We start from the raw sequence: 122530 nt of genomic DNA on the forward strand, positions 1-122530 counted from the left end.
AGGATGTAATGTGCATTCACACTTCAGCCGAGAGAGTGAAGTCAAAGGGCACATCAAAAGGCCCAACTGTTTCCTGTGAACTCACCAGGGAAGTACTCTATGGCTGCCTCAGATTTGACCTAGGACTTTAATAACCAAGAGCAGATGTGTCAGATGAGGATGACACTGGCAGAAAAAGCTAAAAAATCGCTCTTTTGGTCTTGTCTACCTCTAGAAAAGCAAGAAGCCCTTTGTAGTTCTAATTGGTTATGCTTTTTAGAAATGTGCCAACTCGTTTTGGATCGGCACACTGAATAATAACAAAAATTGTAAGTGAATAAGTGGGGATTTAGTCTCTAAAGTTGCACTAAGCCTTTGGTTCAGAGTTCCTCAGCTCTTCCTGGGCATTTTAACACATGTTCAGTTCTGTTCACTTGTGACAAGGTGAAAATATCTTTTGAGCTTTCCTTTAAAACATTCTGGATTAAATAAAAAAGGAGAAATTCAGGAAAACATTGCAGCAATTTTCAACTGTTGTCCAAAATACTGCAAGAAAGTCTTGGAAATTTGTACATTTTTTTGTGTCTTAAACTGCGCAGAAAATTGTGTTTTTTGGTGTATTTAACATTCTATTGTGGCATTTTTCTGATTATCATGGAGGGTATATATAAAATGTGTGTCTCTTTCGGCTTTTCCCATCAGGGGTCGCCACAGCGAACAAGTCGCATGGTAAACTTGGCAATGTTTTATGCCGAATGCCCTTCCTGACGCAACCTTCTCAAACCGGGCTTGGAACCGGCACAGAGGTAGAGAAGGGAACAGTGAGCAGCCCGGAGTCGAACCCTGGTTTCACGGACGGAAGGCGCCGCAAACCAGCACGAGCTAAACCGGCTCCCGGAGGGTATATATAAAATAAACCAATAAATTAAGCTCAAATTGTTTTTTGAGTATTTCTTCTATCAAATCATTGTGAGTCTGGAGTAGACAGGAAAATGCCATTTGAAAAAGCTTATAGTGGTGACGTAGAAGCCACAAGTTCCCTGCTCCGCTTCATTCTGATGCATCCACTTGCAGACAAATATCCATTAACATCTTTGTTTACCTTGTTCGAGCTGGAATCTGACTTAAACTGTATGGCTGGATCGCTCTACGGGTATTATCAGGTTGGGGTTGTGAGAGGCTGTAAGCTAGAGAGCATTTAAACAGAACGATGACGGGAAGTGGAGGTGGGGTTACTTTGTGCCAGCAGTCCCGCTCACAATTATATGACCTAGAAAACGACAAAAGGTTGTTGATTTTGACTAAAGACGGTATAATACCCTGTAATCATAATTTGAAGACCACTGGAAACCCTTTGAAAATACATCAAAATATAGGACTTTATGATTATAGCAATACAATTTCTGAAAATGCTTTACAATCAAAGATTTTGGCTCCTTTGTTGATTGTGTTTTGACACTTTGTTAAGACATGAGGAAAAGACAGCCCTGGTTGATTAAGTTGTATTTGAAAGTCTTTTTTTTAAATACTCCACACTGTGTAATCCAGAGGTGGGCACTGAGGGCCGCAGTCCTGCATGTTTTCCAGCATACCCTGCTCTGGCATGTTCTAATTGGCTGGACACACCTGAACCAGGTAATCAGCCATGAGTAGGGGAAGAGTATCTGGAAATCATGCAGACACACCGGCCCTCGAGGCCTGGAATTGCCCACCCCTGGTGTAATCAGTACTCTAAAGTGCAAATAATTAAAACTGTCTGCCTTGAAAATCTTTGGCCAATGCATAAGACTGCAAACATCAAGATATCTTGAAACTATTAGATTGCAAACTTTTCAGCAAAGTTCAACACCACACACAACTTTATTAAAATCATTTATCATCCGATACCATTTTGAAGATTTTTCCCATTGATCATGTAATATCTGTGCAATATATGCCAAATTGTCAGATAAAATAACTTGTTAAAGGAACAAAAATATGTTTCTTTTTCTGTTTAATCCCACATCTGCCCAATACCCCCACAAAAAAAGTGATCAGGCTTTAAAAACAGCCATCTTCCCACAGAGTATGGCACGCAAGTGACGCCCAACTGCTTGTCCATAGGGCTCCCACAGCAACCACCCGGACATTACACTCATATTACTGATTTTATCAGACTCCCTGACGTTGTAGCGTTTCTTTGGTCTCCCTCTTTCATTTCCCTCTGGGACTTATCTGGAATTATGGCGACCACACTCTGGAGGAAATTAATAACTCTGTTGTAATTCACGTCTTACAAGCAAGCATGTTTTTGTGAGTTTGATCAAAATGTTTTTCAGTGTGAAGCAAAGGGATCTGTAAAATTTGTTGAATAGAAATCATTGTAAATCTGATACTTTTCTGGTAAGAGTTTTGCCACAGGACAGAACCAATGAATATTAAGTAAAAGACCATTTCACAGCTGCAAAGGTACAACATCCTGTGTCTTTTATTTTGTTTCAATTAAAAGAAAATGGTTTTGAATACATTTATTTTTTGTAGGAAGAGCAATATTTACACAATCTTGACACACCCACTCCAATGAAAATGATGGTTTTCATCTCTTTAACATGTTTTTGTTGCATTTTTCCTATGATGGAGGAAGTAAATATAGAACATTAAGATTTATTTATTTTTTTTAACTTGTCCTGTCCAACAGCTAGGAAAACAGATGAGAGCTGAGGGCCTCTTGTGTTGGACATATTTTATTTTAACAAGAGGGGTTATTCATCTTCAGACAAACCAAAGGTATGTCTGAATAAACCCCTTTTGTAATTGAGGCCAAAATTTATTAATTTCAATCATGTTTGAAAATCTTTGGTGTTGGACCGGACGGAAAAGGAAAGAGGGGAAGAAGAGAGAGGGACGTATACATCCCAACATAAACACACACACATGCACACACACACTCTCTCAAACACACATACACGCACACACATTTTGCAAGGAAGGTGGGACCTAGGACCATCTGTCCCCTGCCTCTTCCCTGGTGGGGGGTACGGGCCCCTTTGCAACGGCGGCTGTGTCCCCGGGGTGCTGGCTTCCTGGGCCCGGCGGTGCTCTCTCCGCGCGGTGGGGGGGTTCACATTACATCTGAGCCGGGGGTGTTCGTGTCCCTGGGGGGTGGGTTCTGGTCCTTGCTCCTGAGTGCTGGGCCCCGCCAAATTTCCAACTGTGGCCGAGCCTGGTCGGGCCATATTTACAACACCCCTTGTGGGCCCTCTTTTTTCCCCGGGGTTCCCCCCTCCTGGGCGGGGGCGGCGGGCCCCTGCCTCGCTCCTCCCTGGACCAACCGTTGGCCGGGCGGATGGCTGCCTGGAGTGCGGAGTGGGTCTCCCTTGGGGGGTCCTGGCCCGTACCTGGGGTTGGGGCGGGGGGATGCCCGGAACTCCTGGGTGGTGGTGGGGTGCTCGTCTGGGGCTGTGGGCGTCCTTCTCCGGTGGGGCCCTGCGTTGGGTTCTCCCGGCGCGGCGGGGGGGCTGCTCTCCTGGTTGGGCTGGGGCGGCGCCCTCTTTCCCTCCGTGCCTCCCTGCTCTCTGGCTCTGGGGGCCTTGCGGCGGCCCTGCTGGCCCTGGCCTGGGTGGCGGGCTTGGTCGCCCGGGCGGCGGTTGTTCCCTGCCGGTTCCCGTGTGGTGTTGGGGGGAATCCGGCTGCCGCTGCTAGTGCGGTGGGGGTCTTGGGGTGGGGATGGCTGGGCACTCTCCCTCCTTCTTTTCACGTTCCACCATCCATTTTAGAAGAACATAAACACTCACCTGAGCACAGGTGTCAGCTCAACAGACTGAATGACTGAAATATTTCACACTAGTTGGTTTTAAGGCATAAGTATGCGTGTGAACACTATCTGTTTTGTGTACATGTCGACAGGTGGACATTTTTGCAACTAACAGGTGTGTTTATAACATTTGAGTGTGTGTGTGGACAGGCTCCGCCCTTTTTTTTTGTTTTGTTTTTTTACATTTGAACCTTACCATAATGATTAACAACCAGTAAACTTGTTGCTTTATGCTGCTTCATGGTCTTATCCCCCTTCCCCTCCTATTATCACCCCCTACCCCCCCTCTCTCTAACGTCCCTCTTTCTTCTTCCCCTCTTTCCTTTTCCGTCCGGTCCAACACCAAAGATTTTCAGACATGTTTGAAATTAATAAAGTTTGGCCTCAATTACAAAAGGGGTTTATTCAGACATACCTTTGGTTTGTCTGAAGATTAATAACCCCTCTTGTTAAAGTAAAATATGTCCAACCCAAGAGGCCCTCAGCTCTCATCTGTCTGCCTAGCTGTTGGACAGGACAAGTTAGAAAAAAAAAAAAAAAAAAAAAAGAGAGAGGGGGGGGTAGGAGGGTGATAATAGGAGGGGAAGGGGGGTAAGACCATGAAGCAGCATAGAGCAGACAGGTTTACTGGTTGTTTATCGTTACGGTACGGTTCAAATGTAGTACAAAAAGGGCGGGGCCTGTTCACACACACTCAAATATTATCAACACACCTGCTAGCCGCAAAAATGTCCACATGTCAACATGTACACAAAACAGATAGTGTTCACGAACGCATACCTATGCCTTTAAACCAACTAGTGTGAAATCTTTCATTCATTCAATCATGCAAACTATTAGTGCAAAGGTGAGCTAACACCTGTGCTCAGGTGAGTGTTTATGTTCTTCTAAAATGGATGGTGGAATGTGAAAAGAAGGAGGAGGAGCGCCCAGCCACCCCCACACCCATACCCCCGCCGCAGCAGCAGCGGCAGCCGGAATTCCCCCAACGCCACACGGGAACAGGCAGGGAACAACCGCCCCCCGGGCGACCAAGACCGCCACCCAGGCCAGGGCCAGCCGGACCGCCGCGAGGCCCCCAGAGCCAGAGAGCAGGGAGGCGCAGAGGGAAAGAGAGCGCCGCCCCAGCCCAGCCAGGAAAGCAGCCCCCCGCCGCGCCGGAAGAGCCCAACGCAGGGCCCCACCGGAGAGGGACGCCCACAGCCCCAGACGAGCACCCCACCACCACCCAGGAGTTCCGGGCATCCCCCCGCCCCGACCCCAGGTACGAGCCAGGACCCCCCAAGGGAGACCCGCTCCGCACTCCAGGCAGCCACCCACCCGGCCCACGGTTGGTCCAGGTAGGAGCAAGGCAGGGGCCCGCCGCCCCCGCCCAGGAGGGGGGAACCCCGGGGAAAAAAGGGCGGCCCACAAGGGATGTTATAAATATGGCCCGACCAGGCTCGGCCATGTTGGAAGTTTGGCGGGGCCCAGCGCCCAGGGGCAAGGACCAGGACCCACCCCCCAGGGACACGAACACCCCCGGCTCAGGTGTAATATGAACCCCCCCACCGTGCGGAGAGAGCACCGCCGGGCCCAGGGAGCCGGCACCCAAGGGACACGGCCGCCATCGCCAAGGGGCCCGCACCCCCCACCAGGGAAGGGGTAGGGGACAGATGGACCCAGGTCCCACCTTCCTTGTAAAATGTGTGTGCGTGTATGGGTGTTTGAGAGGGTGTTTGTGTGCATGTGTGTGTGTTTATGTTTGAATGTATATATTGAAGGGGGAGGGGTGTTTGTACTAAGGGGGGTGCAGTTAAAATTGGCGAGTAGGGCACTAAGGGGACATCTCCTGATTACTCACAGTGATGTCCCCTCACCCTCCACACCAAGGGGCCCTAAATGTCTAAGGTGCGGTTAAAATTGGCGGGTAGGGTGCCAGGAGGACATCTGCTGCTTGCTTGCAGTGATGTCCAAGCACCCCCCCTACCAAGGACCCTACATGTCTAAGGTGCAAATAAAACCGAAAGAGGGGGGGCCCACTCCATACGGCAACCATAGGAGGGGGGCCACTCCCAAGTAGCCCCCCCCCCAAGGCGCATCGCAGGCTAGACCCCCCACCCCCTCACCCTAATATGAGGTTATATAAGGAAGGGGGTAAGTTGGGGACAGCTGGTAGACTGTCCCCCGGTGGTCAAACAGCCGTCCCCCAGCCCACCCCCAGCAAAGGGGCCAGGGCCACCCAGCCCAGGGGCCCACCCCCGGAGGCGCCGACACCCCAGGCCCGGCACCACCCACCCCACACAGAGAGAGAGGAGCCAGAAAGCGTCGCCCCCCCCCGGAGCAAGCCCAGGCCCCCACCCCCAGACGCCGGCCCTAGAAGAGCTCTGGTCAGGCCTCGACGGGACCGAGGAGGCCAACCGGCCGAGGCAACCACTGATTGCCTCAGCGGAGACCCCGACCCGCTAGCCCCCCCGACCCGTACTAATAATGGGCCCCCCCTCCCCCCCAGAACGCCCCCCCACAGGACAGGGCCGACAAGCCCCCCACCCCACCCCACCCCAGACCCCGCAGCCGAAGCGGGTGACACCCAGAGCGACCGGGGTCCCCGAGAGGGTTGTCCCGTCCCGTCCCAGAGCCAGGGAAGGGCCGAACATTAAGATTTAAACTGTTTCTGAGTAATTCTTGATTTCAATTGGGGTGAATCAGGAGCAGACGAAAAAATTCCTTTATTACTATAATTATAATTATTATTATATTAATTATTATTATTATTATTGTTCTTAATGTTCTTATTATTATTATTTTATTTTATTTTCTTTTATTTTGTTATTATTATGATTGTTGATCATCATGTTTGATATTTTTTTTAATCAAATATAAACACATTTAAGGAAAATGTAGACAAGTGCAATCAGAACAACAGAAGAGCATGTTGAGGCATGCTTTCTGCAGACCCACGCTGCAGACAAAAACCAGGACAAGGGCTGTGATTGGCTCTTCTCGGTGGGCGTTTCCGCAGGAGCGAAGGTTGCAGAAGGCTGTCGCGTCCGTGAAGGAAGCTCCTCAGCCATTCCCCAGGAAGAAGAGGAGTCAAACCCGGGCGCAGGGATGCCTTATATACTGATCAGTACGCAAATCCGACTGGTGTGTATTCGCCTTTGTTGTCCTTTTAATCCCTGCAGCTCTGCGCTGATAATATGAGGGCAGAGTGGAGAAAGAAAAAAAAAACTGTCAAGGATACAAATCGTTTGGCTCCCGTTCCTATAATTAAATCTACATCATTCTTTATTCAACCCGCAATTATACTGTCTGCCCCACTCCAGCAGTCTAAATCTATATGATCTATTTTTAGTCTGAGATTATAATCCGCACCTGCCAGAGAGCTCTGCAGTTTTGTTGCATGCAATGCAACAGGCATTGTTGGTACATTTCCAGCATTTATTTTTATTTTGCTGTAAAGTTTGTAATCACTGTTGGCAGGAGACCGGACCAACAAATGTGGGAGATGAATTTTCTGATCCAGCTGTCATGAATTACCTGGGAGCCAGGAAAACAACCGTGCTGGGAAACAATTTGTGAGTATTGGGAAGCCTGTTTTTTGTTGTTATGTGACAGTTAAAGTAAAAGGAACTTTGAAAAGAGTAATTTTTTTTAATTTAATCTCAGTTACACAATAAAAAGAGACTGAGCTGCCTAAATGAATGGTTCAAAAACTGTCAGAAACCATGGGGCCATATTTCTCCATTTGTGCAATCAAACGTGGAGTTTCTTTCCTTTTGGTTACCAGCACACATTGACGACAGCTGAGATCGATCCCCACGGGGAGCAAAAATGTGGTGGGCAAATGTTCCTGCTTTGGAGATCTAGAATAAACCATTGGAGGTGATGGAATACAGATCAGGGAAGTGTTGTCATTGGCAATCGGATTCAAATGCTGCTGGGAAATGGACCAAGGTGTGGAACGAAATCAGCAAGCACCAGAACAATTAGCAGTATTATACTTTGTTAGGAAAGTTTACCGAAAGACAGATCAGTCCCCAAAGAAAACGAAGTGACTGTTTATGCTCCTTTCAGCTCGGAATACCATGTGGAGGAGCCGCCTCGCCTGGTGCTGGACAAGCTGGAGAAGATCGGCTTCCGTGTGCTGTCCATGACCGGCGTGGGGCAGACACTGGTGTGGTGTCTCCACAAGGAGGCGGAGTGAATGATCCAAATGTTATTTTTTTATTTTTGTACAGCAAAGCTTCAATGACATATTAAGCTCTTTTATAGGGCCTATATCATGCTAAATCAACTGTTTGTACTTTTAAGTGTATCATAATGTTATTTCCTGAAAAAAAACAACAACCCCATAGCGCCATTTTGATCTATTCACGCATGTGCGCTCTGATCACCAGCCCCCACAATCCGCGAAAACGGGTGGGTTCTCACATTGTGATGTTGATAAGTGAGGAACCGCCCCTTCCAGTAAGAGTCTGCACTGCCAGCCCCGCCCCACTTTCTCTGCAGAGCTAGTGTTGTTTGGCCAAAAGTCTTTCCTTTTACATGCCCAATATGCACATCCATCTTTGCAAAAGTTCGGATGTTGTTTGTTTTCACGGGCGAAAAGCAGACACGCTGCCGAGGCCGGCTCTAGGGACGTCATGAAATGGGTGGCACCCACAAGGAGAGAAAGGCGGAGCCTCAGAAATTGAGTCGTCTTACTTCCGGGTAGGAAAATAAGCTGCGAAAAGGACTAATTTTGCACTTTAGTGTGCCAAAGGTTTTATTTTATCATATATCTGGATTTAGTTTACTCTGAGAGGATTAAGAAAAGCATGATATAGACCAGGGGTGTCCACATTTTTTGGCATGTGAGCTACTTTTGAGACAACAATGTCTCATACCCATGTTTAATATACATAGTATTATAAACTATTAGTAAATAACATTGTTTATGTACTTATAATTCAAATACTAACCAGTAAGAGTACACAAATCTTTGTGAGGAGATACTTTTTTTATTAACAGATGAGGCGTTTTATTACAAAAACAGAAAGCAGCGACTATCGTATTTCGTGCTCTGCTGTGAACAGTGCAATGGGGGGAGCATGGCATTTCTGAAGCGGTATTGGCTCTGTGAGAAGCGCGTGTTACAGGAAAACACTGCTGCCTTGGTCAGCCCGAATCCATCGGGGGGAACTGCGGAGGCAGGTGGGGCAATCCGGGCCTCAATAAACACCTCAATCACATACTTCTCTGTGAAGATTTTGATTCGCTTCCGTATTTTTTTTAAATGAATTTGTATTTTTTTGGTTATTTATCGTTGCTGGCCGATCGACATAATGAGCACCCCGATATAGACCCTTTAAAAAACTTTAAAGCTTTCAAGAAAGTTACATTTGTATACATATTCATGCAACTCTGTTGAAAGTGGTTTACCTGTTTACATTATCGTATTTTCCGCACTATAGGGCGCATAGGATTATGAGGCATCAATGAATCTATTTTGGATTCAGCCACGTTAGCATATTTCCTATGCCTGCTGCTCCCAACATCATTTGCAACCCATAAAAAAACAGACTTATTCCACTAAAACAAAACTTACTGTAAAAATACTTTGCAACTGTACTTTTTTTAATTAAAAAACAACAACGCAAACTTAGATCTACATTTTAGCAGAAACAATATATCGAGAACTTGTGCAGCTCTCTGGCACCTTTGCAACAATGTTGCAGCTTCCTGATTCAACAGCATGTCAGGCGCACTCACACACACAGCCGGAATCTGCATTCAGGATTCCAAAATTCCTGGGTGGTTTGATTCCAAGCATTAGTTTACCGGTGCATGTCTGGGGCCAACCCCGATCCCTAATCAACAACCCAGAAACATAGCCAGCCAACTCCCAGCCAAACTCAGACCAGACACACCACCTCAGACATGATATCCACTTCCTTGCTGTGGATCAAACGGAGCTGAGATTCCCAGTTCTCCAGCCACTGACATTCTTGTTATAGTTTGTCCTGGCTGCTTTGAAGCAGAAAATGTACCCAACGAGGAATCAAAGCTTTGTTGTGCCATGCAACAACAGACTCATCCTCCTGTGCCAGTCTTCCATGCCGCTACAGCCACTGTGGGATTAGGGCGGGGTTGTTGGTGAGTGCATTTCCTGTAATTGTATTTCCTCTCTTGTCATTTGGACCAAGTTTGTGTTTCTGGGCTTTCTTTTTTCACATTGTTGGGATATTGGAAAAGGATACGCATAAACAAAACCATGTGAGGAGGGGATTTTGCAGAAGAGGAGCAGATGTCTCCCAACACACCACTTTACTCTGCTCTGCAGCTGGTCATTGCGTAATGGAGCTTCATGGAGGTAACTCAGGAGCAGTGGAGGGGAAGGATGACTGGACTGGATTTTGTTAAGCTTCCATGTGATTGAAAACTATGGAATTGCAGAAGAATGTCATGTATGACTGTTATGAGATCATCTCCTTTTCAAACCATCACTTCAAGCTCTGTTGTTAATTCACTGATCATTTATTAATAAAAGGTACTTTTATTGTCCTGTCGTGACATCTTTCCTTCCACCTGTCTGGTTATCCGGAGCTGGCCTGCAGGGGCAGCAATCTAACCAGAGATACCCAAATATTCTCCTCTATGGAAACTTTCTGGGAGTCGAGGCGCTCCCAGGCCTTGAGAGAGTCACAGTCCCTCCGGTGGCCCTTGGGTCTTTCCCGCTGCCTTCTCCTGCTGGGACATGCCCAGAATGTCTCTCCAGAGATCCCAGAGCCCTCCTTAACTGGATTTTCTCAGTGGAGCTCTACTCCTAGCTTCTTCTGGTTAACCGAGCTCCTCAACCTATCGCCAAAGCTGCATTCACACCACCCTCAGCAATGCATGAAAAAGTAACCAGTGTCAATGAAAAGTCTATGTAAACGCACATGAAAGCATGTTTTGGTCTTTTTCACAATCATTTTCGACAACTGTTTTAGGGCTTCATGTACAAAACATTGAACAACCATTAAATGTGCGTCGAAAGATAAACTAGGTTGAACTTTTACCAATCAGGGACTTGGATATGGTAGTGACGTATGGATGGCATCCCTTTTCATTCACGGAAGTTTCAACTGTTCAAAAATTGATCATGGAAGATGTTAACAATTGCAAGCCTGCTGTAAGATTCACAAGATTTTTACCGCTTCGACATTTCACACCAAGCCTCGTTAACTATTGGTGGTGGACATGCGCCATTAAACAGTAGAAAAAGATGCCCCTCCCTGCCTGTTCATTGTAAACACCATGGGCTAAATGTCCGTTCAAGAACCCACATTTAGCTCATTCTTGAACGTGTGTCCCATGCCAGTGTGTCCATAGCTTAAGGGTGAGCTGCCCCCCTGTAGAGAAAAATCACTCCAGCTGCTTGTTTTTCAGGGTTCTATTCTTTTGGCTATGATCCAAAGTTCATGACCCCAGATTGACTAATGAGTAAATCCAGAGCTTTCCCCTTTGGCTCAGCTCTTTCACTACAACAGATCAATACAGCGACTGATTTACTGCAGCCACTACACCAATACACCTGTCAATCTCATACCTCATTCTTCCCTCAATCATTAACCCAAAAATACTTCAACTCCTTTACTTGTGGCAAAAACTTTCCGCCTATCCGAGCAGACCACCTTTTTCTGGTCAAGAACCATGACCTCTCTCTTGAAGCCACTAGTTTTCATTTCAGCTTCTTCACACTTCACTGTAAACGGATGAAGTCCTGTGTTGGTGCCGACTGCACCTATAACTGATGTTCATAAAAATTATGAACAGAACCATGGACAAGAGATATCCCTGTTGGAGTCCAACATGCACTGGGAACTGGTTTGCCTTACTGGCTGCAGTACAAACTCTCTCTTCTGGTTGTACAGAGACTGGAGGTTCCCTGGACCTTATATTCTATAGTATCAACCGCAGAACACTGTAAAAGGACATGGTTGAACACTTTCTACAAATCCAGAGAACACATGTGGAATGGATGGCTGAACTTCCATGGATCCTTACACACTCTGTGCAAGGTTTAGGTGTTCTGCTGTTCCACGATGAGGATGACAATCAAACAGTTCCTCTTGAATCAGAGGTTTGACTACAAGCTGAATTCTCCTCTCCAGCACCCTAGAGTAGACGTCCCCAGGGGGGCCAAATAGTGAGTCCCCCTGTAGTTAGAGTAAAGCATCTTGTTCCTCCTTTTGAAAGGAGCCACCACCCCATCTGCCAGTCCAAAGACACTATCCCCAACTGTCTCTTTGACTTCAGCTAGGGTGATGTTCTGGCTCACTTCTGCTTCCCGAGCCTCAGCCTCCTCAATGGAATGGTTCCTTCCACTTCTGGACACCATTTAAAGTTAAGGTCAGTAGCTCATCATTAGTACTGCTGACAGTATTGGCAGATAACTGCTTCCCAAGATGATTTGCAAGGTTTTTTTTAGGCCAACCAATAAATGCCACTATTTTTTAGGAGGAAAATAAAACTGACCTCTAGATTCCTGTTTGAGCATTTAATGAATCATCTCCAAAAAAAGACTCTTCTTATATACCGTCTGTATACACATAAACACCCCAATACCTTCCACAGAACTCCAACTCAGATCTCATCACTGGTATCCTTATGTTGTCCTTATATTGTTACACTCACAGGAACCCATCAGTCCGAGTTGGAGCTTCTTGTTTGCAAATCCCAGGAGAACAATTATCTAAACTATCATTTCTGTAATAAAGCCCCTCCAGAGATGTTTCATGTTTAATCAAAAAAGCCACAAGAATTCAATAAAACAAAAAAGAAAAAAATGCACCTAGTGTTTCATTCAGTGTGATTACTGGTCTGTGGTTTGGATCGCTACTTCCTGAGAGAGAATATTGGCAACAGAAGAGAATGATTTTTACATTTCAACTTGTTTGGTTAGAGTAATAAGGTAATGACTTGTTCATTTAGAGAAATTATTAGTGATGAAGGATATTTGAATCATTTGTCTCCTTTAAAACACAATATACATTAAAATCTCTCATTGGATGCCATCAATGACATGTATCTCCCTCTGTTTTTCCTGCAATATGATATTGATATAGAAGAAGTCCCCTGGGAATGAAAAGAACATGAAGACGTGATGCACTTTTTCATGCAAACGTATGAAATATGATAAACTAGGTGCATTTTTGCAAGTATATTCACTTCAGTGAATCAGTTTTAAAAAAAACATACACTACACACGTACTGATAATTCAGCTATTCTTTTAATTTGGAAACCTTAATTTCACAGTAAAGTGTAAAAAAAAATTGTTAGGAACTCAAGTTCACACTAATCAGGTAATACATTTATTAACAAGTTAATTTGGCGAGAATCCGATAAAGACAGTACTAAAAAAAAAGCTGTCTGTTCACAGAATGCTGTCAAGTGGACTGTCTGAGTCCAAGCTTGAAGAGCCACCATGCAGACGCTTCCAGGGCTTCAGTCCATGTGTCGAGCCTCTCTTGAAACAGGCAACAATTTTTGCTCTTTTCTTCCCTGTATATTTTGTGTCTGTTTGTCTTTATCCCCCTATTTCCTTAGTGCTGCTACTGCAACTAAATTTCCCTTCGGGGATCAATAAAAATGTTCTTGTATCTTGAACTGGACTCTGGGCTAAAAGAGCATCATTTCTGCTTAGTAATCCAAATTTCTTTTTTCAGATTAAAGTAAATTTTGTTTCTTTTTGTATAAGGACAAAAGTAAAGGAAGAGCATGTAGGTTGTTTGAGCCCCAGTGTAAGGTTTCCTGTCAGTGGTGGTTTGAGAGAAGCCACGTCATCTGCTGACGTTCATATAGAGTTTTATCAGGTCCAAGATCGGAGCAGCCGTCCCTGTTATTAGCCAGCAAATCCATTTGACCTAAAGCCCATAAACGACCTTGTTAAGAGGAAGACCAGAGACCCCAGAGGCAACAACGCAAAAGAGTTGAAGCCTGTCAGGGCAACCTAGAGTTTCGTAACACTTTAGTGTGATAGCAGATATAAATCATTGGCCCAGCAATTCATGAAAGCCTTAACCAAGAACTAGCGCCAAAGAAAAATGCTAACCCTTAAATGAAAACATTTTTTAACATAGATCAGTCTGCATATATTGTTTGTACTTTTTATATAATGCTCAAAAATGTAGCCTTTTATGAGATTTTCATTTACTGAGACACCTGTATATTAGTTCCAGCGGTAAGAAATACCATCAATATTAGGCGATGTTAACTCTAGTTCAAATATTTAGAGAATTAAATGACAAAAAAACCCGAAAAAAGTTGAAAGAAAATCTTGAAATTCGACATTACTTCACAGAAACCCAAATCTAATGATTCCTGAAAATGCAAGTGATGTTTCAAGGATGAGTGTTACATTAAATAAGGTGGTTAAAAATGTTCAAAAAAGACTGACTGGTGGTAAAGAATGAAGACAAGGAGATGCAAAACAAATTATGTCCAGCATAGTTTTATAAATGCATGCTGTGCATAAAAAAATCTCGTTTTTAACAACCTTCATGCACTTTTTAATTCATTTTTTCCAACATTGTCTATTAAAAATAAAGGAAATCATCAACAATAAAACACAGAAGGTAAATTATTTTTGCTTTAAGAAACTGTTTATTTTGCCACAATGCACAGAAAATCCGTCAGGAACTTTATGAAACTAAAGTCTGACACAGGTTAAGGTTTGGTAAAAAAGCTGAATCTTCAGCTGCTAGGACCCGGCAGCTTCGTCATCATCTTCCCTCTGCATCTGTTCGATGAGTTTCTGGCGCTCTGCAGCCTGCCTCATCCTCATCATCACTATGCTCTCATAGTCGCGCTCATTTGAAAGCGAGCCCTGCAAGGAAGACAAAATTGCAAGGTCAGACAGACTTCCTTCAGTTGAATGTTACAATACAGAGAAAGAGAGTCATTCTCAATGTTTAGCGTCTGTTTTCTCTCATAGCCTGACCTTTAGGTGTCAGAACAGGGAGGGAGAGGCTCATCTGGACAGATGCTCGCAGCTTAGTTACCATTTTTGCAAGGGTCAAAATACATGAGGCTTAACATCTGCTGCGACAGTTTTTATTTTTCACTGTCTGAGGATCATTTAATCCCTAAATAAAAGTGGTCTGGCAGATGCCGGGCTTATCAATGTGTTTACATAATTTCCAAGGAGATCTTTGGCTTGGATGACAATGGTGACAGATCGTGGTTGTGGGAGGAATCAGAGATGGGAAGCCACTCGCTAACTGCTAATCAAGCGAGAACACAAGCCTCATATAAGCCAATCTGCAATCTGTGTGATGGAAAATAACATCAAGAAACACCGAACGCATGCCGTTCACACATATGCACACTAATTGAGGGCAAGAAATCTACTTAAAAGAAGTCTCAGGGAGTTTTTTTCTGTTTCCTGAGAAAAGGAAATGTTTCTTTAAGACAACAGTAAGCTGCAAAAGAAAAAGGAGGAAGTTGTCTTTTGTCGATGAGCTGAGGCATCTGGAAAACATCAAAGGGACTTCACCATCTCTGCAGAGAGGAGAGGGTACGAGCAGGAAGAGCAGAGGACGAGGTCTGGATTGAGGAAAGCTGCTATTATCATTCCAATAATATAGGTTCAAGGGCTCGTCTAAGCATAACACATCACGCAAACACCATTACGTAAATAAACATCTCTTACATCTTCGAATCAAACAAACCATAAGAAAGTACACAGCAGCAGAGGAAATGCTTCAGCCCCTTAAGTAAACATGTCACTACCATTTTCTGCCCTCTACTGGTTACAGTGTCAAAGTGCACCAATAAAAACCTGGGAGGCCGAAGCACGTTCTGGTGCTGATGACAAAGGGGAAATGTGAGCATTAACAGGTGACCGAATGATCTCAAGGAGAGGGATGTTTCCTGAAGAATATCCAATGTGCATGTTTAGCCGGTGCATCACTCTGTAACAAATCTCCCAGTGAGTGTGCTTGGTACCATAAAGCAGGGGCCCAGGGCGAGTATGAAACCACAGAGCACAAACAGCGGGCCCCTTCACAAAGCTGAGAGAGGAGGGCCACCTCGGAAGAGGGATGCTAGTAAAAAAACACATCCACACGCGAATGCATGCATGCAAACAACTTGAGGATTAACTTAGTTACATCAGCACTCCCCAGTCTGATCCCACGCCAGCGGTGACATCATGAAAATCCGTTGGTGCTGTGACTGAAGCAGTTTCATAGTTTCATACGGAGTCTGGCGCTCCCCCACCCTCCAACAATCACACAACGGTTTCAGAGAGCAGGTGGCAACCGCTTCCCCAAGAACAACTTGTCAGATCAGTTTCGCATGATGCCGCCCTGTTCAGTGTGTGAACACAAACGAGTGGGCGAGTGACAGCGTGTGTGGAAACGGGAGAAGACAAGTTTGGACTTGAGCAAGATGACATTGTGTTTGTTTAAAAAAGACACTTGCAATTTCACACTTGTCTCACGCTCACATTTGCTAAGTGGATTATTCATTAACACCATCAAGCCTTAGACGTTGGACGTCGGACTGGGATTTGACAAAAAACTTTTTGTGTTAACTCGTTCTTTAATTTTTTATTTAATCCAAGAAACTTCAAGTTATGGTTAAAAGAAACTCCTCTGAATGTTCCTTCCAGATAAAAAAAACAATTTTCTATAGTTTGAAAAGCAAGAAATTTTAAGTGTTTTTTAAACATTTTTTTCCTTAATATATTCTTCAATATATCCTATTGAATGTCAACGGTTTTAACATTTTTGCAGTCTCACTCCAGTTTTGCTTGTGTGGTTTTTTTGGAACTCAACCAAAGAAACTGTCAATCAGCCTGATAAGACACAGCAGTCCTCATGTTCACTGGTTAGGAAAACTTTGGCGTAATAAATAACTTATTCCAAAGCAGGAAAAGTCAACAGCCTCTGTGAATTTTTTGCGTTGCACTGTAGAAATTCCTGGGACTCTTATTTTACCCCCTTAACACGTCTGCTCTGTGGTTCAGGCTAACATTTCTGCCTATAAAGCACTGCGGTGAAGTTAATCAAGGGAGTATTTATCTGGAGTGCGTGTGGTGGCAATCTGTGTATTTCTGTATGTAACTGAACTCTGAGTTACGTGATTTATGAGGTACAAATACTTATTTGGAGATCATTTTAACGTGAGGGGGTGCCTCTGTGCACGTGCATGCGTGCCGGTGCCCAGACCTTCTTACTTATGCAAACAAACAGGCAGGGTTACTGCTAATGCAATGCGACAGCCAAGGTTAAATTCCAATGCACACAAAGCTGTGGCCTCATAATTGGTAAAGTATTAATGACTGTTCGTTATAAAACTGGGCAGAGATTCACAAATGCTTATCCAATGCTTGTCATCCACACTTTCCTAACAATGAATGCGTTTGTGCAAAAGTGGGGTCAAGTGTCTTGCCTGAGGACACATTTGCTGTCACAGCTGAGCATCAACCCACAACCTAGAGAACTGCCAAGCTGCTGATCTGTCCCCCATGCAACAGCCCCTTCAAAATAAAACTGCAGAGATATAGTCCTCTATTTGGCTTTTGTTACAAAAAAACTAACAAGTCACAAATACTGATATCTAACCCATAAAAGGCGGTAGACTAAACATTTAGTTTAGTCTAAACTGAATTAGCAAAATTCTCACATATATGACTAAATCTCTTACTATTTAGGGGAAAAACCTCAACTGTGTCATCCCTTTGTCTCCAAAGATCACTGCTTCTGACAACTACAATAAAAAGACCAATGTAAAAAGGCAAACTCACTGATATGGAAAATAGTGTGAGATTTCGAAAGAAGATGGTTGGTGTCATAGAATTCTGGCCGGGCACAGACCACAATTATTCATTTCTCCTCCGTGATCAATTTTCAAACGCTTGGCACTAGTGTGTTGTGAAAAAGACACTGTTCATAAGTGACTAACACAACAGAGTCCCTGATTGGTCATGGTTTAACTGGTTTATCCTTCAGAACGTGTTCAATAGCTGCACATTTTGGACATAGAGCCCCAAAACAGACTACAAACACGCAAGAGTTTTGAACGCGAAAGCCCAAAATGCATATTTACGCAGTCTTTTCATTGGACGTGGTCGCTTGAACACAAGCTGCCGAGTCCGGTGTGAATGTAGCATAACACTGAAGCAAACACACTAGCAACATGCAATGTGGTAGAGTCTCCTCATCTCGCAGCCAGACATTCCCATCAGGACATTATTAATATTAGAGGCATAACACTCTTCAAAGAACTGGTTTGTTTGGATTACTGAAGCCCTTAGTGATTTAAGTGCATCAGAAATCTACTAATTATCACAGCACTCCAATACACGACCATCAATTGGATCCGTCTTGCTTGTGCCCCATACAAAACTTTGAACACTCCTTATAAAATGCCAACACAAGATATTATGGAGTGTCACTTTCCTAAATTGCTTTTTGGATTTTATCCATGTACACGAAGCTCTGAACTTTTAAAATTAGTTCTACCCTGGTGTTTGAAAGAAAAGTTTGATCTTCACGTGTAACAGAAGGAATGGTTCTCATTTATAATATAATCCTGAGACATAGCAACCCCATGAAAAAAAAAAAAACCCACAAAGCCCATGGTTACAACCAAGAAAAGGGAAGAAAACCAACAATTTATCATACCTAGATTCTAGTTTTTGGCTATTCCAAGTAGCTTTGACAAACTGCAAACATTTGTACTGGGTTGAACACTGTTCAGGTGCATTAGCAAATGTTAGCAGAGCATAAATCTAAAGGACACGTGGTGTGCTAAGTTCCACATATATGTGCTGCGCAAGCATGTGGTTGTCGGTGATGACCGTATTCAGCAGAATAGATGTGGGCTGTAAAGATAGATTGCTTCTGGAATCTGGAAACATAAAATAAATAAACTGAAGAAAACTGGCAGCAACGATCTGGACCCCGGGGTCCCTGGCATTTCTCTTTTTGATGGATGGGCTTAAAATCATTTAAAAAAAGAAAATTTGGGAGGTTTTGGCTTCTCTAATACCCTACAATATATTTTTGTATAGGCAAAACTATGCGTTTCACATTGTAGCTTTTACTGGAACAACACTCTGATTGCAACAGATTTCTTATTGAAACAAAGGAGGCTATAAGGAATGAGAAAAAATATGCTGAGAACATTTTAGTTTAGGCTTTGAAATGAGAGAAAAAAATTGTGCAAAAGGTTACATCAACAGAAACATACTTTCATAAAAGTATATTTAATATTAAATCACAACACATTTTCATTTTGTTCCGGCATTCGTCTTTTTACATAAGTCTGGAGTGGCTTAGAGGTGTGTTGGAGTTGTTCATGACATTTGAGAGCTGTAAAACAGTGGTGACATGTGCTGTAGGTGTGACAGAGGAGTTCAAGGAGGTGATGGGATTGCACCAAGGATGAGCTCCTTCTTGTTTGCTGTGGTAATGGGGAGACTGACAGGTGAGGTTAGACAGGAATTTTTGTGGACTATGATGTTTGTAGATGATGTTGTGATCTGGAGTGAGAGCAGGGAGAAGGTGCGGGAACATCTAGAGAGGTGGAGGTTTGCTGTGGTCAGAAAAGGTATGAAAGTCAGCTGCAGCAAGACTGATGATCTGTGTGTAAAGCAAAGGAATTCAAGTGGAACAAAGGTGAATAAGATGGAGGAATTAAAGCAATTAGGTTTGACAGTCCAGAATAGAAGAAAGATGCATAAAGGCGTGTGCAAGCAGGTTGGAACGCCAGTTTCAGGTGTGATGTGTGACAAAGGAGTGTCAGCTAGATTCAAAGTGTAACAGAATGTGGTGAGAGCAGCTACGTTACTGATTTAGAGACAGTGGCTCTGAGAAAAAGACAGGAGGCTGAGCTGGAGGTAGCAGAGCTGAACATGTTGAGGTTCATTTTGGGAGTGATGAAGATGGATAGATTCAGGAATGAATACATCAGAAAAGAAGCTCATGTTAGATGTTTTGGAATAAATGCAGAAAAACAGATTGAGATGAAGGAACAGTAATTATGTTGATAAAGGGATGCTGATGTGTTATCAAAAGATCAAAAGAGTACCTTCATAAATGTCATGAAGATGGCCATGAGGGTGGTTGGTGTAAACAAGATAGATGCAGAGAACAGGATTTGGGAGGGAGACAGATGACTAGGTGTGGCGCCCCCTAAAGGCAGCAGCCAAAAGGGCCAAAGAAGAAGTAAACATACTGGCACTTCATTAGCACTATCATCGCATTCAATCTAGGAGACACATGATTTATCGTTCAACACTATATAACAGTGATAGTTAGTTATGTCTGTTAATTCATTACAAAAATTAATAATATTACATTTTATTTGTAGATGCCTTTCATGGATCTTGAGGTCACCTTACAGGTGTATGAGTGTATTGCAAATATAAGATTCTTGACTGGTGCTTCTTAATAGAATAGAATAGAATAGAATAGAATAGAATAGAATAGAATAGAATAGAATAGAATAGAATAGAATAGAATAGAAAAAAACTTAAATAATGATAAAAACACTCAATATAAAAGTTTGTGGAGCCATGATTTATATCTCATTGTGGCTTAGGATAAGGCTGCAACCTACACTGTAACCTCAAAAAACAACATACAAGTACAGACAATGTGTGGGTTGATAGCGGTGAACTGAAGTCAGCAGAAACTGGATGGCGCAGCCTTGAAAGAAAATCAGTTTTATGTGTGGAAAATTCTGGAAGAGGAAATTCCCATTACTAAATAAATGGCTTTTTTTTTCAGACAAAAAAAAGAGCAAACTATAAGTAGAAGAACAATTCAATAAATTACTTTATAAACAGTGGATGGTATATTATTTTACATCTATGACATGGTATGTGAATAAAAAAAAACACATTCAATATTTTGGCTTTATTTCAATTAAAAGTTTTATTTTTATGTAACATTTTTAAGTGTCAGCATTTCTGTTACCAGAGGTGTCTCATTTGCCAAGTTTCTGTTGGAGCTTGTTGGATCATAACTTTGCAGACGGTAAAAATGATAATTAAAAAAAAGAAGTAAATGATACTCTAAACCAGGGGTGTCAAACTCTTTTTCACTGAGGGCCACATCAGCATAGTGGCTGTCTTCGAAGGGCCAGGTATATCTTATACATGTAACTAAATGTAATGAATTCATGTTAAATACTGTTAAATAATTCATTATTTATTTATATAACTGTTTTACGTGACAATTACAGTTGCATAGAAAACATGTTTTTGCTTGTTACTAGCAAAAATCCTTTTAAATTTGTTTCTTTCAGGTTAGGTGATATTGACAGTGTTCAAGTCCAAATGTATAGTTACCCAATTCGATATTTCAAGTCTGATTCCCCCTAGATATGAATAGATACACACCATTTTTTATTTTTTATTTTAAGAAATCAAAAGCTTTGATGCTCTCGCGGGCCACATAAAGGGACATGGAGGGCCACATTTGGCCCCCGGGCCTTGAGTTTGACACATGTGCTCTAAACCAAAGATATTGATTGTGCAAACACAGATTTGATTTTTTTTTTAAATAAAATCACGTGCAAATGTACTAAGCTGTGTAATGCATGGCTGACATTTTTACCATAGCTGCTGTCATCAGACAATATTTTTCATATAAAAGCAATCCATGCAGTAAATCCAGCTGAAGTGGAAGCGGAAGCAGCAGAACACACAACAAAGCGAATATTGATTATAGCCTCTCTTGTGGTATTCCAACACCAGTCAAAGCAATATCTGGAAACACTTTTCCTAAGCAACATCCAAGACATGCATCGACCAGAATTTCAGGATAAGCATAGCTGGGTAATCCCACACTCCCCGCTATGGTCAGAGCTTAGAGATGTGGCTTCTAAATTAAGCCAGTTTAGGCAAAATCGTACTCTGCATGCCCTGGGAGAGCAGCTCCAGGAAGCTGTTCTTCCAAATACCACAGATATTAGCTCCTCTTTGACTGCCCTCCATGCAGTTTTGTGGCTGTAGGTGAAGGAATTAAACGCCTTCCTTAATTTCCCCTCTTTTGAAGAAAAAGAAAGATGTTGTGTTTTAGCCTGGGCAAATATGATTCTTTCACATGCGTGAGTAATTGTGTCTAGTCTTGCTGACTGGTCTGGGGCTGCAGAGCAGGAAAGGAAGTGTAGCTGCAGCAGCACGCCTATTGTTTATTGGACTACTTTGAAAGGAGTGCTGAAAAATGTTATTTGTTCTCTATAACCCACAAGAACATTTCAGTGCTCCACTTTCATCTTTGCTGCAAAAGCTCCAACTCTCACAGAGATTTTTGACATGTTTTTATTTTAATATCTTGAAAACAGTATACGGTAACTGGAAAAGTCCAATTTTGGTGATATAAAGGTTAAATGTATGGTTTTTTTTATATAGCTCCAATAGCTGCAATAGAAGGGGAGTAACCCCCCCCCCAAAAAGAAAAAAAAACGAACTAATTTAACCACTACTGAAAGAAATATGTTCAAGAAATTTAGAGTTTTATAAGCTCTTTTCCCGTTATAAAACACCAATCATTAAGGCAGATTGTATACATTTCCCTGTGCTCATAAAAATGTGCGGCAAATTCGGAAATATTGAATAAAAGCAGCTTTTTTATTTTTACTTGTCCTGTCCAACAGCTAAACAGACAGATAGGAGCTGAAGGCGTCGTGTTGAAAATATTCTTCTGTCGCAACAGGGGGTTGTGGATCTTCCGACACACAAGGTGTGTATTTGTATAAACCCCTTTTGTCTTTTAGGCTTAACTTTATTTATTTCGATTACATTAGCATCTTTTTTTTTTTTTTGACTGGACGTGAAAGAAGATGAAAGAAGGGATGTTGGAGACACAGGATAAGGGCACAAAAGAAAGCCCCCCCCCCCCCCCAAGGGAGACCCACCCAACGCTCCAGGCATCCATCCGCCCAGCCCACAGGAGGTCGGGAGAGAGCAAGATAGGGGCCACCCGCCTCTGCCCATGAGAAAGATGCCGAACAAAGGTTGGGGCTCCTAAAGAGCATAGTAAACTTTGCCAGGCTCATCCACAGTTGGAACACACAAGTACAGACAATGTACTTGATACATTGCAGGTTGACCCCATCGCCCTAATTGTGGTTGTAAGAGGAAGGAGGGTAGGTCCGGGCCAGCTGGTAGACTGACCCCCAATTGGTAAAACAACCCCCTCCAGCGTTGCGCCCCAGTCTCCCCAGCCCAGGGGACCCATCGCAAGGAGAGCCAATCCCCCAGGCCTAACACCCCCCACCCCACACAAAGATAGAGGAGCCAAGAGGGCACAAGCCCAGGGCACAAGCCCAGGCCCCTGCGCTCTGCCCCATGAGAGCTCTGGTCAGGATTTGACAGGACCGAGGCAGCCTGACCAGTCAGGTCCCCAACCGATTGCCTTAGTGGAGACCCCAACCCGCCAAACCTTCAAGGTCCCAGACCTATAGTGGACCCCCCCTCCCACAGACAACCCCCAAGGAGAGGGCCAACCCCATCCCACCCCATGACCTCGCAGCCATGGGAGGTGTCACCTGGAGCAACCGCGGGCCCCGAGGTGGTTGTCCCTCCCCGTCCCAGTCCAGAGAGAGAGAGATCAGAGCCCCAGGTGCAGATGGGTAACCCATCCGGCACAGACCAACACTTCCCCACCGGGACAGGGGTAAAAAGTGGCAATTTATAAAAATGAAACTATTTATTCTCAACAGTTGGAGGTTTGTTTGTTTTGTTTTCTCTAAATTGGCTATGGTGCTTTACGCCCTGTAGGCGTGGGAAATGAAAATGCAACAAGTTGTCTCTGTTGTGAAACCCAGTGTGCCTGCTCATACATGTCTGTGAGGGATTTGATTACTCAGAAAAGCTATAGGCCGTCAGTCAGGCAGAAGAGAGTGTGGAGAGGTGCTGGACTGTGGGGCTTTAAACACGCCGGCAGACAGGAAACCAGCAGAGCAGAGGGACAATACAACAGAGATTAGGGATCAGTTGACCCCCTCCTCTGGGTGAGTGACCTGTTTGCTCACTGGCTATGACTTCCTTGTTTCCAGATAAGTACATAATCTGTGAACATTCACTAATTTTTTCAAACTGAACTTTCCTCTCGCAGACACGCTCTAGCAATAAGTCATGGACTCTGGTGGTAGTCTTTCTAAATATATGAATAACAAGCAGGCACTCCTGCTTTGCACACACTGTTTTGCAGGTGAAGCAGGCAGTCAGCCCTCCAACAAGACTGAAAAACACCTATGACAACGAGGCAGCCTCACTCGGCTGACAGGACTCCATAACCTGAGGACTGGCAACTTTTCTGAGACGATACGAGCACAAAAGGAAAAACAGAAAAAAACGTGAATAACCTCCACCTGGATGTCTTTAGTACTCTGACATCGCTGAGGGCAAAAAAGGGACTTTCACCAGCACCACACCTGAAGAACCGCTGACAAAGCAGGTGGGAGCTAACACTCAGGATTAGCAAAAACGGATTCATTACCAAGCAGCAGAACAAAAAGAGACAAAGGTAAGTTAATTAGCTGTCTCTATCAATTTAGAACAAGGCGCACAAAATGTAAAAGCCTCTTTCCTAATATTAAAAGCAGTTCTGCGCCATGGGAGGGGGAAAATAGTTGCATTTCCTTGTTTAATACAATAAGGACTTCTCTGTAAAAGTCAACAAGTCCCATCATGCCATGAAGGAGCTCCTTGGGGCGTGAAAGTAGACACAACCTAGATTTTTGACAGAGAGGAATTCACATGCGCAGGATTCCACAATCCTGGGTTTTTGAGCACGGCAGGTAAATATTTGAAGTCATTTTTACTCACCTGTTGATTTAAAACTACCTGAATGATGGACAAATCATCACATTTCTATGATTCATCTCAAAGATGTCATTTTATTACCAACAAAGATAACAATCTGTTTAAATTACATACTCTGGCATTTATTTTGGCTACGTAGGGTCTCCGTATTACAGACAGCTGAAATCTTAAGACTTCTCCTTGGTTGAACTGACATGTTTGGAAAAGAATGTTGTTGTGTATACGCTCTCCAAACCCCCGCTGTTACTGCAGTGCCGATAAAAACCTTTACAGGTCAACAAAGCCTGTTCGCTGAAGTGGCCAACAAGTTTACGGAGTGAGTGTGTGTGAAGTCACAAGCGCTGATCTGATGTGGGCAAGGCTGTTAGAAGGCTATAAAATCACAGACGCAAGGCAGATCACCTCATCCACATGTCTAAATTGATCAATAAAAATCATTGTAATTATAACAAATCACAGATTAAATAAAAGTTTTTTTGTTTTTTTGTCATTTTTAGGTTAAATAAATGTGTATCAGTCCAACAGATCACACAACTTAAGCTAGGGCTTTACATCATGTCATCTATTGTATCTAACAGGAACTATTTTTACTTTTTATTTCTGAATGACAAATTGTTCTGTAACTCATAAACAGTAAAATATAAAAAATGATTTTCTTACCAATTAAGTTCTTAAAGAGTATTGTGATCTCCTCAAAAGAATTCCCAAAGCTAAATTATAAAAGAGCCAACAAAATACACAACAATATTTGGGGGATTTGTCTTTCTTTTCCTTTTTTTTTTTTGGTTCCTGAAAGTCTTAAAGAGATTAATAGATTTCCTCTGGCAGATCTGCAGCGGACCACACCTGCATTTATGGGAAGAAATGGAACTTGGAAAGTAAATATTTAGGAATAAAAGCTTCAAAGCATTTTTGGAACAGCCCTTTTCTGCCAAGCAATGCTGGATTTCATTAAACTACAATCAAATGTAACAGGTGCAATGTCTAAACAATGGCTGATGATTCTCATCAGGCTGACAGGAACAGCCTAATACTTTAATTTGTTGCAGAAAAACATAAACCCAGGCTAAGACGTGATTTAAACCAATGTTTGTAAGCTCAGATTTCCCTCTTATCTGGTCTTATTTTGTGTGTGTTGTTGCAGATGATCTAACACCTTGAAGCTCTACCACTTTGAGGAGTAAGTGACAAAGCAAGGAGGTCTAGCTCACGCAAATTTGACATTATGCCGCTTAGAACGTCCACGAACAGGAAACCATCCTCCAGTCAAATATCCAGGAGGATCGCCAAGCATAGGGAGACGGTGACTGTCAACATGATCAGTTTGCCTCTGGGAGATTTCCGCCACATCTCCCATATTGGGAATAACGCTCTGACAGACAGCTTTGGGGATCTGTCATTTCTGAAAAAGGGAAACAGCCTCCTCCGACACAGCTCCAAGAGCGAGCAGAACCTCTTCCTCGCCTGTGTGCCGCCTCCAAAACCCCCTCGGCTGAACCTGGATCTGAATGGGACTGAGGCTAAGCAGAGCCCCAAGTGGTCTTTGGACCACAGGAAGAAGAAATGTAGCTCTATGCCGTTACTGGACAGTGACGAGGGAGACGAGGTGGACAAGGATGAAGATTTCCAAAGAAGAAATAAGGATGGGTCAAATGAGGCTCATGGGTTTGGACTAAGCGATGCAAGTTCCTGCACAAATGGAGGGTTTACAGAGAGCTACAACGGGGATGTTAAAGACGAGGACAATAGCTTTTCATTCAACCTCGACCTTGGCCCCTCAATCATGGACGACGTTCTCCAAGTGATGGAAAAGCTCCACAATTAAGCAGGATATCAAGCGAACATCGCTAAGAGGACTTGAAAATGACTGTTTTTTATGTTTTCAATCAATTTTTATCCTTAAGCAAGCACCAAACATCTATGTATTCAAAGGGAACAGACTCATTTTTGGAGTGTAAACAATGTGGGAAGACAGAAGACAGAGCAGCACTTAAAGTTAATGTTTCCCCTAAAACATCCCGGTTAATTATTGAACCCTGTCAAACTTTGAGATGGGCATTTTTTAAATATCTTTTACATTTCTCCTTTGGTATTGTAAACCACACAGCACAGCACAGAGGACGGCTGTTAAAACTTAAGAGTATTGTGTTTAAGGAGGGAGAAGCAAAAGGCTAGAGTCCAAGGTCTTCGAGTTGTGATGTCTTGGCGTGCTTGCCGATCTATTGTGTGCAGAGGGCAATTTGACTTCGCACGCATCCCGGAGGCCCCACTCAAAGGTACACCAAGGTACCCCCCATCTCTCCTTCCCAACGGTGCAGTGAAAACAAACATTTAGCTCTGCTTCCAATAAAAGCCAGTCAGCGGTGGCAGGTTGGGCAGGACAGCAAACCAGGCCACAGGTCCAGGACCTCAGAAGAATCCACAGAACCCTGTTTTCTTAGCTGTAAATCAGAGTCTGATGCTATCGTGAGAGGTGCACGAGAAAGGGTAACATGAGACCTCCACATATGCAGGGGATGTCGAGGGAGGAGGGCCAGAGACATCCATTACGGCAGCAGAAGCCCTGATCAGTCTAAACGCTTCCTTCTGAACAAACAGACCCCTGACACAAAAGACATGCACGCTGCATCTCGCATGCGCCGCGCTGAAAGCATAAAAAAATGTCATATGGTCAGACCAAAGGAGGAAAACAAAAATCAGAAAACTGGGGGCCTAGGAGCAATAACTTTTCAAACGCTGGTCAAGCTTGTGTTTTGTGGGGAGGCAACTGACAAACTTCTCTATAGAACCCAATTTAATATACCGTATGTTCTGCTTCAAGCAGCAAAATCAAAGCTTGATGTCCCAAAAAAAAAAAAAAAACAGCTCAGTCTGCGTATGTATGTTATGTATATAATGGTGTCTCTCATTCAAAACACCATCTCTATGTCTTATATAAACCCTTTCGTTTGTGAAACATTTGTTGAGAAATAAAAAGTGAACTAATCTGCGTTTTTCTTTTTTTTTTAATTCAAGTCAAGAAAATAAATAAATACATTACAATACTCATTCAAATTTCAAGATTGGCGGTTCTATGGCCAAACCTCATGAGAATGTTTACACGTCCTGGCGGACAGACATTTACTTGGGCTTTTTAAGTATCAGAGGCCAAATTTGAGAATGCAAGTTTCATTTGTCACATAACAACCAGTCGTTAAGAAAGAAGAAGAAGAAAAAGATAGACTTGGACACATTAGAAAAATTTTGTAAATAGTTCATCTGGACTTTTTTTTTCTTTTACTTGAAGAAGTTTTGTAAAACATTTTTTGCTATGGAACCATCCTGGAGGAACGAGAAATTGTAAGGCCGTAAAAAGCAAAAAAAAAACATTTTAAAATTGGAAAAAACTCAAAGCAAGAAAGGTATTTTTTTGTTTTTTGAGAAGTTCATAAATAATTTGAAGGCCTAAACAACGGAAAACTGACAGCTTTGAGTTTTTTAGATGCATCTGAATCTCCCAGATAATGGGTAGAAGGCCGAGCTATTCTGTGATTGGCACCTTAGACTGTGACCCATCATCAGCTTAGTTCAGTTTGTTCAACTGTGCAATGTCAAAGAGATATTATGACACGTCGCATTCAGAAACTAAGAAGAGAAAAACAAACAGACTTAGAAATACTTACAATACATTAAATAAAAACTTTTCCTTAAACATCCAAGCTGACATTATTTTGTCTGTTTTTATAAAGCGTTTATGCGGGCTCCATACTCCCTCCGAGTGTTGCGTAAAAAATCCAAAAAACTCAATTAATATTCAACCACATGACAGATAGAAGAATGAAGGGGGCTGTCATTGAGGGCACTTTATCTTTTCTGCACTTCAAATACTGCTTGATCTGTGAAATATCCCAGTCACATGTGGTACTACTTTTCTCATTCCAAGAAATGCAAACTGCTGTCACACAGGCAACTAAGAAATCAACTCAGTAATTAACTATTTGTTTCTGTCAGCGACAAACTAACTTCTTTTGATTTTTTTTTAGAAATAAAATACATGAAATTAAATTTAAACAAAGTGTCAGTCCAATTTCAGTTAATATATTAGCAAAAATAAGAATATTTAACTAAAATTGTCAGTTCTGAATAGAACAACGAGGTTTTTAACTTGTAAAGACACGTTAGAGAGTCAATCTGCTTAAGAACAACACGGTTAATCAGTAATTTTGCCAACAATATAGTAGACAAATCTTTGTGTGCCAACAAATTAGCTGCAAACCTTTATGTCATCAGTCATCTTAACTAATCCCCAAACCTTTTCCCAGCTTGTTTTCTGGTCATTTATCTGCAGAGAGCTCAGAAAGTTTTACTGAGAATTTAAACAGAGCAAAAATCCAAGAAAACAGCAAGAAATCATTCATTTTAGGCTTCTACAGGTGCCAGCACAAGGAGAAAATGTGCAAGTGAACTTTGAAAGCTTGATAACTTTTGGATATGTGGAAAAGGAACAGAAAAATTGCTATATAAAGATGGTTTCTAAACATCTGTTTTGTCAAATTTTTTATGTTAGCCAACATTCAAATTCCTAAAAAAAAAAAAGGGTAACAAAAGTTTTAAAAAAACTAAATCCATGTTAAAACTCACAGATTTTTTAGATTACACTATATTTATCCTAAACTGCATAATAAACATATTCTAATACCAGGCTTAATACTGTCCAAGAATTCATAAATAAAATATGGTACCAGCAGTACAAGTTTGAAATAACTCTAACAACAGAAAAAAAATCTTCTTTATAGTCAAAAGCATATAAAAGACCAAAAGCTGTTGAAGCGGCTGCTCCCAAAAAAAAACCTTACCCGGCTTGATGTGATTGCATCTATAGCATCACATGGCCTTAATGCTTCCATACAAAGAATCCTTTCAATGGAAGAACCTTTCAAGCCCCAGTAAACCAGTGGAAAAAAACAACTCAAAAATGTCCGTCTTGCATCTGGTTCGTGTTGTAACAATGCTGCAATGACTCTGGAAGGAAGAGACATGCACTGACTTAATTCCATTGCATTAGATTTCCTTTAAATAATTGATGGTAAACTGCACAGTAAACCATGAAGCCACTGATTTATGATGGCATCATCTTTCTGGAAGCCATGACTTCAAGTCTGGCAGGGACATAGCAGACTGTCAGGCTATGGATCCACGTTTATGAGAGTCTGAGGGTTCCGTCACAAACTGTGGAATCCACAGTTTGTCAGGCTTTCAGAGACAGTTATACACAGATCCTGGAAGAGATTTTACTTTCATCCATTTTTGCGACCTTTACTGATTTTCTGAAGGCACAAAGGCCACTTTTATTTGAAATGAACCAATTTCATACATCAATTTTAGCTGTTGGTTTCTTTACTGAAAAATGTGATTAATAGCGAAATTAGAATTTATTTTAAAAAAATATTAAGAATTGATAGGACCTGAGGGCTGCACGGTGGTATAGTAGTAAGCATTCCCCTCACAGCAGGATGATCCTGGTTCAAAACCCGGCAGGCACCTTTTTTGTGTGGAGCTTGCATGTTCTGGAGGCACTCTGACTATTTCCACAGTCGAGAAAAATGTATTTTAGGTCAACTGGTGAATCTAAATTCTCACTAGGTGTGAATGTGAGAGTGTGTGGCCCTGCGACTGGGACTGGTGAACCACCAAGGGTGTACCCGCCTTTGCCAAACAGCCGGTGGATAGGCTCCAGCAACCCGGTCTCCCCAAAAGGGTTTGATTGGGTTTAGAAAAACGTCAGAGAGGTAAGAACTGAACTGCAAATAAAACTAGAAGAGGCTGCATTTCCAGAAGAAAATGCAGGGTTGAATGCTATACTGCTGAATAAAAATGAAACGTAAAGGGCAATACTTGGCACACAAAAAAATAGAGAGAAATAATCAAAGCTGACCATAAATAAAGTGAAAACAACACAAAAACAAAAAAGATACTTCTGTAAAAAAAAAAAAACAATGCGATCGCCAGGTATCGAACCAACGAGCTTCTGCGAGGCAAAAGTTTTCAAAGGAATTCCCCATGTATTTCAATGGAGGCAAAAATCCTGGAAATCCTGGAATATCTTGAAAAGTTCAATGATTTGAAGGACCACAAGTCATAGCTGGAAAAAGCTGAACATTTTAATAGTTGAATGGTTAAAATAGCGGAAAATTGTAGAAAGAGTTAAGTCCAAAAATGGCGGAAGATGATATAATTAAGAAGGAAATAAAGAGAAACAGGAAAACAATAATAAAATGAATATTAGGAAAAACTATTGTTCCAATAATATTAATGCATATCGGATTTTCTGGAGGACTCGTGTCTAATAAAATTCTTTATTGTTTATGCAGATACTCCCAACTAGCATGACTCTTTAACTGAATAAGTAAAAATACTGACATAGATCGATATGTCCTCTGCTTTCTGAAAAAATAGAAAAAAAATTAAAGAAATAACTTTTAATAATAGGCTCTGTATGCAAATATTTACACTTCTAAGTACTCTGGAATCCTAAGTGAGTTTTGTCACATCTCTCCCCCACATTAAGTATATCCCTTAGCTCAAAATGTGTGTATCAAGCTAAAAAGAAAAGAAAGTTGAGCTCATCTGTGTCTCTAAGTTCTCTAGACTCACTTTGTCACCAAAGCTGAAGAAGCAGAACCACAAACACTAAGCTCGAACGCGCTTTCGCTGGCTAACGCTGAGGCACCAGGGAGGGATCAGATATTCAGATCCAAGATAAAGTCAAGAAAAGATAACTATGGCGTCTAATTACCTTTTTCTTTCTGAAATGACTCAAGCGTCCACTGATTCAAAGCCAGCTGTAGATGGACACATGCAATTTCTACAATATCGTGTGGCGCCTCTGAGTTGGTTTGAAAATTCCCCTAACATAGTAATGTTTTTGTTCTTGTTTAACTAAAGAAAAACACCAGGAAACCAAGTAACTATAGCAACATTTAAAAAGGATTCGTAAGACAAGTCCCAGTGCTCATACTCAGTGTCAGGCTCTAACCTCAGGCAGGTGGTCTGACGCCACACACCGAGTTGAAGGGTGAAAACCCTTGCTTGCATGTGCAATCCTCATCCTTAAAGCCAAACAATCTAAATAAATTTGGTAAAGCTGGATGCTACTTCCTATTAAACATGAAAAGTTGCTCTATTCTCAGTGGATCCCGTTGAGATCAGTTTGTCCTTGGACAGGAAAACACTGTGTCAGCCATGTAATATAGATATTTTAGGAAGGAAATTATTTCATTATTGATTTTTTTTAAATGACACAATAGATAATTGTGATAAAGAAGAATTACAACAAAAACGGACTCAAAAGAACAGAAATAAAAACCCTGACAACAAAATATTATAACACGAGAATCAATATGATGAATGAGATCACAATGTAAAAGCAGCAGTTTTCATAACTAGCATTACAAGTATAAACCCACTTGGCATCAGCTGAGACATTTAGTCAGTCTCACATGCCAGACATCCATTACTGCAAACTGCCTTCTGGGGCTGTTGTGCAGAGTGAAGAATTCCTGGGGTCTCATAGGTTATTTCCATTAATGAGCGGCCAACAAGGGATTGTGGGCCAGGGCCGAGCCCGGTGCCTCCCGACCCCAAAACAAATAAACTGACGTTCACTTACTCAAAGATTGCTGCGCACGGCCTGACGAGGCAACTGCAAGCCCTGCAGCAATGTTTTCACAACTGATGTGAGAATAAAAACCAAAAGATAGCACAGCTCTTGCTGTGGGTCAAATTTGGAGGCGAATGGGGGTATTTGATGTGCTTGGTGGAAGAGAAAGACAGTAAAGCGTCACCATGTTCAAGAAAGTACCTGTGAGGACAGAAACTGGCCCGATTGAGACGCCTCAGCAACTGGCTCGGGTTTCCCTTCCAGCCATGAAATCTTTATGGGGTTCCCACTTAAGCCACTTTCATTGCTTAAAGCCAGCTCCTATAAGAGGACAAAAGTGTCAACGAATGCTCACATGGATAATCTGTTGGTTTTTCAAATGAAAAAAAGCTCAATTTATCCCAATATTTCATAAAGGATGTTTAAATTTACATAAAAGGAGCTTTTCCAACCAAAAGAGGATTGTTATCAATATTATGATATGATATTAGAGTTTGTACAACAGAAATAAACTTAGAAATGTTGATGCTTTATGTGGTTTAGCACATTTAAGGTAACCATTTCTTGCAATTTTCGCTGTCTTTTGCGATATGGGTATTGCACCGCTTGATTTCGCGATAACAATAAATTTGCGGTATATTGTGCAGGCCTAATACTCACATTCAAATTTATGCTACAACCATTAAAAATAAAAGTCATCATTATTTTTTTAGATTTTTTAACAGATGTAAATCCCATCTGATCAAAAATGTTCAATAGTTCTGAAGATACTAACACTACAGTCACCAATCTTCGTCTGACTAATGACCAACAATCATTGGTTTTTACTAGTTATTAGTTAACTATTTTTACTAGTTGATAGTTGCACTATTCTAACTTACTTTGTTAATTCAAAAAAATTGGAAAAAACTTGGATCTGTTCATTAAGTTTGTTCAGTTTTTAAATGTGTTACAAAAGTATTGGATCGGTACTCTGGATCGGCAAATGACTTGGATTCGGAAAAAACCTGATTGGGATATCCCTAGTTCCAACGGACACAGAATAAGAGGTTGATTCTTAAAAATATGTGTTTGCAAAAATAAAAAAACAAACTCAGGGACTGACTCAAGACTTTTAAACATGTGTTCGACATTTTATCCACATGTGTCCTTCAGAAACTCCATGAACAAACGTGGGGTTACTTACAGCTGCTCTTACGGATGCAAACTCCACCACAGCGCTCCCTTTTTTCTTACTTGACACAATTAGATTCAAAACATCCCCGTACTGCAAGACACAGCAGAGGGAAAAGAGCAAAAGTCAAGTAGAGGAAGAGGAAAGAGGCAGAACATCCAAATTCGTTTTCCTTTCAGAGTACAAACCATAACCGTAAAAATAAAAACATGTGCGGAACTGAAAATTCAAAACACTGCTGAACAAAGGTTTCGCCAACACGGGCATTTGGAAACAAGACAAGATGTGAGGCTTAGGTAGTGCCTTACATCTAAAAAAAAAAAAAAAAAAAAAAAAAAAAGAGTAGAAAGAAAACCGGATGTTGTCAGTTCAGCTACTTTTTGCAGATTTTGTCTGCCAGATAAAGTTCCTCGTAAAAGAGCATCTGAACCACTTTTCTTTTTCTTTCCATAGAAAATTAATATTTTTTCACAAGGAAAATGTGCTTTTAATATCAGTTTTTCTTTTAGTAACAGCATTAACACTTCTCTTAGCTGACCTCTACCAGAGCTGGACTTGGGAGCAATGAGTAGGAGTGATGTGGCCTCTCTCGTTTCTGGACAAATGCAGCTTTCTGGGAAAGTCCAGAAACAGAAATACTTACAGAGGACACTCTGGAGCCAGCCAACAGAGACAAAAGAGACTCTCAAAAGGCTTCTATTTCGCAAAATATAAATATCTTAACATATTTTACCCCCTCAACATAGATTTATTATTTTGAGCTGCCAAAGTACACAAGTCCACACATGTCCTCCTCCATGAACACACACAACGATCCTCGCTTTCCCACGCAGCAGAGGCTATTTCCATTTACCCGAGCCATTAACTGTCACTCACTGGAGCTTGACAGATTTTTCTTTTATTCAAAAGTGTGTTCCCTTTGCTTAAGAAACTCAGCCTTTTCTCACTCCAGTTCATGACTAAATCCACTAGATGCGTGCCGAGGATAAATTTCAAATCCGTGCTTCCTGCCAGCTTGACATCCCTGACAATTGCCCCATCCTTACCTCACTCTAACCTGCCCCCCTAGAGAAAATTCCTCGCGAAGGCTCATGACATAAGGTGGTAGTGCGTTGCATGAGAAGAGCGCATTTCCTTATTCCTCCCTCGGCACTGTTTAACCACCTGGTAAGCGGGGCACAAACGATGCCGTGTTTGGCTTTTAATGGGCAGTTCAACATTGCCCTGAGCACTTTCACTGCAACAAAACTTAATAGGCCTTGCTGTTAAAGAAAAGAGTAAACAATCTACAGCACTGATGCCATACTAGAATGAGCTGGCTCTGTGGTCAGGTTCCTTGTCTCCGGGCAGAAATGTCTAGATAAATAATTAACTCATATTTTATTGCATAGGTGTGGTAGTTGAATAAATGATTGGCTCTGTGGTTCAATTCTAAATTTTGGTGGGTTTTTTTTGGGATGCCTACCTTTTGTAGTAGTTTAAAAAGAATGTCGTGAGAGTAGCCTCCGTTCATCTCGTCATCTTTTTTACACTTCCACTTCAACTGGAAGAAAGACAAAGCAGGAGGACAAAAAGGGAAAAGAGGCCAACATTAGTCACGAGGATTTCACCGTTAAAGAAGTGCATGCTCATGTCTAAGCTTTTGTGCACAATTGATTAAACTCAGCTGCAGAAGAGGCACTGAGTGCCAGACAGGACTGGCTTTGATGAAGCACAGATTCCTGAAAACCATCGGGTCAAACTGGAGTTACAGAAAAACAAGCTTGTTAGGCTCCTGGAACGTCACCAGTGATCCACCTGCAAGACCTGCAGTTAATTTTCTTCCACGCCAAGGGTGGTGGACGAGTGAGAGACACTTCACACCTGGACTCAACCACCTGAGAATCTCCACTGAATCATCTCAAACTTTGTTCTTAAAAAAAAAACAAGACATAGTTAAGTATTTCAAAGCAGGCTGAATGTTCCTGAACTTAAACACGCTGCCCTGCATTTTCGGTTACATTTTTAAAAGCTGGAAGCGGATGTTAAATTTTTTAGTCGATTAAAGTAATTCCTACATCCAAGGATCAGTAAACAAAATTTGCTTTTGGCAAGCCAGTATGATTTAGAGGCAACAGATCCATACCATTAGTAATATTAAGTCAACAGCTCTGCTCATAGAAAGCAAATCTTGCAAATCAAAGCTTTTTATACATTATAACTTTTTTTTTGTTTGAAACAGTTTGGTGTATAAGAAGTTGCACTTTGTTGATTAAAAAGTTGTAAAAAAAAAAAAAATCTTTTGCAGATTGGAAACTTCAGATTAGGAACCACCAACATAACCTGTAAAGCCCCACAGGGGTCAGTATTGGGCCCAAAATAGTTTATTCTGAATATTGATATTATTATTAGAGTAAAATTTGAATCTAAACTGATTGTTATGGCAAATTATAACATTATTTCTCAGAACAGACTCAGAAAAAGGACTTCATGGTAGGACCAAGGAGTGAGCATTTAAATAGGTAAAAATGCACAAATCTCTTGTATAAAATATAAACAAAAACATTAAGAACTTGTAGTTTAAAGGAAGAAGAGAGCCGAGCATTTCCAGTTCAGTGTGTGCAGCAAATCCCTATGATTGGAAGGATAAATAAATGACTGATTAGTTTTACATGTTCAACTTGCTGCATCTCTGATTGCATTATGTTGCTCTCTGTTTGCTTTTTTGCTGAAAATCCACCCACAGATGATCAGAGTGGGTCTTTAAAAAGAATTTTAAAAAGTAAAAAAACAAAAGAATATAAGATGTAAACTTGTCAATTGCCCTGTTTTTTTCTGGCTGAATAAGCATCAGAAAAGAATGCTGCCACCCCAGATGGCTATTACATTTAAAATCATATAACATTTAAACACCTAATCTATCGTGTCCTGTGTTCTTTGATACAGGCAGAGCCTTCCACTGTCATGGATCCAGTTCAACTGATGTGTCGATCTTCACTTTAGAACATGTGTGCACCAGAATTAAGACTATGCCTTTGATCTACACATTTAAACAAAAACTTATTTCTGTTAAAATCCCATTGATTTTCTGTTAGCACTTTAGCACAGTTGGATCAGTTCCACCTGAACATGTAAGGAGCCCCTGTTACTTTCCATCTGATCTTTCCAACTTTCAATCTTGTCCCCCTAATTAAAAGCCCATTCCAGTAAAACATACCTTCAGTTTGGGGGTTGCGCCACTCTTTCCTCCCGATTCTGTAAAAACAAAAACAAAAATCACATTGCTGAAAGATCAGTGCATATATAGACTCACAATATGTGCCAACATGTACAGTGAAGGCAGTAAGAAGGTAGATTTTCGATTAACGGCAAAAAGTGTTTTACTTCTACTTCTATCGGTCTTTAATAATCCCTGAGGAAATTTAAAAATTAGGAGGTTAAAAGCTGATGGACAGTGATGTGGCCATGTTTAAAGCTTGGCATTCCTTTGCATATTTGCAGACTTGTGTTACTGCCAAGAGCCTAAAATTAGCCATCTTCTCCTTTCTTTTTATTATTGACCCTTTCTTGCACAATATTTGGTAAACCACAGGGTTTCTAGTGGCCGCTGCGGTTAAACAGACCAGTCAGTAAAACGGGAAGAATGATCAAAATAGCTGGATTCATCACGGCATCGCATGGCTCCAATGAACATATTTGGTTTAGAAGGGGGAAAAAACATGGATTCATATAAAAAGAGTGTGTATTTGTCTGAAAGTAACCTCCAGTTTGTCGTTGTTCTTCTAGCTCCCTCTGAATCTGCTCCCTGATGAGCCGCTGTTCCTCTGCCAGCTGTCGGGATCCCTCCTCTCTTAAGCGGGCAATCTTTCACACACAGACACATTACTGTAGATATGGTAACCTTTCAATTTGGGGTAGAATGCAATCTCTATTAACGATTGACTACAATAGAATACATGTTTCTCAGATTTAATGGGTTTCCTAGAGGAGCTTTGTTTCCCATCTATATTGCAGAAATGTGTTGTAATCTAACAAATAATTAGCAATCCGAACAGAACGTGCAGCTTTTTTTATTTTCTTAAACAGAGTGGAAAACACAACTGCAGACTCTTTGTTTTTAAATACAGATTTTCTGCTTCCCTTTTTCAAATGATATGCGTTCAACTGTGGATAAAAACATGGTCACACAAAGATAATATTCCCTATCATTATTTACTTACATCAATGTAGGTTTTAGATTATTTCAACAACCCAAATCATAACAACTTTGCGTTTAAGTTTTTTTTTTCTTCTATTATGGTTTTTATTTGCATACTTTTAGTCATTAAATCAAAATTGAAAATCAAAAATACACTTAAAGAGTCTGTATCATGCTTTTTTAGGCCTTTAAGAGTAAACGGTCTCCATATAAATGATAATATGTTACCTTTAGCACACCATATAACAAAGATTTTATGAAATATGAGTTATGAGTGTCGCTCATTTCATGACATCAACCTAGAGCCGGCCTCGGCAGCGTGTCTGCGTCTCAGCCACGAAAGCAAACAACATCCAAACTGTTCCAAAGATGGATGTGCATATTGTGCATTTAAAAGGAAATCCTTTTTGCCGAACACCACTAGCTCCACAGAGAAAGTAGGCGTGTGTGTTAGCCTGGGGGGTGGTGCAGACTCTTCCTGGAAGGGGCGGTTCCCCACTTTGTTACGTCACAAGGTGAGGACTCGATTGTTTTTGTGGATTGGGAGGGGCTGGTGCTCACAGCGCAGGTTTTTAGAAGAATACTCAGAAGTGCGTAAATGGATCAAAATACCACTTTGGGGTTGTTGTTAGTGATAAATTAACATCATAACACTTTTAAAGGCTCAAAAAGGTTGATTTTGCATGATATTGGTCCTTTAATGACATTAGTCTAAGGGGATCAGAAATTCAATCTATAATATGTAAGGAAACACTCCCAAAAAGCACTCTTAGCATTTCTGGTTTGAACAAAGTTTGATTGGATAGTTGAAAATATCTAATATTCCTGCTGAGACTTTTGACACCAAAGAAAGAAATATTTAGTAACAATACATTTCTACTACATTATTTCTATTATACTACTTTTTTCTGCCATGTTGGAGCTTGTCCTATCTCCATGTGCCTCCTTTAACCCTTCTCACCTCTTCTTCAAGGGTTCTGGTGATCTGCACGTCCTCCTGACTCTGGGCTTCTGCTCGTCTTTCTCTGGCCTCCAAGTCTGTCATTTAAAAAAAATAATAATAAACTACACAAGTTCATGGCGATACATTGTGCATTTTTACTTTTCTCTAAAATACAAGTAATTTTGGACACTACAACAGAATATTCTAAATAACTGAGATCAGTGAATGAATCTGAACAAAACGACTCACCAAGTTTAATTTTCTTCCTCTTATCATCAAGTTTCCTGTTTCTTTCTTCTGCTTGTTTCTTGGCAGCACAGACTTTGTCATAAGCAGCCTGCAGACGACATTAGTCATCAGGAGGGGTTTTTGTTACCTGTGGATACTTCATTCATTAAGAAAACGCTGTTAGCCTCACCCTTGCCGCAGCATCGGCTAAAACTTCAAGAGCCTGGGATAACTGGTGGAATAATTCAGCTGCAGCAACAGAAAGAAGACAATGTTAAACATTTTCATATTAAAACATCCAGCTGGCTATTTAAAAAAAAAAAACACTAAGGTGTTTGTTTCACAAAATTGGACTATTTGTAATTAGGGCTGCTTATCACTGCCCGACTAACTCCAATTCAAAATGATTGATTGAATTTCCATTTATTTGTTACATTTCACTTTTAAACTGAACATAGAAAGGACTTGTGTGAATAAAACTGAAATACACTTAAAAATTCTGTCAAAATAATGTATGTAATAGATTTGATGTGTCAATAAGGGGGTTTTCAGGATTACTGGTAATCGATTTTTAACCCAGTTCCTACTTGTAAAACATTGGCAAGACTTGATGTCAACGTAAAAAGAATAGGATGAAATAATTATTTCTAAAAAGATGTGCACAGACTCATCTTCAATTAAAAAAAAAACCTGCAGCTAAACCAGAATGAGACATGAATCTTCATGAACCTGTTTCCTCAAGCGATGCCGATAGTTATGTCCTCCCTCCTATCCAGCTTTCATTGAAACAACTGTCACGAACGGTACTAATCCGGCTGTCGTCTCACACACAAAAAACGCCGGGCAGACCACAAACGCCAGCGTACAAGCCAAGCATGAGCATTGGCTTATGGGAGGCCGAAAAGGCTGATACTGTGTCTCTGTAGGGACTGGCAGGAGGCTGCAGAGATCGTGCTGCCAGCAAAGGCTGTCCGCTTCCTTTCACGGCTATAATGGACAAGAATGAAATCCAAGCTGGGGGGGGGGGGAGTTGGTGGATCTGCAACGGCCACAAGACAGCTCAATGTGTCACAACATAGTGGCTTGGGGGAAATTATAGAATATAAGGGGGGAAGATCTGCAGCCAGAAAGACATCCTTGGCCCTGCAGTTACCCCCTCACATGCATGCAACCTTCCCCTCCAGAGCTGCAGGTCTGAAGATCTCCTCTGCTCTCGTGCGATGCACGCCAAGTCTGTCAGTGTGCAGGCTCAAATGTCGAGGAATTCCAAACCAATTCTTTTCCATTGCGGGAAAACCGACCCCCTGCTTTTGTGTGATACCCCCCCCCAAGAAAAAAAAACTCCTAACTACCAATTTCCCCATTTTTTTCCCTCTGACATAAAGAATTTCAGGGAGCCATCCAGCAACCGCAGAAACCTCACTTGAAAACATAGCTCATGACCATTTTGTTCAAGGTGCTTGTTCTCCCCCGAACAAATAAAAATATGAAAAATTCCTTCGGTAATTGTCTGCATGTGGGTTTGCGAGAAGCTGCAAAAAAACTTGCGAGTGCAAGGAGAAAGCTGAGTGGAGATAGCAGCGTGACGGTTGAGTCAGCCGGCTGCAGTCTGGGAGAGTTAAACTCTAATAAACACCAAAGAACAAACCTGATGCTGGAGCGTCATCAATCAAAATCCAAAAATACTTCGTTTTTTTCAGTAATAAAAAGGTTAACTTACCTGCTTTTGGGTTGTCTGGATTTTTATCTGGATGACAAGTCAAGGCCTTCTTTCTGTAAGCTTTTTTAATCTGTTAAAGAAATACAGAAAAAGTCATAATTACTAATTACATTACAAGCTAAAGATTTCATTCCTCACTCAAGTTAACCTCAAGCTCATAAGTTTTCTCAGTCCTATCTTGTCATGCCTAAATACATCTTTTTGACAATTTTTGGTAAGAATTCAACAGAAGTGGGTTTAAAAATCCTTTCATTAATTAATCCTCATTTTCATTTTGCAATCTTGACTCATTAAATACATTCCTTAATGTTTCTAGACCAAAAGAAAAGTTTTTGTTTATGTAGGATTTCATAATTTTGCAAAAAGTTCCAATTTTGTCAAGTTTAAATAACTAGTTAGGGGAAGAAAACATTTTTTTAAACTATTTAATTTCATTTTACATCAATATTTGATCAAATTCTGCCTAATTAGACAGCAGTCATTTCAAATCCAAACTGAATCAATTGTATGCAGCCCTAGATTCTGATTTAGAAGAAATGTTTCCTACTCAGGTTTACAGAAGCCTCGGCTGCAGCAAAATAGACCGTTAATATTATTCATTTTATTAACTTAAAGAGAAGCAAAAAATACATAAATGACAGTTTCTCAAAGAACAACAAAAAATAATGAAGAAAAAAAACCCAAAGGGAATGACAGACTATACAGTCTATAAAAACACAAACAGAACTAATTACTTTAAAAAAAGAACCTATATTATACCTATACCTATATATTATATTATATATTATACCTATATATATACCTTTATTTTTCTTTATTTTGCACATTTCTTTTGCACATCTCTTTATCTGCACTGTTTTGTAAATAGCTCTTTAAATTATACCACATTTTCCTTGTTCTTGTTTTTTATTTATATTATTCTTAGTCTTTTTTTCCCTGTCAGTTGTTATGGTAACGAACAAATTTCCCACGTGTGGGATCAATAAAGTATTTCTGATTCTGATATATATTCAGATGCATTGGAGATTGCATGATACACATCAGATATTTAAGCTAAATCCAAACACACACACAGACATAGACTCTCCCCCAATCAGACTTTCAAATGTTCTGTGTGTTTTCACGTATCCTGCCTTCGCGTAAATCAATCTCTTGCCAGCACGCCACAGGCCACAAAAAAGTGAGAGCGCCTTCCTTCATGTCTGGGAAACATTTACATTTGTCTTCTGGCATACGCAGCATTTCCCAGAAAGTCCTTAAGCACAAATTTCACTTTCCAATGCAAGCCAAAGCACATGTATATATTTTCACGGCACACAAGTACGATGATGGGAATCCCTCAGGGTGCCGCTTTTTACAGAACAACTCAGCAAAGTCTCTAAGACACATGAGACCACTGTCCACTGCATAGGCACTAAACCTCTGCATGATTACATACCTACAGTAACGGGATTTGATGCTTTGTGTCTTTTTATTTCTATCATCTTTTCAATGAGAAATCAGCCGTTTTGTTTTCTTTAGAGGCTGAAAGACAGGGAACATTATTATGGTGAGATGTGTTTGACATGAGGATGAAAAGCATATGTCCCGGCCTTAAAAACACCCCTTCTGTCTTTTACTATCGCCGCCCCTGGTTGGTCTACATTTAACACCAAACTTCATTTGTTTTAAAAAGTTATTTGGGGACAGTTTCTATGCAACCCCTCTGTGTATATATGAGGATCAGGGGAAAAAAATTAATGTGAAAAGAGTCCTGCAATATGGTTGTAACTGTTTTTGTTGCTGTCTTTTGTTGTTGCAGGAATAGCCATTGCAATAATTGCATCCACCATTCTAAACCTCTAACACTGCACACATTTCCACAGCAAACACATCCAGTCAACTAAGCAGTTTAGATTTGTCTGTCCCCTGCAGAAATGCCATAATAATTATAATAAAAAAGGACCAACATCACTGATCACATCAGGGAAAGAGGCGGTGAAACGACAAACTAAAATAAAAGACCCTGCTTTGTTTCCTAGCACCTAAAAGACAAACAACATTAAATCCAACCAAATTGCCTCGGTTATGTAACCAATTACTGTTGGAGGGAAGTCTGGATTATGTCAAATAATTGTAATATATTCATGAGGGGGGAAAAAAGATCAGACATGAGGAGGTTTCTTTAAAACCTGAAGCTCTCTGGGAGACAAAGCAACACAAACAAATCCCCTGCTGTCACTTTAAAGTCCTGAGGCTTCAGATGACTTTTTTATTACATGTGACACATCCGGCTGTGACACTGCTGAGGTCACGCAGACAAATTCAGATTTCTACACAGTGTAATGCTGCTTAGCATTAAACAAAAAAAGAAAAGGTCTGAGATCTTTATTTATTTATTTATAAATTTATAGAGATGCATTTTATACATTACCAGTCAAATGTTTGGAAAATCCAACTATTAATATACATATTTTAGATTTATTGTAAATAAATACCTTTTTTTTAAAACAGGACTTCAAAGTAAAGTTACATAACAAAAGATTAGTACAAAATGTAATTTGAAAAAACTGTAACATGAAAACATCAAATAATACAACTATCTTTTTGAATATTTTTAAATTGTGAACATATTTGGATTTAATTTTTTGCAGTTCCTGGTAAATTCCAAACAGGTCTGATATGCCAGACCTGTACAAGCTCAGGCGAGGAAGACTATGATGCACTCGGCTGATAAAAGATTTGAGCTGCTCGGTTTTTCATTTAATGATGCACCACGTTTTTTTTTTTTTTTATAAAGGTCTTTACTATATAAGTCAGGTTAGTTATATGAGACAATTTCCTCGGGAAGAAATATGATATGGATGGAAATGTTTCTTCAAAACCTAACTTTGTCTTTTGCCACAGTGCAGTGTAAAACTGTTGATACTGGTGTAAGAACACAGACTTTCAACTCTCCACCTCAGATTCTCTGTTGAATAGAGGTCCAGAGACTAAAAAAAATCCATAAAAGCTTGAATTCCTTTTTACTTAGCATAGGCGATGTGTTTGGGATCATTGTGATGAGAGAAGATCCAGCCACGTTTCATCCTCAACACTCACTGACGGAAGGAGGTTTTTCACCAAAACCTCACTGTGCATGGCCTCGTTCATCCTTTCTTTAATAGTTCTCTTTACAGAAAAAACTGCCCCAAATCATTATGTTTCCACCCCCATGCTTTACAGTGGGTGTTTTGGGGATGCCACTCAGCATTCTTTCCCCTCAAAACACGGTGAGTTCCATTCTGGTCTTTTCTGACCTCATGACATCCTCCTCTGGATCATGCAGGTGGTCTCTGGAGAGCTTTAAACAGGCCTGAACACATGTTGGCTTAAGCAGTATTTGAATTTATGATGACGTAGTGTGTTACCATAGGAACCTCTATTAATATGGTCCCAGCTCTTTGGGTCCTTTATATCTGCCGAATTCAAAGTAGACACACATTTTTTAACTTATTAAATATTAAACATCATCATTTTTGGGTTTTAATTTGTACTCATTTTATTCTGAATAATTATCTAAAATATCTAAATGTTATAATGAATTTAAAGAATATGGTTTGTCTGTCACCCCATGGCAGTATGTATCCTCACCCCATTTTTGATTTAATTTGGTTAAAATCATAGCAAATTTGCTTTTACATTAGCTCATTTTTGTATTCTTCCTTCCAATAACCATATTTTTTGTTTTCAATAACCTGGAGATGTAAATAAACTATAAAAAAATGTCTTTCCATGTCTATGAAACTATGAAGCCTTCCAATGATCTGTCAGCGTGTCATTCAGACATGTGAGAGCTTTTTCCACAGTTTTGTTGAGTCAATCCTTGTTCTGTAATGGTATTCTTTACAAACTAATTAACCTTAATCACAGTTATAAAGACTTAAGAATCAAATCCCTGCAAAGATGTGGCCAACAGTTGAGCTCAAAATGCTCTGTCTGGAGGTAAACCATGCAGGCATGTTGCTGCTGCAAACTGCAAAGCCTTAGGTAATTTGGTTGAATAAAATTTGAGTAGCTGAATAACCGCGAGAACATTGTGTGGTCCTGGCTGCTGACATTGTTTCACCAAAGCAATCTGTGGTAGGTTCAACTCCGGTGGCTAGACCCGAGCAAAAGCCTGCTTTAGCAGCACCATAAAGCAAACCCCGGTCATCTACAGTCATTAAATCATAAGCTCTGACATGCATGTTTCTCCGACACGTCTCAACGAGCCACACGCAAGGGATGGTCAACAGTGGTGATAACAGGAAGACAAGGTTAGAGAACCACAAGGGAATATGGGAAAGTCATAGAAAGTTCCTCACAAGCTCAGCCTGCATAAACACCTTTGAGATCGGCCTCTTCCATGCGAGCTGCAATAAACAACGTGTACAAAAGTGGGGAGAGGGCAGTGGGCCAAACAAATGCCATGATATGCGTATGCCCACATTTGACTGATTTTGGAGCTCCAATCTGCACAGAAGTCCACTATCTCTCCCAATCATCAGCCGACCTCACAGAGAACCAGCACTCTCCGTTTTGGAGCCTCAATTCTGCACAAACCACAACCCTTAACTTCCCTCCACATTAATCCTCTGGGGAGTTGAGCACTTTGAAATCCAGTTACGAAAATTAACTTCTTCCCTCATTTTGGCAGCTAATGCGTATTCCCCTTAGACAAGAGGATTGTAAAGGCAGCGGTGGTCATAGGAAAAAGACTATGGTGAACCACTTCTGACTAAGAGAGGAACTAGTAGATGAAAGGGGATTGGGTTTTACAAAAAATATATATGTTTAACATTTAAAAAAATTATATTTATGCAAAAATGGATGATGGAAATGTTTTTCATGAATAATTATGTTGCACATGTATGTACAAAAGTTTCTCGATAGGTTTCACACGTGATGGTTCTTGAGATCATAATTACCATGCTCTTACAGAAAAACATTAGAGTAAATTGGTGTAACACCACCACCTAGTGGTGTCTACTGTTAACTGCAGTCACTGTGAGTTAGCAGTTAGCCGGTCTTGCACCAGGTTGTCTGCTTTTAAATGGGGGTTTTTATCAAGATAGTATTGAGCAATATATAACATTGTTTTAGTTTGACATCGTTAAACCTTAACTAATTCAAAAGTTTTCACCTCGAGCTTTATTTCACACACAAACACTGCGTTAAAATCATTTTTTTAGCATGCATCTACAGCACAGTTACCTTCCTCATCAAAACCGTTTTTTTCTTTAACTTAGTAATCTTTTGTGCTTAAATCAACTACTCGGTTAAAACCGGCCACTATTTTTTTTTCATTAAAGAATCCAACTTCTTATTTATTAAACAAATACTTAGCGTACCTCTTTGGTTGTGGCAGAACTCTTAATACCGAGTAAGCCATACAGATCCATCTGTAGGATATCCTTGGCCTTTCCAGACATCTTTTCCAAATGACAAGTGAAAAGACAAAAAATATATACAATAATATTTAAAGTTAAAAATAATTGTAAGGGTTTGTCTAATTTATTTAGGCTATTTGTTGTGGTAGTTGTTTCATGATACCGGAATGACTCGGGTCGCATGAATATGACGTTAATAACGACCCGGATGTTCTTTGTGCCCTACGAAATGTAGTCCATATATTAATTCATAAGGTACTTTTAAACACTTTTACTCCACATTTATAAAAAAAAAACACATGCATACATACTGTACACCTACGGATTTTAATTAGTTTTTAATTTATTGGAACATATAATGCTCATTTTGCATATTTATTCTTATCAAATGAAAAATACATATGTATATCAAATCAAATAAAACTTTATTTGTATGGCACTTTTACAACTCAGGTCACTCAAAACGCGTCACAGAAAAACATAATCAAATTTAAAAACAAAAGAACAGGACAAACAAATGTTTTGTTTAAAACGCACACAATGCCGAGCCCCCCGCCACCCAAACCACCCACCCACAAATACACACGTAGACAGACACACTGCATGATAAAAAGAGTAATAAAATGAAGCCATGTAGAAGCCTGGGTTTTGTATTGAAGTGTGGAAACGATGTTTTTAGGGAAATGTCCACATTCACAGAATAGCCACAGGACCCCCCAGATCAAAGCAAAAGAGCCAGACCTAAGGGTAACTTTTTGTCAGTTGTTTATTTTTTACTATTTTTATATGTGGTTTCTTATTTTGATTGTTTAATCTAATTCTATTTGCTGACAGTCATATTTATCCATAACAATCCAGTTTTCAAATCGTGCATTAGTTATAATCTTATCATCAGCAGGTGAATTATCTTCATCTTTCATTTTGCACAATAATTAAAATTAATTAATAAAATGTGCTTGAAACAGGCGAGAAATCGTGTAGATGGTAAAACATGACTAAAAAGCAAAAAATAAACATTTTATTTCAGGGCTTTTGGTGTGTTTGTTGTTGGTTCATGGGAGGGGTAAGCAAGGCACTTCTCCTGAGTGGGTAAACAACTTTCTGAACAGGTTAGTGTGTTTTATGTACCGGTAGTCAATTTTCTAAAACTCTATATAGAAAATGTAAAAATTGGAAGCTTAAAGTTTAAACTTGTAATTGTGGGATTTTCTGGGCATGTTGGAAGACACTAGGAAGGTCCTGAACCTACAACAGACCATTTTGCTACTATGTGCACATGCAGTCTGAAAAAGACTGCCACATATTTTCTAATCTTTCTTTTGTTTGTTTTGGGGTCATTTTGATCACATCATCTTAGCTTCAGAGATAACAAACGCCCAACATGTGAGTAAGATCATGCAACAACAATGGGACCCTTTTGTTATGAGGCAAGGGTTGTAACAAAATAAAGATTCTACAGACTACACTTGCTAAAATGTCCTGTCTAAGAAACATTTGTTATTATTTTTTTAAAGATTTCAAACTTGTACCGATTAAAATAATACGTCTGTCGGGGTATAATTTTCCTTATACTTTCTGAGAAAAGAGGTTGGTTGGTTTTAGTTTTATTTGTAGGAAGATTGCAATTCAATTACAGTTCTGGCCATCCTGTCTGAGTCAGTTTGTCAAAATAAATTCTTCAGAAAGACTCCAGTTAAAGGGAATAGAAATTATGCATGGACAAAATAATAGGATTTTTCTAGAAAAAAAAATTAATCATGCTCTTACTTAAAAAAAACATGACAGATGACAGAAAAACATATAAACATCTGAGGTAGAGTAAAACAAACATTTTTGTTCATGATTAAAATGCTTTCTATCATATTTCCATGAAACGATGACTCTGTTTTTACTTTAGAATGTCTGTTTATTTTATGATTATTTTCACTTACTTAATCAACTGCTGCAGCCCTTCCTGCAAGCCTTGGGGTTTCTCAAATTTCAGCACCAGGAAAAGGCCATAATGTGTGAAAACAGAGGAACTATAAACCACAAACTGAAACTTCCATTGTCGTTTTTTTTTCTTTTGGAATTCAAAAGGAAACACATTTCTCTAAAAAGAAAGCAACGTTGCATGTCATGAAGGTTGCATCAATCCTGGATTATGATGGAAAAAAATGTTCTAATAACAGAGGATATGGAATTAACCCTGGTGGTTAAATTCCACATGCTGTCCATACATATAATAGGAACCATCCCAATGATGTTGACTTTAATTAAAGATCACTTTCTGTTTGTTTAACTGCAGCCAGTGTGTTGCCTGACCCTCCCAAACTAGCTCAACAAGTGCTCCATCTCCAATGCTCAAAAGCTTTTGTTCAGAGATGGCAGTCTCATTTATTATGCCTCTGCAATCGGATAACACAGAGATGCGTTTTGCTTTCTTTCTGTTTTTAGTCTGCGTTTGCATTCTCTGCTGTCTCCCCGACAGAAGCGCCATTGTCTTCATGTTGAATAATGCATCCTTAAGAGATCATGCTGTGACTCGACCGTTTGAAGCAGCACAGCAATCTGCTGTTTTTCTTTGTGGCAGGGAAAGTTTAGCAAGTTATACAGCCCCAAGTCACAAACACTATGACAATTAGTGCAATGCGGCAGCACAAACAAAAGCCAGAGGCATTGTTTTCCTTGCAGATACCATCCCTTTTTATCTTATTTTTGTTCTAATTTCTTCATATTATGGACCAATTTGAGATAGTAGGATCATTTTTTTCTCAATTCTTTTTCATTTTCCACGCTGGCATCATTACCTATTTTACTATACAGTAGTACATCAGTGTTTTATTTTATTTTTTTTCTTTTCAGATTCCTGACAGAATTTGCAAACCATACTGTTTTTCTTCAGTTGCTACTTTCTGTTTCAGATCAGCTGATGGGATGGGGAGTGTGGGAAGAGGGCCCAACCGCTGGCTGCTCTCAGCATCACCAGAAGCTGCAAGTTACACAACAAAACAAGCAGCAGGATCGGAATTGGATGCTTTTGTACTTTCAGAATAAAACGCCTCTATGTGTTTGTTGTTTTCCTGTAACGCAGTCGGTGTCCAGACTTTTTTGCAAAGAGGGCCAATGTGTGAGCGCCAACCAATGAATTATATGAACCCTTATAATAACATGAAGTGCAAAGGACTAATGATTTTTTTTAATTGGATACTTTTATTTCCACATACAAAACAGAAATACATCTATATACATTTTTTCCAAAATTTATGTTATTTTGTGTTTGAAAACTAAAAATAACACAAATAGTTATCTTATTAAGAAATACAAACCACTGTAGTTTTGATTAGAGAAAGAAAAAAAACTGTTCATTTAGTTTACAAAATGACATTTTAGAAATAAGCTAGAACGTGTCACAGAAGGGTCCGGCGACAGTGTTGCCTCCATTGTCTGTATAAGAGAGTTCTCTCCCATAGACAATGGTAGCCACAGATTTACAACAACTTCTAGTTTAACCAATAACAATCAAGAAATGGTGCACAGTTTTTAAAAGTGCTGGGGGCTGCATGTTGATTTTTATGAAAGGAAGCTGTGGGCTGGTAGAAATATGAATGAAAGCCATGTTGCCTACGGGTCGGAATATGGACATGCTTGTTGAAACATATTATGCATGAGCCCTGTGGGAGCAGCTTCAGCTTGGATGGATTTTTTACGTTTTAGAGAACACACCCTCTTTTTTTCGTTCTTGACCTTTTACTTTGTTTAGTTTATTGAGACCAAATATTTCACAACATTTCCAATGAATGCTATGGGGGGGGGGGGGGGTAGTGCGTTTCCTGCTTATTTTGTCTTTCATTTGTGTATGAAGAATGCATTGTTTTTTTTCCATGTCAAAAAAGCAAGATGATTTTTGTTGTTGTTGTTAAGCTAGTTTTATTTTGAAAGTACTGACCGGATGTTCCACTTCGGCAGCGCTCGTCTTTTCTCGGACGGGCTTCTTAAGTGAGTGAGAGCTCGGGGGCAGTGGCGCTCTCAAAGGGGCACCATCAACACACTGTCCAGCCCGCCACGTAGAGCTGAAACCATCGGTCAAATTTGAAAGGAAAGAGAGAAAAAACGTTTCATTGGGAGGAAATGTCTCGACAGCGAAGTGCTCCCCCCACGTGAATTCCCGAAGTGGGTTTTGAAGTGATTATTCTTAGGACTCGAGGTAAGAGACATCCTTCGATTTTTTTTACTGGTTATCTCCACAGCAGAGGCAGCCACAACTGTTGTCATTATTATTGTGCGCTTATTTTAATGCCACATTAGGGCGACACACGTTCCGTTATCTCTGGGTATTTCAGAAAAACCGCAAAGTGGCAAAGGTGCTCCCTAAAATGCCGCAATTTGGCGGCTCTAATGACGCGCTGTTGGCTGCGTGGATGGCTGCGTGGCAGCATTTTTATTTTTTATCTCCAACTGTTTTTTTTCCTCCCATCAAGGGTTTCATGCGCGTTCAAAATCCACCTAATCTGTCGCTGGAATCATGTTTGTTGCCAGATAATTTGTCAGTTTTCAGGGGTTTTTGTTCTCCTCCTCTCCTCAACAGTTGGACATCCGCAGACTTTCTGGAATGGATGAAATGGATTGCATAAGATTTGAACTCTTGGCGTGCGCTGGAGGAGTGAACAGGCATGTCAGTCACTCCCTTCAGCCGCAGAACAGGGGGGAGGAGAGGCAAGGAGGTGATCTGCAGATGTTATCTGTGGCATAATAACTTAAAAGAAGGGTTTGACGTTGTTTCACGTACGTCAAGCCAGGTCCCCAAATTGAAGCTAAGCATGCCACAACAGACCCCCCCCCCCCTCCCTCTGTTCTGATCATATAGATTAGTGTCAATGATCAAAAAAAAAATCACGAAAATTTCACAAATTTGCAAACTGCTCCAGGTTTATTTGATCATCTCCCCTCACAAATCTAATAGGTTATCTGCTCTATTGGTTTTGCAGCCATGTGCAGGACATCATCTCAGATCAGCATATGTCTCAGAGGAAACAAGTCCGTGGAGATGCTGCTGCACATTTGGATGTGTTGATGCTGTACAGTAGCAGTGGGCTGCTGAGTGGGTGGTGTAACCTGAGGACAGATGAGTAGGCTTGTGAATCAGCAGCCTGCAGTACATGGGAGCTCCATCAGACGATGTCGACAAAAATCAAAGTTCTTTTAAAGACCTATTCTGATGAAAATCCCGTTTTCTGTGTTCTAAACAGGTTCTTGTGATGTTTATCTGATGATGGAGGGCATATATTAAGAAGATTAATTCGAAAAATGGATTTTCTGAGTAGTTCTTTTATTCAAATCGTTGTAAATCAGGAGCAGACGACAATAAAATGCAGTCGGAAAAAGCTTGCAGCTCTGATGTAGAAGGCGCTACAGCAAACCACAAGGTCTGATGCATCCGGCAGTAGACGACTACATCCATTTGCGTTTTCCTAATTCAAGATGGCGTCTGGCTCCAACATTGCTCGCTGTTTTTGCTACACTACTAATGTTGAGTTGAGAGTGTGAGGATGAGGGGAAGTGAGGGAGGGCTTACTCTTTACCAACCAGTTCTGATGTAGCTCTGCAGAAACTATGTCCTCGAAAACGACTGAGGTTTTTAGATCTTGCCTAACCATAATTTAAAGAGCACTACTTCAAAATGGATCAAAAGATGATCAGAGTGGGACTTTAATCTGATTTACAGAACCGAATTTAAAAAAAAAAGTCTTCTTGTGTTATGAGTGCTTGGGGAAACTTTTCTTGTTTTTGTTTAAAAATCCACATAGGTGGTGGAAATAAAAAAATTAAAAAAATCCCGAAGGGGAAGTTGAGATGTCACGCCGGCTTCTTTGTCAAGTGGCGAGTTTCCTGTTTGTGGGAAAGTCCTTTCCTTCCCTTTAAGAACCTTCAGAGTCACAGTGAGGAGTTCAGTTCACAGCCCTCCCCTCCCCAAAACATTCCAAATCAGACTTAAAAGTTTAATAAATCATTATTATTGTATCTTTCTGCTTCGTATAACACAAAAAGGAGTCCAGAGAAAATGTTCCCAAGAGGGACAAGAAGCATTCCCTCCACGTCACATCCAGTGTCCGCAGCAGCTCTTTGAAGGCCCTTTGTGAAAACGCCATTGTCTGCATGTCTGCCTGCCTGCTGCCACGGTAACACTCTCCGAGTGGCAGCAGGACTAGACTGTTCAGTCAGAATCAACAAATGTCTTGTCAGAAAAATGTGAGAGAAGGGAATAATAGCCTGGCCTTAGCTCGACTTTGCACACGGCACTCAAAACGTGCTAAAAGTTGTTGCTCGATTTATTCATCCAGAGAAAGAATCAGTTTGCTTTTTTAAATTAAAAACAACGTTCTTTAATCACAAATGTACTTCTTTTTGAGCAGAAAAACACACGGCAGCTCCTCCATTTTTAGAAGGACTCATTCAGGCCAGTTTTCCTTTCCTAATGGATGACGCTGCATGAAGGAATTCCTCTGATCATATGTATTTTTTAACCACATCATGCACGGGTGTGGCACCCTGGAGCTGCAGCATTCAGCTCCTGATAGCTTTTGTGAATGTGACAAAGAATGTGTCTAATGTCCTGATACCCGATAACGTTACCCGACAAACTCATTTAGCAGTCTTTAAAGCTTTTAAGCCATGTGAGAACCCATCTACTGTGGTTTGCTTTAGCTTTTAAATATATGTCCTACTAAAAAAACATAATTTTTTTACATTTGCTTTAGCCTGTCAATTAATGTGAGGTTTTTATTTATTTATTAAACAGCAGTTTTATTTTTGTATAATCTTATATTTATGTGTTATTCTGGCATTTTTTCAAAAGTGTAATGTCCCGTTATTCAAAGAAATAAACAACAAATTCCTCCTCGGTTTGCTTGTATGTTTGTCTGCAGCAGACCGGGATGAGTCTGGCTTTGTCTGGTTGTGTTCGGAGAGCGGGACGCTCTTTCATGCAGGATTTTGTTGGAATGTTTTGGCTGAGCAGCTGTAGACCGAACTGCTGACTGATGTTTTACTCACTCCCAGCATGCAGAGCTGTCATTTCCCTTTTTCTTTTCCGTTCTGATAAAGCTTTTATTTTTATGGCCTGCTTCCTCTGGTGTAGATTGCTGTCACTGCATATTAAAGCCATTTAATCCTTGTGCTATCCTATGGGGTCAAGATGACCATTGACATGTTCTCCCTACCATGACAAAGGTGGATAAAGGTGGAAAGATTTCATGTAATCCATGGACACCAGTGAAGATCACAAATCATTGAAGAAAAAAGGTTCAGAGCACTGTCTAGTGGGTCTAGATGACCCAACTCCCAATGTTGAAGTGCCTAGGATAGCACAAGGGTTATATATTATTAGTTAAAGGTAACTACCAACTGATTGTTTGCTTTTTCTTTGCAGATCCAGCAAACATGTCAGGAAAATCCGATGGGAAAAAGAAGTGGGCGGCAGTCAGAGGCCGCCTGGGCTCCTCGCAGGACTCTGACACCCAGCAGGAGGCCAACCTGGAAAGCGCCGATCCAGAGCTGTGCATCCGACTGCTGCAGGTTCCCACCGTGGTCAATTACTCTGGGCTGAAGCGGCGTCTGGAAGGCAGCGATCAGACCTGGATGGTTCAGTTCTTGGAGCTAAGCGGCTTGGACCTCCTCCTGGAGGCCCTGGACCGGCTCTCTGGGCGAGGATGTTCCCGCATCGCGGACGCTCTGCTGCAGCTCACATGCGTCAGCTGTGTCCGTGCTGTGATGAACTCCTCTGCTGGGATCCACTTCATCATAGAGAACCAGGGATACATCCGCAAGCTCTCACAAGGTTGACCCCATGTCCCCGCTTACAAGCACTTCTTTATTCCTATTCATTTCTAGACTGAAAGGAGAGACGACTAAAGAAAATAAAATGTTTCACCATCTGTTTATCTATAGTAGGATGTAGCATTGAAGAAAAAGGAAAGACCACTTATATCCTGTGTTACATAACTGTTCTGTTAATGAATAATTGCTCTCTCGGTTTCATATACAGACACAAATTAAAAAGGATCGTGTCAGGACATTAAAATGTAATCTCACAGCACTTCTATCCTCAGACACTCACATTGCTATTTATATTCCGATGCTTCATAGACAAACATTGGCAGAGAAGCTGTAGTTTTGCTTATGCAGCCTGAAAGTTGTTAGGAAAAAAGCACCCTGCTGGAGTTTGGAGCCAAAGACACGAGGGTTTTAGACATTTATGGAAACTAACCGTGTTCGTTTTGTCTGATTTCCCCACAGCCCTGGACACCTCCAACATCATGGTGAAGAAGCAGGTGTTTGAGCTCCTCGCTGCCCTCAGTATGTTCTCCTCAGATGGTCACCGCCTGGCTCTTGATGCTCTGGATCACTATAAGGCAGTCAAACTCAATTCTACTGTCATTTTTAATGAAACAACAGTGCCTCCTAGTGGCAGCATGTAAAGAAAAACTCCTCCCTGACTAAAGTTTTATTTTTTTTCTTTCTCTCTCTCTCCAGGGCGTGAAGATGCAGCAGTATCGCTTCAGTGTGATCATGAACGAGCTGCAGGCCACAGACAACGTCCCTTACATGGTCACGCTTCTCAGCGTCATCAACGCACTCATCTTCGGCACAGATGATCTCAGGCAGAGAGACAAGATGAGAAATGAGTTCATTGGTGGGAATTGTGTTGAGCTTCTTTTGTTTAGGCTGTAATTCAAGGTGATGCTGATAATGTGATGGGAAGGCAACATGCAAAAGCAGAGCAGGCCAGCAGTGGGAGCTGCTCTGCGAAGCTCAGCATCCCTGCATTTTAGCTAAGAATAGGTCTCATGACCTCATTCTTATTAAAGAAAAGAAACTAGCCTGCTGTGTGTTTTGCATTAATGCAGACTGCATCATGGAAGGTATTTAAATAAAACATACTTGGACCTGTTAAAGGAAATGTAAATAACACTAATTTAATTAAATAACAAGGTTCAATGAAACTTAAAAGAGGTTAAACTCTTTTGGTTCATAATCCAATTTTAAATTCAGAATGTTTCCCTAGTGGCCTTAAGTTTATCCACCAAACTACAACCCAACTGAGCAGCCTCCTGACTGTTACACAACCCCTCCCCCCACCTGCACACCTTAAAACAATCAGCAGCCTGATTAGCCACGCCTCTTTTGTGATTGCTCACCTGTGACTCTCTGAGCAGTCTCCAGAACTAGCTTACAGTACAAAAAAGGCATGTTTTTTTTATTGCAAAGCTTTTCCGATGTTGGAATTATTAAACAATATAATTATTGACTTTGTGCTTGTAAACTTTGCCTTTTCACAGGCCTCCAGTTACTTGATATACTGCCAAAGTTAAGGTGAGCTGCTCCTCTTTTGTTCTCATTTTTTTTTTAGTTGAGTCAGCACAGCTGGTTGTAGAAGAAACTTTTAAAGGCTTATAAGTCTTTCAATTCTGAAAGCTTTGGTCGTTTAAGAGCAATCATCCTTCACTGTTTGGTGTTTAAATCATTTAAGTCGAGTTTCAGGCCCTAACCTGGTTTGTGTGTGGCGTGCAGGGAGCAGGAGGATGAAGACTTGATCATTCAGTGTGAAGCTTTTGAGGAGTCGATGGCTGAAGATGAGGAGGAGCTGTTGAGGGTGTACGGGGGAATCGACATGAGTGATCACCTGGAGGTTTTCACCGCACTCTTTAACAAGGTAGGGAAACATGGAGAAGATGGTTAGGTGGAGTGTTTGTCTCAGCCTCATAATTATTTATGTATTTATTTTTTCCCCTGCAGGTGAGCAGCTCTCCTGCTTCCCTTCAGCTGCTCTCCATCCTGCAGACGTTGTTGGTGCTGGGACCGAGTCGCACCGATATTTGGCTGGCCCTTGAGGCCCTCACAAATAGAGCCATCCTGTTGGCCCAAGACTGTGAGTCAACACTTTAAAACAATTTGTTTACTTGGTCAACAATTGGGAGGGGCTAATGGCCTGATGATGCACAATGGGAAGCAATTATTCAGAACAAGTGATTTAAAGCGTGTGTGTGATAAACTCAGGAAGGCTAAAAGCTTTTGTTTAATGCTGTTATGGCTCGTACTTCAGCTTGTTTGGAGTCCTGTGAGAAGATCCTGCAGCGGCTGATGTTCTCCAAACGGAGAAGCTGTGAAGGTTATCATGAAGTGGACGCGTCTGTGCTGAGGGTGGATAAGGCTGTGCAGACTGATCCGGATCACAAAGAGAAGCCAGACGGAAACAAAGGGTCCCCTCAGAGCTCAATGTGTGCCTCTGCTGCTCCTCCGCCGCCGCCGCCTCCTCCTCCTCCTCCACCGCCGCTACCTGGAGGGCTTAACATTCAACCACCACCACCACCACCACCTCCTCCTTTGCCTGGAATGCCTCTACCACCACCCCTGCCTTGTGGTCCAGGTGTGCCTCCACCACCACCACCGCCGCCTCCTCCTCCACCATTAGGGGGAATGGGGCCCCCACCTCCTCCGCCCCCACCTGGAATGCCTCCTCCACCACCTCCACCGGGTGGGATAGTGGCTCAAAGTGGCCAAGCCCTGGGGTGTGCTGCACCTGGGACATTGCGAAGGTGTCCCACTCTGAAGATGAAAAAGCTCAACTGGCAGAAGCTCCGCTCTGTTACAGGTGAGAGACTTTTTTGCAGATTCTAGACACAGTCTATAATATATGACATGAAAGGGAAAAACAATCCCAGATGTTTGTTTTCCAACATAATAAATCCAAAAAGAAAAAACTGATCCCATGTGTTTTGCTGCCTCTGTGCATAGACGGTCCCTCCATGTGGACTTCAGTGCAGAAGGATCCGCCTCCTCATGAACCGGACTACAGCAGCATCGAGGAGCTGTTCTGCCTCCCTGTGACGGAGTCCAAAGACAAGGGGGCAGCTGCACCCATCAAGAAGGAGCCGAAAGAGGTCTGCTTTGTCTATGATGGCCAGCACTCTGACCTGAAGGAGCTGAATTATGGAATTTATGCTTTTTTGTTTTGTTTTCTTTTCTAGATAACATTTATTGACTCAAAGAAAAGCTTGAATATCAATATATTTTTAAAGCAGTTCAAATGGTGAGATGCTACTTTCAAAGTTTTTTTTCTTTGAGTGGGATTTCTAGCCATTGCTTTAATAACTGGTTGGTCTTTGGTTGCATTTTCAGCACAAACGAGGATTTTGTGGCGATGATCAAGAGTGGAGACCGGCGCAAGTTTGACGTGGAGGTGCTGAAACAACTTCTCAAGCTGCTACCAGAGAAGCACGAGGTTTGTGACGGTCCTTAACTAAATGCTACTTTTTTTTAAAGCAATTTGTAGCAATGCCTGTTTTATTGAAAACAGATTGAGAACCTGAAATCTTTCCAAGGAGAAAAGGAGAAGTTGGCAAATGTTGACCGTTTCTACAGCGCTCTCCTCACTGTGCCATGGTACTGGTCTAGTTTTTTATTCGTTCTAATCTGCTGCTGTTGCCTTTCGACACTTGCTTACTCTTTCCTTCCGCAGTTATAAGCTGAGAATTGAGTGCATGCTGTTGTGTGAGGAGACTGCATCCATGTTGGAGATGCTCAGGCCTAAAGTGAAGCTGTTGGACGAGGCCTGTCATTGTGAGTTGATGTGTGTGTGTGGACATGCAATATCGTCTACGTCTGGTTATTCGTCAGCTAATGTGATTTCTGTGCAATTTTCAGCCATCAGAACGAGCACACTTATACCCAGCTTCTGCAGGCTTATCCTTGACGTGGGCAATTTCTTGAACTACGTAAGAACTCTTCCTCCTTGATGACATTCATGTCGTGCAGCTTTAAAAAAAATTTTTTAACGGTAGCTCTACTTTCAGGGAAGTCACACGGGGAATGCCGAGGGGTTCAAGATCAGCTCCCTGCTCAGGCTCACAGAGACTAAGGCTAACAAGAGCCGCGTCACTCTGCTTCATCACATCTTGGAGGTGCACAAATGACTGTTATAAAATCTCCAAGCTCAAATCTGCCTCCCTTCTTACTCTGGCTTTTTTTTGTTTTTTTTTCGCTTCTTTGCAAAGGAAGCAGAGGAGAACCACCCAGAGTTGTTGGCACTGCCGGATGAAATACAGATATGTCAGAAAGCAGCAGGGTATAGAATCTTATTTTTATTTTTTTAAATGAATAATTAGATTTGTAATGGATGCATAATGTTTTGTCTGCAGAGTCAATCTGAATTCTGTTCAGTCGGAGTGCAGTGTGTTACTGAAACAACTGACCGAAGCGACCAAGAAAGTTTCCAACTCTGACGATGAAGTGAAGGAACAGTATTCTAAAATTCTTCAGGTAAGAGTTCTTGCTGCCAGTACAAGCAGATTCAGCAGCTTCCCACCCCCTCTCAAATTTTCCCATTGCCCTCCCCTACAGGAAAATCTGGAGACCTGTAGTGTTTTGGGTGAGAGATTTGCTGAGATTGAGAAGAAGAGAAGCGAGCTGGCCGTCTACTTGTGCGAAGACGCAAATCAGCTGTCGCTGGAGGAACTCTTCGGGACCATCAGTACTTTCCGAGACCTTTTCATCAAGTCACTGAAGGTGATTGGTGTTAGTCATTTGGATTACATATTTTCCTGCTGTGATGTTTGTTCCGTGCATAAATACACAGCATACTTGAGGCTTCAGCTGGAGAGGGCAGTTCTTTTATTTGGGATCTGCGTATAAATAGACTGCTGCATGACTGGAAGAACTTCAGGTTTCAGCCCAAATGATACAACGGCAAAACCACAGTGTAGACTTTGTTCTTGGCAGAGAGTGACATTGTTTTATTTCATCACTAAAGGAAAACAAAATGAGGAAGGAGCAGGCTGCCAAAGCTGAGAAGAGAAAGAAGCAACTGGCAGAGGAAGAGTCCAAGAGGCAGAAGGGACACAATGGAAAAATAAGTAAGCACTTACAACAGAGCAATGGAAATGGCTAACCCATAAAATGTGGCACTTTTATTAGTTTTCTTTTTTTGTTTTTCCTCTCCAGTCAAAAAAGGCATCGCTCCACAGAACGATGGTTGCATCATTGATCACCTCTTGGCGGATATCCGGAAAGGTTTCAGCCTAAGAAAGACCCGGCCAAGGTGCGATTCGGATAACCTCCCTACTAGTGAAAAACGTAGAGATACCCGCTCGCCTGGTAAGGACAAGAAGTTGCGACTTCCATCCACAGTCCCTAGCTTCGTCCCCGATCCGCTTAACTACAAGCCTGCTTGTAGAAATACTTGTGCTTCCTCGCTGCTGCCAGCTCACCGGCACTTTCTTCTGCTTTTTACGCTGAGTTTTTTGGCTCTTATTGCTTTCAAAATGGCACTACCCTCTATAAAGGAGAGTGGTAAATTTAATTTGTTAAACTTTACAATCAGAACAATCTGCTTCTGTCCCTCAGGTTCAAATGTGAAGTCTGTCGACGAAAAGGCCGCCGAAGCACTTACCACGTCCTCCCCCGCCAAAACTCCGACAGAGGACCGGCGAGGGCTGACAGGAGAAGTGAACGGCTGCCTGTCCCCGTCAGAAGAAACTCAGACAGCACCCCGGCTCAATACAGGGCAAGGAGGAACAGCTACTTCCCCGATCACAACCCCAGGAGAGGCAGCCATAACGGATCCGAAACACCCGGGATGTCTTGTGCCGCCACCGGATGGTCCACGCCCAGACAAGCTCTCCACTTTAACGCTAGATGTGATCTCACCCCTGCCTCCGGCTGAAGCCCCTCTTCAAATGCATCTGCCCACAAATGGCTTCTCGCTAGATTCAAGTGAGACTAGTGTGCTGAGTCCATCCACCCTCTCTGATTTAGACCTGCTGGAGGTAGCGTTGGATAGCACACCATCTGAGAAGCTGATGCCTGAGGATGCAGCAGATATTGGCTCTCCAGTCAAGGAAAGTTTACCTAGCACAGACATGTATGTGAAGACTAGTGTGAGCAGCGTAACAGGAAGTGGGAGGGTGGAAACGTGTCCTAAGACACAGACTGTGGGGCAACAGAAGGCGCAGGTAGAGGGCACCATTGCAAGAAAGTGCAGCCAAGAGGAATTCATCACACGCCTACCTTCAGACCCTAAAGTCAGTGTGACAGCTCTTGACGAGGGCATCGGTGGGTGTGATGTTCCAGATGGGCCAGAGCCAGATCTGCCATCAGCGTCTGAAGCTGTACCCCCCTCCCTTAAACCGGAACCAAAGAAACAAGTGAGGCTCTTTAAGCGCACCAAACAAAAGAGTAATCAAGGTAATCTATCCATTCTCTCAAATAAAGTTCATGTTTGGAATGCTCGTCTCTCAGTGTGTTATAAAGGAAAATCTTTTTTTATTTTGTTTTTAATTTGCTTAACATTTTCCTTATGTATGGGTTATTTATTTGTAAGTAATTTAACAAATATATGCATTTGATTAAAAGAAACTCGGAAGGACTTATTTTTTTGCAGATTTAACATGAATGGATGTAAATCTCAGTCTATTTGAATGCTCTCTTTTCCATTCTGACTCTCTGAAACACAAGGTAACAGTGGAAAAGGACACAGTAAACATAAAACAGGCTGTGTGTTGCAGTGAGGTAGGTCAAATCGGCGAAAGTGTCAATCGGAGCCTATCTGCCTAACGGCCTCAAATCATCGTCCGAGCTTTGTGCCAATAACGCATCATCTGTCATTCTAACTGGACTCTGGTTTTCATGTGTCTGTGTCGTCCAACGTTTAACGCTCGCTATCTTTTAACTACTCAACTTCAGTGGTTATCACTGCTGAAATCTTGCTTTTATGATTCTAATGTCAAACGAGCCAGAAGAAAAGTGACAAAGCACTGCCTTACGCTTCTATTAACTCTTTTTTTAGCAAGATAATCTGACATGGCAGCTCCGGCCTGTCAAGTTTGAGATCATTAAAGTCATTGTGACCAAGTTGTGCCATGAAAGCTGTCACTTTCGTGTCCTCCGTCCATATTTACCTGTCCATTCTCTAAATCTGCAACTGGGGACTGTTTGACCTCCCAACAGTCTCTTGTGCGTCCTGTATGCCGTCTTTTGTTGGTCTGACCTGGATAACACTATGAATGCATTAAAAATATACATTTTCCTAATAAGTGTTGTATGCAAGCCAAAGTTTTTCTCTTTTGATTCTGTAGGCTTATCGGTATATGTAATCGCACATTTCCAAAGCGCAATAAAGCGTTTTTGGTACACTCCATTTCAATATTTTTTTTTTTCTTTCTAGGTGAAACCAGAAAAAGAAAATCAAGAGGAAAAAGAAAATATTAAGACTGAAGGGACGATTTTAACTTTTTGTGAATAAAAATTAAACTTGACTGTTAAAGAGGATTTCAAGAAGATTTTCAACGAGAAGAAAGAGGACTCATTGAGATTGATGGGATTTTTTTTCACTGTGTGGGTGCCAATGGGTCACTTTGTTTTTGTGACCATCAATGAAGTGATATTTAAAGGGGTAGGGGGGTAGATCTTTATATGCTATTGTAATATTCAGTGAATGTGATTTTTGCCATAAGCTTGTGTTAATTGGCAGCATAAAAGAAGACTCAGTATTGTAACAAAATGTTTAATTTATCCATCAAAGATGAATTTATTTGCATTTATATATTCTAAAGAGATGTTGGAATGTAACTTTTAATGTTATATTTTAATAAAATGTTGATCTGTTATCATTTTGTAATGACCAAGTGCAGCTTGAAGGAGACATAAAAGCTGCCGTCTCTTGCGGTGTTGGAGATCACTTGCACGTCCCTCTGACATCACACGCGCAGATGATCCGGATACCCCAATCCCCCCTCCAACCTCTGAGACGCTTTAGTCTTCTTGAGACAGAAAGCCTCAAACAGCCTTCATCATGTCGCTCAACTGGCCGTCCAAAGACCACAAAAACGCGAATCCGTCCGCCGGGGCCGGACAAAAGCGTCTGCGCAACGACGACGCGGGGAACAAAGTGACGGTGGTGCTCGGCGCGCAGTGGGGAGACGAGGGGAAAGGAAAAGTCGTCGACTTACTTGCTACCGAGGCTGACATTGTTTGCAGATGTCAGGTAAATGTCTAAAATGGTCATTTCAGCCTAAATGTATAACGGTTTTTGCATAAATGTGACGAAAATGCGCATCGGGGTTCTAATTTGGCACAACAGGTGTCCAAGCCTAAATCACTTAAAAATCCTTCACATTTGAAACATTTAAAGGTGATTGCACCTTAATGTTGTATTGTTTGTTTAGATTTCGACTCATGTGTTGGGCTTTTGCTTTGGAGACCCCCAAAACATGTCTGGCATTCCCTATAATGTCAAATGTCATGACTTTTTGTTCACCCAGTTTAGAGTTGCTCTGCTGCTTCAGCTGAAAGGCAGACTTAAAAAAAAGAGTTAAAAAGAAAATTAAAAAATACCTGGTCTGTTTGTGACACACAAGACTACAGAGGTAAGAAACACTGCAACCTGTCAAACAGTTGTGTTGTATGCTGAGAGGACGAGCACCCAGTGTTCTGGAGGCTCAAAAGCCCCGCCCACCCGGCTGGAGAGGTCACATTCTCAGGGTTGATATGTGAGAAGGCCAGGCATTAGCCAGGGTGGGGGGCTTAGCCAAGTCTGTTTAAATAGGTGCAGTGAAGGGTCAAACCAGGAAGGAAAGGGAAAGGCTTAATATCCTTAACAATCACTTCATGTTGCAGCATCTTCTGAGGTGATCTACTTCTTTGATATACAGGGTGGCAACAATGCAGGGCACACTGTGGTTGTGGACGGAAAGGAGTATGATTTTCACCTTCTACCCAGTGGAATTATTAACTCCAAAAGTGTATCTCTGATTGGTAAAAGCCTCCAACTTGAGTCTTTGAGGAGACCCAATGAAACTCCTCTTGACTCTTGATTTGCTCCTCCAGGTAATGGAGTGGTCATACATCTCCCTGGATTGTTTGAAGAAGGAGATAAAAATGAGAAAAAAGGTATTTCAGCGTAAAAGTATATGAATGGTAGAGTGTGAGTGCTCATCCAGGTGTGTCGCCTCATTTTTCTGCAGGTCTGAAAGGCTGGGAAAAGCGACTCATCGTTTCAGACAGAGCCCATCTTGGTTTGTAAATAGATATTGGCTTTATTTAATTTTACTGAAGCTTTTGAAGTCAAGATTTTAAGGAGTCTGATGGCTTCTCCACAGTGTTTGATTTTCATCAAGTCGTCGATGGCTTACAGGAGACGGAGAGACAAGCACAAGAAGGGAAAAAGTAAGAAAGAAATACAACAATAAACCTAAAATCTCTTCGAATCTTCCTGGATCTCATGCAAGATGTCCCATTACAGCATTGGAACAACCAAAAAAGGAATTGGTCCGGCATATTCAAGCAAAGCATCTCGGACTGGACTGCGTGTGTGTGACCTTCTGGGGGACTTCAAGGACTTTTCTACAAGGTGTTTAGTGATGTTATTTAACTTTATTGTTTAATGGAGTCAAATCTATTCCTTTACAAGAAGAAATAAGATTTTAATTTCAAAAAATCCTTCCAGATTTAAGAATCTGGTTCATCAGTATCAGTCCATGTATCCGTCCTTGACAGCTGATGTTGAGGAGCAGCTGAAAAAACTGAAGGTAGTTGCTAGGTTACATTGCTGAACCGCTACCAAAAGCTGCTTTGACTAAGCTCTCATTTCGGCAGGAATATGCAGAGAGATTGCGCCCAATGGTCAGAGATGGGGTCTATTACATGTACGAAGCTCTTCACGGGCCTCCAAAGAAAATCCTGGTTGAGGGGGCAAATGCTGCTCTGCTTGACATTGACTTTGGTATGTTTTTATTAGCATCATTTATTTTCATTGCATTCATGACAATACATTTTTAAATGGAAATTGGGTGTTGTAATAAATGCTCCCATTCAGGCACATACCCTTTTGTGACATCATCAAACTGCACCGTGGGAGGAGCGTGCACTGGCCTCGGCATCCCTCCCATGAATATAGGTGATGTGTATGGTGTATCTAAGGCCTACACCACTAGAGTGGGAATAGGAGCCTTCCCCACAGAACAACTGAATGTAAGTGCTTGAGATTGCTTCTAAATGGCCATTAGGCTAAACTATCACGTGCTGTTTTTGCTATTCTGGTCAGTAAAGAGGCATGTGCTTCCTCAACACTGACAAGTACAGTTTGTTATCGTGTGACTAACTATCAGGTTGTTTTCTAGCTTAGTGCAGCTGTCATTTTTTGTGAAAGAGCAATGTCCAAACTCTCTTCCCCTTGTTTGCAGCTCACATGCTCACAGGGTTAAATTTAGGGCAAGAGTGTCTGATCTGAGGTTAAGTTACCTGTCACGGAAACTGAGGGGGGATGATTCAAGTTGTTAAATCCTCTCCTTCAAGGAACTTTGTTATACTCCGCTGTTTGTTTCATATCCTTAGATCTATATGCGTATAAATAAGTCTCAAACCTTACTTTCTTCTTTAAAAGGCGGTTGGTGAGCTGCTGCAGACAAGGGGTCATGAGGTTGGCGTGACTACAGGAAGGAAGCGGCGTTGTGGCTGGTTGGATCTTGTCATTGTCAGATACGCTCATATGATTAATGGCTTTACAGCGTGAGTGGCTCAAAAAATCTTTTTTTTAATTTCATTTTTTATTGCTGATTGTTTTATCTTACGATGGTGAACTATCATATGCATAAGTTGTGTTTTTTTATATTTCCAACAGCATTGCCTTGACAAAACTTGACATTCTGGATGTGCTGGATGAAATTAAAGTTGGAGTGGCGTACAAACTTAATGGCAAAAGAATCCCCCATTTTCCAGGTACTTAACTGGGAAAAATGCCAGAAAATACATTTCTTTTTAATATAATGAGTTAATTTATTATCTGAAATAACACATTTTTCATTTTTTCTTTTATTTATTGTAAAAACAGCCAACATGGATGTTTTGCACAAAGTGGAGGTTGAGTATGAGACTTTCCCTGGTTGGAAGACAGACACATCTGCAGCCAGGAAGTGGAATGACCTCCCAGCCAAAGCACAAAACTACATTCGCTTCATTGAAAACCATATTGGAGTTCCCAGTATGTATGACACAGACTGTTCCCTTTTATTTAGAGGAATTTACCACTGACTTCTGGAGCTTGGATATGGAAAATTAAAACTAAACAAGACAAACAACCGAAATCTATATCTATGTATAAATATGGCAAACATAGGATAACTTACATATTGCACTTATATATGACACATTTAAACCATTTTATATTAAATCAAAATGGGCTTAATAATTGCTTGAAAAGAAGTAGGAGAAGCCATATTTGCATCTAATCTTTTCCTCTCTGTTTTTTTTCCTTAGTCAAATGGGTTGGTGTTGGGAAATCAAGGGAGTGCATGATCCAAATGTTCTGAATCAGGATACATCTTGGCAAAAGAAAGGATTCAACCTGTTAAAGCAGATAATAAATGTCTGTTATCATGAAATTGTGTTGACTCCTTGTTTTGGGAAATAATAAAAAAAACTATTTTGCTTTAAATATAGACTTATTCCCTACTTCTAACTATTTTGTATTCAATATTTTATTACAAGAAATAAAAACACACGTTGCCAACAGCACTAGGCTGCGTCACGGCAGTAATTTCTCCTGTAGTTGTCTGATTGGTTATACTTACCACGTGACACATTTGCGCGTCTATGATTGGCCCCTTTCCTGGCACCCTCCAATTTTCCCGCAACAAACAAGTGTGAAAGTATCTGCGTAGCAGCACATGCTATGCACGGTTAGCAGCCGATATGCCTAAACGAACTTGTCCTTTCCCCGAAGTCTTTTCTTCTCAATATAAGATACATGTCAGACAGCAGGAACTGAACAACTATGGAGTGTTTGGCAGCAAGTATAGACAAGAGATATACGGTAAGTACACGCGAGGACACTATTGCATAGCTAGCTAAAATTAGCTTTTCGTTGTGCTTGACGCACTTAGTTACTTGAAACTACTCGTCTTTAAAGCTTTTCTGGTATTCATTTTTTCAATGTTTTCATTGTTTTGTTTTTATTTTAGTAAACTTGTTATTCAAACTTCGCCTTATGTTGTGCCTTATGTTATGTTGTGTTACGCCTTATTATATCGCCCGGCTTAAGTTAGTTTAGCTTCAGGTTAGAAACTTCTACTGTTTACTGAAATCATCGTCACTGACTGACTGACTGTTTTCTGAAGATAATCAATATGCACTTGATTTTGTTACTTGAAAAGAATCTGACTGATCCGAACCGGATTACGAATACTGTTAAACTATCAAATGAATAAATCATAATAGTAAACTTTATTTGTATAGCACCTTTCAAGATAAAAATCACAAAAGTACTTCACAGTAAAAAAAAAAAAAAAACAGAATATAAAAATAATTAAGAAAAAGCAATTTTAGCTGCTTTTTAAAAGAAAACCCTGAGTCTGCAGATCTGAGGCTGAGAGTAAGGGAGTTCCAGAGCGATGGAGCCCCTGCTGCAAAGGCTCTGTCACCTTTAACCGGGTTCTCTTTACAACCAGCAGACCCTGATCACATGACCTCAGGGACCTGCTGGGGGTTTACGGCTGCAAAAGGTCTTTTATGTATAGACCGGTACTTTGCTATTAAGAGCTGTGTATGTTAAAACCAGGATTTTAAAATGCACTGGGTAGTGGATGGGGAGCCAGTGCAGCTGGATTAATAACGGGGTGACGTGTGAAAACCTGGAATGGTTTGGTTAAAAGCCTTGCAGCAGCGTTCTGGACAACCTGGAGCCGTTCTAAAGATTTTTTGCTCGAGCATGTGAAGGTGGAGTTGCAGTAATCAAGACGAGATATAAAAGCGTGGATGAGCATCTCCATCTCAGAACGCAACTCAATTGGACTCAGTTTTGCAATATTTTTAAGATGACAAGAACAAGAGCGAACAAGTGACCCGACATGACAGTCGAGGGATAAAACCGGGTCAAGGATTACCCTGAGGTAATGAACCGGCTTGGCTGTTTGTGTTTGTTGTTCACACAGAAAAAACGAAGAACTTGCTTTTCAACGGTGCCAAAGCTGTGATCAGTACAATATGGACCGGGGAAGAGAAGAGTGCAGCTCCGCAGCCCTCTGCACAAACGGATTCACCTGCATGCAGCAAAACCCTTCTGAGAGGACAGATGCTGATTGGCCACGACGGGAGACTAACGAGGGCGGGTGCTGCTAAAGGTGAGCCTGAACAACCAATCCATACGTTCTGAGAGGTATATATTAGAAAGAGGGGGAAAAAAAGGGTGTTCGACTAGCAGTCAATAAAGTACTTTGCTGGCTATAGCTACCAAAATATAGTTTCAGTTTGATTAATTTGTTCATTTTTTAATGCAACTTTAGTTTATTTCCTCAGAAGTTTTTTTTTTTTTACACAGGTGGTTTTTGTGTGCGCTTGTTTTAAGCTATTCCTTTTCCAAGCCTTGAAACAAGCTTTGAAACAGTTACTGTGACTTTACTATACTTAAAGTCATAGTACGTATATGTGCATGTGAATAAAAATCCTCTTTGTGAGTTAAAGTCCCACTCAATCATATTTGGAGTTATTTTTAAATTGTTCCCAGGGGTCTTTTAATTATGATTATGCCATTTTTAGCCAAAATCATAAAACTGTCTTTTTCTTGGACAGTTTCTTTAGACCCAGCAGGATTTCGTTAGAAATTCACCTTTGAGTTGTTTGCGTGACTGTGGGTGCGGAGTAAGCTCGTCCCTACTTCCTGTCATCCATCTGTTTACACGCTGTCCCTTTAAGAATGGCAAGCAATGGTGGTGCTATCCAGCCACAGGCCAAATCCCAATTGCGTCTCTACCTTTGCAGCTTCTCCCTATCCCTACATTTATCCCTTCAAGCGGAGAGATATTTGGATGTTACAATTCCCTGATGACGTCATCAATAGTCGCCGGTCATGCAAGTCAAGCAAGAACAAAACCTCAACACAAATTCCAAAAGACGGATGTATTCAACAAAAACCTTATTTTCACATCTCCCTTGGTAACTAGCCTGCATATAAGGTGCAACTAAGCTGTAAAAATGTTTGTTTAACAAAGCTTTTGTTTTGTGAGCTGCTGCTAGTTTTAGCATCTTGTAGAGAGAAACACTTCTCGCGCTAAACGGTCTGTTTCAGGTGTTGAAATGAATTTGTTGTACTCCCACTTTTAATAGCAACAGCCTTCAAATGCATTGTGCAGCATGCGTTTTGTGCTCAAAGTCTTAAGCCACAAAACCGAGACAGTTCCATATAAATGAAGAAACTGTGACTGTTTTGGGAACAAGCCTCTCTTTAGTTGTGCATCTGCGTGCAGCGAGAAGCGGGCATGCTGACCTTGCTCCGAGCAACGGAAGCCCTAGAAAGCAGAGTGCTGGGAAAATAAAATCCAGAATTTCCCAAGAACTAATCTTCTTAAATAACAAATTCGACTTTATCAATAAAAATCGATTTCTTGTCCAACCCCAATTGAGAAAAGTACTCAAACACAATTTTAAGCTCACTTTTCCTTAAATATTTTCCCCATCATGAGAAAAACATGTTTTGTAATTAGATGGATCTTTGAAGCAGTATCATATTGCCTCCCATTTTTATTTCTGCTTATGTTTAATATCCTGCCATCACAATAACCTGCAGCTGGTAGTTAAGTCATTTACTTTTTGTTGCTCTATCACCTTAGCTTCATAGAAAAGTGACCCTTAAAAGCTATTAAACTTTTTGTTGACATATGACAAAGTTTTTTCTATAGCAGTCGTTCTTTTCAATGTTAGTTTATTTTCTGTCAGCTTGAGTCTCTGCCTTTTTGCCCTTATTTGTACGCTTAAAGCCGGTGACCTAACAGTTTCTAATAGTGTTGTAGAATCTAGAGGCCTTCTTTTTAATCGTTTGATGGTTCCAGTTTTGCACGCTACTGCCTCCTTGTGGCTAGAGTTACACATTACCACCTGGAGTAGGTAACGGGTTCGTAGTTTTAACATACAGGATCGAAGCTGCTCCGGTTCTTTGTTGTTACTTTAAGATTTTTTACATGTTTTTTTTTTCATCGTTGATTAATTAAATTAATCATTTTTTCATCTTAAACTGGGATTTAGACATTTTTAGTTTGATTAGCTAAATTCTTGGGTTTAAAAAAAAAATTAATGTCCACCAAAACAAGAACATGTTTTAATTCTTTTTCCCTGTGCAGATGTTTTAATTGTTTGACAAAAGCTTAAACTTCTTGGGTTTTAGGCCCCTTGGATCACATTAACCCTTGTGCTGTTCTAGGCACTTTAACATTGGGAGTTGGGTCATCTAGACCCACTAGACAGTGCACTGAACCTTTTTTCTTCAATGATTTGTGATCTTCTCTGGTGTCCATGGATTACATGAAATCCTCTTCACCTTTATCCACCTTTGTCATGGTAGGAGGAACACGTCAATGTAAGGGTGGGGTCATCCAAGATAGCACGAGGGTTCAAAGGATTTGGTTCACTTAATACTTTCCACCAGCAGGTGGCAGAGTTCATACAAGTTTGCCCACCTTATCAGACTAACTTCACTGCTTTGCTAAAGGCTCATGTTTGTGACTTGTCCAGGTAACCCAGTGGGTCCCACAGGTTGCTGTGTGTGTCAGAAGAGCCAGGGACCCAGGACGCCGTGTTCTCAGTGTGATCGACTGGCGTGTTCATCCTGTGTCCGACAGTGCTCCAACTGCTGCAGCTTATGCTGCTCTGTCTGCACCATCTTAGAGTAAGTTGAAAACTTGAAACTAAACTCTGTTCACCCGTCTCTATACAAAAGCCCGTTAAACTTTGATTGAAAGCCTCTTTACAGTTATTGTGCCTCATTGTTGTAACAAATGTTCATTTTAATCAAAAATCTATTAAGTAAAAAGCAATTTGTTTCTGCAAGTCTGCCACTCCTAAATTACTGTCATATTGATATTCACCTGTTGACTCCTGCTGATTAAATGACAGCCAGAGTGTTTTTCAAAGCCTTAAAGAGCCACTAGATTATTCTTATCATGCGATCAAAAATTGGGCCCAATCATGTCGTTTCAGACTTGATCGGAATTGAATGTTGAATCCCGATCATAATCAGATATTCATTTTATCCTCATTATTATGATCAGTGCCATATATTGGAATCTTATTACAACAGATATATTTTCTGCGCTTGGCCCATGTTCACAATGTTTTCTAGTGCATGTCTGCCCCCTTCATTGAAAGAGGCTTGGTGTGAAATGTCAATGGTGCAAATCTGGTGAATCTTGCTCCAGGCTTTTTCCTTCACAGCTCTGTTCCGATACACGAAAGACCTGGTGTCATAGAATTCCTGCTTCCTTAAAACACAAATATTCATTTCTCTTCCATGGTCATTTTTCATACAGTCGGCCTCTTCTGTGAATGAAAAGGGACGCCAACGATACTTCACTTTTACATCTAAGGCCCTGATTGCTCAACGTTTGACCTGGTTTAACTTTCAACGCTCGTTCATTTGCTACACATGTTTTTTACATGGAGGCTAAAAACGGCCGTAGAAACTTGCACAGCGATGCGTGAACGCCAGGGTCATGAACTTCATTGGAACTGGCCGCTTGAACCTGAGTTGCAGAGTGTGGTGTGAACGTAGCTTTAAGATCATTGGATGTTGGTTGGAAAAGCTCGTGAATGTAAACGATCCTTCAGGTTTGGTTCAAAGACTTACAAATATGTTTCTGTCAATATAAGTAAACCCCTGATTGATTTGAAATGAAACCTAAAGAAGGTTGCTTTAACTTTAATGCATTTCCATTAAAAATGAACCAGGACAGTGTTTTTTCTTTTGGTTTTATCCTAAATAATGCATGTTGGAGATTCTATTTACTTATGGAGTTTAGTCATATTGGTTGACGTCAAATCCTTCGATCTGTCAAACCGTTGGTGCTCACTCACAGCTGCCACGACATGAAACATGCAGTAAAAACCAAAATCAGCAATAACTAATAATTAACTCATAATTACTCAAATGAACACAGTTTTCCATTTTTATTAAGAATAAATAGAATTTCTTTAAACAACTGGTCCTCCCATCCTATTTTAAGATTTAGGTATCTTGATCAATCTTCCTGTCTTCCCTTAAGGGTATTGTTTTATTTCTGTTTTTTTCCATAATTTTCTTTTGACTACAACATTTCTTGAATCCAAACTAAAGAGGATGAAGCTTCACACAGGAGGAAGCATACTTTAGAAGCTGAAAGTGGGACTCTTCGCTTTCAGTCAACTGTAGTTAAAGTTTTTTGTTGTTTTTATACATTCCTAATCATAAATCACATTGAATTAATGAAGAGGCTGTTTGAATCATAACGTGAGGAATCTTTCATGTGTTGCAGTTACAGCGGGCGGTACGATGAAGTACTCTGCTGCGGCTGCTCTACGTAAAGGAAGACCAAAGGCTGGAACACAAATGTATATTTAAACACTGTAATTGCATTAATTGATATTTTATACCCTTTTTTTCTTAATTCATGTTTATGTAAATATTGTCATTTGAAGGTTTGATTGAATAAACTTGAACCCTTTTTAGAAACGTTTTTGTGATTGTGGTTTTGTATTGTCTATTTTACCTTTTAATAGACACACAAATATAGAAAAAGGAGCTCAACATGGAGCTAGAAGGTTTGGGATGACTGCACAGCGGCAGGAGGTCGCGCCCTCCATACTCGGTGGAGGAATAAACCACCCAAACTTAGAAAGTATTCCTAATCCACTCCTTGAATGTACCAAAGAACAACATCTGACTCCTTGTATTCTGACTGACACTGATAATCAAATTGCAGCTTGTCCACACTGACCTTGTACATCTACTATCAAATGTATTTCAAATAAAACAAGTGCTGAGCGGTAAAGCAGGCTGCAGTCATCCCTGCTGGACGTGACCTTTGGGTGGAGTCATCTCTTTCAGTTGGCTGCTGCTCATCGCAGACGACGATCCGTTTCAGGGTCAGATGCTGAACGCTCTGAGTAATAGTTCTTCATGGCAAAGGTCCACAACGGGACTTTAGAAAAGTCTCGTCTTGTGACACTGTTATGGATACGGGCTGGGATGAGTGAGTGCATGTGAGCTTTTTAGTCACATCGGCTGCTCAGCGGCCCAGTTGTGGCCCCCGTCTTTTGGGAGCTCTTGCAGTTGGTGGCCCAGGGCACCGCTTGATTTCTGCTTGAGTGAGCAGACAGCTGCTGGCAAAGGGTGGCGTCAGGTTGTCTGCACATTACCCGATAAGACTCATGAATACGGAATACTTGAAAGAAAAACATTTATTGTTGAAGTCTGAACAGTTGATGTCATGGCCGCAAGAAACGCCGCGACTGATGCTGATCAGATGGAAGAAATCACAGTTCCTGCAACTTCTCATTTAGTCTTCGACCAAGCGCCCGTCTCTTCTCCTTACAGAGCTTTGAAGAAAACAGAGTTGTCAGGCTTTTCCGTGCATATTTATCCATGCAACTTAAAGGTCATGTTGTACTTTTCTTGCCAAGAATGCTCCTCAACTCCCCCTTGCTACATGTGTGTCTGTAGGGGGGTGGGGGGTGCAGATAATCACCCACGGCGCTCCAGACAGCACCAACTGCAGCAAGCCAGCAGGAGCACGTGGCTTTGTCTTTCACCCATTCTCTTGGGGACCAGCTGTGGTCTGAGTGCGGCGAGCATCAAGTCCAGTGATGCTGCTGCTATTAATATGCATCAATGAGTGTGAGTAAGTGACAGCTGTACAGTGGACCAAGGACACACTGCCTTGGCACAGTCGGGGCCAACCTGTCCAAAAAAGGCAAACCCAGTGTGAGAGCTAAGATAAGTTGATATGGATTTATGCTCCAGCGGTAGTCTGATTTTGGGTTGTCCCGTGGAACTTCAAATCTGCCCTAATGTGGGGTGGGTGGGGGGGGGAGTGGCAGGAGGAGTGCAGAAAAGGCTCACATGTGGCTTTTATAAGCAGAGAAATTTGGAACTGAATTAAGATTTATTCCTAAGGACAAAGGGGATTTGCCTGAAAGTCAAACAATTGCCTCCTCCAAAATTAAGTGGATGATAACCATATGCATGTGTAAGGCGAAGGGGGGGGGGGGGGGGGGCCATGTGTGTGTGTTGCTTGTATACAAGCCTTAAGTGTGGCTGTTTGTGTGCCCTTTCTCAAGTGTGACCACCTGTCTTTTGTTAAGAAATAAATAATAAACACACCAGCTGTCCCTGGCAGTCCGTCCCCCTCAGAGGTCAAGGGCTCCCACCGCTGGCCTTGTTCAGGTGTTGGACACTCACAACTTTCCTCTCAACTTCTCTCGAGTGCCTCCAAGCACACCAAATGAGCAAAGCGACTCTCTCTACGGCCGCGTGGAGCCCAGCTCGTCAGCCGGCGGCTAAGCTCTATCACATGGCCCTTTTGCTCTCCCCGTGAAGCTTTTGCTGCCTAAGGAACACACACCGTGCCGCTTTAAGCACTGAATCCCATCAGGCAGATGTTGGTGCCACATTGTGCTCCTGCTCTTGTTTATGGCGTGAAGTGGCCTCAACATTACAGAGGGCCCTTATTTACAGCACTGTGCACTGTTCGGAGTGTTTGCGAGTGATCTTGGGAGGACATTGTTTTTCTTTATGCCGGAGCTGCCTGGCCAGCGCCGCTGTGTCGTCTGCATGTGCATAAAGTACGTGCTGGGGAGCTGGGCCAGACAATAGCCTGGCTGAGCTACTACCCACGCACACAATGGAGTGGTGGGATGAGGCTGGGCTTTGGGGGGCCACAGTTTTGGGGGCTGGAAGTAGGATGGATGGGGGGCTGGGGGTAGATGGATGCAGCCCTTGTCTATATGGTGTTCCCAGAGTGGGTGAGCTGGGATATCTTGGGGGAGGGTGGTGGGAACCCGAGCAGATCCCAATTGGAAAGCAAGGAAAGCAGCTGGATTTCTTTCATGGTGCAGCAGGGAGATAATTACCAGTTCCAAGATGCTTCCATATATTATATAATTTCTTTTTATGGTTTATAATGAAGTTTTGAACAAGTATCACCAAAAATAATAATAATTAGGGGAGTTTACGGTTTCAGAGGGATGGAGCCTGGAAGAACCAGCATCATCCTGTTGTTTGTGTACACACACACACACACACACACACACAGCATGACCTCATGTTGCTGCTGCATGTTCAAGCCTCGGCGTAAAGGAGAAGAAAGGAGCTTCACACGAGCAGAGAAAGTTGTTCCATTTAATTCTATGAATATTCTCCATAAAGACCTAAATCAAGATTGTCACATTTCCACAGCACACTCACACAAGCACTCTCCAAAGGCAAAGAAAATGCACTTACAGTTATAGATCAAAGAAAATTGCCTCAATATCTAAGCAACGTCAATTCCGCATAAAGATTGTCCTCTAATCTCTACGCCACTAACACCGAAGCAATTGATTACTATAAAATATACCTCTTATTAAAAAATTATATTAAATTCAAGTGGCACTTCTACAAATTCTATTAAAAAGGTTTTTGTTTTGTTTTTTACTTGACATGTAGCTTTTTTTTTTTTCTTTTTTTTTTAAACCAAATGAAAACAGACAGTCAAATTTTGCACGAGAAGCATTTGTAATAATAAATATCTCTCATGATTTTGCACATTTTCACAGTTGTAGCCTGCTGTAGACAACATTTCCAGGATCAACAGTCATTTTCAGACCGGAAGGATCATACAGCATGAATCAGGCGAAGGTAGCCCTCCAAGGGTAGAACTGTTTCAAGTCACAATCTCTTTTTGTTTCACATTCAACACAGACAGAAAAACAAAACAAAAAAGAAAGAAATTGTTAGTTCCCAGTAGTACTGGCTTGATGAGAGCCAACACAAAAACTTCATTTGAACACAACTAGAACAGATTTATTCACAGAAATTGTCAAAAACTCGGTGTCATATCTTAGAAAGCAGCACTAAAACAGAGTCAGAGCTTTCAGTGTAACAGTTTCACATGAAATATGTTTAAAAAAAAAAGCAACAAGAACAACAATTTTGAATAGTTTAATGTCAGAGGACATCTGTTTCTGCAATATGAACTTTACCCCCTACAGTTAAGGGGGAAACATATGTTTAATATTTCTGAAAAATAAAACGGTGGGAAAAAAAGGCTTCTCCAGATGCAACACCTATTTGTGTGTCTACAAGGCACATTTGGTGACCATCCTGGAGGTATAAATAAAGACTGCAAACAAGGACAAGAAAAATTCTTTACACATTGTTAGTCCTTCTACTATTGTACAAAATGTACATCAGAGAATCAGAAACCGTTCTGAGTGGCACCAAACTAAAGTGTTTCCCCATGAAAAAAAAGAGGGAAAACTCATTTATGATCAAAATTTGCAATGTCAGCACTGGACAAAAACTCTCAGATACACTTTTTTTTTTTTTTAGTAATGTCTGACAAGGCAAAAAGGATTTCCTTCAATTAAAAAAAAAACATACTAAGAAGTCTTGATTAAAAAAAAGAAAAAAATAAGCCACTAGATGAAAACCAGGGAACATAGTCAGTGTAGTTAAATCTAGCGGTGTTGATTCTATTGTCATAATCTTCATAGGCCTCTCCTCAATGCAGAGAAATGGGTTGTTGATGCCTTCAGAACAAAACCGCCTGTTTACAGCCCTTGCTAAATGCATTTATCACATTCCAGCAGCTCTGTCCAATGCAGAAAAGTGCAAAGAAAGACATGGAGTCCCTTTCTTCTCCACAGCTAGGAGAAAGATACACAATGATCCCTTGAAAACTACCTGGAACTTGTAAGGGAGGCAAAACAATGACGCCACTGTCTCATTTCTATAGGTAGCCTGTGCCGTGTCGGTGCGGCTGTGCTTGAGAACAACAGTTTCTTGTGGTAGAACAGAAGTTGAAGTGGTTCCAGCAGCTCTGATTTGAATTGAGCTGGAGCTCAGTAATGTCTTGAATATGATAAAAATAAAAAAAAAGAAGCAGATTCCCTGGGGAAGACATGACACTAAGAGACTGGAGTCTTAATAAGACACCTTTTCAATGATGTAACATGAACAAAAGAAAATTGATAAATATTATATATTTACAATAAATACAACAAACTGTAAGAAATAGCAGCCTAGACAATAGTGTTGAAACTATTTGCATGCTAAAAACAAGTGCTTGTCTATGTTCCATGTGACAAAAAGTGAATTTTCTGTTCAGACTTCTAAACAATATATTAAAATACAATAACAGTAACTTGATTTGCACAAAAAAACAAAACAAAGAAAACCGCCCCAACACCAGTTAATGAGTACCAAGATCACTAGGCATGACATAACGAGCTTAAAGAAATATCAACTAGGCCTACAGTAAACCCTGAACCAAGTTTAACTAATAAATACATTCTGATCAAGTCTTCTCAGGACAGATTAGACAAATAAACTTTAATGTTACACCCTTGATAAGAATCCGTACAGCATCTACGTGAACAGAGAAAAGGGCATCTTTCCAGCCTGAAGTATTTCTTTTAAAGGAAGCATCACTTGAGACTTCATCAGTAGTAACATCCGCTCAGAGAAATGAGGTTCAACATAAAGAAAAGCCAGCAGACTGAGCTGAATGGCACAGCTTTGATGACAGTGTTTACACTATCCACCATTAGTCCTGCCCTCTTGCGTTTTAAATTCCATCTTTGTCATGATAGGAAAATGATCCATTAAGCTATGAAACATGTCACAAAAACTGGATTGAGTTGTGGCCGGCGGCTGACACTTCCCATCACACCGCTCCATTCCAGTTGTTTTTTTTTTTATCAGCTAAAGATTAATCGTTACCTTTGCAAATACCTTGCATGTTTAAAGTTTTTCGAGGCCTCCAAAATGTTTCATTTGACAAAAGAAAGAAGAAAAAAAAGTTGGCCATACATTTGTTTTGTAAGTACACCAGGAGTTTCAGTGCAGAGTACCAGAGTCACAGGTATTAGTTTTTAAAGTTGATAACCTCTTGTTAAGTGTAAACCCATCAAAATGTGTTCACTCGCAGAGGAAATCAAGAAAGGACTTCTAACTTAACCCAAGGCAAAAAAATAAAACTTAAATAAATTAACAGAGAGTTGATGGTCTGTTTCTTAGTCACACACAAAAAAATAATAATAAAACACTTTCCATGAAAAGAAAACATACTTCCAGTAATCAGACTTCATAAGCTTTGCTGCCTTGTGATATTTCACTTCAGAACTACAATCTCAAAAAAGTAATAAATATAATAAATGGAGTTGTTAAATCCAAAATAGAATATTACTACTCACGGACGGTTTGGATCTCCCATTTGCACAAATAAAATCTAACTCTTACGATTGCGTGTTAGCATTATGTGTCTCCACAAAGACATGAGCGTGTGCTTATTATTTCTTCTTCTTCTAAGCGTTTTCTAAACTCAAACAAGTGCAACATCATTCAGCTTGAGCTTGACAGCCTTCGTGTTCTTCTGAACAGCCTGTGCACGCCTGCCTGACTGCTTCTGACCACCGTGCATGCTTCCACACAGTGCAGAGCAGGAGACAGCTGGAGATTTGCTGCTGTGTGTTCAAACTTGAGAAATGCCACATGGGGGTGGGGGGGTGAGGATCAAACAGATATGTCTCTGACAAAAAAGAGGAGAAAAAAATAACAGCAAAACTTGATCAGTAGTATGTTTCAGTGTAAAAAAAAAAAGAAAGACAGACATTCTGTCTGGGGTCATGGCACTGGTGAGAGGCATTTTTATCCAATGGCGAGAGTCTTGACAAGGCCACAGTGAAATTTCCTGATGTGGCGGTAGAGGTCCCCGGACTGAGTGAAGCGGCGCTCGCACCACTTGCAGGCATGAGGCTTCTCACGTGTGTGGACCACAGCGTGCCGGCTCAAGTTATGGGAGTACTGGAAGCTCTTGCCGCACTGGCCACAGGTGTATGGCTTCTCGCCAGAGTGCGTGCGCTCGTGACGCTTGAGGGTGTACATGCAGGAGAAGGTCTTGTTGCACTGGATGCATGTGGGGACAGAGCCGTCTGGAGATAGCTTGGAGCGGGCGCCGTCCTTCTCCCGGAAGTGCGAGCTGAGGTGCAGCTGCAGGACGTGGGGGCTGGGGAAGCATTTACTGCACAGGGGACACACGCACACCTGTTGCCCTGGGGGCAACAGCACCCCGCTGGAAGTGGAGATGTCTGAAGAGGCCAGGTCATCCTCCTCCTCCTCCTCGCTGTCCCCCAGCAGCCTGCCCCTCCCGTCCACCTCCCTGCCTGGGGCGCCCTCCCTCCCTCGGCAGGCGTCCCCCTCCTCGTCCATCAGGTCCTCCTCCTGGGAGAGCAGGGCGGCTGTAGCACCGTTGTTGCCTTGGAAGAGGGCAGCGAACCCTGTCACCACTGAACTCCTGGCACTATTCCCATAGCGCTGGCTTTCGGGGCTCATCGGCTCACTGTCCTCCTGCTCTGACAGCAAGTCGTGTTCGTCTTTAACAAGTGGCTCTGTGCCCTGCTGCTGGCTGTCGAGGGCCAGCTGTCCCGAGACGTAGGAGGGGTGTAAGGGATCTCTGCTAGACAGAGGCTTGAAAGACAAATCCAGTGCACAGTCCATGTCATCTGAAGCCCGGGACCTCTGGGACAGCAATACGGTGGAACTACTGACATCAGCTTTTGTTTTTCCAGCTGTTTGGACGCAGGGCTCGGCCTCTGCTGACACATAATTGACACCTACAAGGTCCGGGGACCTGCCAGAATGACCGTTCGCCTGCTGCCGGCTCTGCGTCGACCTATCACAATCTGTGACAGCCAGTCTGACTTCACTGTTGTCGATGTCAAACTCTTCTGCAGGGGGGGCTCTGTGAAGCCCCTGGGACTGTGTCTGGAGCTGTCGCTGAATGGGCTGCTTAGTGTGCAGCTCGCCATCCGAGGAATTCTCCCTGTCCAAACAGCCCAGTCCCAAACCCTCACCCATCTTTTCATCCAAGGAGGAAAGTTCCTTATCTTTCAGCTTACCTTTGCACACTTTCACTATATCATACATGTGAAGATAACTGGCTGCTGCCAGAACATCCTCCACAGGCAGAGTGCTGAACTCTAACTTCCCCTCATACATAAATTCAAGGAGCAGACTGAAAGCCGGGGCTGTCACAATGTCACTGTTGAGATGCACAACGTCCCTTTTGTCTGGCTGATCCCTGTAGAAGAGATGGAAGTACATGCTGCAGGAGGCCAGCACGGCTCTGTGCGCTTTGAATCGAGCCTCCCCGACGAGAACAGTGCAGTCACAGAGGAAACCTTGGTGACGCTGCTGACTCAGACACTGCAGCAACTGGCGGCTATGGTCTGGGAACTCCATTCTTCCTTCATAACCTGATGGGAAACAGGAAAAACAGGATACTCGGTGAACCAAGTGAACACATTTAGAGGACACACAGCTGCTGCGTAATTTCAGAGTGACCAAAAACAAAACGATTTCAAGAGCGTCAGCATAAAAAAAAAAATAAAGAAGTCTATATTCGGAGGTTAAAGTTGAGAAGATGAAGCCTTTACAGCAAGGGACCCACCCGTGTTTTAGCAGTGTGATCCACTTTACAAGTTGTTTCAAAGTATCCAAGCGCTTCAAAAGAAAAAGAAACGCTAGAAAAAAAAAAGCGCGACGCACCGGCGCTTCTCCAAACGCAAAACAAGGGTGTTTACAGAACAAGCAGGCGGCTCCAGGAGTGATAGGACGGGGGGAAAAGGAGGAAGGAGGAGAGTAAAAAATAAGAGCAGTGCAGAGTGAGTAAACTGGTGCTCTGTTTGCTAATTACACTGCAAGCTGTGGAGTCAGCTGCTCTGACATCACCGCAATGGAAACGCTACCTCCAGCTGTGCTCCCCTTTGAGCCATATGTTAACGCTGGGCTCCGCAGGCACAAAACACACTACAAATTTATACTAAATGGATCAAAAACGCTCAATCTTATCAGATTGGGGAAATTGCGCAACTTTTTTTTTTAATTGGTGGATTTATCCCAAAGCGCATGGAATAAACTCCTTCTGCGCTGGTCAGATTTACGCGCACAACTGAGCACTTACTTAAAAGGATTCGCATCCACTGAGGGTGTGAAGAACGAATAAAGTTTGCACTATAGAGGAAACGTACGAACTAACATTACATTTTCAAAAAGGTTTAAAAAAAAGAAAGAGAAGAAAGAAAAGAAAAAGAAGTGTTCGGGGGAGTCAGGAGGGCCAAGGGCGCAGAAAACCCGAGCTCCAATTCCGTGCTGGGAAACGCAATGCTGCGAGCTTTTTAAACAGCGGAGGAACTCAGCAACTGCGCTAAACCAAACGAGAGGACACTGTGAAGTTTCCCGAAAACGCAGCACTTACACTTATCCCGCCCGCTTCAGTCGTCTCTCTTTTCTTTGTTTTTTTCCTCCTATAAACCCCGCCGTCCTTTCATGATGTGCAGCCAGATGTTCGCTTCGCCTTGTCGTTTCTTGAGCTCCGGTCCGACCCTGGGAAGGCAGGCTGCACTCAGCGCTGCTGTGTGTCAAGCAGGTTGATAATGGCACAAGTCTCGCGATATCGCCGGCAGAAGTTCAGCGGCGCTGTGTGAAGCAAGGAGCAGCAGAGGGTGGGGGGTGGAGGGCATCAATTGGCTCTTATTAAAACACCTGTCCCACCAACAGGGTGGGCTTTCAACGAATTCAGCTTTTTTAGTGTGGACAACTGCAGGAAATGTAAAAAAAAAAACAAAGTCTTAATTTTTGGACATAGTTTTGGAAAAAAATAAAATTATAGACGCTAGCATTTCACAGAAATTTGGAGCTGTTTGAACTTAGTTCCGAAGCAGACTTGAAATTTAAACAATTTAGAAAGCCTTAGGGAAAAACTGTTGCATGTGTTCTTTTTTTAATTTTTTTTACATCTGCTTTGGATAAAAGAAGCTCTTTTGACTCCCAGAAAACTCCTATCTGTGGCATCAGAAGTGATCAAAAAAGTGTAAATCACACATTTTATGCATACTGCAGAAGGTCAGTCTTTTGGGATCTTTTCAAAAGCTGTTCTCTATAATCCTGCTTTGAGTCGTGGAATTCCCTGGCACCGGACCAACCCCTGCCTTTGTTTTCCCAGACAGAACCAGGCGTTGGAGGTGATTTATTGTGCTCGGACCATCTCAGGACAAAAGCTGTGGTGATTTTAAAATCTTTTTTTTTTTTTTTTCAAAAAACGTCAATTATTTGTTTAGCTTTTTGAAAAGCAGAGTGTCCATCAATCATTTAAAAAGCACTGGATGGTGACAAAATAGAGAAACGGAGGCTTGAAGTTGCAGCTGCTCATCTCGTGGCCCCTCTCCTCCTCTTTCCCCCACTGCCTCCCGCACTCCCCCAACCGCTTCAGTCACCTTTGCCCTGTCTTCCAGCTGTTGTGCGTTTTTGAAAGGGCCATTTACAGCTTCTTGCAGCCCTTCTGACATGGTGAGGAATGGAGCGGTGTGACGGGAAGTGTCAGCCACCGGCAAGAAGGGGCCACCAGCTAGATTCTTGTCCACTTACCGCTTTACTCCATTTTTAGCCTGACGTTTTCAGTTGAGGAGGGAGGACATCAGCGCAAAATGGATCTAATGAAAAAAAAAAAAGGTTTTACAGCAGAACTCACACTTACATTTTCCGAGTGTTTGCCAACATTAGAAACTTGCTTTCAAGATACACATCCGTGCAGGAGCAGCAATGCGGATAAGAATAGGAGCAGCCCTGTGATTATCTGGACCTGGCAAACGTAGGCGCCCAGTAGAGGAGGGGTGTGTGTGTTCACAGGGCAAGACAAAGCAGTGGTTGTGCCTGCGGACCGTGGCCTCAGTGGAGAGAGGCTCAGCACGGTGAAGGTTCTCACACACAGAGAAAAGATAGAGGCAGAGAGAATAAGAGTGGGGGAGCAGGGACAGCTAGAACACTTCCTGGAGGTTCATTCTTCCTCTCTGCAATCATCAATGGCATTCTCCCCCTGACCCACTCCTCTCTCAGACAAACAAAAGACCCCGCATTCCAGTGTAGCCTCACTGGCCAACCAGCCAGCCATCCAGCCACAGCTCGACCTAACCACTCTCCCCGCTGGACCAGAATCCCATCACAGAGGCAGGGTGCTTGGGATGCAACTCCACATCTACGCTTTTTGAGCCAAAACGCTGAAAGCTGTCACGTCTTCCCTCTTTTGTTCAAAACAGGTTTCATGGAAACCCCAAATTCAGACGAACACATCTGGAATGAGGTGAAAACTTTAAGACCCATGCTGATGAAAAGTGTATGTTTTGGCATTTTTAACACGTTCTTGTGGCAGCTTTTTTGTGATGGAGGACAAATATAAAGAAAATTAAGATTAAAATGAGTTTCTGAGTGTTTCTTTATTCAAATTGTGGTTAATTAGTAACAGACAAAAAATGCAGTCTGGAAGGGCTTGTGCCTGTTACAAACTACAATCAGAAGGACCCAAGCTCCCTGCTCTGCTGCATTCTGATACATCCACTTGCAGACATATAGATCCATGTACGTCTTCATTTTCCTCGTCTGCATCAAAACTGTACAGCTGGATAGCTCCAATATTGCTCGCCATTTTTGTTGCACCACGAATGTTAGCTTGGGTTTGTGAAGGGTTCTGAGGAAGCAAGAAAAAGTGTAAACAATGCAATCATGTGAAATGAGTGTAGGCTTACTGCCTGCCAGCAGTCCTGCCCATAATTCAAAGGTGAAGTACTAATGAACGCCTGCTGCTCTGCAGAATCTATGTGCCAGAAATTGACACAATTTTTTTTTTAAATCTAGAAATGCCATAATAATAATTAAAAGACCACTGGAAAGGGTTTTACAACTTTAGATCAAAAGATCAGAGTGAGTCTTTAGGATCCTAGAATCAAAACTCTTTTTGGAGTTTCAGAAAGGTTCGACTGTGACGTCTAAACAGTATGTTTCAAGGCTGTTTTATCACAGCTGTGCTGATTAACTTTGATAGCTATCCTCAGGTCAACATTTTTTTTTTTGCCCACAAGTACACTAATACAGCTGTTGTACGCTCCATTTAAGCAACCCTTATATGTAATTGTTTCGTTGATCTTATCGCTCTAATTTGACAGTTCCAGCAACGTTGCCCTGCATTTGCCCCTCACCTCCTCTTCTGCTGTGGACCTCCCACCCTTTTCCATCTACTTGTTGTCACTACATGTTATCTGCTCCTTTCAGTAGTTCATTGAGTTCTGCTCTGCACTGTCAGCTATCTTCTTGATGAGAGTCTTCTTGAAATATACAGCCAAAGTTGATCCAACAATCTTGAAAACGTTTTCTTTGAACCAGTAACAAAGCAGGAAAGGCCTTTCCATTAGCACACGAAGGAAGGGGGAAGAAAAACACAATTAATAGTAGTTGAAAAATTGGGATTCCCTCCATCAGAATCTGTTTTGGAAGACAGAAACAATTTGGAAAAGCTGACTCGTGAGGAGGGCACTACAAGAGTGACAAAGAAGGGAAGTGACAGCAGAGGAGGCTGAGAAACAGAGGATGCACAGGACCCTGAATTTTTTATCACAGAGGAAGGACAACATCTAAAAGTTGTATTGTGCATCAAGTGTGTCTCTGGGTTTCCCTTTGATACACATTACCACTGCTTGACTGCTTTTAAACACTTACCTGAATCTGCCTGGACCCGTCTGACACTCGATTAAATCTAGCCTCTTCGGCTCTGAGTTTTCCGCTATGTTTTATCTGTAAAAAACAGATTACATCACCCTTGCTATAATAATCAGACCATTAGCATCAAATTGCTATATTGTGTGTTTTTTATAGCCTTGACATAGCAATATGACAATTTTTCTAAGCATTTTTAACATATTAGGTCCTTTTCAGTCACTTTTCAGCAAACTAAAATTGCTTTGCATTTCCTACTAAAAGTGAGAAACATAAGTTGAGACAAGTTAAGTTTGTTTTTCTGTATTCTTTGACATTGCAGAAAAAGGGGGTGTGCAATAAAGACAAACCTTTGTTCCAAGAGTGTATATATGCTTTTCAGTAGAGGTGAGAACTTTTTAAAGTTTAAAAATATACACATTTCAGAATGTTTTCATAATTTCGTCAGAATATGTTTGGAAAAGTCCCTACTTTCCCACTCACTCAACGAATACGTGAAAAGGTAATTACTAGAATGTAGTTTAGCTCCACAGGCTAAAAATATTCATTGGCTTTAGTGATACTTTTGCATGAATCTTGAAACTTAACCACATTATGTATATTAATAGATCCCAATGGTCATAAAGATGCTGAGATGTTGTGCCATCTTGATAAAACCTTCCATCTTCAAGTCAATATTACACTGTAGAGTGATGGGGTTTTTTTCGATGAAATTTTGTGTTTACACATTTCTCAATAAAAAAGATCTTTGATTCTGGGCAATAATTTCCCCTAGTTTTGCTGAAGGTGAACAATGATCTAGGTTCTCCCCACAATAGAAAGCTAATAATTTCATGTTACATTTTTCCAAACATCCCAAAATCATATGCAACTTAAAAAAAACTTCATTGAATTAAACCTCTTACTTTGCTGTCTACAAAAAGAGAAAATGTTTTCTCCAGTTATTTAAATGTGTCCCCTTTTTCATTTGGATCCAATTTGTTTTAAGCTTATTTAGGAAATGTGTTAAATGGTTTGCATTGTAGACTGCCCCAAAAGAAGCTGTTGGATGTATAAAAAAGTCAAAGATTAGATAAAAATAGAAACAATACTTATGTCAACACAAATGAATGTAAACTCCCATAGCTAAACAGCTAAGAGTGTTTTTTTATTTATTAAGTTAAATTTATTTCTATATAATGACATGCTGATTGAAATATTGTTAAAAAGTAAATATTAATAGATAGATAATTGTCATGATCTTACTTGGCAGACCCAAATCCTGGAACCCGGAAGAAAAATCAGAGATGCGTCAGGTAAGTAGTAATGTTTTTATTCACAGTCAGTGATTATGATGTCCGATAAAAAGCTGGAATCTTGACTCGGAGGCGAGGCAGGCTGGAGGGTTCGGCGGCAGTAACCGGATGATTTGGCTTGAACAGGATACGAGGATTGGACGAGGAGCGTAGACAGACGACAGTGACCAGAGGAGCACTTATGGTGATCTTTCCTTTAGGTGAGTCGAAGGATAAGATTTAACGAGAGGTAAGCAGGGATGAAACGAGAACATGAGTCGACCAGACTCATGTTCTCTCTGTGACAGAAACAGAGGTGGTGAGTACCCTAAGGAGACTTTGAAGGGAGACATCCCCATGGCAGTAGAGGGGTGAGTGTTGTGGGCATACTCTACCCACACCAGGTATTTGAACCAGTCAGCATTGTTCTGAGCAGCCAGACACCTGAGTGCCGCGTCCAACTCTTGGTTCGCCCTCTCCACTTGGCCGTTAGACTGTGGGTGATACCCTGACGAGAGACTGACAGGGCGGAACAGAAGGTTTCCACACCTGTGAAATAAACTGAGGTCCATGGTCCGACACAATGTCACTGGGAATGCCGTGATGGCGAAAAACTTGGTTAACCAAGATGTTGGCGGTTTCAGTAGCGGAGGGGAGCTGAGGAAGAGGGATGAATTGTACGGCTTTGGAGAAACGGTCAATGACTGTGAGGATTACCATATTGCCTTGGGATGGTGGTAGTCCAGTCGCAAAATCCACAGCGATGTGGGGCCAGGGACGACTGGGAGCAGGAAGGGGCAACAAATGTCCAGAAGGTGGAGAGTTGGAGGCCTTGGAGCGAGCACAGGTGGTACAGGCTGCAATGTATTCGTGGACATCTTTCTCCAAGGAGGGCCAAAAAAAAAAGTCTCTTGAGTAGACCAATAGTCCCCTCAATGACAGGCAATCTGGGATGCATGTCCCCAGGTGAGTACTTCTGACCCAAGAGAATCGGGAACAAACAAAGTTCCAGGAGGGTATGGTGCATGATTGGGTCTCTCACCTTGGGCTTGTTGGACCTTGGTTTCTATGTCCCAGGTGGGACTGCCCACAAAACAGGAGGTAGGGATGATGGTAGACTCTGTGGTGGATCCTGTGGTGTTGCATTTTCTGGAGAGCGCATCTGGCTTGACATTGCGGCTTCCAGGACTGTAGGTAATGGTAAAATTAAAACGATCGAAGAACAGGCACCAGTGGGCCTGACGGGAATTCAATCGTTTAGCACTTCGTAGATTAGCAAGATTTTTATGGTCTGTCCAAACTAAACGGTTGTTCTGCCCCCTCCAGCCAGTGACGGCATTCTTCTAGTGCGAGCTTTATAGCCAACAGTTCACGGTTCCCGACATCATAATTTTACTCAGCGGGGTTGAGTTTGCGGGAATAGAAGGCACATGGTTTGAGTTTTCCAGATGAACCCTCAGGTTGAGAGAGTACGGCCCCAACTCCGGAATCAGAGGAGTCGACCTCGACGTTGAATTGTTTCTGGACGTCAGGTTGAATGAGTATAGGGGCGGAGACAAAAAGTTCCTTGAGTTTAGTAAAGGCAGTGTCAGCTGCCGGAGTCCAAACGTATGGTCTATTGACAGAGGTGAGCTCAGTGAGGGGTGCTGCAATGCTGCTGTAATTACGAATAAATCGCCTATAGAAGTTGGCGAAGCCCAGGAACAGTTGTAATTTCTTTCGTGTCTCGGGGATCTCCCAAATGGTATGGGCTTCGATTTTGGCTGGGTCTAGTCGGATGTTACCAGCCTCAATAATATAACCCAAAAAGGGAACGGTGGAGACATGAAACTTACATTTTTCTGATTTAACAAATAATTGATTTTCTCATAACCTTTCCAAATGAGATGGACATGGTGTTTGTGTTGTGTTTGATTGGTAGAGTAGATGAGATTATCATCTAAGTAAACGAATACAAATCTTTTGAGGAAGTCACGGAGAACATTGTTTACAAGCCTTTGGAATACTGCGGGGGTGTTAGTGAGTCCGAAAGGCATGACGAGGTATTCGTAGTGGACCAAAGGTGTATTAAAGCCAGTTTTCCATTTGTCGCCTTCTCGGTTGCGAACCAGATGATAGGCATTATGGAGATCTAACTTGGAAAAAAATACGTGCCTCTTTGACTGAATCGAAAAAGGAATCAATGAGTGGAAGTGAATACTTGTCTTTTACTGTTATTTGGTTTAACTCACGATAGTCAATGCAGGGTCTTAAGAATTTGTCTTCTCCACGAAGAAGAAACCTGCACCGACCGGAGAGGATGTGGGACGGATGTGACCCAAGGAGAGAACTTGCTGGATATAATTCTCCATGGATATTTTTTCAGGACCTGACAGATTGAATAATTTTCCTTTAGGGAGGGGTGCGCCGTTAAGAAGTTCGATAGCGCAGTCATACGGCCTGTGGAGTGGCAAGGCGCTAGCTTTGGTCTTACAAAATACCGATTTAAGATCATGTTAGCAAGAAGGTACTTCAGACAAATCTATGTTTTCTTCAGAATCAGGTTTGGATGTAATGGTGGACGGAATAGCAGAATGAAGGCAATTAGTCATACAAAAGGTACTCCAGTTGGAAATGCGGAGAGTAAACCAGTCAATATGAGGGTTATGAAGTTGGAGCAAGGAGCACCCCAGAATTATAAGGGTCTGAGGAAATTGAGTAAAAAAAAAATCTATGATATTCTCTATGGTTACCGGAGGTGAGAATGAGAATAAGTTTGGAACGATTCGTGATCCGGGAAAGTTGTTGACCACCTAACCCGGCAGCGTTGGAGAGTCGAGTGGCCCGGTGGGTAACGTGAGTTGTTTAAGGAGATGCTGATCGATGAGGCTGTGTTCAGCGCCAGAGTCAATAAGAGCCCTATATTCGTGAATGAAAATTGGGGAGAGATTCTACAGGAACAAAAATAAATTTATTTTCTTTGGAGTTTTCAGAATTATCCCCCCGTGGCCAGTCATCTAACAGGGGGTACTGGAGTTTAAACGGATGGTGCATTGTGATACTAAGTGACCAGAGTTCCCACAATAAAAGCATAACCCCTCTTTTAGAATGATAATAATATTGAAAAAGTGTCAAAAAATGTATACTGTATGTAATAAAAGTAAATACTTATGTGTAGTGCATGAAAATAAGGGGCATAAATAAAATGTACCTTTTTTTATATATTTTACTGGAAAGATCAAGTTTTTTCCACACCAAGCCTTGCATATTTATCATTCTTGACATTTAAAGTCTTTACTGATTTATACGTATTTTAACAAAAAACACATTATTTGTTCCAACCAGCTTTATATTTGTTTAATCGTCCTATCCAACTGCTTTATATTTGCTATAAAAAATAAAAATAAAAAACAAACACACACACACACAAAATTGAGACAAAAACTTATTTATTTGGTGACATTCATGCATTTATTTTTGATTCACTTTTTCCAACGTGTGCTTTTTTCATGTTTATTCTGTGACAAAGACTCTCAGCATCTTCCTCTCAGCCTCCTTCCTCCTCATCCTATTTTCTTTTGACAATCATCCTTCAAATTCTGCACTTTCACTTCTGCCCTGGACCTGTTGTTTTCTCTGAGTGATCATACCAGCAAAGATTACAGCCACAGCAAATTAACAAAAATGAATCACCACTGACTTCCTACAGTAAATCAATCTTGAACAGAATCTCATGTTCCATGAAGTGAATCAAGTCATTCATTGCAGGAAGGACCCCTTCAAACATTAGCGGGACCTCTGGGGGTCCAAACACCCGCTTCACCACCAGATAGAACACAGAGGAGTTCATCAAGTGCATCCAGACCTCGCAGACCCGCTCCATTAAAAAAAAAAAAAATCATTTCTCCCAAACGGGACAGCAGAGATCCAACGGCTCGTCTTGTGGAGCTGATAAAAGACCAGCGCTAGGACCCGGGAGAGCCGGGCCGCCACAGAGGCATTGCAGACAGCGCGTTTGGGAGGTGTAGTGGAAGAAAGGCAAGAGAAACGGAGTAAATGAGAGACTTCTGTGCACATTGTTGAAGGACTTACCAACTCAAAATACCGCCGAAACGGCCCACTGTAATGAGACGGACACGCTGTTGAGTTCCCGCACAGGTAAACGGCCGCGTTTTCCGTCGCGTGGTTAAACTGCAAGAGGCCGACAGCCAGACAGGGTAGGTCCCCATTGTACTTACATGGGATGCGGTTATTCTCACCCAAGCTGCCCTGCTAGGCCCCATATCCTTTTTTTATCCATTGCGAAGTGAAAACCCCCGAAATGAGACACTTTTATGGCTCTTTTTTGTCGCCGTAGAATCGCCGCGTTCCAGTTTAGGGCTTATGAACTCGTTGTGGTTTTGCACCAACCGCAGAAAGACACTTTTTTCAGACGCTAATCATTCATTTTTCGTTTCTTTGTGAAGACTCACGGAAAATATTGACGTAATTGGGCCTTAAAGAAATAAAAGAATAAATAAAAAAAGTTGAGTCCAAACTAAATGCTCAATAATAGACAGAGCAGCTCATTCATTGTTATCTATTAGCACTTTGTTTACTGCTTCTTCTTCTTGAGCTCAGAAATGCTGCCACACATTTCAGCTTCAGCTATTAAAGGTTTGTTTCTATCACTGTCAACAAATCTTTGCTGGGAATTGTCACCCTGCACTCTTGAAAACGTGTCCTTTCAGTCATTTTATGTTTTTTGGCCTCTGGCTTTCGGACACCAGGGAGGTCTCAAGGAGAGGCCTCAACTGTTATTTTCATGTTTTCCTCTCCAGTAATCAGTTCAATGACATAATGCTTGTTTTTATGGTTTCTACTGCCCTCACTGTCATTATTCCACCTACAGCGATGACTGTTACTAAAAGCATCCCATTTAGCCAAAGGTAGTTTATTTTCTTTTCTTTTTTTTCCTCCCCAGCAGTCTTATAGATGTGGAGGTGCTGCACATGGGAACAGGACAGCCTTCATGGAAGTGTGAAATCATGTTTGACTTCCGTCTCTGGAAGTTTCCAGAACATTGTCCCCAGGCGGGCTGTTCTCTTGAGTGTCAAAGTTGTTTTGTTGGTCATGAGATTGCATTGCCTCAGTTTGTGTACACAAGGGGACGCGACATGTGACCCCCGGAGAGGACGCAACAAGCTGGCGTGGTGATGCAGCCAGTGACTGCTGGGCTCTCCCTGTTTTATTTAGAAAATACCAGCAGCCTCCCACCCAATGCCCTCGCAGCTTCATTGACGCAAATGTGCCACCGGTTGCATGCTGGATCAGAGGGTTGTTGCTTGAAACGTTTGGTTTCTGCAAAAGAGACTCCCAGATGGTCCAGGCTGTTGCGCAGGTGAGTCAGGTTGCCTTCAAATTGGCTTCTCCATCGTTTGATGGAAAAAACAAAAAAACAAAAACAATCACATCAGAGAAGAGCTCAAAGTTGAGCTCTGAGCTGCATCTGTACACTTCTGCACAGCCTGTCTGGACAGCCTGAAAGTGAAAACAGTTCTGGGAGTCATAAAGGGTTTGCTGTTCATGTCATCACAGGATTAAGCTTCTTGCTTGTCAAGATTGCTCCTACTGTGGTTTGGTATTTAGTAACAACTACTCCACTTAGCCTTAATATTATTATTATTGGTGATGTTATTTTTTTAAGGAACCTAAAAGAGGAACGCTGTACGGTGTAGTAGATCACACCAATGCCTGTTCCTATTGTGGCATTTAAAGCACACCAAGCATTGCCTCAATGTTTTCTTTTGCCAGGATCAGGGGAGAATGTTTGATCTCGTCTTTCTTGTAATGATTTCAAAAAAGAGTACTGTTCTACCTGTGTAACCACAAACCAGCTGCCAGGTTTTGCTTACTAAAACGGAAACAGAAAAATGAGGAAAACCAGATTTGAATCTATTGATTTGGAGTGAATTTGGTGGTGTCTTGATGACTGCTTGTTTTTTCTTTTTTGCTTCCTGCCTCTAACACATGGGACGGTTGTCTCTGTCCTCCCAGTCACAAGCAAACTATTTGACATCTTTTGCTTCATAGCACTGATTAGTATTGAAAGGGGTCCCCCCCCCCCCCCCCCCTCTCCCTGCAAAGGTTTAGATAGAAAAATGAATGATTGAAAGCGTCTCTGACATCAGGGCAGCCAGGCAGGCGGTGGCCCACCGGACTGCAGATCATGTGACCCGCTGTCAGGGTACTGGGTTCATTCAGTGGCTGCTGGCTGCAGCCCAGCTTTTCCACACAGCAGAGCCGCAGCAGCGACAGGTCGCTCCCGGTTTAAAAACAGCCAGATCTCTGTTGTGGCTCCAGAGTCAGACTTGTGTGCAGTGTCGCCATTTTGGTTTGTGCGACGGCTCCCGGTCTGTATGAAGGTATGAAAGCACGCATGCCGGTGTCACAGAGTCCGCCTTAAGATGCTGACGTGATCCCAACTGCTAGAGTGATTAACTGCGCTCTGTCTGTGTGCTTTTTACAAATCCACGTGCGCAGTGCTTCACACGGTGGCTGTGTGGGACAACACCAGCCACTGTGCAGTAAACACAAGCGGCGGCTTCAAGAGACTTCGAAGGTTTAGTCAATGATGGAAGTGAGAATGAAGCTGCAATAACAGACGCGCTCATCAGATATTAAATGACAGATGTTATCAAGCCCCGGGGCAGTTCTGATATGACTCGTAGGCTGTCGAGTCACATTCACTTCCTGTTGATGTCAAATAAGCTGGATGAGGTTAGCCAGGCAGATCTCTTTCGATGTGAGCAGGAAAAACAAAATTGATTCCCATCAATAGTCAGAAATTGCCTTGTGCAGGACATTACATTTGTGTGTGCAGTCATGGCAATTGAACCTTGTTGATGTCTCTTGCCTGATTCAATGGTGTCTTTATGAAATAAAGAAGGGGTAAAGGACCAAAAGGTCAAGTGTTTTGGAAGGGTTGGCCTTCAGCTCGTTCAAAGTGTGTTCTGTGGGTAACAGATAAGTGTGATGGAACTTAGCCTTTTGTGTCAGCTGACTGCAGTTTCACCATGTCTGTTAACACTCTTAGTTTTCCTTTAAGTGTCCTTCAGTCTGAATGCTGTACTCTGAACACAAAACCACTCTTATTCTCTGAATGGGATGCTTTTCGGTTCCTTATGAGTACTAATGACGACCGACTTTTATAGTAAATGTTTAGTTTTCAATTAGGTCATGTGATTCTTTGAAAGGTGATGGCATTCCAATGTGAATTTTGGTAAATCTGATCAACTGATCGTTGACCTGACTCCAGATTTTGAGGCCAACTTCTCTTGTTACATGGGATGAAATAAATCCATCAATTATTTAGCCGAAAATTATATGTCTTATTGATGCCATCTTGATGACACCATAATTCATAAATTGCCATGCTTACTGAATAATAGTAAATATCAGTTTGTAGAACAGATCTTGAGTTTTTTATTGCTGTTTTTAATGAAACTTTAACTGGTTTAAATGTAAAGACTTGGGTGAGCTTATGGCTCCTTGTTGTGATTTTATCTCACAAGATGATTTGGTATAAGACGGGACTGTGTTTAAAAATCAGTCTTCCTTTAATCTTTAATATCAATTCATCAAATAAATATAGCAAATTTCTTTTAAACTAGTTTCTTTGATAGTTTTTGAGGTTTAACAGCTCTTTTGGTGTAAAAATATACATTTTCAAAGGTATACTTTTGCCCACCCTACTTTTTTTAATACATATTCCAACAAAATTGGTTTTGGAATACAAATGACTAAAGATTATGTATTTGATCAGCTTAAATCCTGAATTTTTGAATAGAAATAAAATCATTTTTTGTGCATTGGTAGCGTTTGTATCAGAGAAAATGACAATAACGCAACAAAACAATGAGTCGGAGATGAAGGCTTATTACTTTGAAACTTCTTCTTTGACATCAGAAGCCAAAGTGATGTTATATGTAAGCATGACATTTAGTTTAGTGGCAGTTTTGTTCTTCCTGCTATTGTTTTGCTCTGCCATCTTAACGTTGTTAACATTTCCCATGTTTGAAGTTCCCATAGAGGGCTTCATAGTGATACGTTTAGCACAAGCGTTGGACACTTCCAACGAATGGAATTTATACATAAATTAAGTTCTTTCTTTTATCTCAAGCATCATGTAACCCAAAACAAATGAATTCTGTTGAGGCTGTTTGTAAAAATGTCCGAGAATGACTTCATTTCTGTTCAGGTCAGAGTTGAAAGGAAAACTTCTCGTCTGTCGGGAATGGCTGTGTTGGTGAACAACATGGAATTGTCCAAATAGAAAGACTTCATTCAGAGTGGCAAAAACCACGGCCTTGGATAGTTATTCAAACCTTGAGATGCAGCAGGTTTCGCATGTTTAGGGATCTCTGTTGCAGCCGTTGCATGTTCTCCTCTAATTGGGCCGTAAAGTGCAAGGAGTTTCGCGATTCCACCGCCTTCCCTCGATGATGTTGACCTGAGGGTTAATATTCAGACAAATGAAAAAAAAAATATTTTACTGCAAAGTGGGGCTAATTTTTACTTTTTCTTCAGCTAATAGGTTACCACCATTGAGAGGGCGGCTTTAAACCCTGGGACCCCATCTCCAGGCTCCTGCACAGGGCTGACTGAAGGCAGCAAGGTTGTGTCTGTCCCTGTGGGAAACCTGGATCCTCCATCCTGCCCACCAACATGACCAACGTGGTGATTGTCAAGGAGGGATGGCTGCATAAAAGAGGTAAATGCACAGCCTCACTCTAGGACCTAATTCTAGCCTCATCACCATTTTGTTATCTGTTTTTTACAAGGTCTTGATCATTTTTGAACTTAAGTAACTCATGAACTTAAGTATCTTTATGCACTTCAAAAACTTTGTCCCTTTGATCATATTGTCATGTTTCAGACATCCCAGCTGTTCAAACTTGCAGGTTGGCACGCAACAAAATATTTAAGGACCATGAAATATCTTTATCCCTCACAAAAATTTGCTAATCTCTTGCTGATACATGTTGTAGAATTGGGATTGCATTCTTTGGAATTTCATGTGTCCTTTATGTTGTAATTTTTTTTTTCTTCTGTAGAATGTCTTTAGCTAGTGATCTAGATGATATTTTGATTTATTTTATGATGATTAGCTATTAATATTTACCTTTGGGGCAGTGCTTGACCCTCTCAGTATATGTATCTTGAAATCTGAAGAAAGGAGCTACCCAGTCCCCGTCGTGGCCCCGTTTAGCTCGTCTGACAGTGTTGTGTGGCTCTGTGTCGGGCAAGAGTCCTGTTGTTTGGCTGAAAAGGCATTCCTCACATACCTGCTGGCTTTGAGAAGCTTTATTTGTGCATTCTCGCTCTGCCTTCTACTGCAGGTCTCTCGCAGGGCCCACTCCATTAAACAACATGGGCAAAAACCTCTTCAAAGGTGCAGAAATCCTCCCGGGCCCTGAGCCAGATAACCAAGACTTACTGGAAGAGACAAAAGCAAGAGTCACACTTTAGGGATAAGGTGAAGGAAGCAGGTTATAGGAATAGATTGAGACTCCAGTGCTGCCGTGGCGTGTTGCTCGTTCGGCCTAAGGCACACACCTGCATCCTTCCATCACGTTTAAGGATGGAATATTTGCCGTTGATCATCTTTCATTTATGCATCGCTTCTAATTCATCAGCAGCACCTGAACTTGTAAGAGTCACATGGAAACGGCACGCAAAGGTGTTTGAATCTAATTTGATCCGACTTCTCAAGATTTATTATTCGTAACAACTGTGAACTGTTGAAGTCACAGCAAATAAGGGGTTAAAGCATTTAGCTATCTAGAAACAACTCAACAAAGGGTATCGTTAACGAAGATTTGAAGTTTTTTTTAAATACTTCACCTGATACAATAATCCTCGGCAAACCTTTACTCTCATGGTTCCTGTTTTCCACGTATTTTTGGGAAAAAGATGTGACTCTAGCTCGACAAATGAAAATTGAATACAATACCTAATTATTTGTGATTCAACTTTTGAAATAGCATTGACAACAAGGGATCCCTATTAAATATTATGATTCCAAAATGTGTTAGATTATTCAATTTATAAAATAAAAACATTTTATCAATTTAGTTTAAAAGGAAATCATATTTTTAGATTCAAAGGGGAAAGGCTAAAGGGAAGGATATGTTTTTTGGTTGAGAAGTTAACGTCAAATCGTTTTTATTTTTACAAAACCTAGCTTCGTATAAATAAGATGCTGGTTTGAGATGTTTTTAGCAGTTTAATGAGCTTCGTTGTGCAGAAAGCTTCTCCTTTAGTTGCCGGTATTGTCTTTCACTGGGTTTTAAACAGCTGCTTCACACTCAGAAAACCTAAATCAGATGTATTTCTATGCTAAAGTTGCTTTGAGAGCTAGATGGTTAATCATGACTTTTTACTAAATCTTGCAAAAATAATTTTTCATTCCTTCATCACCTGGAAAATCTTTCTAAAATTTCTTGTTCTTTTAATAAAGAGTAAATATTTGTGTGAATGACAGTTGAACATTGAACGCATCATAAATATGCCTTTTAATTTGTAAAGGAAATTGCTAGCAAATTCTTTAGTTTTGTCTTCTAAAAGTTGTTTGATTTTGTTTTTCAGTTTTTTTTAAATATGAAAGAATTTGTAGGCAGTTATGTTTAATTCAAAAAGAGTCCAGTAACATCCTTACAGTAAAAAGGGATTTGTAGTGTACATTATGGCCGTGTTTGTTCTGTTTTTTGTTTTTTTCTTTACGCCACATGATTGCTGCATTTTCATTTTCCACACTTACAGCAGTGCTTCTGGGAACAGAACATTCTAATACGCTGCCAGTGTAAAATATAACTACCGTTAGTCAAACAGTGACCAGCAAGAAAGTTGTGAAGCTGACACGCACTCACACAACTGCCGACAACCCTTTAGCCGTGACACACACTAAACAAACAAGCCTTCAGAAAAAGTAAGTTGGCATGCGGTCGAGGCCCAGCAGCTGTGCCCTGCGAAATGTCACCCAATTCCTCTGTTTTGATGGGAGGACGTCTGCTAACTTCCTTGACAGGAAGGCTTTTAGTGTCTCGTCACTGTCATGCAATCTTTGCCCCCAGAGCCACTGCACAGAAGGTGAACCTGTGGTCGGCCTGTCTCGCTGTCCATCACGTCAGCCCAGCAGCACACTCGCAAACCGTCTCCCCATCCAGCCCCTTAAGGAAAGCCTTTTTGTGTGGGAGCGCCACCCAAGTGACTCAAATCTCCACGTGGGCGTGATAATAAATGGCTTAAACAACCCCACCATGCTCATTATTACCATGTGTGCACTCAAAACATCAATTTAATGTCTTAGACCTTCGTGTTTCTCTCAACATTTTGTGTCTGTGTTCCATGAACCTGCTCCGTGTCAACTTTTCGTCTTCAATAAACGGGCACGTGTTGATTGTTCCGGTCGTCCTACAGGGTCGCTAAGAAAGTCGAGGTGATAGATTGATTGAGATTGATTAGTCATCTTCAGCATGCACATGCAAACCGCAAAGTGTTGTGCTTTGGTTCCTCGTTGACCAATTCTGCCGTTGCAGATCCAGATTATCAACCTTGGTAAGCTGCACTCAGTGAGATGATCTTATTTTGAAGGACAAACTTTCTTGTTTTTCATTTTGAGCCTAAAATATGTCTGGATTATGGGTAATATTTGTGTTGTTGTGATTGTCTTTGAGGCAGGCCTGTGTTGAAAGCATCTGTAGAATCTGATGCAGTGCAGTTGTGTGCACAGACCACATTTGGAGTGCAGACGCTGTAGCTTTATTGATGCCATCAAACCCAGTGGTTATGCATCCCCAAATCATGGCTCCCTTTCGGAGCGTTCAGTGTTCATACACTACAGCCTCTAGTGGTCACCGAGACAGAGTAGCATGTTATTTCTTTTGGTAAGTGTTTTGACACCCCCACCCCCCGTTTCCATCAAAGCCAGAGCACTGTCAGGCATCAAAGAAGCCGATTGTGGGTTCCCTAGTTTCCAGGGAAGCGCTGCGGCCAAAAACCCAGTGAAGCTCGACAGAACAGCGTTCGCATGTCCTCACCCTTTTCCTGGCCCTTGTTTGTTTGACTCATTTGCTCTCTGACAAGTATAAAGAGCCAGCCCCCTCGTTAGCCTAACTAAGGCCACAACAACTGTTGGATTTGGTTAGCACGCTCAGCTGGCTCCGAGTCATGAGGGGAGGTCTGGGGTGAGATGGGGAAGGAAAGAAAACGGCGTATCGGAAGAGATGGTGAAGGGCATGAGACAGAGGTTGAGCTGCATCTTTGTGGGTTTTTCATTCATTTTATCTTAGTTTTTATGCTTGCATGCTAACCAGACACATTTGTAGTTAGAGGTGGACCTTAGAAACGGATTTGCTCCACTGCTGCTCCTGTGGAGCTGCTCCTCCAAAGGAAGACCTGTTGGTGGTCCCAGTTTTAGAGCTGGGATGTTTGGGATGTTGTGTAACACCAGATATGATAGACAACACAAACATCCATATTCAGCTTTTCCATTTTCCAGAGAAAATGTATGAAAATTAAAAAGCCTGTCAAAATAAAGTTGCAACCAAAGTTATAAAGAAAGCTACATGTTTAAAAAAAGTCAAAAAGAAAGAAAGATTTATCCAAATTTAAGTATTGTGATTTTTTTTTTTTTTTTTTAAGAAGTTAATTGATGGTGTCAAAACACTGGATAAAGGGAATCCTGTTTAAGGAATTATTAATGTTCACTTTTGTTAAAATTCTGGTTGACTAAAGTATAAATTAGTCCAAACAGACATAATGGCGAGTCTAACTTTAGAAACCAGCTGATGACCAGCAGTGGAAGTCTCAGTGGCAGTGGTAGGGAGTGGAGCTCCTGTCGGCTGCGTCCGGCAGCAGAGGGCGTCGCACTGGGAGGCCAGCCCTTAGGTCGTCAGCAAAGACCCCCTGCTCTCCGTAATGAGAAACGGCGTTCCTGCTAAATGTGGTGAAGAAGGTAAATTACTGCGGTGCAGCTGTCGGCTGGCTGGCTGGTGGGTTGGTTGGCACGGCGCTGGAACCAGCAGGCTGCGGGAGGTGGCACCTCCACTGTTCACCTCCTCTCGCAGCAAGCCCGCTGTGTGCTTACTTTTCTGTGGAGAGTCCGCCTGTCTGGCACAACTGTGGTCCCCAGCACGCCTCTGACTACGCCTCTGTCGTTCGCATGCCTGCTTTCGTTCTCTAGTTTCAGAATCTTTAGTTTCCCTTCATTCTTGTGACCAGATCCCTGATATATTTGCCATTATTTACCCAGTGGCCCACAGGCTACTCCCTTCTTGGTCCAGCCTGACTTCTTCCATATGCCCCCTCCCCTCCCGACCACCCCACCATCTTGTTGCTAGGATAACGACACCGCTGACTATTCCAGCCCATGGCGGAAGCGGCTATGAACCGGCAAAAGGCTCTCAGTCTCCGACATCAATCACATCGCTGGCTCCGCTCCCCGGTTTGAAGAGGAAACTGGAGAAAATAGATGGATGCTCAGCCGTCTGTAAGCAGAGTTGACTGCACTCTTAGATTTACTTCCTACCTGTTGACTTAAGATGTTAGCCAGTTTTTACAAGGTGGGTAGTTTGAACATTTGAATGTCTGCTGCTGGACTTGTTTCATTGCTTCAGTCTTATCCTCGTCATTTAGAGTTCATCAGGACTAATTTGCTCTAAATATTTTTTGTTTATTTGCTTTCGAGCAGCCCAGTTAACTAGTCCATTGCTTGTTTATCCAGAAAGAGGGGCAATACTCAGCTCCAGTGTAGCGAAGGGGGGGGGGCTTCCCACAGTGTCTCTATGGTAATCAGCAGGTGTCATTCACCATGGAGAAGAAGTGAGGGCTTTCTTACGAGCGTGAGAAAGAGGGGCAGCCTCCATTGCATCCCAACCCCCTAACTGGAGTTTTTTTTCTTTTTCCTCCTCCTTGTTAGGGTAGCAGCAGCAGCTTTTAGTGACAGAAAGGCTTAGATTGGAGATCAGGATGACCCTTCACTGCAACTTGAGGCTGCCGCCAAATTTCCTGCCACCAGAGCCTCACTCTGTCCAGCTGTCAGGGGGAGAGGTGCCAACAATGGAGTAAGGAGGTGTCAGGAAGTAAAATTTAAAAAAGGAAGCTTAGAATAAATGCAAACTTCTTTAATAGTTTAGAATCAATTCTAGAAGTTGCTACTGCCGCATTTGGTTTAACAAGTGATTGGGCAGCATTAGGAGTCCAGATACAATCCCTGTGATTAGATGGAAGTGTGGGGCTCAGTTGTGACCCCCGGATGAGGGAGCCCCCTCTCCTCTGGAGCGGGCAGCCTGCAGCTCATTAGAATGCAGGGCACAAGGCGGCAGGCCGCAGCTGCAGCCTACAGGCAGAACCCGGCAGAAAAGGGCCAAAGGGATGGCGGGGGGCGGCTGAGGAAAAACCAACAAAAGGCGAAGCTCCCCCTCCTCCTCCTCTCCCCTCTTCCACCGCTTTGGAGTTCTAAGTCCTTAATCCTCAACCTCCGCCTAGCAAGCCCCCGTCGCCGCCCCTGTTCTCATCCGATTCTCACCACTCCAACACAAACACCCCCACACGCACAGTTGATGCAGTTACCACTGGCTCTCTTCCTCTCATCCCAAAGCATGAATGGCCAGACGGGGACAAAACCCGACAGCAGCCCTCTCAGGAAGTCCAACCACTGGGTGTAGGCTCTGAGCAGCCCGTTTGTGTTACCCTTTTAGTTTCAACTCCCTCCAAAATCTTTCAACCCTCTTGTTCTGTGAGTGTGGGGGTGTCCACTGTAGTCCTTTGCTTTAAAGACCCACTCTGATCATCTTTTGCTTTATTGTAAAAGCGTTCCCAGTGGTCTTTAAAATTGGATTATGCAGATTTTAGCCAAAATCTAAAAAAGCTCTTGTTTTATAAGAGATTGTTTCTGCTGAGTTGATCAGAAATTCACCTGAGTTGTGGGCGGGACTGTTGGCACGGATAAACCCCGCCCCCCTTTCCCTCACCCATAACTTGCTGCTCTGTTTACATGATCTCACGCTAGCTTACAGCCCCTCACACCTACATATGAATCTAGTCGTCTACAAGTAGATGCATCAGAATGGAGCAGAGCAGAAAGCTTGTGACCCACCCAGTGTGTTTTCTACATCACAAAAAAGCTTTTTTTCAAAATACCCAGAAATAAAATTTTGAGCTTAATCTTTTTTGTATGTCCTGAATTATCATAAAAATGCATCAAGATCACAATTTTAATCAGTCTGAGTCTTGATGGGGTTCTAAACAAACTCTGAAAAAGACAGTTCAATCAATCAAATCCTTGCTTTCATAGAGCACCTGTCATCAACATGCTGTAGAGCACATGGGGCTAGACAAAAAAGATTTATGTAAACATGGGTTAAAGCAAGAAAACGTCACAAAATACAATGAATTAAAAGGCCCAAAAGACCAATAGAAAGTGGAAGGACATGCTGTGGCTTATACTTTGAGCAGGAACTGTATAGATTACAAGATACTATGGGTAAGGTTTTCATTTACATTTAAAAATCTCCACAGATGTTGAAACTGTGTGAAATTAGGCGACCGAGCTGCTTTTTAAACACTACGGCCTTTCTTTTAGTGGGTCGCCAGATGAATGCTTCATGATGTGTCCCGATAGAGTCCAGAAAGCCACAGCAGCTGGGACCTGAGCATTCCTGAACTTGTCACATAGAGATGGATTGAACAGGAAGCTCCTCCGAAACAGCCACTAACATCCACAACTCCCTCTCTCTTCTCCATCTTCTTAAAGACTTAACCCCCCCCCCCTGCCCGCCCTATTTCTTTCTTTATAAGACTGAAAAGTTTTACCCTTTTCGTCTCCTCAAGTTGACTTGCCAGCAGCTGCATCGATGAAGGCCTTCATTTAGTTTTAAATCCCTCAGGCCTTTCTTTACTTGCGAGGCCATTTAAGGTGAAGCGGTAAAAAATGATGTTGCTTTTTTTTTTTTTTTTTTTTTTTTTTTTAGGAGTGCCTTTACAGATGTGAATCTAGGTGTAGCTAAGCACACGCTGCCTGCAATTTGATCAAACACGCAATAACAGGAAGATGCCCCACCTGGTACAGCTGTGCCTAAACTCGATGCACCTGTTGCGTGAGTGGTTTTTTTTTTTTTGTTTTGGGGGTAAAAAGGGCATAGCAGTTGCATGCTGGGAGCTGTCCGCACACGGGTCTGTGCAGCAGTTGGCAAATAAAGATGAATTCTGTTGTGTTTGGCAGCCGTTCTTTGTTCATTATTTTCCACTTTGCCCAGCACACATCCCAGCCCTCAGCAGCTGCTTGTCATGTAAAGACACTCCATCAGGCCCTGACAACCCCTCCCACACACACACACACAGAGTGTGCAACGCTTCATACACTCTCAACATACGCTCACACCCACCCCTCTCCACTCGAAGTCCTACGTATGTGGGAGACATATGTAGGGATCTGTCTCACTAGCGCTCATTTCAGCCTAACATTTTGCACTCATGCATGCTTTTCTCATCCCCTCCAGTTCTTTCATCACTCAAACTTGAGTCACACCAGTCCTATTACACCTCCCTCCCTTTTTTTTCTTTTTAAGCTGAGTCGAGCCACTCGTCTGCCAAAACGGTTTCGTTGAAAAACCTTCTTCTACTGCGACTCATAACTCAGCGGATTTTCTTGGCGTGTGTGCGTGCGTCTCGGTCAGACACTCAAAGCAGGTTTTCATATCTGGGTTGTGGTCAGCCGGTCTGCTGGCCACTTTCCTGTTTTTGAAGAACTTGTTGACATCAAAAGGGGGTTAGTTTACTGGAACTCAGATGAACCAACTTAAAAGCAGAAGCCTCTCCTGTGTTGTTAAAAGGCTCTTTGTCCTTTTATCAGATGCGTCTTCTGTATTGTTTTCTCTACACAGGATGCATTTGGGGAATTACCCTGCAAAACACTCAACTTTAAAAAGGGCTGCAGTGTAATTAACCTTTTTTTCCTCCTTCTAAATATCCTATTTAACTCATTTCAATAGTGATTATATTAGGAAAATAAACGTTCTGCAGTAAATATTTGTCTACCGAGTCCTTCTTAGCGATTACACATTAGTTCCCTTGCATGCTTTTCACTTGTCAGCAGTGCAATTTTGCGTGCATGTCTGTAACCACAGTCCCTCCACTGATGATGCTTTTGTAAACTGTTTAAAAGATGCGAAAGGCCCAGCTGCGAGTTTCACTTTCTCAACATGGCCGGGCTTAATAAAAGCTACCGTGCGGAAAGTACGGCTGAATCAAAGTGGAAGAGGAAATGAGTGTCAATAGGAAGCTGACAAGGGTCATCTTTGTTGTTTCTGCTCAGCCCAGACGGCGGTGTGGTGGAGACATTCATTTGCAGACAAGCGGATATAACTGCTTCCACTGTTGTCACAGATGAGGAAGTCGCTGTGTCCTCCTGTCTAGAAGGAGTGTGTACTAGTTAAGGAAGTTGCAGGGAAATTATTTTTTAGTCCTCTGATAAAATGTGTCATAATCAACAGCTTCAATGTGTTTTTTTTTGTCACCGATTGTTGAAATCTTGCTCATGATATTTCAGTAGTGTGGGAGTGGGGGGGGGGGGGGGGGGTTTGCATCTGGCATTCCTTCGTGTGCTTGTTTACCATTTTCAAGTATCAGCAGCAGCTATGCACTCTCACCTCACTCGATATTACAATTCGGCATGGTGACAATATTTGGAAGACTAGTGACTTAGAATGCTGGACCGGTTTGATCACTGGCATCCATGTGACCTAGCCTCCCCCCCGGTGCAGCAGAATTTCTCAAAATGCAGCACATGCCAATGCCTTGAGCCGCTGCGTCACACATTACCACCCATGCTGCTCCTCTGGTGCGTCAGCGGCGCTGGCAGGGAGCACTCCTAACCTTCCAAGCTGAGTGCTGACGTCATTTGTTACACACATGGCACGTACGGCCCTCATGGCATTGCCGAAGCTGGATTTGCACAGAAGGCCTCACGCGGAGCGCCGTTTCTAGATCTTAACGTTGTACGGTGCATGACAGTCTGGAAATGATTTGCTGCATTCCGAAACCCTCACGTTGGAAACTTCGCTGGAGTTTGTGCAGCAGAGATGAGGGTGAACGCCGGACCTCCGGCTCATGTCAAGGTGTCAAGTAAGGGTCTCATTATGCTGTCTCCACATTGTGCACATACTGTCCTCAGCGTTAGCTGGCTCCGGACTGTGGTGGAGGGGGGAGGAATATGGGTCAGCCAAAACCTGATCACAGAGAGAGGCACCAGCTGGGGCCCTGCAGAGGAAAACGAGGCTCGCTACCAGAGGTCTCGGGGGACATTCTGGCTTTATATTCAGGCATCTTATGTTTGTTAAGGACGCTCTTGATTTACCGCCCAGCTGTGCAACCACTTCTTAAATCTCAACTCGCACTCTTGAATACTCATATTTGCTGTTAAAGATAGGCAACAAGCAGGATGGCGTTGAGTGGAGAGCTCCTTGTTGCTTTTGCCAATTAGTTCCATGATGATTTTCTTGCAGTGCAGGATGAATTTCTTAACTTTATTTCATTTTATTTTATTTTATGTATTCAAAGCTTTTGGCTGGGGAAAGAATAGGAAAAACCTTGTTCACGATACCAGACACAAACCTGACATGCATGAAAGGTAAACTAAGGACAGCTCTGGATTCTACACAGGAAGCTGTTTATTTGACGTGGACCCCCCACCCCCCCGCCCACAATGCTGTGCAACAACAATACCAACCACAGTACAAACCACTGTGTAGACTTAAAGGAAATCCACTCAAAGAAATCCAGCTGGGCAATGAATTGAAAATGAAAATGTTAACAGTTATCTCCAACTCAGATCCTTTCTGTTTCATTTACTCATGCCTATTTTTTTAAAATGTATTTTATTAATGCGCCACTGACATTTTACAAATCTAAAGGATTAACTTGTTGTGTGATTTTTCTGCTGTGCCTTTCGTTTTGACCAGGAGAGCCACAAACAGGATGTCCTGTCATAATGCACTGCTTGTGTGATCCCCTAATGGGCAAAGAAATGTAGAATGGAAGCAGGAAAGGCAGATGGATAATCTGGAGGTGAAAAGTGAAGTTCAGCCCGTCTTACTAATTCATGTGATTTCTTTAAATATTTAAAATCTATATACAAGTGGATGAGCTCCAAACCAAAGGGATGTCAGTTACTGCATCGTGCTACGAAATGCCAGATTTTTCCATTATTCAGAAGTGTGTTAATCAAAAGTTCATATTGACAGATCTTCAGTGTCAGTTTACACGCCTGTACCCCATCTTTCTATCACTCCACGCTTCTGCGTTCGAAGAAATGGGGCAATTAAGGACAGCTTGGTGCTGCTCTGCAGGGGGTTAATATGCAACTCCGTAATTAAAAACAAATTACAGTTTTCCAGTATAAATACTCAAGTTCCACACCACTGTGTGCTATTGCCTTGTTATGATATGTAAGCATATTTTGTTCTCCATTTGCGCAACATCTGGTACAACATTTCCTAAGGCATCTCTGGAATAAATGGATTTTTTTTGCTTCCTTAAGAGAGATTAATTTGTGTGATGCAAGTATCTTTACATGAATGAGATGGACATGCGTGGCTTAAGGTTATGGTCGCAGTTTGGAGGTTAGACGTTCTAAGAAATTTTTGAAAAAAGTTTCAGTTTTAGCAAATTTGGGCATAAAAGTAAATGCAGTACTGGGTACCTTAGCTCAAACATTGCTTTTTATAATGGATGAAATACGAACAAAAATAAAGAAAAAGCCTGTGTTAGGCAGGAATTTTCACTTTAAAGTCCCACTTCGATCATCTTTTGTTCTTTTTTTCAAGGAATTCCCAGTGGTGTTTTAACAATGATTGTGCCGTTTTTAGCCGAAAAAAAAAAAAATGGTGTTTTCGAGGACAAAGTTTCCCAACCCTGTCCTCTGGGGACACTACTCATACCTTGCTCATAGTTTCTGCAGAGCGGCAGTAGTTCATTTGAAATTTGCCTCCGAGTTGTGAGTGGGACTCTTGGAGCTTAGCAACCACACCTCCCCTTCCTGTCACCCATAACTGAGAGCTTACAGCCCCTCAGACCCCCAACCTAGCATTACCGATGCAACAAAAATGGTGACCAATATAGGCGCTATCCAGAAATACACTTTTGAGTCAGATGCCAGCTTGGATGAGGATAATAAAGACGTCTATTTGTCTGAAAGTAGATGCATCAGATGGAGCAGAGCAATGAGCTTGTGGTCCTCCCAGGGTATTTTATACATCACATTTTTCTGTCTGCTCTTTAATCACAACGATTCAAATAAAGAAATACTCAGAAATGCAATTTTTAATCTCAATTTTCTTTATCTGTGTCCTCCATCATTAAAAAATGCAGCAAGAGCGTGTTAAAAACGCAATTTTCCTCAAAGTGGGTCCTTAAATGATTTCTAAATTGCAAATGGGTGCATAAATTAAATGGTTGCAGGTGTGAAGAAAGATTTTTACCCATCAGATGACCTACACTTCATAAAAAGACATTGACCTCCTCTGGTCATTTTAACCTACAAACAGTACAGCGATTAAAAGAAGCTGCTGTTCTGGGAAGTTAAAATAAAACTGTTTGCATGTATCACTGAACCCCAAAATTTAGAATGCACGTTCATTTGTGTTTGTTTTTTCTCAGTTTGTTTGTGCCGGAAAAAATCTTTCCATTTGTCACAAGTTGTTTATTTTTGCCTCTTCTTGTCAATATCTTTCTCATCTTAGGAGAGTATATAAAGACCTGGAGGCCAAGGTATTTTCTCCTGAAGAGTGATGGTACTTTTATTGGTTACAAAGAGCGACCTCAAGATGTGGACCAGCTGGAAACCCCCTTAAATAACTTCTCTGTAGCACGTGAGTATCTACTTCAAAAAAAAAAAAAGGGGGGTGGGGACTCCTCCCTTTTTTTTAGCCCTTGTTTCACCTTTTTCTTTTTATATTTTGCCTGAACTGTAACTTTGTAGTGCTCATGTTTTTGAAGAAAATGATACAATGCTGAACAAGATGCTCACGGATTTCCATCTTCATATCAGAAAGTTGCTGTGATAAGCTGTGCATATGACTGAACACAGCAATTAGACGCCACACTGTTTGCTTTAACGAAATGCTTCCTCTCTGGCGCTTTTGAGTTATCGAGGCCATTAGCCGCCTGATTTCAGTTATTAATCCTGTGTTGAGGCTGTTGTCTTCATCAGTGGGGATTTGGGTTTCTGTCTCTACTGCGACCCCAAAACAGAGGACACATGGTGCGTCACAGCTGACGGGGCGGCTGCAGCTGGATTACATATACACGCTGATGGAGCCATGTTGGATCTCTGCGGTGGTCTCATGGTCTTCCATCTATCAGAAAAGAGGCCATTTCCTTGTCACATCCTGACATAGATGCTGACATGTTTCATTTGGGAACAGATGTTAATAAGAGAGAAACGGCTTTCCAGACTTCAACACGTGGCACCTTTTCTGTTTGTCATCACTAATTTACATTTTGGGGAAGTCTTAACTGCTCAAATAGAAAAAAGATGTTAAGCTTTATGAAATAAAAATAAAAATGAACCATTTTCATTTGGAAAATGCAAAAAATAGTTTTTTGTTCAATTTGGATATTTAACTTAACATCTATTAAATATAGAGATGCTTTCAAAATGGGTTAAAGCTAATCTACACAAAGGCACCTGTTTTTCTCCAAGCTGGCGGACAGTGTCTCTTAGAGTGGCAATAAAGATAAATGGCGATAACTGTTGGTTTGTCTCTTTCCTACACGCTTCTCTTCATCTCCCTCCTCACTCTCCCTGGCTGTGGTCAGAGTGCCAGCTGATGAAGACGGAGCGTCCCAAGGCCAACACATTTATCATCCGCTGCCTGCAGTGGACCACTGTCATCGAGCGCACCTTCCACGTGGAGACCCCTGAGGAGAGGCAAGTGACAAGCAAACATGTCCGCTTCCTCGCAGAACTGCGGAAGGCAAATAATTCAAACGGAGAGGATGCACTGAAAGCAGCTGCAGGAATTAATAGCCGCTTTAAAGTGAGGTATGCACAAAATATGTGCACTTAATCATTGCTGTGCTCCAGCGCAAGGTCCACTGGCTTTTGGCAGAGCTCACTCTTGAAATTGCCTTCCTGTTGATAAGAAGACAATTACGTGATTGGGCTGCTGGGCTCGCATGGTGGAAAATGGGCTGATGTAATCTGTCCTTGCTGCCTGTGTCTCTCTCAGGGAAGAATGGACCAAAGCCATCCAGGCAGTTGCTGAAGGCCTCCAGAAACAAGAAGAAGAGATGATGGATTCCTCTCCAGACCCCATGGACATGGAGGTCTACCTGACCAAACCCAGACAGAAAGTGGTACGGACATGTTTACACTGTTAGTAAGACATCTGTTCTTTCCATGCCAAACAGGGATTTACAGCAATCATCTTCCTCTTCTCCCAATTTCATGCTTTATTTGCAAAAATCTAGCTTTCTAGTTTACAACCTCCTTCTAGCCTTCTTTACCAAACATCACGGGTGGCTTAGCACCAGATACCATGTCCACAACCCCCACATGTGTCGCCACATAAAGGTCTAAGGCCACGGGATTGGGTGTCCCCCACACAACCATTTTCTGCATTCTCCTTGGTACCTGGGTCAGAGGTTAACAGAGACACAACTACATATAGGCCAAACCATTAGTGGAATGGAAATTCGTCAGTGCATAAAAGGGTATCTAAAATGCTTCACTGTTGTTGTCAGTGGGATTGAGTGTCCTCACTAGTTAGAGCTTAGGTTTGTTAATGTTCCTGCTTGTAACCAGATCCCCCTTCTGTTTTGCCCCCCCAGACTATGCACGACTTTGAATACCTCAAACTCCTGGGAAAAGGCACTTTTGGCAAAGTTATTCTGGTAAAGGAGAAGGCCACAGGACGCTACTATGCCATGAAGATCCTAAAGAAGGAGGTGATCGTAGCAAAAGTGAGTAGCCGCCAGCAAATTGAGAGGAATTAGGATGTTGTTGAGCAACGACTGATACTGAAAGCTGTTTTAAGAGTTACACAATCTTTTTGCCTTTTTTTTTGCCCCCAGGATGAAGTTGCGCACACGCTGACGGAAAACAGAGTCCTCCAGAATTCAAAGCATCCGTTCTTAACAGTAAGGATTTCTTCCATGAAGCTAAGCCAAACATATTCTAACCATAAATTCTCAGGACTTCTGCAGCCCAAATCAGCATCATCCTAATTGTAACTCCACCTAACTCAGTGCTTCTCAAATAGTGGGGCGCGATGCGATGCCGGGGGGGGCGCAATAGTGGCGGTTTTAGGCACAGGTAATACGGGCAATTGCCCGGGGCGCAAATTTAACGGGGGGTCGGTGGTGACAGCGGCTCAGTGCTTGGAAAAAAATTTGCGCCACCATTGGTTTAATATTATCTGTTCTATCACAGAGTTTATAACAGCCTGAAACCTGTGAACTGCCGTCCGTGCAGCTGCTCCTGTCTCCTGTCACACGCAGCTCGAATGATGGGGAGGGGTAGTGGGCTCAGGCTGCCAGGTGAAACGACACAGCCTCTATTGCGCAACACCAGGATCTTCGCATGCCTTTAGATTATTATTAGATTAATAATGTCATTCTTTATTAACTATTGTAGACATTTTGATGACGTCTTTATTGTCCAAGAATGTATTTTTTGTCTGCCTGTGGTTTTGTTGGTGTCAGTATTTGGCATAAAGACAGCAGGTAATGCAGGAAAACAGCTGCACTTTATGAAATCATAAATAAACAATCCATCATTTAGAAAATAAATCAGCACAATGTTTTTTTTCTATTTATTCAGACTAAAACGTTAAATATATTGGTGCTGCTGTGTTAATGTTTCAGATCAATTTACATTTAATATTATTTATTGATTGAATTATTTTTCTCAGCATCAAATGGTTCAGTTGGTCAAAAATGTTTCTAGTTTAAATAAGGACTGACAGTTTTCTTTATTTCAAGCACTTTAAGCTTCTTTTTTGTTTTGGACTATAACAGCGTTTCTCTGTGGCTAAATAAAGTTGATATTTGTTAAGTGGATTTATATTGCTTTTTTTCTTAATGTTAGTAGATATAATTTTAGCATTCTTACACTATTGTTATAGATAATAAACTAATATCTTGTCACCGCGGTGAGTGGGGGGTGCGAAACATTTTCTTTTTCCTGGGGGGGGCCTTGCAAAAAATAATTGAGAAGCACTGACCTAACTGTAAAGGGTTAACCACCCTTTTTAAAAAAAAAAGGAAACATAGATGGGTTTTTGTGTTTTACTTTAAGTGGTATATGTAGAAAACATAGCATAGCATAGGAGAAAAAAAGTGTTGCTGTTTACCTGGCAATCACACCAAAAACGCACCGAAACCCAAAGCGAAAACATGGTAAATGCTGACTACAGTGGTCTCTCGCTGTATCGCAGTTCCTCTTTAAAGGTCTCGCTGTTTTTCGGATTTTCTAAGTCTAACTTTTTACAGCGCCCTGTACTCTGCATCCTGATTGGATGTCACCCTTGTCAATCAGTCTTTTCCATGCCATGTCTCCTGTACAGAATCCGTTCAGCTCACCACATTTACATAAATTTTTGATCAGGAGCAGATGTTTTCATTCTATAATACTGGATTATTTTTATACAAAGGTTTAAACTTGGTTTAAACAACAGGGAAAAGTGTGCAAATGTTCATGTTTGCCTGAGAAAAGTGTATAGTGTGCAGTTAGGGGTTTTACAGCCTTAAAACATCTATAATGCTATTTCCATATTTTACCTATCGCGTGTTTTTTATGCACTATATCCCCCATGATAAACGTACTGAAAATTGCTTAATAAAAACCAAAATATGACAAGTACATAATAAAAATTGTTGTTGCAGGGCCTGAAGTACTCCTTCCAGACACACGACCGTCTGTGTTTTGTCATGGAGTATGCAAACGGTGGCGAGGTAAACTTTTTTTTTTTTTTTTTTTAAACATTTGCCAAAGTTAAAATCAGTACTTTTGGTGTGGACTTTAGCCTCCCTGTGGTTAACGCCCTCCGTTCTCCTTCAGCTTTTCTTCCATCTGTCACGAGATCGGGTATTCTCAGAGGAACGGGCTCGGTTCTATGGCGCAGAGATTGTTTCAGCGCTGGACTACCTGCACGCCGAGAGAAACGTGGTTTATCGAGATTTAAAGGTAGGTGGGGAAATGCGCGATCGCCTCATCCAAGCCTCCGTGGAGTCTCACCCCTTTCCCTTCATTCATCCCTTTCCTGCCTGGACATAAATGGGATTTATTTCTTTCCAAACAGTCGGCGTGGGTTTATTGATCTGCCTCCCCTAGATCCCCCCTAAGACCTTGCTGCAGCTGGAAGCGAGCTTAGTCTGTACAGCACTGCCGAAATACCCACCAATGCTTTCTAACCGCCCACACTTAGCAATATTTTTCAAATGGATATTTCTTGGTAGGTGACTATCTTTGCACTGTGTTCCTAATAAATGCCAAATGTATGTTTTTGCTGCAGAAAAGCAGTTTTTAAGGCACAATAAAAAAAAAACAACAATCACGTCACAGTGAATGAAAATTTCGGCGGCCTCATTAGCTTGAGCTCTAAAGATAAACGGGGGACGTGTTATGTGAAAATTACACCAGCAATGGATGCTGCTGATTGATGGTGTGTGTTGGGGTTTGGGTTATCAGTGCTGCAGTGAGGTTCTGTAGCCGTACAACACTTCCTGCTGATAAAACTATAGCAGCCAGGTCAGCACAGCACATTTTCTCTCTTTCTCCTTCCCTCTCTCCCTCCTTCTTTCCCTTGGGTTTATGAGGCAGGATTCCAGCCTGCTAGGGTTCTCTTGAAAATGCGAGGGTAGCAGGATTGGAGGATGTGCTGACTCTGGCCTGGCGCCGCTAGCCACGTGTGAGATACAGCTGTCAGGTGACTTGGACTGAAAAAGCGGGATGGCGAGGGGAGCCGTGCAACCTCAGATTGTGACACTGCCTGATGCATCTCATTTCGGCAATTACTCTAAATTTGTTGTGGCCAAGTACTCTGTCATCTACTCAAATTTGCTTCAAAAAATAAACAAAACACAACTTTGTGTAGGTCAAGATAACATCTGCAGTGTTATAGAAAAAAACATTTAAGACTAGAAAGGATAAGAAGGACATGTAGGGATTTTTCTCCAACCTGTAGCTGTTGGGGACCCCCCAGCAAGTACCCACAGAGATCGAACCAATGAAAAGAAATCTCTCCTAAAAGTCCAAGGCCTCAGTTCTGTTTCCTTCTTTCGACATACAAGCCCGAATATGTTTTTGTCAAACTTGTTACTGTGAACTATGATTAAATAACCTTTGCTAAGCACAGCAGTGGGGACATTATGATTAGGCACATTTTGCAACAAGACCTACAGATAATGAGTGAACTATTAAAAAAAATGTTCCTTAAGGAGTTGATGTCAATATATTGCAATTTTTAACTGGGGTTCCTTTTCCTTTGTTTTTTCTTAGCTGGAAAACCTCATGCTGGACAAAGACGGACACATAAAGATTACAGACTTTGGCCTGTGTAAGGAGGGAATCAAAGACGGTGCAACCATGAAAACCTTCTGTGGGACACCGGAGTACCTTGCACCCGAGGTAAGCGCAGGAAAGCATTTTTCTAAAAGCCAGTTGTCCGATCTCACTTGGACCTAAAAGAAAAACCGAACACTGTAGAGGTTTTGGTCGGGGACCATTTTATTTAGAATAGTTGTTCCCACACACCAAACCCGCTCTGCTTAATATTCAGCAACCAGCTGACTACATGGCGCAAGGATGTAGCAAATAAAGTTGCTTAAATGGTGGATTCACGCTTATTAATGTATGTGGAACATTTTATTCTGTTTTTTTTTTTTTGCATTTATCCGTTGCACCTTAAAAGTTGCACGAGGCTGAAGTTGGCGTCTATTTCACAGAGGATGAACTGCTAAGTTGTTTTGGTTTTCAGAGAAAAATCTTTAGATTAGCTGCTCCTGAAGCACGATTGGCATTCGCTTTTGGAAAGCCGACCCCCTCGACACATGTGACATCTCCAGATCTCGCATAAAAAGGCAGCACGTGTCGTTGCACATCAATAGATTTGACAATTTAACCGAAAGAGCAGCTGTCCGAAAATGCCTTTCTAATCTCCAGCTGAAGTTAAGTTAATGAGTACTTTGCGTGCCCAGGGCAGGGTAGCCTGCTCTCGTCTTTGCTCTAAGGGGTGTGGCTGCTCCCAGTTGCGTGCAGGTATGGGGTGTGCTGTGTAACTCGATCCTTCACTTTAAGTGTACATGTGTTTGTTGCTCCCTTTTGCCTGCTGTTGTAAAAATGCTTCAGGAAGGAGAGCGTCTGTATTGACACAGTTGTTGCATTGTTGCTTTTAAACTGCATTTGGCAGTTCGGGGTTGGGAGGAGGAGGAGTGATAGCCTGGCAGCACCTGAGGAAATGCGAGCTTCCACTTCTGGAAGATGGAGGGCGTTTGAAAGAGACCACAATGGCTGCAACTGTTGTGTGGTACCAGGTTGCAGAGCCTGATGCTGCTTTGGATGCCTCACCTGACCCCAGCTTACTCAGAGCTGGTATGAGCTCCACAGCGCTTCAGGCCGCTACGTTTTTCTCCTTCAGGAAGCAGACTGACATCCTTCTCAGCACAGTTTTTAAACCTTCTCACCTGGAAAAAAACTACACTTGTTTTTCCATATTTGTGTCAACCTGCTCCTCTCCGAAGAGTTGCAGGGCTCGAAACGGCTCCTAAACTCAGCATCGCGGCAGAGGGTGTTGCCGCGGTAACGGGGTCGCTGGTGAGCGTCTCCATGGAGTGCGGGCCAGGCAGTGTTACAGGTTGTTCTGCAGTAAACAATGACCTTGTTGTGTATGTGTGTGTGTGTGTGCTGCACAGGAATGTTGTAACGTCTGGGAATATTCCACCCAGAGCTGCTGAGAGAAAAGGAGGGGGGGGGGGGGGGGGGGGGGGGCAGGCTGGATCTGCAGCAGCCTGACCAGAGTGTCTCTAGAGTGAGGAGTGAGACAAATTCACTTAGTCACTTTTATGAAGCACTTCCAGAAGAAAACCATTATTGGCTGAGGGAATTGGCTGTTGGGCGAACATCCACAAAATAAGAAAAGTTGATGTGTTTAATTTAGCCACCAGCGCTGCTCTGGATTCACCAGCTTGAAAGATTAATGACGTCCAGCGTAGAACTTCTGTAAGCAGAAGAAAATGCAGTATAAGAATTGAAGCAGCAAGTGTCCCTTTCATCCTGTCCTCCCTTTCCCTCCTGCATATCTACTCCTCCGAGGTGCTGTAACTGCATTAGTTCAGGGCTGGGGGCCGGATCCGACTGGCTCAGAAGCAGCCCTGGTTACATATATGAGGGATGAGCTTGGCTCCTGCGCTCCTGGCAGCTTCACAGCTGTGGTGCTCTTCTACATATATGGGGCAGCTGCAGGCCCAGCTGTCGCACGGTGTGAATCACACGACAGCAGTGCTGGAAATAGAGACAACCCAGTAATCCTAGCCCTGTGCTGGCTTCACGTTACTCCCCCTCTGCCCTCCGCGATGCTCGGCGCTCACCGCAGCTCCAGGCCGAGAGCCCACGGGCGCATTCTCAAATGCACACCAGCCTTATTCCTTTTACAGGCACCTCTGTCGCCTGTTTCCCAGAAGCCCCTTTTTTCCCCCCCTCCACCCACAACCCTCTCTGTCCATATCTAAACCCTTTCTCCACCATCCGCTTTTATGTAAGTGCCTTTTCTTAGATTTGATCTATCCTGTATCAAGCCGTTGAAGGTTTAAGAGAACAGACGGTTCTCCTTGTCTTGATTTCACCTTCAACATCTGCCTGGTGAGGTAAAAACCTGTACGCGTCCCCAGAGACCTTGGAGCGCCTTCGCTCAGCTGCACATTAGACATTCAACAGGTTGTGATGTTCAGCGAGCGTAACCGTGGAGGAGTGCGTCTCGTAAGAACCGTCAACAAAAAGTGTTTTGGAAAGACTGAGACAAAATATTTTCTTTTCAGAGACTTTTACATTTTGGTTTATTTTCCTTTTTATTTTTTATTGTTGGGACACATATTTGCTTGTTTAAAGTGCACCTCTGCTGTTTGTTGGTGGATCCGTGTGTGTTTGTAAAAAAAAAAAAAAAGGCCCCTTGGTGATTAAAAATGCAACACTCCAGAGGAAACTATCTAAGACGAGATGTCAGTGGGAGCAGAAGCCATAATAGCCAAAGTTTAGTTGCCAAAGTGTTATTTTCTTTTTGCTCTAAAACACAATCATTATCAACTTGAAACGTCACAAGCTCTGCATTAAAAAACTCTTTACCCGCTCCTTCTTGTCCTGCAGGTTTTAGAAGACAACGACTACGGCCGCGCCGTGGACTGGTGGGGTCTTGGTGTGGTCATGTACGAGATGATGTGCGGCAGACTCCCCTTCTACAACCAGGACCATGAGAAACTGTTCGAGCTCATCCTCATGGAAGACATCCGTTTCCCTCGCACTCTGGGTCCTGAAGCGCGTTCCCTGCTCTCTGGTCTCCTGAAGAAAGACCCAATGCAACGGTGAGACGTCTATTGAAAACATATACAGTGGTTCCTCTGTTATCGCAGGAGTTGCGTTATAAAAATAACTCGCGATAGACAAAATCTACAAAGCTTTTCTAATGCTACGTGCACGCCGGACATGTGATGTATGATGTATGTACGTGTGTTCTTAATCATGCTTTTAGCACATGGTGTTCACACTGGACTGTCGCTACCTGATACTAGTACCTATAGTTAAAAGAGGCTTGATGTCAAATGTCAAAGTGGTCCAAAACTCGCAAATCCTGCCCCCAGGCTTTCCGATATATCAAAGACTTGGTGCGATGACAAACCGCAATTATACAATTCTCCTTCATGATCTATTATTAACCGGTTGACACTTCTATGAATGTTAAAGGACGCAATCCATACATCACAACCAAATCAGAGTCTCTGGTCAAAGTTCAACTTTTTGACTTTTTGCATGTAGAACCCAAAGATGGACTTAAAAACTTGCATAGCGCCTTGTGAAACACAAGGGTATTGAAAGGTGCATATATGCGCGTTTACATAGACTTTTTATTGGAAGTGGCCGCTTGAACGCACGTCTCTAAGGCCCAGTGTGAACATAGACAGACATGAACATTTTCACATTTAAGCTCAAACCTAAATGTGAACACAAGCACTGCTTAAAAAAATTTGCAAAAGTACAAGACCGGGGAAGATGAACAGCGTTATATTGCAGAACCACTGTAGTCTGTGCTTGATTGTTTATAGGTGAGGCTTGACATGAATCTGCTGTGCCTCTGCTTCCAGGTTAGGCGGAGGGCCGAATGATGCAAAAGAAATCATGCAGCACAAGTTCTTTGCTGGTATTATTTGGCAGGATGTCTATGAGAAGAAGGTGGGTTCCTACAAAGCAGCAGAGGTGATGTCATGTTTTTATTGTAATGTGAAGTAAATCAGAATCATTTGCAGTCAAAAGAATCGAAATTAAATGAGTTTCCTCTTAGACCTTTGGTAATGTTTGCTGGACAGCAAAGAAAGTGCAGTTTGATGTAGAGGAAGAAGAATTAAGGGACTGTAAATAACAATTATGAAGTAACAGAAGTCAAAAGATGTTTATATATTATACATATAATAACCCATGAATTGTTTTAAACATCAAGATTAATGTAAATTAAGAAAATTCAAGTAAGCGTAAAACCTTTAGGTCAAATAACTTTCAATTTTTGTATTGTGATGGATGCATACTTTAGGGATCATGACGACTACACAAGTCTGACCAACATCAGCTGACTGGCAACTGTTTCTGCTCTGACTCATGTCAGCCAATGTCCTCACATAATTGTCTCATCCCCTCCACAGCTGGTCCCACCATTTAAGCCGCAAGTTACCTCAGAGACGGATACACGATATTTTGACGAAGAGTTCACGGCACAAACCATCACTATCACACCACCTGGACAAGGTAGAAGAACCTTACAGAAATGCAACTTGGCTTCAGTTATAAACTGTAAAACAAAATCCCACTTTGGTTTTATGTGAATGTATTTTTTTGTAACAAAGCTCCTGAGCAACCAAAGACAGAATGACGATAAACTCGTCTAATTCATTCCTTTTAACACTAAAGATGAATCCTAACTCTTCTTTGCATGGCTTTTTAAATTACTGTTCCAAGAAAATATAGGTATATTCACAACGTATTCTCTTAAAGTATTCCAGTGGACTTTTAAAAAACTTTATGAGATGTCAAATTAAAGTGCCAGACGTATTCAAACTTACAAAACAGGGTACATTAAGTTTTTGCCTCTGCAGAAATGCTCCTAAAAATGTTCAAGTTAGTTCTGTATGCCCTCTACTGGAAAAGTGGCACCATTGAAGTACTGTAGATTGATGTATACAGTGAGGCAAGTCAGTCACCGATTCCACAGGTTGTCCCACTTTAAAAGAAGAGAAAGGTCTGTAATGTTCATCATACGTTCACTTCTACTGTGAGAGACGGAATGTAAAGAAAGAATCTAAGAAATTAAGTTGTTTGGTTTTAATTTTTTCATTAGTAAATCTGCATTGAAGAGACTTCTTTGAACTTCTGCATACAAGTAGACTGCATTACATTAATGAACACAGTGATGGAAAATATCAGTTGAGCTCAGAAAGTCTTAAAAGACGTAAGGGCTTATTAAAAAAAACAGGAAGATCCAAACCTACAGTTGTAATCTCTGATTTTGATCCAAGGAATTTTAATATGGAATTTTTGTCTCAAAAATCAAAGGCTTCTCAGTTGGTTGGTCATGAACAGTTTGAGAGCCATTACAACTGGAAAGAAGGATACAATCCTATTCCAGCTAATGTTTCTTCTTCTTCAGATCTGACTGGTTATTTATTAAAACAGTGCAACATTATGAAAGAGATTTTGAATAAATTATAGTTTCCCTAAAGTAAATCTAATTAAACGTCTTATGTTTTTTTTTTAAATTAAGAATACTCTTTGAAAATGTCTGACTTGGTATGAACTGGCTTTGCCCTGAGTGTCCGCCATAAGACCAGCCTGTTTCTTTCCTCCTTCTGTCCTGATTCTTTTTCTCTCTTCTAGATGTAAAAATTGTATTTTTAATTTGAAATAATAATTTTGTTGGATATCAGTTAGTGGTGTAATAGAATGGATTTCTTTATTGTTGTCAAATTTCTCCAAATGTTCAACTAAAATCCAAAGTATCGTTCAGCCAAAGTGATATTAAAAGCAATAGGCTGTAAACTAAATAGTCACTCAAAAATAAAAAAGCATCCTTTTAGCTTTTAACAAAAACACCATCTACCCACCATCACACATACTTCTCCCTTCTGCCCATAGGAGCAGCTTTTATTATCATAAAAGTTTCAGCCAAAGGATATAAACTTTTTCAGTGTTTTGGTACATCTAGTTAAAGAAATTATTTAAAACAAAATAGGCACAAACAAGCTCAGCGCGTTCTTGCGGACACGTGCTGGATTGCAATCTCTGTACAAGACCTGATGGAGGGAGGGAGGAGCGGATGGGGCGCCCGATCAGTTACGATGTGCTTCTGTTACTGATCATATCATGTAAATATATGTGCACAAACAGCAGTGAAATTAAAAAATACTGACTGTAAATAATTTTCACGTAATCCTACGTCATGGGTTTTACTTATCGCAGGTTACTTTTACAACGTAACCCCTGCAAAGAAAAGAGGGAACAACTGATATCTGGATTGGCTTAAAATGCTTATAGACCAACTGATGAATATGGTGTTTTTAATGTTTTTAACATGTACTTGTGGCATTTTTCTAATAAAAAATTAGAAAAAAAATTAGAAAAAAAAATAAAATTTTATATATATATATATATATATATATATATATATATATATATATATATATATATATATATATATATATATATATATATATATATATAAAAATAAAATTGTTTTGAATCAGGAGCATACACAACAATGCTGTTTAAAAACGCCTGTAGCTGTTGCGTAGAAGCCACAAGCTCCTGTTCTGCTCCATTCTAATGCATCCACTTGTAGACAAATAGATCCATGTACATTTTCGTTTCTCTCGTCTGAGCTGGTATATGACTTAAAACTGTACAGCTGGAGCAATCCAGCTCCAATATTTCTTGCCATTTTTGTTGTCCCGACAATGTTAGGCTAGGGATATGATGGACTATAAGCTAGTGAGAGAGCATGTAGACAGATGGATGATGGGAAGCAGGGGCGGGCTTGTTCTGTGCCAACAGTCCTGCCCACAACTCAGAGGAAAATTCATATGAACGCTCTGCAGATACCATGTCCTAACCCCCCCCCCCCCCCCCCCCCCCCCCCCCACAGTTTTTTAAATTTACAATTGCATAATCATAATTAAAAGACGACCGGGAATGTTTTTGCAATGGATCAAAAGATGATCAGAGTGGGACATAAAAGACTTAAATGTCTAATATTTGTTCTTTTGTTTCTAATATTGTCATCCTTTTTTTTTTCCTGTGAAACTCAGATGACAGTATGGAGTCCTTTGACAGTGAACGGAGACCCCACTTCCCCCAGTTCTCCTATTCTGCCAGTGGGACGGCCTAAACTCTCAAGCATTCCTCTGGTCCCACCATCTCCACCCGACTGCACTCTCCAAAGGCCGAGGCGTCAGCCGTGTCCTCTCAGTATTGTCTGCAGGAGCTCCCATTGGTTGCAACATTCACAATCTGCAAAGCTGTGTTTAATAGGAAGGAGGGGGTGCAAGTAAAAACAAAGATGCATGTGTTTGCTCTGTGCAGCTTTTTAAAACTGACCATGGAGATAACACTACCTTCCATTCCTGGCTGGCTTGTACCGAGCATTTCTACACCATAACGGATGGAGCGGGGGAATAGTTGCACAAATTAGGGTACTGCTATAAATCAAATAATCTTAATAGGTGTTTTTTATACATACAATAAAATATCAAACATTTTAAAATACAAAATAGGCATGCTGTGGACCAAAAACATCATGTGAGCAGAGAGTGAGTCTCCTTTTTTTTCTTTTGAGTGGGTGGTAAATCCATGTTCTCCCCAAGTCCTTTCAGACATTTTTTTTTTGTTTCATAATTGAATGTACCGTATCAAATAAAGTTGATTTTCCTGCATTTGTATGTGTGGTAACACATGGCTAATTTCCCTAAGACTGAAGTTTCCTCATCTGGAAAAATGTTAATTATTGTTTTTTTTTTATCACTTTCTGCCCACCCTGATGCAGTACTGATATTAGTCAGTTGTATTGTCATGCCACACCATAATTGGTCTCACAAATCAATTGTGCAATACAGTCTCGACATGAGGAATGGCACACATGTGGAAAATGCAGCACGAGTAACCATTTGACCATTGGTTGGCCTGCTGTTTGCACATCACAAAAAACCCACGGTTTCCTGTCCCACGTAGCTTTTTTTTTGTTTTGTTTTTCCCCAGCTCCCCTAAAGTAGGCGCTTCCAGAAGCCGTTTGATTATGGATGCTGTTCTGCAGACACCTCAGTTTCCTTCAGATCTCTGTGCTCAGAAACTTTTGTCCTCTGGATTTTTCTTCTATGTGCAGGACACTATTGGGTAATTTCCACCCGGTGCATATGCTGCAGCCTCAATGAGGTCACTTTAACAGAAGGCACTTCTTTAAGAATACTTTGCAAGCAACTGGGCTTCAGGGAAAACAAAACACAGGCATCTCTGTTCTGCTACTTTAGGGGATTTCTAACCCTTCAGGAGCTTCTGAGTTATTTATAAAACCAGCATGGAATAAAATGAGTTTTACTCTGCCAATGATATGCACTTTGCTGCCCCAAAATGATTGTATTAGACCCGTATTTGTATTTTGTGGTTGGTAAAGACAAAGTTTGCTTTTTTTTATATCAATTAAACACAATTTGGTTTGTTTGATTTCTTTCCATTTAAGGACAGCAGAAGAACTGTCTCTTTGAAAGGCAAACTCTTGCGTTTGAGTTTCCAACAGCACTTCAGTATTCTTAAGAAACCAGATAATCATTTCTTTCAAAACTGCCTAAATGAATGTAAAGATTTTTATATTGTTCTTAATCGTTTGCATACTTTTTTTTTTTCTGCTTTTTGAGTCTGTTTCTTACTTACTCCTATGCCTCTCCCCTTTACTATCAAATTCTGAACAATGGGAAAATTACTTTTATATTTTTTCATTGAAACTTTTTTGTACCTGCCCCACTTTTTATTCCCATGACTGATGACACCAGCTTTAGTAAACGTATACACTTTGTACACAGTTTTTACTCATTTCTTTCAAACTGATGAAATAAAAGGTCTTAAAGGTCTGCTATGTTGACTTATTTCTTACACTGAAAAAAATGTTATGGAAACGACACAAGCTGGACTTATTGTTCTTTTAGGGATTAATATGTTGGAAAAACTGTGTTGCTTATGAATCTGCCTGTGAGCACAGGATTAAGATCAGTGAAAACGGGAGTTTCGTTTGAACCTTTTTGTGATTACATCCTTAAGACAAGCTTTGTGAAATGGATGTTCCAACACTCAGCAGCTCCAACTGTGTCTTGGCTGTGTTCTCTGACTCTGTGAGGCAGCTTAGGTCCATGTCTGAGGCTCTGCAGCTGCTCCGAGATGAGGAAGGATGCTCCCCCCAGGGCCCTGGGCAGATGGTGCGGTCTCTGGAGCAGATGTTGACAGCCAGAACTCACTGTATGGTCTTTTGACCACCTGCAATGCAGACAAGCATCACTTAGCGAGCCAGAGGCCTTGGCCCAGCGCGGCCATTGCATGACAATTATCGCAACTTATCTGACTTTTGCTAGTGTTCTCAAAGCTTTTTGCAGGTCTTCCGGTGGAGGATGAATCTGCCGGTCAAAGGTTCTTGATGGGAAACTGCAGATATAACACTTGAAAATTCAGTAAAAATATTTCTTTGTCTTCAATTCTACAAGTATGACTTAAGTTGGGGTCTGTAATGTTCATCATAGATACACTTTAATCTGGCAGACAGAATGCAAGAGAAGGATCCCAAAAAATTATATTGTGTGAATTTTGAAGGGAATTATATGTATAATACAGGTGAATCAGATGCACCATTTAAAATGGTGCAAATAAATAGAAATGTTTTGGGGCTGTTTCTAGCCAGCACAAACTTTCAACTGTTTAAGGTCACTCCACCTTTAAATGCTTTTCACATAGCCACTCCTTGGTTGGTGATGTCTTTGGGATCATTGTCCTGCTGGAAGATCCACACATTTTTCAATGCTCTTAATGATGGAAAGAGGCTTTTGTTCAATGAGAATGAATGAGACCATACATTGTCTCATTCATTCTTTCCCTAATACAGATCAGTAATTTGGTTTTCTTTGCAAAAAATCATGATGTTTCCACCCCCATGCTTTACAGTGGATATGGTGATCTTAGGCAAAAATGAAAGACTTGAGATCAGTTTAAAAATCTCATCTCCAGAAAAAAACACCTCTTTTTTTGTTTAATTTACAGCCTTGAATGTTTCCGGACAAGTGAGTCAAAATCCATGTGCGTCTGATCCACCTGCTGCTGGAAGCTGACTGAAAATGCAATTTAGGTTATCAATTCTTTTACTAAACTGTAAAAGAAAGTGTAAAAAAAGCTAAAAGACATCAGAAATTTTATTATTGTCATTGTTACACCAAAAGCTTGTGACAACGAAAATCCTGGTGCTTTACAGCTGTTTAGTCAGAATAAAAAAAGGACTAGAGATATATACTTATATAAATACATACGTACACGCATTGCACATACATCATTATTGCACTTCCGCACTTCCTGAACTTCTAAATATTGCACATGATTTGGTATACAGTTGATACAAACGTTTTTTTAATATAGTATATATAATATAGTATAGTATAGTATAGTATAGATATAGTTTTTATATATAAGCTGTGTCAAAGATTTTATTGTTTAGTCCCTTGCTTGTGAATATAATGACATCTGCTGTCTTTCTAGAAGTTCACACAGCTGAACTGCTGCAAAAATGTACAGTATGTTAACACATGGAAAATGAGTTGTGTTATCATTTGCAAATAAATCTTTTACTCTGAATGGACACCTGAGGACAGTTCTGAACATTTTGGTTTAACAAGAAAAGACTAATTCAATTAATTATAGCTCTACCGCCATCTAGCGGTGATAGCCTACCTGCATGCAACTAGTTTAAAAACCCTTGTGCTGTCTTAGATGACCCCACCCTTACATTGACGTGTTGTCCCTACCATGACAAAGGTGGATAAAGGTGGAAAGATTTCATGTAATTCATGGACACCAGTGAAGATCACAAATCATTGAAGAAAAAAGGTTCAGAGCACTGTCTAGTGGGTCTAGATGACCCAACTCCCAACCTTAAAGTGCCTAGGATAGCACAAGGGTTACATCAGGTAAACGTATTTGGAAACGTGAGATAATTTGACATAATTTAAAGGCAATATCCTCACCAATGACATGTCATTTCTTTTGCCTGTTGGTTTTGTTGGCATTTAATTAAATCTGTCAAAGTTTATTGTAGTTTTAATTATTTCAAAGAAATACTGTTTGTTAAAAATTGAAATATATACTGCAATATTTGTATCTAGTAAGATAGGGGACAAAATAATATCGTTGACAGATAATCTCAAGTTTGCGATTTAAAGCAAAATGTCTCGCAATCTTTTGCACTCCTAAGTTTAATATTTAAAATGACAGGCAGTAAACACAGACATGGGACAAAGCTCGTCTATATGAATGAAGTTGACTCGCCTGTT

The 122530-nt window shown here is 41.6% G+C and overlaps 8 protein-coding genes across 15 annotated transcripts; 6 read left to right on the top strand and 2 right to left on the bottom strand.

Annotated features, from left to right (window-relative positions):
• The first annotated feature begins 6762 nt into the window (after positions 1-6762).
• gchfr (GTP cyclohydrolase I feedback regulator) lies at positions 6763-10298 on the top strand. Its single transcript, XM_004082351.4, has 3 exons — positions 6763-6898; positions 7235-7329; positions 7829-10298. Exons 1-3 carry the CDS (start codon positions 6863-6865, stop codon positions 7956-7958), a joined length of 261 nt encoding a protein of 86 aa, XP_004082399.1. The 5' UTR covers positions 6763-6862; the 3' UTR covers positions 7959-10298.
• Positions 10299-14358: 4060 nt separating this feature from the next.
• Positions 14359-46021, bottom strand: dnajc17 (DnaJ heat shock protein family (Hsp40) member C17). Of its 2 annotated transcripts, XM_020713550.2 has the most exons (12): positions 45797-46018; positions 40446-40515; positions 38916-38974; positions 38747-38834; positions 38516-38592; positions 37118-37220; positions 36574-36611; positions 34843-34920; positions 33916-33990; positions 33390-33470; positions 32405-32524; positions 14359-14604 (listed from the first exon to the last, which is right to left on the bottom strand). In XM_020713550.2, the coding sequence occupies exons 1-12, from the start codon at positions 46016-46018 to the stop codon at positions 14479-14481; spliced, it is 1137 nt and encodes a 378-aa protein (XP_020569209.1). In that variant the 3' UTR covers positions 14359-14478. The 2 variants fall into 2 exon arrangements, with proteins under 2 accessions (XP_020569209.1, XP_004082400.1); XM_004082352.4 differs by lacking the exon at positions 33916-33990 and having other exon boundaries at positions 45797-46021.
• Positions 23102-27550, top strand: LOC101171540 (cdc42 effector protein 2-like). Of its 2 annotated transcripts, XR_910979.3 has the most exons (3): positions 23102-23750; positions 23951-24265; positions 25709-27550. XR_910979.3 is itself a non-coding variant. In XM_023951825.1 (2 exons), exon 2 carries the CDS (start codon positions 25790-25792, stop codon positions 26387-26389), a length of 600 nt encoding a protein of 199 aa, XP_023807593.1. In that variant the 5' UTR covers positions 24273-24539; positions 25709-25789; the 3' UTR covers positions 26390-27550. The 2 variants fall into 2 exon arrangements, 1 of the variants encoding a protein (XP_023807593.1); XM_023951825.1 differs by lacking the exons at positions 23102-23750; positions 23951-24265 and adding an exon at positions 24273-24539.
• Positions 46022-49817: 3796 nt separating the features above from the next.
• Positions 49818-61476, top strand: inf2 (inverted formin, FH2 and WH2 domain containing). 3 transcript variants are annotated; one of them, XM_011490453.3, is made up of 23 exons: positions 49818-50021; positions 53244-53651; positions 54110-54225; positions 54347-54506; positions 55153-55186; positions 55385-55526; positions 55610-55742; positions 55917-56465; positions 56609-56754; positions 56842-56903; positions 56993-57095; positions 57171-57256; positions 57333-57433; positions 57518-57588; positions 57667-57774; positions 57868-57938; positions 58012-58132; positions 58214-58378; positions 58623-58725; positions 58814-58966; positions 59216-60055; positions 60326-60379; positions 61035-61476. In XM_011490453.3, exons 2-22 carry the CDS (start codon positions 53255-53257, stop codon positions 60376-60378), a joined length of 3714 nt encoding a protein of 1237 aa, XP_011488755.1. In that variant the 5' UTR covers positions 49818-50021; positions 53244-53254; the 3' UTR covers position 60379; positions 61035-61476. The 3 variants fall into 3 exon arrangements, with proteins under 3 accessions (XP_011488755.1, XP_011488756.1, XP_011488757.1); XM_011490454.3 differs by lacking the exon at positions 60326-60379; XM_011490455.3 differs by lacking the exons at positions 60326-60379; positions 61035-61476 and having other exon boundaries at positions 58814-58910; positions 59216-59652.
• Positions 61477-61558: 82 nt separating this feature from the next.
• On the top strand, positions 61559-65247 carry LOC101171790 (adenylosuccinate synthetase isozyme 1 C). Its single transcript, XM_004082354.4, has 13 exons — positions 61559-61853; positions 62521-62623; positions 62696-62758; positions 62833-62883; positions 62968-63034; positions 63111-63218; positions 63315-63396; positions 63464-63590; positions 63684-63838; positions 64251-64375; positions 64488-64585; positions 64698-64847; positions 65123-65247. The coding sequence occupies exons 1-13, from the start codon at positions 61662-61664 to the stop codon at positions 65173-65175; spliced, it is 1374 nt and encodes a 457-aa protein (XP_004082402.1). The 5' UTR covers positions 61559-61661; the 3' UTR covers positions 65176-65247.
• Positions 65248-65448: 201 nt separating this feature from the next.
• siva1 (SIVA1 apoptosis inducing factor) lies at positions 65449-71343 on the top strand. Its single transcript, XM_004082355.4, has 4 exons — positions 65449-65678; positions 66796-66984; positions 69368-69521; positions 71143-71343. Exons 1-4 carry the CDS (start codon positions 65558-65560, stop codon positions 71189-71191), a joined length of 513 nt encoding a protein of 170 aa, XP_004082403.1. The 5' UTR covers positions 65449-65557; the 3' UTR covers positions 71192-71343.
• Positions 71344-73992: 2649 nt separating this feature from the next.
• On the bottom strand, positions 73993-82087 carry LOC101173990 (zinc finger and BTB domain-containing protein 18.2). Of its 3 annotated transcripts, XM_011490456.3 has the most exons (3): positions 81294-82087; positions 80125-80466; positions 73993-79123 (listed from the first exon to the last, which is right to left on the bottom strand). In XM_011490456.3, the coding sequence occupies exon 3, from the start codon at positions 79107-79109 to the stop codon at positions 77517-77519; it is 1593 nt and encodes a 530-aa protein (XP_011488758.1). In that variant the 5' UTR covers positions 79110-79123; positions 80125-80466; positions 81294-82087; the 3' UTR covers positions 73993-77516. The 3 variants fall into 3 exon arrangements, with proteins under 3 accessions (XP_011488758.1, XP_023807579.1, XP_020569273.1); XM_023951811.1 differs by having other exon boundaries at positions 80125-82087; XM_020713614.2 differs by lacking the exons at positions 80125-80466; positions 81294-82087 and adding an exon at positions 79318-80100.
• Positions 82088-88628: 6541 nt separating this feature from the next.
• Positions 88629-120076, top strand: akt1 (AKT serine/threonine kinase 1). 2 transcript variants are annotated; one of them, XM_011490458.3, is made up of 14 exons: positions 88629-88881; positions 93233-93416; positions 105445-105573; positions 106523-106634; positions 106936-107062; positions 107537-107668; positions 107780-107845; positions 109592-109660; positions 109767-109892; positions 111207-111335; positions 114066-114280; positions 115058-115145; positions 115610-115712; positions 118265-120076. In XM_011490458.3, the coding sequence occupies exons 2-14, from the start codon at positions 93371-93373 to the stop codon at positions 118342-118344; spliced, it is 1422 nt and encodes a 473-aa protein (XP_011488760.1). In that variant the 5' UTR covers positions 88629-88881; positions 93233-93370; the 3' UTR covers positions 118345-120076. The 2 variants fall into 2 exon arrangements, with proteins under 2 accessions (XP_011488760.1, XP_004082404.1); XM_004082356.4 differs by having other exon boundaries at positions 88629-88822.
• The last annotated feature ends 2454 nt before the right edge of the window (positions 120077-122530 follow it).

The sequence above is a fragment of the Oryzias latipes genome, chromosome 22 (assembly GCF_002234675.1).
Source record: "Oryzias latipes chromosome 22, ASM223467v1".
Classification (NCBI taxonomy): Eukaryota; Metazoa; Chordata; class Actinopteri; order Beloniformes; family Adrianichthyidae; genus Oryzias; species Oryzias latipes.

Excerpts from the sequence above, each read along its gene's own strand:
- dnajc17 (XM_020713550.2), bottom strand. The coding sequence starts at position 46,018 with ATGCGACCCGAGTCATTCCGGTATCATGAAACAACTACCACAACAAAT. Across the intron at positions 38,975-40,445 it reads TCCAGACAACCCAAAAGCAG|CTGAATTATTCCACCAGTTA; the intron begins GTAAGTTAACCT and ends CTGTTGCTGCAG. Across the intron at positions 33,471-33,915 it reads CAAGTCCAGCTCTGGTAGAG|TACGGGGATGTTTTGAATCT; the intron begins GTCAGCTAAGAG and ends TGTGTCTTGCAG.
- inf2 (XM_011490453.3), top strand. The coding sequence starts at position 53,255 with ATGTCAGGAAAATCCGATGGGAAAAAGAAGTGGGCGGCAGTCAGAGGC. Across the intron at positions 55,187-55,384 it reads GATATACTGCCAAAGTTAAG|GGAGCAGGAGGATGAAGACT; the intron begins GTGAGCTGCTCC and ends TGTGGCGTGCAG. Across the intron at positions 56,466-56,608 it reads GAAGCTCCGCTCTGTTACAG|ACGGTCCCTCCATGTGGACT; the intron begins GTGAGAGACTTT and ends CTCTGTGCATAG.
- LOC101173990 (XM_011490456.3), bottom strand. The coding sequence starts at position 79,109 with ATGGAGTTCCCAGACCATAGCCGCCAGTTGCTGCAGTGTCTGAGTCAG.
- akt1 (XM_011490458.3), top strand. The coding sequence starts at position 93,371 with ATGACCAACGTGGTGATTGTCAAGGAGGGATGGCTGCATAAAAGAG. Across the intron at positions 107,669-107,779 it reads AGGAGGTGATCGTAGCAAAA|GATGAAGTTGCGCACACGCT; the intron begins GTGAGTAGCCGC and ends TTTTGCCCCCAG. Across the intron at positions 111,336-114,065 it reads CGGAGTACCTTGCACCCGAG|GTTTTAGAAGACAACGACTA; the intron begins GTAAGCGCAGGA and ends CTTGTCCTGCAG.
- LOC101171790 (XM_004082354.4), top strand. The coding sequence starts at position 61,662 with ATGTCGCTCAACTGGCCGTCCAAAGACCACAAAAACGCGAATCCGTCC. Across the intron at positions 62,884-62,967 it reads TTCAGACAGAGCCCATCTTG|TGTTTGATTTTCATCAAGTC; the intron begins GTTTGTAAATAG and ends GCTTCTCCACAG. Across the intron at positions 63,219-63,314 it reads TTCAAGGACTTTTCTACAAG|ATTTAAGAATCTGGTTCATC; the intron begins GTGTTTAGTGAT and ends AAATCCTTCCAG.
- siva1 (XM_004082355.4), top strand. The coding sequence starts at position 65,558 with ATGCCTAAACGAACTTGTCCTTTCCCCGAAGTCTTTTCTTCTCAATAT. Across the intron at positions 66,985-69,367 it reads GAGGGCGGGTGCTGCTAAAG|GTAACCCAGTGGGTCCCACA; the intron begins GTGAGCCTGAAC and ends TGACTTGTCCAG. Across the intron at positions 69,522-71,142 it reads TCTGTCTGCACCATCTTAGA|TTACAGCGGGCGGTACGATG; the intron begins GTAAGTTGAAAA and ends CATGTGTTGCAG.
- gchfr (XM_004082351.4), top strand. The coding sequence starts at position 6,863 with ATGCCTTATATACTGATCAGTACGCAAATCCGACTG. Across the intron at positions 6,899-7,234 it reads TCAGTACGCAAATCCGACTG|GAGACCGGACCAACAAATGT; the intron begins GTGTGTATTCGC and ends CACTGTTGGCAG. Across the intron at positions 7,330-7,828 it reads ACCGTGCTGGGAAACAATTT|CTCGGAATACCATGTGGAGG; the intron begins GTGAGTATTGGG and ends TGCTCCTTTCAG.
- LOC101171540 (XM_023951825.1), top strand. The coding sequence starts at position 25,790 with ATGCCGCTTAGAACGTCCACGAACAGGAAACCATCCTCCAGTCAAATA.